Genomic DNA, 144,179 nt, shown 5'->3' with positions numbered 1-144,179 from the left:
ACATTTTTGCTGAACTCAATTAGGGGAAAGTTTTGCAGTACCGACCACCTTAAGTATTTTGATTATAACTTTTGTTAAAGTCAAAGAACTGTGAATTTCAAAGCAATTTTCTATTCTTCCAGAATTACTTTGCTATAAAAAAGATATTATGTGTTTTATATTTACTTATAAATAGCTACATGTTGAGAAAAATAAAAATGTATTATTTTCGACAGACTGAAAAATGTCGTCCAGTACCGACCACCAAATATGGATGACAGTGAAATACAAAATAATTATTAAAATCAATAAAACAAGAAACCTTCTACATTATAATGTTTGCCCAATTCTAATAACTATACTTTGTAATACTGTGATATGCAATAACTATATATTTTTACACCAAAAGCAGACGCAGTCTGTCGTTGTGTCACACGCTTGGAAAGTACTTCATCTACAGCCGCCTTCATATCTGGTTCGGCCCATTTTCCTTTCTTCCTCTCCTTCGGTGCTGCCATTTTCCTCTGTAGTGATAAAAAAGGATCTCACCACTATCTTTAAATTAGACCACATTTTCTTCTATAGTTAATATTGGTCGGTACTGGACGACGATGGGGTGGTCAGTACTGGACGACACACTTGTTACTTTGCAGGTGATGGCCTACTATGTAGTGAATATATTACATAACTTTTACATAAACATTAACCTAACACATGTACCTTTCACAGGCATTGCAAAAAAACATGATGGACTTACCTTAGAAAGAACCAATGGTGTCCTAAAGATAACTTTTCTCACTCAAAGTATCGTGAAACTTATTCAACGCCTCGCAGTTCCCTAACTACTGAACAAAAGACATCGCGCCCGAATTATGTGAGGTATGACTACAGGATCCCTCCCCGTGTCACTGTAGTACCTGCCATTGATCAGCGGAAGTGACAACTGTAAGCCGGTCGGTACTGTAAGACTTTCGCCTACTACAAAAATTAACGCTTAGTGGAAAGAGTATTAAGCTCCTATCACACGGAACTGGATTTCTAGTAGGAATGCCCTAGTTGGCGCTGAACTAACTTTCTAGTAGAAATCATGGCCGCCTGGCTGACTGCTTGACTGGTTTGGAGGAATAGGACATGTTCTATTTGCTACTTGCTTTCCTCGACTGGATTCTGTAGAACAGCCAATCAGAGCAAAGTTTGGTCATGTGAAGATAATCTGTGAGTGTGCAAAGGAGCGTTTTTGTCTGTGGTTTCCGAGTGTTACTCCAGCAATTTATAACGTATACAGAATGAAAGGCGCGTTGAGTTACACCATCTATGCTGAGTGCACGGTGTTTACATTTGACACAACTAAAATATTCTTCCATGCGTGTACAGTAAACGTTGTAAAGTATGTATTTAAGCAGCGCCATTGTTTTGTACCTAATAACGTTTTACACGAAACGTTATTCCTCTCGGTTGAATAGTTATCGGCTTTTAAAAATGTGAAGTGATACATTGTTTACATCTCACGCGGCCGCCTTTACAACTTCCCTCGTATGGAACAAAAGTCTATCGACCAGTACGCTGATAAGTATCGTGTGAGGCGAAAACTAGCAAATTGGTAGGCAGTCCAGCGCCAACTATGGCATACCTACTGGAAATCCAGTTCCGTGTGATGCGGGTTTTACATGTAGCATGTTCTTTCCAAAATGTAATGATCATATCATTTGGTCTTTTATGAATAACGTTCACTTCTTCTACAATAAAATATCAAACATACATGTAAAATTCTTGCGAACCCTGGGAGCATTCGTTGTATTCCAATATACACAATTACGCAATGTTGACTGGTGAGCAAAACAAAGATAGCATATCGTGCTGATGGAACTTTGGACTTGATAAGCGCGTAACTTTTGGAAACAAAAGAACGACTGCAATAACATTCCTTGTGATAACAACAGCCGTTCTTCACATATTTCGTTTTAGCGTACCGTATCACGTCGTGCCGTGATTCAAACCCAGGACCCGGGCGTCATAAATCGATAAGCTAATTATGTCATAAGAGGGGTCCCGCTGAAGCGTTGGAAAAGAGTAGGGGTGTGCGGAATCCCGAAAAGTCGGGACCGGGATCGGGAAAAAAATTTCCAGTCCCGATCCCGACTTCGAGAAATGACTTCCCGACTTTTAGGAATCCCGAGCAGTCGGGAAATACCGAATGGTCATTTTAAAAAGTTGTTAATTCTCGACGTTTTCTGCATTGCAAGTATCTGGAACTTATCGGAAATTGTTTGTTTTTATTCCAGAAAGGCAAAAACAATCACTTAAGTTGAAAATGATGTGTACAATTCGAGATTTTCAGAGCTTCTGGAAATTTCGAACATTTCCCGTCCCGAAAATTTCCCGACTTTGTCGGGAAATGGCGAAGTTTTCCCGTCCCGAATGTCGGGATTAAAAAAATTACCGTCCCGATCCCGTCCCGACCAAAAAATTGTCCGGAACACCCCTAGAAAAGAGCTTTGTAGAAGCAAATCACGCCGACAATGCACTAGGCTGGAAGAATATGAAATAGAGTAAATCAGCGTTATCCACAGAAATCGCCGTTGGCAAAGGACGCGGTCGAGTCAACGGATTTAGCGATCAAAAGTTCGAATTTCAGTAAAATAGCTCGCGTGAGAAAATATCGCTCTCAGTTGCTTTCTGTTTTACATCGAATTACGTTATAGCGAATGAGCTCCATATAGTTGTCGAAGTAAAAAGAAAAGGAGAGAATTACAAGCGGAAAGTGATCGTTTAGAATATCGGGACTACGTTAGGGTAGTGTTGGGAGAAAATGGAGTTACGCTCCCTAGTTCGTTTTATTCCAGGGTAGGATGTTACAAACAGTATTTGTTTTTTTTTTTTGTTTCTTTTTTTGTGTTCGTGTATAACTCTGTATGCTTGGGTTTCTTCCATGGTTCTGTGTAGTTAAGAGAGGCAATAAGATTTGAACTTTCAGCCCTCCCCCATGCGACGCGGGAGGAAGTATAAATATGGCCTCTGACAGAGGACAGGGAGAGTGTGTTTAGGAACTGGATAGCAGAAGGGAGAGCGATCTTCGGGTTCCAGTGGCCTCCCTTTGAGAAAAAGCATCCCGAGGCAGTTCTGCCGATGCTTAGCTTCCACTTGGCAGTTCTGCCGTGGGGCTCAAGTTCAGTGACGTGCACTGAGGAGTAGCTAGTCTAGCAGAGATAGATCAATCAATCTCACATCTCGAATTATATTCAAATCACAATATTTATTGTCTTGTTAAAGCCACCACAGCTCATACGCAACACTTTCTTTTCCACGCGCTTCTCGTCCATCGGTGTTCTCCGCGGGCAAAGCTGGCTGGATACCCTAGCTCGCTCTTCTTCCGCCTGACCAGTTTCCAGGTAGAAACGGCCGGCCGAAGGAAAAGGAAGATTTCTCTCTACCTCCCTTGTCCCCTCGCCCCCCGCTGCAATGGTTGAAAGCCCAGGCTTTCAGGTCCCCCAGTCTATCTCCTATAGGGCAGATAGGGGATTGGTTTCTCATATTTTTTTTGTAAATCCTCTAAAGAACACAGGGTAAAATTTTCTGCAGTACTTATGTTCTCTGTATTTACACAACCTTTTACACGTTGTACAATATGTGTGTATGTATGTATGGGAACGTGTTATGTGCAGACAATAATGTTATGCTTTCATTCTTTTTTTTTTCTTTTTCAAATATGGAATATATAATGACTAAATTACAAATATGTGCTCAGGCTCTCTCTGATTCTCGTTTTAGTAGTGTTTTATTTAAATATACTACTCTTGGTCTCTAACAGTCATAAATACGGATGTATTTATTTGGGCAAGAGAACGCGTGTTCATATTGTTGTTGGTTTGGTTTATTTTACTTCGCTTTTCTGCCACATTTGGTTATCGCGAAAATGAGGATTGAGTGATGATATGATGAAATTGGTGAAGGGACCTCATATGAACAATCCAGGCCAGGATTCGAACCCGTGATGAGTGCGCATTCTTGTCCCATGTGTTGCAGTGAATAATGAAATAATTTGGAATGAAAAATGTATCTCAGAACTCAAAAAGTCAAATGAATATCATTGAAGAAACTACAAAAAAGTGTGTTGTGTTTTGTTACCTGTCACCAAATCAACCAAGCGTGGGGGAGTGGTTATCACAGCGCGCTACGACACCAGGAGTTCCGGGTTCAAACCCCGACCCGGGCATGGGCGTTCTCTGTGCTCGTCCCTTCATCAATTTCATCGTATCGTCTTCGCAATGAACCAAATGTGACAAAAAAGCGACGCTAAGTAACAAAAATGAAATCAAATCATTGATTGATTGCTCAATTTGGTTTATTTTACTTCGCTTTTCCGCCACCTTTGGTAGGATAAAATTGATGAAGGGATACACACAAAGAACACAAATGGTCAATCCGAGATTCGAACCCAGGATCTCTGGCTTAGAGTCAAATCAAATAGTTTTTTATTTTCGAATGTGGATGGGGGTTACGTGTACTTTTTTCTAGTACTCATTCATAATTTTGCAATCTTTTCCTGTTATTGACATTCTTCTTTTTTGTAGGAATACTGACCCTAAAGGGAGATGGGGTGTGACCCACACCAACCCCCCCCCCTTGAGCACGGCACTGACTGCTACCCCAAGTGTCGACGTCACCGCACGTCACTGCTCAAGTTAGAGGAATGCAAATAATGTAAATTAGAGAATTATTGGAAGAATCCGAGCCTTGTTTTGTTAAATTGTAAATAAATGTATAAAGCCCATTTCTGCGAGTTTTCAGCAATCACCCTGCAACAGTAATTCAGTAAGTTCTTGCCTGTGATTGATTCTTTGGTTCCGAGCGCTCTGGTGAGGAACGGGATGGGAACCCAGGACTAACGAGCCTATTTAGTTGTTTATTTGGGTTTTTCCTGCCAGAAGCGGCCCGGTAAGGGTGGAGTGTTGCGGAACAAGGACCACGTCGAAGCGAGGACGAGAACTCCAACAGCGCTACAGGTAACGAACGTTCCTATGTCTTTTCCTCACCCCGCCTGTTCAGTCAAGTGAAGTGTTTAAATCGAATGTTAGTGTGTTCTTATTTCACAGGGGCTAGCCCCTTTTACTGGTACAAACGTCCCTCTCACTTAGCGAGTAACTCGAGCCTATCTACGATCCCCCCAATCGACTTAAGATTTAGACGTGGTGGAGATGTATTTCTACCTGTAGCCCTGTTGGAAGATCTTGTCCTTGGTGGTCCTCGCTTCGACGTGGTCCTGACCTGTAATAAAACGAGCTAGGGAGCGTAACTCCATTTTCTACCAACACTACCCTAACGTAGTCCCGATATTCTAAGCGATCACTTTCCGCTCGTAATTCTCGTCTTTTTCTTTTAATTCGACTATTTGGGAGCTCATTCGCTATAACGTAATTCGATGTAAACAGAAAGCAACTGAGAGCTATATTTTCTCACGCGAGCTATTTAACTGAAATTCGAACTTTTGATCGCTAAATCCGTTGACTCGGCCGAGTCCTTTGCCAACGGCGGTTTCTGTGGATAACGCTGATTTACTCTATTTCATATTCTTCCGGCCTAGTGCATTGTCAGCGGAGTTTTACAACTCCACTGAAGGTTGCTGGGGTGATTTGCTTTTAAGAAGCTCTTTTCCAACGCTTCAGCGGGATCCCTTTTATGACGTGATTAGCTTATCGATTTATGACGCCTGGGTCCTGGGTTAGAATCACGCTCACGGCGTGATACGGTACTAATCAGAAAAGGGCTGAAAAGAAAAAGTACCCCTTATGTAACGATAGTACCCGTTTCTTCGTCGGTACTTGGTGGACTACCAAACAGTAGCATAGGCGTGCGCAGACCCTCTGATTACATATATATATATATATATATATATATATATATATATATATATATATATATATATATATATATATATATAAACATATATATATATATATATATATATATATATATATATATACACACATACATACATAAACATACACACATATATGTATATAACATATTATTTAAGTCAGTAGCGTAACAAAGTTTCCTGGGGACCCCCTGCAACTAAAATATTTAAAGCGCCTGCAGAAAATTGAAGTACCTTGTCACACTATACTTAAAAATATCTAAATTAATCTGAAACACGTAACAGGTGTGAACTATGTAGGAAATTTGTCTCAGTTCTTATTTGAATATTAAAAGGCTTTGAAAATTTGATGAGTTCGGAAGTAACATTTGAAATACAACACATAAAACTAATATTAGTGGTAAAAGTTCATGAATTACCAAGTTTTGTTGGTTATTGTGTCGCAGTGGCGGCGATTGGGTTTCAAAACTTGGGGGGGGGGGGCAAGGGCAGTTTACTCTTTCTTTGTAGATAAGGTTTAGCATAGTGCGGAGGCAAAAGTGGCAAAAAATTGGGGGCAACTGCCCCCCCTAATCGCCGATACTCATTGTACGCAATAAAAAACAGACTGGTCGAGCAACTGAATTTTCCGACTGAATTCATAGCTGTAGACAATTTATACTTTAAAGATTCCGACAAGCGGTATATCTATAAAGGTGGGAAATGAGGGATTTCTTTCCTATTTGAGGCGATCAGCAAGCATTTCCGAGGGCCCACAGGTTAAGTTGCCAGGGCTCCTCTGATTGAGAAAGTACGCCCCTGCTTTTTATGGCAGACATCGTCTTATGATATGTTACTGGGAACCCAATCGACCATATCCCACATAAAAAATAAAACAGTCTAAGTTTTTTGTCATGCCCATTGACTCAAACAATACAGTAAATCTGTTGTTCACCGACAAGAAAAAATAGATTGGGTGTTTCTATTTAGTGCTCATATCAGTGAATTTCGAATTCTAATTTTGTCATTGTTGACGTGCTTTTTGTCTATTTTGTATTTCTTTTCTATCTGTTGGATTTGTGAAATTGTATGAAACTTCAGGAACTTAGAGACCAATGCGGGGCCCCTACACCTCGCCCCCCTGCATCTCGGGGGTTGCGGGGGCGGCTGCTACGCCACTGATTTAAGTACATTACATAATCAATTCATACCCCCCATAACAAACCAACAGCAAACATGATATAAATTGTCTCTGAAACGTGCGCGCTCCTTTTCTTCCCAACCAAACTGTTACAGCAGCAACTGTCTGAAGTACTTAGTTGTTTTTACTTGTCTCTGTTAATTTACAATGGATTATAGCATAGAATAGTGATTATAGAAAATAAATTGCGAGCAAGAAAATTTTTCGATCCTAATTTTTGCAAATTGGAAACAGTATTGATTTAATAGGGCGCAAAAAATGCATGGGATGCCATGGCATTCTCTTCTACATTTTTCTCATTCAGATCGTTCGACGCCCAGGACCAACTCTCGCCGCCCCATAGCTACGGACTATATTTTGATAAGCATAAGCAGATATTGCGAGCAAAACGAGCAAGAAATTTTTACGGAATGTATTTTTATTTGTATAAAACTTGAAGTCGAAGGGGCAAATGCCCCTCTGTGCCCCCTCGAGGTTCTTCTGGCCGTCTGGAAGATAATGCAAGAAAGACGTGAAAACTAATTCCATCTTGAGTATCATTTTGTCCTGCTACTCTTAGATTCTGCTAGTGTTGCTTTTTTTACTCAATGTTCGTCCCCCTAGAATTGATTTCCGTCCAAGATTGGGAATCGGGCAATGCCCCTCTGCCCCCTTGTGGTTGCGCCACTGCACCCCCTTCCCCGTAATTGCTTTGAACTTTCATCGGCTTGAAAATACTGCATTGTCTCTTGTAATATCGTTTAATTACAGCGATAAGATTCCTCTACACTAAATTTCTAGGTGAAAGTATAATAATGTAGGGTCATAGAATGTCTGGAACAGTGGCGAAGCGTCCTATGAGGCCAGGGGCCGGGCCTACCCACGCCATCACTCTTTTAAAGGTGTATTTACTTACTTCGTCAAAACACATGTGATGCAATGGAAAAGTTTGGAATTTTCATTTATGATAATTACAAAAAAATTCTAACCCTGTCCAGTATACGAACTTTCCACGAAGTGAGGCACATTTGCTGGGGAAAGTAATGCGGCTTAGTTAGTTTTTGGAATATATTGTGTAGATTTGTTTCTCTAGAAAGGCGGTAAGTGAATTGATGGAAACAGTTATATTTGTGGAGTGATTTGCAGTCACGAAATGGCATTAATTTACACAGAAAAGTAACATAAATACGTTTTATGTGCAACGCAACACGAGCATCAACATATCGCATGTGAGGCTGGACGTCAAACGTTGGATTGTGTACACAAGTTTATTTTTGTATACTAATAAAATTGAAATAGTGTCATGAAGGAGAAAAAATGTTTCGTGGCGTACATATTATGAAGTCATTTTCCCGAAATGCAGATATTCGAAAGAATTTAATTTCATATTCCACGGAGTTCAAATAGCCGATTAGGCTGTACCTTGTCATCTCTATCAACAAATTGCTTTACATTCGTGTCGATTGGTAAGTAGAACTTTGGTGTTAAGGACTGTGCATTTTTACTCGTGACTTGGCTGTAAAATGTCTACCTTGTACTTGATGAAAATAAACCGCAAATTAATTAAATTAATTAATTAATTAATTAAAATAAACAAGTATTGTCTGTGTGAATTTCCATAAAAATAATATTTGTGACAATGACAATATTAATGAACCTTTCAGGATAATGCATACACAATACTAATTCTCGCAGCAATTGTCATGTTACGTGTTACAATCCATACCTATGTTTTCTTCCGTATTGTTAATAAAAAACTCAAGGACAGGTCATGATCGACGGTTCATAATATTCTTTAATATTTTCGCGACTACTGTACCAAATATCATAACAATTTTCTGATGCAAAGAAATGTTACAAGGAAAAGAATCAGACGTTGCAGCAAAAACCCCATTTACTTCCATTATAAGCAGTCGAACACCAAGCCCCGGTGTCAACACCAGCGCCTCTAGCGGATCATTTTCGAGTCGAACCAGCGAGACAGAGCAAAACTACAGCGCCTTGAATAACGTAGTGTGGAAAACGACCCAAGAAACTGGTTCCCCGAGACGATGACAAGTAGATGGCAGTGCGATCGACCCAGGTGCTAATTTTGTTATGAAAGTAATGCGGCTTTGTTAGTTTTTGGAATATATTGTGTAGATTTGTTTCTCTAGAAAGGCGGTAAGTGAATTGATGGAAACAGTTATATTTGTGGAGTGATTTGCAGTCACGAAATGGCATTAATTTGAAAAGAAAAGTAAAATAAAATTAATAAATAAATAGCATGCGTAACGCAAGAAGAAACATCGCAATGTGATTCCGGACGTCAGGTCTTGGACTGTGTATTAGAGTTTATTTTTCTATGTTATTAGAATATAAATAGTATCCTGAGAGATATTTCATACCGTGGCGACAAACCACAAATGTCGCTTGAAAGCGAGCAGTCGGAAATCGTAGGGACAAAAGCTCTGACTGCACCCTTTCCTCAATGAGATTTTACACCAAAGCGACACGCGACAAACGATACGAGGATTTCACACCAAAGCGACACGGGTCATTCGGTCCAAGGCAACTTTCATACCGAAGTGACACATGTTGCTTGGAAAGGAGCCAATCAAGAGCAACATTTCACATCGTAGCGGCATGACGGGAAGCACAGGCCAGCGTTCGGTTGGTGAAATCCTCAAGCGATAAGTGTCGTGTGCCACTTATCGCTTTGGTGCGCAATCTCACTAAAGCAAGACACTCATTGCATCGCGCATGCGCGAACAACAAACCACGGCAACATGTTGCAAGCTATTGAGGAAATGGCCCAGTTTGAGCGACGCAGAAGCGACAAAGCGACACGTGTGACTTATCGTGTCGCCTAGATCTGTTGTTGTAATGTGCGGTTTTTCGTGTCGCCTATCTGTTGTTCGCACAATTAGCAGCGAACGCTTGCTAATAGACTGAAGGCACCATGTCGCTTGTCACTTAGTTGGGAACTCCCCCCTGTAGCGCGTCGCTTCGGTCTGAGCACCCTTCCTTTAAGGAGCTTTCCGACCGAAGTAACAAGTAGCACGCGAATACACCATATGAACGTGTCGTTTGCTGTTTGGACCCTCATGTGCAATGAATGCTATTTTACAGTCTGGAAGTGTGTGTCACTAGTGTGACAGTGTGAACATCCCGTGTTGCTTGTCCCATTGGTTTGAAAGTTGCCTTACACTCATGTCGATGGCACTAAGAAAGTTTTGTGGGGTTCCCCTTGTCGTTTCATGCAATCATCATTATCATCATCGCCGCGATTAGTTTAAAGCGGAAGAAAAGAGACAGTAAATATCAAAAATACAAATGCTTCAGTGTGTATATCTTTAAAAGAAATGATGATGATGATAATAATAATGAACCTAATTCATACACAAAAATTTAGTTGCCAAGAACATTCCACGCGTATTTTTTCTCCCGTATTATTAACGAAAGTATGACGATAACACGACGTGGTCGACTGTCTAGAATGTTCGTTAATATCTTCGCGACCACTATACCAAATATCATAGCAATTATCACATTCATAGAAATGCTTCATGTAAAAGAATAAGACGTTGCAGCGAAAACTCCATTTACTTCCATTATAAGCAGTCGAACACCAAGCACGGGGGTCAACACCAGCGCCTCTAGCGGATCATTTTCGAGTGGAACCACCCAGAGAGCGCAGAAGCATGCCGTTTTCCACACTACGTTATTCTAGGCGCTGTATCTTGACATTCTGTCGTACGGCGTACGGTCGTATATGCGGGAAGCCTAATCTTACGAGTACTGTACGCATGCTTATAACGTGCTCCTGAGGCCGGCCTCGCGGTGTTACCTACTAGAACGAACAGAATATCAGCAACACTGCATTCCGCCAGGGTTGGAAATTTGTGGTGTACCGGCATTTTTTGTAAACATTAGCATGTGTTCGTGCAGAGATATTTCTATTTCATTGTACATTCTCCATATTTTGTACGAAACTTAGGTTTTCCTTCCTTTCATCGACAAGTGGAAGTGAAATTGAAAATTACGGAGTAGGTGTAGTTCTGACTTCGTTTTCTGGTCAGAGTGCTGATGGTCTTGTCGATTCACCCAACACCGTAGCGTAAACAGAAAGTCTAAAGAACTTATATGTGTAAAGTAAGTCTTCATACCAAATTATGTAAATTAATATGCCAGTTACGCCTTATATTTACAAAGTAGTTTTACTTTCACTGGAAATAGAATAATTTACTTTTATCGTGAACGGGGATTTCCCCGCTCGTTCCCTCTCTGTGAAAACTTGCCTCCTGCTCAGGACGCTACAAGGGAGCGTGGCTCGGAGCGCGAGTTTCGTGATGGTAGAGCTTTGTTTGTGATTCGTGTCTTGCGCAGCGATCAGATTTATGCAAGAAGTGCCGGACTGAAATGCAAGAACAATCGAGTTCTTAATTGAGTGAAGATGTAATCATCGGTAAGGTAGGACCCACTTTTGGCCTTTCATGTTTCCTTCTTATAACAATAATTTTAAAATGTTTTCAACTATATTTTCCTTTGCATGTAGCAGTGGCAAGTGACAACAAAAGATTTAAAAAAATTCAAAGTTGTTGAAACGTTATTTAATGCGTTAACACTGTCGTTGAATAAATATTACAAGCAGACATTTTTTTTTATGCAGCCGACACAAGCGAAGAGGTAGGCAGTTTCGTTTACCCTGAAGGGATAACAAGAGAAGAGGGCGTTCAATGAGAGTACAATGCAAGGGAAGACTTTTTTTGGGTTTAGGACAAAGGGTGTTGTGTTATGGGGTTATTGCGCGGGCCATGTCTGTTTCAGGTCTGGCGGAACAGGCCAGTGTTGTCACATTTGATTGGCAGAAAAGAGCGCCTAAAAATTGGAATTCTATTCTCTCAAGCAACTACATTTATTATAACCTGTTTATATGTTACATAGTAACCTGTCGTGTTGCCGGGTCGCAAACAAAGATCCTATGTTCTATTATCACGTAAAGGTGTCTACTAACACAAGGGGTTAGAACAAACTAGGATGCGAAGTATACACACTGAATGAGAGAGGTCACCTTTACTTATGTTTTTCTTTAAAGCCCCGTGGTGGTCATCCTAACACGTTACGAAGCCAGGTGACCTAATTGTGGTCATGCCAATGTTTCCTGATCATCTTTAATTCATTCTCCATACATTCTCATCGTCACGATTAACATAGAGTAGAACAAATGAGACGAAAATATTCAAAACTTAAATTATGTTTACTTGCACATACAGGTGTCAGAAATTCATTTATCTAGAAAGCCAAGACGGGAATTAACTACAACCATTCCTTTAGTTAGACAACATATAACAATGGTGTGTTCCTCGGTGCGAGGAAGTCTTGCTAAAAAAACTAAGTTGGCAGCAGTAGAACATACCAAACTGACAGTCGCTGAAAGTGCGGAATTCTGTCGTGTGCTCACGGCACAAACGTCAGACTGACCCGAAAATTATGGGGGGGGGGGGGGGTTCCACCCCTTTTCACCTCAATTGCAAAATAAATTTAGAAAAAAAGTGATGAAGAATTGACAACAGGGCTCGAGCACTATTCGTTGGATTTTCGCGGTCCCATGATTGGTAGTTCTTTCTGGAGGTGTGTGCATAAATCAGGGGTTGAAAAAATACAAACAAATAAAAAAAACGAAATGAACAAAAATCTATCGATGACATCTGGTGGGCGGGAGGAGAACGTCTAAGACATAATTATCGTATTGATGGCCGGTAACAACACTTTTGAAAACGTCGTGCCACAGGCAAGTAAAGAAGCGGTCTGGAGAGACATTGAACCACTCTCCATGACATAGCCCCCCTCCCTTTCTTTTTACATATTTAAGCAATTAATGGAAATTATCGCACTTTTGTGCCTACCCTGCTACGAAATCTACGCTTCGCCACTGGTCTGGAAAGGGGGGGGGCAAGGACGGCCACACCCCCCCCTTCGAAAACGAATGTCAACCTAAAATTATATATTTCACACGTATAATTTGATTTCAGTCATAGCAATTTACATTAATTATTATGTAATGGAGGGGTAACGCAGGAATGTGATAATTTCAAATTCAAGTGGTGTTTTTTGAGCGGGCAGAACTATTATCGGGGTATAGTACCCCAGGAAAAGTACCTTGCTTGTCCCTTCGTGGAAATAATCTGTGAACGTCCGTGATTAGAGCGCACGCCTATTAACAGTAGCTCAACACACCACAAACTAGAAGTTCTCAAACTTTTTCGTTTCGTGCCGTCCTTGTTTCAAGATTCTTTTGCGGTGTCCAAGTCAGAATGTAGGCCTATCTAACACTTGCAACGCTCAATTAGTATGGTTAAGTTGCTTGCCTTAAGTTAAAACATATTTTAAATTCAGAAATATTTTATGTGTAAAAAGTACTAAATAAGCACACATTTGGATTGATGCGATTGTCCGATTCTAAACCATGTGTAGACTAACAGGTAAGTGTCTATTCAGTGGAAATATTGGAACATTTCTCGGCGCCACAGGGCCCCATTTCGCACACTTTGGGAACCACTGCCATAATCCTTCCCGATCAGTCCACCCACATTAAATGAACTGTACAATGGGGCACTCGAGTTGTGGGATCCATGCACAAATCCAATTGCACAACACCAAATGGATTCGGGTGCTTCTCTGACGAATCGTGGTTTATTCTCTAGTCTGACAATCGACAAGTAAATCTGAAGTGAATGCGGAACACGCACTGACCCTGATATTGCGCAAGTAACACCTCAATATGGTGGTGGTGGACTATAATTAGTATTGGTTGACATACCAATTTTCATGACATCCAAGAAAGGGCAGTTTAACAGTGACTGACAGCCTTGGGATCCTTAGATCTCTTTTTCATGTCGTGCAATTTGTGGTCGGTTCCTTTCATTCATCCTTACAGAGCTCTGTTGTTGGACAACATACAGGACAAATAATCGAGCGTATGTAGTGGCCAGTGTGCTCACCGGACTTAAATCCCATTGAACAAGTCTCTTGATTCTGAATTGTTAAGTCCACTTTATGCACATATAGCCTAATCGGGACTGGACCTACAGTTTAAAGTGGGATCCGAACCATTGTGCAATGTGCCTCCACAGGGTATTGAACCCAGGACCCTTTGATTACAAGGCGACGACGTTGCCACTACACCATCGAGGAGGCCCATATTGGTCAAGTCTGAGATGCCCTTGGCAGACGCATTGCAGCTGTCGTCACCTCCCGCAAATCTCCCAGAGCTGGAGATTGCCCTCAGTGAAGAGTGGCGACGAATTCCCCAATCTCTCATGGAGTCCATGCCACATAGGTGGGCAGAGGTGTTGGTCTTCGAGGATACTGGACACCATACTAGGGGCCAGTTACTGTTGTGACCGTCCGTTTCTGAGCCTATTCTATTGCTACACACATTGCTCTATAGGGATGCATATCATGCAGGCGCGGCTCGTGCATTATTTTCCTGGGGGTTCACCGAAGTCATATGACACACATTCAGTTTCCGAAAGTAGACTTACTTTTTTGCGGAATAAAGGGATCGGGGGGAGGGGGGCTTAAAAGAATCGTACATAATTTTTTCATAGGGCCAACCGTGCCTGATATAATGTGAACATTGCGCCAAGTGACTCTAGGGCCTTTTTCTTACCGGTACTTAGCGTCGTCAGCTTGTAATGAAGGGGTCCCAGGTTCGATTCCTGGTGGAGGCACATAGTGATTCGGATCCCACTTTAAACTGTAGGTTCAGTCCCGATTAGTCTTACTGTGAAAAATAAATATCAAATCAGTCAATCAATCAATTAATCTTCAGAAGTAATGCATACGCTACTGTATCTGCTCACCGAATGTTCTTTCACTTGCATAAACATCAGTAATGTATGTCTTATTTTCTGTTCCTCTCTTGATCCCCTTATTGTTTTGTGCAGTGTAGTAGGAAACGTGGCCTTTACCCTCAGACAGTAAAATTAGAATTTCTTAGCAATTGAAGAAAGCAAATACACAAGAAATGTTTTCATCACTGGTAGAAAAATGGTAAAAAAAATATGTCTCATCTTTAATTGAATTGAATTGAAAAAAAATCTTACTGCTAAGTCGTAATGGAGTACCAAAAATTTTAAAAATCACATATTGCAGTCACGCAGATACAAAAAAATACTGACTTTACTGGCCATTTTTTTTTTAATGAAAATTGTCCTTATCCTCAAGTTCCTGCTTTCCACACACACACAAAAAAAGACAAAAGGCTTAAGTGTCTGCCACTTGAGAACCTCTCCTAATAAATATGTATACTTCAATTCTTTTAATATCTTTTCTTCACCACTTTGTGGTTTTGTGTTTGTGCTCAGACCAGCAATTGTTTCTTACCTTTAGGTGTAATTCTATCTAGGTTTTAAAGTAGCTACTTTTTTTTCGGTTGAAAGTTTGCAAGAATTTCTAAACCTTATTCACATTAGGAAAATCTGAACCTTTGCACTGCAGTTAAACACTGGCATGGCATTTCATTGCTAAATCTCTTCAATAAATATCTAATATTCACTACATAACTGTAAAGGCCTCCCTGATAGTGCACTGCCACCTTGCAATCAAGAGGTTCTGGGTTTGATAGCTGGTGGAGGCACGTAATGGTTCAGATCCCACTTTGAGCTGTAGTCCCTATTAGCCTGTCTGTGCATAAAATGGACTTAAAACAAAAGCTCAAACTATAGGATAGTACATCCAATGGCAAAAGAAACAGTAGGCGAATTGTCCATGACCATTTTCATTTGGTCTGTTTTACACAATGTGATGATAACACTGGTTGATATGGGTTTTGATGTCTCGCAGATGACTGTCGTCTTGGAATAAATTCAGAATGCTTATTCCAAAAAAGAAATCCATTTTTACCCATCATGTCTAGTTTTTTCAGAAAACAGCAATATATTAACTGCCTTAATTTCACAATAAAATTTGTAGATCCATCATTTCCCCAATATGCTCTGTTTAGGTGGTGGTAAAAATATTGGTTTTCTACAATACAAATCCTCCAATTTTGAACTACAATTGCATATAGAACAGTAAGCATTTAATCCACCTTCACGTGACACATTGGCATGAAAACTGTATGGACTTAGATTACATAGTTTTATTTTCGAAATCCCTCATGAAGATTTCCTTCACAAAATGTCCAATACTCAATGTTATACATGGTGGGTTGGTTGAAGTTAGTGACGTGGAGAAAAATCATGACATGATGGGTAGAAATTTGTTATTTCCTTGATCAGCACTCAAAATACTTCCAGAATCACATACTTGCTTGTAAACAACAGAAATTTCACTTGTATAATTTCCTTTGTTGCATTCTGTAATAGGTGTAATGGAATGGCGAATATGAGAATTTTGATTGTGCAATTATGAAAAATCCTGACGTGATGGGAGAAAATGTATGCCATGTGCATGATCAGTATCAAAATACTTTCAGAATCACCTATTGGTTTGTAAAGAACCGAAATTTATCTTGTATAAATTTATTTTGTTGCATTCTGTAATAGTGAATATGAGAAGTTTGATTGTGAAAAATCCTCACGTGATGGGGAAAAATGGATGCCATGTACGTGATCAGCATTCAAAATGCTTCCAGAATCATCTATTGGTTTGCAAACAACAGAAATTTCCCTTGTATGAATTTATTTTGTTGTGTTCTGTAATAGGCACAATGCAATGGCAAATATGACAATTTTGATTGTAAAAAATCCTGACGTGATGGGAAGAAATGGATGAATTTTTGTGATCGGGGTTCAAAATACTTTCAGAATCACTTATTGATTTGGAAACAAACCGAAATTTCCCTTGCATAAATTTATTTTCTTTCACTGGTAATAGATGTAATGTAATGGCAAATATATCAATTTTGATTATGAAATTGTGAAAAATCCTGACGTAATGGAAAAATATGGATGTGATTTCCATGATCAGCATTTAAAATACTTCCAGAATCAGTAATTGATTTGAAAACATCCATTTTTTTCTTCTAAAATGCAGGGCCATGTAATGAATTGAAATAAAAACGTAGAGGACAATACCAGTCTTTAAAACGCCAGAATTCCATTTTTGAAAACAACACAGGATGTAGAATAAAGAAGTAATGAAAATAGTAATGGACAATTTGCCTACTATTATCTTTGTCTTTGACTGTACCTCTAGCATATGGTTCAAGGTCTGGACAGAAAATGAAATTACCGTATATGTGCAGTCAGGAGTGAACAGTTGGCAACATTGATCAGAAACGACTGACTGGTCCCGAGAGAAAAGAATCTGTCCAAAAGAGATCTTGGAAACTCGCAAATTTGAAGATTCTCCATGGATAGGGGGAAGGCAAACAATCAATATATTTCAATGTTGCGATAACTATGAAGAAGGCATTTGACGGCGTAATATGAAATTTGGCAATCTGCCTAGTACCAACTTGATGCAATACTTATGTACTTGATATGCCTTACCATTAAAATACAGTATCTTATTTAATACTTGAATGAATGAATGAATTAAAATTAATGGATGCATGAGCACAAAGTACAGTCATTCACCCATACGGGGAGAGAACTCTTGATCTAAAATCCTTACCTAAACTTTAAAAAATGGGTGTAAAAAGTCCCTTGAGAAAAGTTAAAAGTGTAAGGTTGTAAAGGGAGTTGCACAAGACACACACATGTTGAAAAGGTAAGAAGACACTAAAATACTACCAGAGATGCAGTGAAAAATCTAAAACATTAGTTAAAATACTGTAATCATTTCCCAAAGTGGGTGACAAGGAGTTGAGTAAATGAAATGTTTTTCTGAGAACATAAAAATCTGCACATTTGTAAAGAATATGTCGAACAATGAAAATTTACATTGCACGCAAGGAAGGTCCAGACTAACTTTCAGCCAGGAATTTAAGGGAGATTTCCAACTTTTGGCATTGAATTTACAGGAGATTTATGCAACAAATTTTGCGCATTTTTAACAGTGGGGCATCATTCCACTAAATGTTTATGGGATGGATAATATTAAACAAAAAATAATAATTTACATTTTATATAATACACAGTTCAAAACAGAGAATAAAAATTTACACATTTGCATCTTTGTTAGTCCTAACCCATACATAAAGTATTTGTTCACTGCTGCTGCAGAACTAAGCGTTGTTCAACTACTGCAAGATACTACATCACTTTTGCCTACCAAAGGTTAAACATGCAAGATTTTACAGTAGACTTTACTTCTTGTATGGCTCACCATTCAGAAACAGTTGAAATTTCGTGATCTTGATTGTTAATAAACAATAAGGGAGAAATAGTGTGTCAATACGGGAAAGTTGGTCACCCTAGTCCAGCACTTGCTTAAAAACACCATGGGTGAGACTGCCATATAATAATAATAATAATAATAATAATAATAATAATAATAATAATAATTCATTTATTTAGCAGGCAAGGTTCAGCCGTAGGCTGCTCTAGCACCTAATGCATCTTAAAGCATTACTTTTTAAAAAGTAATGACTGCTACTTTGAATTATACAGGGCGAGTCAGAAATATGGCTACACATTTGAAGTAAATGTACTGTGTTACTGTACAACATAGAGGGAAATGGTGAATGGTATATTAAACTTGAAACTTCATTTTATCATTTCAGAAAAGTCACTCACCCAAGGTTCATCATTAGCCAAGATGGCACTGAACATGCGCTGATAGCTGCAGCATGGGAAATTGCGTAGCAGAATGATTGTAAGGCAGTAAGACTGGAGACACGTGATTTTACCATAACATTGTTGTCATAGACTTTGGGAAAGTGGAGAAAATGACTGCTCACATCAAATTGTTGCTCAGTTTAAGTCCACTGCTATGCACACATCTCTCACGATCATTCTGGTATGAAATTGCACATGCTGCAACTGTAACTTGTTGCTGCATGTTCAGTGCCATCTTGGCTAATGACTAGGGAATGGATTTCTAGGTGCTAAAAAAGATGGATTTAGGACTTTATAAACACTTTTAGGTGCTTATAATAAATAATAGGTATAATTGTTAATTAATAATAATTTTATGAAATAACTGATTTTTAGATGCAATTTACAAAAGTTACTATTTTTAGTGCAATGAATACTATTCTTTGATTATAAAAATATACAATTTGTTCAATAAAAAAATTATATTTAGAAGTACTGCACCACCATATGCTTTTCAATGTCCTCCGTGGTGAAGTTCTTCCAGTCATCCGTGAGTGGGCACTTGTACAGTCACGGACACTTGTGGATTGTAACAATCCAGTTAACTTTCGATGTGATTGTTACAACCCGGAAGTGTCCATGGAGAAACTTCCCTCTACGCCACAGGAAGTTATTGGTGCATGAGGTGTAGTGGTAACGTTGTCACCTTGTAACGAAGAGGTCGTAGGTTCGTAGAGTCCGATGGAGGCACATGGCGGTTTGGATCACACTTTAAACTGAATGTGAAGTCCCGATTAGTTTATCTGTGCAAAGTGTGCTAAAAAACTCAACCTCAAAATTCAAACTGCAGGCAGGTCACATTGTGTTCTCTGTCCTTGATTAACAGCCTCCACACTAGGGTTGCAGTTTCTGGTGCAAACCCTCCCCTTTCACCTAACTGTTGTGTCAATGGAGGAAATAGGCGACGTAAAGGGTTGCCTTTCCTATTCGTTATAGCAGGCACTTGAAACAGCCCATCAGACAGGTATTCTTGGAAACTTTCCGCGCTCTTACACTGTTGGAGGCAGAGAATAATGCCGGCCCTGTCTTAACAACTGAATGATTTTTGTCCCAAAACAGCCTGCATTTTTGTTTGGTATGCTACACCTTTGGTCCCTTCATTGCCTGGGAAGTATTGCATTTAACAACGGATAACGCCTCATTCAGTTAGTTCACTCCACATTTTTCAAATTTCGTGATGCAAGCTGGAAGATGGCGGAAATTTGCACAGATGGTGACACCCCTTGCTGTTGCATTGCTTCTTTTGCCACTCGGATTCGTTCAATGGTCTCAAACCTTTATAGTGGAAATTAAGGGTCGTTCTTAATAAAAGTTACATTTAAAGTTAAGCGAATGGTTTTAAATGCATTTTTAAAGTAAAAATAGGGCTTTTAGGCATTTTTAAGTCCTATAGAATTTCAGTAGAGGGGTGCTGGGTACATGAAATGCAAAGATCTCTAAATAGCATAAATCTAGGACGTAACAAAAAAAAATAGGTATGGACCTAGAAATCCGTTCCCTATTGACGTAAGCTCAGGCATGTGACTCTTATCTGAAATGATAAAATGAAGTTTCAAGTTTAATGTACCATTCACCATTTCCCTCTACATTGTGCAGTAACACACTACATTTACTTCAAACGTGTAGCCATATTTCTGACTCACTCTGTATATCTAGTTACTTTTCTTTTCTAAGAATCAGAACTGGGCTGTTTATTTAATATACAGCAGCAAACTGAGACTTTGTATTCTTATTTTACATTGTTTTTCTACCACTTTCTGGCTATTCATGATGAGATAAAGTTGAAGGGACACTCACAAAGAACACGCATGCCCAGACAGTGATTTGAACCTGGGAACTTCTGTGGTGAGATCCATGTAGACCTCTTGATGTACTTGGTCATCGGGCCAGCTAGATGAGACAAAGATTCGGCCACATCCTATGTCTTCTGGATACCATCTGTAGAGAAATACAGGGTGGGACAGAAAAATCTGATGATTTTTAAAATTATATAACACAGTAAATAAAAAGAGTTTATCTTTATTCATGTGCTAGCCTTAGAGCCAAATGTATGCCATTATTATTGAAAAAAATATATATATATAATTTACACCTAGATCAAGTGCGGAAAATAACATCTTGGAAACATGTTTCAACAGTGAAAGCACAGCTCCATGGGGACCGAAATCACAGCTAGTGAGGAGTGGAATCCCCACCACCTCTCCTCCCATGACCCCACCACTTTCACTCAATGCAATAACAAACAACAAGTCAGGTTTTTCTTCCCCAGAAAAAGAGAGATGTTTCAGTGACAGACTCCAGCAGCGCATGGACCAAAATGGGCACTATTTGCAAGATGTTATTTTCTGCACTTAATGTTGGTGTAAATCATTCTTTTTTCCAATAATAATGGCATACATGTGGCTGTAAGGTTAGCACATGAATAAAGACACACTCTTTCTATTTACTGTGTCATATCTTTTAAAAAATCATCAGGTTGTCTGCTCTACACTGTATATGCAGCATATTCTGGGAGAATTTTCTCCACCCACTTTTGGGATTGTTATCAGTAAAGAACGGATTTTTATGAAGAAAATATGAAATTGAAAATGCCTAAATATGAAAATTTATTTCGAAGTATTTCTACATGTTTCAAATATATATGGAATAAACTACTTTGGTCACAAAATTACTTCCTCAGTATATACTGCACATCATACGCAGAACTCCTATTTATTGCAGTAAATAACGACAAGTTTCTCCATGTTGTGCGGAAGCAGTTTAAATCTTCTGTCTGTCAAGATAGTTTTGCATGATGAGAAGCTTCGCTCCACATCACATGAAGTGATAAGAGCATACTTCTATCATGCTACATTAGCTACATTAATATCTGCTGAAGTACAAATTAATCTTAACGTAGTAAGCAGTTTAATTTTTTTTTTAGGAAATTCGCATTTTCAAAAATTCTTGTTCACAATATTATGTAAAATGACCTCCTGAGTTGTATCTGTAGTTGCAAAAATAAATAAATGAAATTTCCAAAGAAGACATTCAGCACTTTAGAATGTTTACAAAAGTACTAAAATTATTGCCGAAGTAATTTACTAGAATAGCAGAATAATTTTTATATATAAAAAAGGGTAAAAATCTACATACTTCTTTTGTACAGTAGGTGCACAAAACTGTTTTCCCATCTGTATGGTAACATTTAAATTCAGAGCACCAATCTCGAATTCCAGCTTTCGGCATCTTCTTATCACTTATTTCTAGCATAGAATTCTCCATGTCCTGCTCACAACAGCCACAAGTCATGACAAACAATGACACACAGCAACTGATGGACAGAGAAATTCCATTCACTACCCCTCCCTCCCAAATGCCCCCAAGGATTTGAGAACCTCAGCAATTGCTGAAAATAAACCTAGATTTATGGCCTAAGACAACATGCTTTCGCAGCATTTTGCTCCAGAAATGCTTGGAAAAACCCAAAGAACAGGAAAAAGAACAATTATACAGTAAACATATTGTTGGAGTTTCCACAAAGATCCTTGTAATATAATTAAGACAACTTCGGCATAAAACATTAAAATATAAACAAAATATGAAGAATTTGGTAAAATATGAAGCTTTTGTCAAAATATTATGAAATAAGAATTTTTTTCATGTGCAATGGAATCTATGCCCATCGGAACGTATAGAGCTCAAGTTTTTTCGCTGTCCGGTAAAAAATAGAGAATATGAAATTTCATAAAATCCGTTCTCTAGTTATCAATATTTTAATTTGTAGAAGACATTATTTTTCATTCCACAGCAATATACAAAGTATTGTTTGAGAATTTTAACATGTTACTTTCGTTTCTGAGTCCACTTTATGCACAGCAAGGCTAATCGGGACTGGACCTACAGTTTAAAGTAGGATCCGAACCACTATGTGCCTCCATCAGGTATCGAACACGGGACCCCTAGATTACAAGGCGAGGACGCTACCACTGCACCATCGGGGAGGCCGAAAAATATTCTGAACTTTCATATGCAAGAATGCAAGAAATGTAAGACATGTGAGAAAGCATGGAAAGGAGATGGAGGTATTTGAAGTTGTCATTTCAATGATTTATGCAGTTTTGTAGCAATTATTGTCAGAATGATTCCATTGGATGTGATGATAGCTCTCCATAATGACTAAAACATTGTCAGCAAGAAGCAATTCATGTTTTGTACTAATTCATTCCTGTTCCTTAACCCTAAACCACTAAGTCACTCTATATGAAACATGGTTACTGACCATTAATCTGTATAGTTAAGTACAGAATAACATAAGATGACAATGAGTGATACAATTATTTTACTGCAGGAGCCCTAGGGTGAATGTTCACTTCTGAAAAGTAATCTAACAATGGTCCTTCACAAAGCACTTCTTGAACTTGGCCAGTCTCTAATCAATAGGTGACCAGTGAAATGAACAGGGGATAGCTTTATCTTTGTATCTTACCTGTCAAACAACACAAGGCCCAAGTTCCTTTTGTTTTCTTGCAATTTCATCATGCTACGAATGCAATTTTTACATGGTTCGATTTTGATTTATGTCTGTTAACACATACTGCGGCAGTGGCGTATCCTGGTTTTAACTAGTGGGTAATCTCCGACACTTGATTCATCCACCCACTCCTGAAGTCTCCCTGCAAAATTTACCTCAACATCCATACAGGATTTATGAATATATGTGATAAAAATGTTACCTTATTGTTGCGACCACTGTCGAATAATTGTTGTGATTGCACTTGCAGTTAATCTATGTTTAGAATTTCAAATAATAAAACAAGAAAATATAATAAATCTATAAGAAAAAACCTGTAACAAAGAATATGAAAGGAATGCGGTAGTGAAATAAAAACCCTCAATATTAATTGAAGTCTAAAATTCAAGTTACCCCAGTGTCCAGTTACTCGTTCATTCCCGATTTTTGTTTGTATACATGGAAGTTTAAGTTCAAGACCTGTGTACAAGAGATGTTACTGGCCTACCTACATTAACTATTTCCAATTTCTCCGGAAAAGATCCCGTTTCAAATATTTTCACACGCAAATATTGTATTATATCCATTGCTTTTAACTTCAGTAAACACAGCACTAGCACGAATACTAAACCACTAACAGCTAAACAAACATTACATTTTCGAATCGCTAATAGGAAGAACAGCACAAAACCACCTACAACACGCATTCAATTCCCTGCGCCAATCTTCTATTGTGGTTCCTTACTCCTTGACTCAGAATTAAATTCCCTATGGATGCTGAAAAATTCCCTTTCCCAGCTTTAAATTCCCTGCGATGCGCAAGGTTTTATAAGTTGGAATCATTGCTTTTTTTGTTTATATATTTTATTCATACATCTTTTATCTTTATGATCATTATTAATCTAAAGCGGGGGAAAAACAACTTAAATTAACTAATTTATGTGTACGTATATATATATATATAATTTATTTCTGATAGCTTTCCCTTTTAAAAATTATTCATTTCTGTGAAAGAAGTACTGGTTTTGAAGGCTACAAAGAAAGTAATCACGCATTTTAAAATACAAAAATGAAAAAAAAGTAAGCATATAGTTTAATTACTTCATTAATCGATTGATTAAATTGTTATTTGACGTCGCTTTTCTGCCACTTTTGGTTAATCACTACGAGTGATGATGACATGACATTGATGAAGGGACATTTACCAAGAACACCCAGGCCGGTATTCGAACCCTGTAGCTCTGGCGTCGTAGGGAGTTGTGCTAACACTCCGCAACGGAGGTCGGTGTAATTTCTTGAATTTCTAGTTCAAATTTTAATTTATTTAATTACCTTCATTTTCAATATTAAAGTTTTTTTTCCTTTTACAATATCTGTTGAAATAGCAGAGATCAGTAAGACAGAAGCAAATGTAAAATGAGAATTAACATAGAATTGGTTCGCAAATGTTGTTCAGATTTCCCTGTTTCTCGCGCATTTTCAGATGTATTTCCTCTACTTTCTTTTTCAGTACGCAATTTGTGAACCCAGAATTCTGTTGTTTTTTTTTCCCGAGAAATTTCCCTGTCGTAAACAACACAGCTCCTACGATACAAAGGCCATCGGGGAAGAATGGCAGAAGAGGGCGCCACTGCCAGCCGAGGGAACGGCAAAGGCTCTGGGGTGGAGAGTGCGACCGATGGACTCTCTCCAGAAGGAGCTTACCCTTGCCACGGAATAACCGCGCCTGAGAAGCAGTGTTTCCTTCCCCTCCCGTCAAGGGATTTAAAGGGAGCCGATGGAATCTCACCCTGACGTCACCAGATTCCACCAGCTGGAGAAAAAGCCTCACGGACATTCCGCGGCAAACGGTTGAAAACATTTGCGCGCTGGAAGCAAAGAAATATGTGGCAAAGATTGGTTCGGAAGAATATTGTGAAGAAATAAAAAAACAACTTTTTAAAAAATTATAGCCGGGTCATCTCCGATTACCTAGGTGACCCAGAGTATACGCCGCTGTACTGCGGAGTTTTAGCGATCACTTAATATTTTGTTCAATATATGCTATTGTGGTTAGGTTATGCATGTTAGGTTTGGTTCCCTTAGCATTAACATAAAGTCCCCAAGTGCTTTCTAGTAAGGTTCCGATTTACTTCTACATTCATTCCCACGCTTCTACGATATTTACTGTCGCTTCTCGGCAGAGAATATGTTGTCCATGAGAAGTGCGTAAGGTAATTTTCAAGTTGTTATTTTCGACATAAATAACTTTTTTCAAGTCCAAACAGCACTCATTACTTTAAGGAAGGTTCAAATTTCATGTGACAATTATTTCCAAAATTCTATGATAATTAGTCTTTGTGCTAGGAGAAATCATAAAACAATCAGAACCGTTACCAAACACAATTTCCATTGTATATAACCAATGTTTCAAAAGATGTTTGCAAAGGGCAGTAAAAAATCTTTGCATATATCTGGGAAGTCACATTCATAGTGCAATTAATAAAACTGCACTGTACTGTACTGTACAATAATGTCAGTTTATTCTTTGCAGATGTGAGGGACAGAATGGTCTAACTTTTGTATGTAGGATGATCAGAGTTCTCACATGAACTCTAAATGCGTTTTCCCTGAGATTTCCAGAGCCCTCAATTTTCAATACACTGCATACTTTTATTAGAGATGGGACAGATTATTCGGTACTTTATCACTATTAGAATATTGGTGTATCACTAATATTACTGAAAATTTTACAAATTTTATATATTTATAAACATACTCTAACTTAGTGTAATATTCTGCCATTTTGTTAAAAAAAATTTATGAATGAATGCATGTAATTCACATGTCATGGTTTTGTAAAGTCAATGTTTAAGTACACAGTTCTATAAGTGATGGAACTTATCTGGCCCTTATGGCAATAGCATTTCTTCAGATCAAAAAATGTAGTACACTGTAACGGTATGGATTTGAGTCCGGAGGTGCTGTCCAGTCTCCAACCAAGCCAAGTCCAGGCTGTCCCCAGGCACATAGAAGATGGATAAGCATTATCATCACCAGCTCAGTATCACTAACCTATACCTTTCTTTCCAAGCAGTTCCCTTACCTCTAATACTACGGACGGGAATATTTTCATATATTAATAACTACTCTTCTTATTGTTACATGTTAGTTATGTGTCTAATTGTGTCGATACCCTACAGGTTCCCCCATTTAGTATTAAGGCTCTACCAAATTAATGAAGTGTATTCTCTTACAGCTCAAACCCCAGCCATGTGAGTTATGTTCCCTAACGGTAGATACGGGGTCACTCAAACCTACCATTTACAGTTACAACACACAAATTATGAAAAACTGATGCAACATAATCAAATGTGTTTTAGATAATCTCTTAAGCACTTTGGCAGTGAAATAATATTTCTTTAAGCAAACAAAACTTTGTTCTTCAAGGTAAAACTTCGGTATAATTTAACAATACAGGGAATTTCTCCAATTTGTTTGAAATTTCGGATACTTACTAATTTGGGTCTCCTAATCACGAATCTGCACTTAAAATTTGGCGCTCACGTATAGAAATTCCTGAATTGTGGCTAGCCTCCCGGACCATTGGCGCTAGCCCCACGAACCATTGGCACGTGGCTAGGTTAGGTTAGGAAACATAGTTAAATTTTAGGGTCGTAGTAATATCAGGAATATATATATATATTTCGTTCTTTAAGTATTCCAAATGGAAAATCTTGCGATAAATAATGAGCAATTGTGCATTGTCGGTTGCGATGACTGACCCTCTTATTTTGCAAGTTTGACACGTGAGCGCCAAATTTTAACTTCAGATTCGTGATTAGGAGCCCTAATTTAGTGAGTATGCCGAATTTCAAACAAAATGGAGAAATTCCAGGTATTGTAAAATAGTTCCAAAACTTCTACTGCAAGAGCAAAAGAGAACACTGTCAGCACTACACCATTATCATAGGCAATAGTCAAAAAATGGTTGCTTGGTGTAAAATGCATGTGGCACGAAGAGTGGCCCTACACCATGTAAATAACAAAATGAATCAATCTGGAAAGGATCATAGTTTTTAATTGCATTATGGTTTAAATATTTGTGAATGTATATAATTAGCATAAATCACCAATAAAAATTAATACCATCTGTAGCCTACATTCTTCACAGAAAAAATGAAGTCAAATTTTGCTGCAGTTTTAAAGCATCACACGCTTAACACACTTCCCTTAATGCTTTTCATGCGTTCAGGCTATGTCATCACACTGAAGCTTGTTTTTCCTTAATTTTTTTTGTAATGGCTAGGACACACCACAAAGTACTTAATATTTCTATGGAATCAGTTCATTATGAATATTTTAAACCATGCCTAGAATCTTACATTTTATGTGTGACTGTCACACATGTAACACTGGAATATATTTTTCTGCAAGAAATACATATGTGCTGAATGCATCATAAGCTTTCAGGTGCTAAAGTCTTAACTATTAGTGATCCGGTAAAATTTAAGTATCCCCAAAATGCATTTCTTCAAATTTACAAGAGAAATTACTTACCGAATGCAGTTTCTTTAGAATTGTGGAAGTTCAGGAAAGTGTTTTCTCACATCGTTCATTCAATTTTGTCGGTAAATCATCTATTTTTCGATATAAATTTGTGACCGATGCACGAAAGCTCTTGCATCCATATACTTACTTCCAGGTGGGTGTAGCCTATGTGTGATGATGTAATCCCAGTCAGTGTTTCCAAACACGTGTCTTTGTAACTGAAGAAGGTACGTTTCCGCAAATGGTTTGTGGGGCTATGCGAGAATGGTGTGTGGGGTTACGCATATTTTTTTTTCAAAACCAATTTATAACTATTGTAACCTATACGTGACCCTACCTCACCTAACCTTACCGGAAATGGTTCTTGTGGCTATGTATGAATGGTTCGTGGGGCTATGTGTCAATGGTTTGTGGGGCTATGTAGGTGTCTTTGGGTGGAGTGGGGTGGAAACACTGCATGCCGACTACGGTAGTGAAACTGTGACCGCCATTTAGCGTGTTACTGAAGGGGAAATGAAACTAACACAACTTACTTCATACGTTGAAAATATAGATTATTTCCGTAAAAAAATGAAATGGCACCTTCAAGAATCCTTAGGAATGCAGAATACGTAAGTACCAATGTGAAAAAGAAGAAAATAAAGACTTTTCGGTATAATTTAACAATACAGGGAATTTCTCCAATTTGTTTGAAATTTCGGATACTTACTAATTTGGGTCACCTAATCACAAATCTGCACTTAAAATTTGGTGCTCACATATAGAAATTCCTGAATTATGGCTAGTCCCACGAACCATTGGCGCGTGGTTAGGTTAGGTTAGGAAACATAGTTAAATTTTAGGGTCGTAGTAATATCAGGAATATATATATTTCGTTCTTTAAGTATTCGAAACAGAAAATCTTGCGATAAATAATGAGCAATTGTGCATTGTCGGTTGCGATGACTGACCCTCTTATTTTGCAAGTTTGACACGTGAGCGGCAAATTTTAACTTCAGATTCGTGATTAGGAGCCCTAATTTAGTGAGTATGCCGAATTTCAAACAAAATGGAGAAATTCCCGGTATTGTAAAATCGCTCCGAAATTGCAAGCGTTTCGGGGATACTTAACATTTAATAAAAAATGTTCTCGAAATGTTACCCAAACAAAAAGAATGCAGTCCAAGGAAAAGAAAATTTATATATATATCAAATTTTTACTTTTATATGTGTTCTACATGGGAGTTACTATGGTGAGGAAATGTGCAGTATTAAATAATGTTACTTTTATCTGATACAAATGACAAGAGTTTGTTGTCTCAAAGTTGCATTTTATTCAAAAGTTTCCAGTCTTTTTGCACTTAGATGGGCTTGATTTTAAAATGCAACCCTATGAGGGAAAACACCAGACACTTCAAGTCTTGTACCAAGTAATAAAAACATCGCAATCCTTCTGGATCCCTCGACTGATTGACATCAACCAGCGATCCAATTTTTGAAGTGGTGAACGAAATATGCTCATCTCCGATGACAATCTCCAATTCTTGACGTCCTACTCGATCTGGTTGTGGCCAAACGGAGTCGTCCTCTTGCATGATTTCAGAATCTTCGATTACTCTCTTCAATTCATCCATCACACAGTGGTGAACGTAAGCTTCTTTCCTGATCATAGTATCGTTTTTGTAATTCGAATTATTGGCATATCTTAGTTTACCATCTGGCCTGAACTCGAACTCCAAAAACTCATGGCCAAACTTTCCTTTGTGACCAACGTAATACCGAATATAAAAGTCCTTGCTGGTCATTGTCAATTTTCTGGCATTACAGTGAACACAGGTGGTTAAGTTCACACACTGTACAACACGAATAACAGATGTTAAAAAGACAATTGTTGCTTTAACACACACAAGTACAAATATCTTTCGTAGCTGCGTAACTCGGCTACAGCGCCTTCACTCGGCTTTTCTGTTACATACATACTTTTCTCTGATGGGTGCTGCTAATTTTCCTACACTGAAGCTCAAATTGCAAATATTACCTTCTCTAGAAAAGGAAATAAACTTACATTGTTACTTTTTAAAATTTCATTAAATAGAATTCACTGTACAATCATAAATCAAAGATTTAGTAACTTCTACCATCGGTCATTTTAAGGAAATTATGTATTAGTCACTTTGGCTTAAATTCGACAAAGGTGATAAAGGGTTTTTCTTATTGCACAACATTAAAGCAAACATTAGTTCTGCGTTGTAGTTCTGCGTCATAAGTTGCTAGGTTAGGCCATACGGTTAGGCTAGCTAGGTTTAGTTCTCTTAGCATAAATAATATTTTTTCAGTGCAATTAGACTAATAGAACCAACCCTAAAAGACCTAAACTAAACGTAGGCATTCCTCGTCTGAAGTCAGAACGAAAGGTTGCTTAAGTATTGTGCGATATATTGATTCGGTTGGAATCAACGTCGCTTTTCTTCAAATTTTGTCTAATTTTGACTATGCGGACGAGTGTTGTTATGAAACAGTTATAACTGAGAAAAATTAAATTTATAGACAAAATTATCGTTTTAGACTTGAGTTCGACCATGGTTCGACTACCGACTTTGATGAAATCACGATAAAACAAAGACCAGGTTTTCTGCCACGCGCATCTCTTTTGAGGTGGCAGCAGACACTACCATTTTTTTGGTCGGGACGGGATTTTTTTTTAAATCCCGACATTCGGGACAGGAAAAATTCGCCATTTGCCGACAAAGTCGGTAAATTTTCCGAACGGGAAATGTTCGAAATTTTTCGAAGCTCTGAAAATCTCGAATTCTACACGTCATTTTCAACTTAAGTGATTGTTTTACATTTCTGGAATAAAAACAAACCATTTCCGATAAGTTCCAGACACTTGCAATTCAGAAAACGTCGAGAATTCAAAACTTTTTTAAATGACCATTCGGTATTTCCCGACAGCTCGCGGTCCCGAAAAGTCGGGAAGTGATTTCCCAAAGTCGGGATCGGGACGCGAAATTCTCTTACCGATCCCGGTCCCGACTTTTCGGGATCCCGCACACCCCTACTGAGCCTACAACCCGCTCATTCTCGTTACTACGCAATTTCAACGCTTTTACACAGTCAGTTGTTTTCTGTTTTGGAATTCGGTCCATCTATCCGTCAATCCTAAAGATTATATAAGGAACAATATGTCTAGAATTTACATGTAGTTGTAAGTGCAGTTCTTGTGTGCTCAAGATTTTTTTGTATCAGAGTTATTTGTTGTCTAGTCGCTTTTTCTATAGCCTGCATGGGAACCTCTACTTCAAGAAGAATGGACGATAGTGATTCACGGTCACGATCAGAAGATGGATCAGATCAAGATTCGGACTTGGCTACCATTTTGCAGTACCTCATACGAAGGTCGGTGGTGGTTTGGATGGAAAAAATCGTTTCATAAGTTACCAAAATAAGATACTGGCGTTTCGTGGAAATGTTGTCTATAGATGCTAAATTATTAAGCATACATAATGATAGCAAGCTTTTAAAATGTTGTCGATAATTATGTTTGTAACCATACTACCAAATTGCGGACAGAACATAGAAAAAGGGAATTTTCAGAAGTCCCATATTGTTGTTTAACTTCATCTTGATTTGTTGAATCGAATATAGGTACATTGGAAAAGTTTTGAAGAATTATATTTATCATCGATTCATGCTAAAAGAAAAGAGTGAAGCTGGTGAGCTGTCAGTACATTCATCGTAAATACAGACTAGAATAAATATTACCATAATGAGTGGACCAAAACAAATATTCGAACCGACAAAAACCCTATAGGTATGGCATTTTTACAAGTACCATCTGTTATGTTACTATGCCACATTTTTACTTTTTCGCTTCCTTTTTAGAATTATAGCAAGTTCAAGTCGAACACAAGTTTGGCTCAGTCTAACACAAGTTTGGCTCAACAATGTTACCAATGGTTGAAATGAGATGTGGCAAGTTACTGTAGCTATTGACCATCTGTCACAATAGGTGAAAAATGAAATGTTTGTAATTTGTTATGCATAATTAAAGATTAGGAATTGAGCGAGTCTGAGTTGCGGATGTTACATTTCAATCTTTTTGAGGCTGTATTTTTTTAAAATGACGCATCGTAGATATGTTTTACTAATAAAATTCAATTCTGAAAGTTTGCCTTTCATTAGCTGAAATTTCTCTTCATGATAAAAATTAGTGCTTAGAGAAACTGAATCAAATATGTTGTAACTGACATTATCCAATGTGTGAACTCATTTGGAAGGTTTCTTTAAGAAGTGAAAAGCTTTGGTCCTTTTTTCGGTATATAACACTCTTCTAGGAAGTATGTGGAAACAGAAATATCAATTCTGATTCAAATAGATATATTGTAACAAAAGAAATATACAGTTTGGTCCAAAAAAAAAAATCCCCACGTGCAATATTTGTTTATTTCTTCATATATTTCAAGTCGGTTTCAATGTCATAGGAACGCCAATATTATTTATTTTAGAAACAAGTATTGATTAACTGGTGACTAGATACAAATGCCTATTACTGACATCCTTTCACACAATCGACGTGAATTGCATCATAAATACACAAGAATTGAATTGTATTTTATTACGTATATGTTTGATGGCAATGTTGTAGATGGGGTAACAGTTCAATCTCCGGGGAACGTATTTCTTAATTTTTACCGAAGAAACTACTTACGGAAAGGAGTTCATGTTGCCTTATGAAAGGTGGAGGTGGTGTTTTTTTCTATTGTGCAATATAATTTCCCGGGAAGTAATGTATCTTGAAAGGAAAATATCTTTCCGATGCAAAGTTGCTGTTGCTTGTAATTGCTTTCTATATGTGAACCGGATGCTGCGTAAGTGTGATGACATAACCTCCTGTCAGTGTTTCCAACCATGCCATTGTTTTTGCACGGAAGTAGGTATTTTTTGGTGAAGAAGGTTGAAAACACTGCATACCTGCTGATGACCAACAACGCAACTCAAGCTGTGTCTGTCATATTGTGTGTTACGGAAGCGAAAAAAGGAAGAACAAAAATTACTCGATATGTTGAAAATAGAAATTATTTTCGTGAGAAAAGCAAAATTCCATCTTAAAGAATCTTTCGCAATGCAGAATAGGTAAGTACGAATGTTAAAAATGACTGAATAAATGAGCTAGAGATGTTTCCCGGAGATCGAACTGGTAATGTAGATGGTTGTGCTTCTTGTTATTTCTGCTAAACAATTTTATTTCAACACCCAAGAGTAATTTTCTTGCATGTGTACATGCATCTGGACAAGTACCGACTCGACTAATTAGTGCATGAGAGTGGAAGTGAGGGCATGAAGGGAAAAATGCGGCTGCAGCTACCATCTGTTTGCATCAGCGCGCACTGCTTTCCTCTGCCCATTCGCTTTCTCCCCTTCACTACCACAAGGTCTTGCTTCACGGATCCCCAAGACAAAGTATAGGTAGTTCTCTATTAGTACACTTCAAAATTATTCGTTAAGTTAGGTTAGTTTTCATTCTCATGTGTTTTCAATAAAACCTTTGGGTGGGGATATTTTTTTAGACCAAACTGTAGTATTTTTTATAGTGTCACAGATGCGACAGTGAAAATATTTTAGCTCAACTTAGTATGTAATTTTCACAAAATATATGTTAAAACATTAATTTTATTTTGAAATTCTAATTCCACTCTTGTTTCCAATCCTTTTGATTTTTGGAGTAGAATAATGGTGTCTATTTGTTTATAGTGCATTCCTTTCTTGTCCACTTTATCAGTAATGAAGATTTTTCCACTTCTGTCATACTTTTTGAGGAAAGCCACTTGAAAATCATTATTCTCTTAACAAACACCTGTCTGGCAAACAGCAGCATATTTATGAGCTGCTTGAGCTAACTTCCCTTGTGTTTGTATTGTCACATATGAACCCAAAAAAATGATTTTGTAGGCCATTCTGAGGGAACCATTCACACTTTCTGAAGTAGAATTGGAGCTGTTAACACACTGTACAGACAATGAAGTTAGTAATAAGGTGTGTTTAATTGTATCTTCTGCAAATATGCTATGTAAAGAAACAAAGTGCCGGAGTACTAAGTAAGGTGAGTGTACCCCCTCGAGAATTATGTTGAATTTTTTTGTGGACAGATTTGATTTAAAGTAGTGAAAATCTCGTATCCATGTTTTTCTACCTTATCTTCAAAAATTTGCTTGTTTCTTCAATCTCCTTCTTCATGGAACTTGTAACAGATGAAAAGTAACATCCATGACACCTATTTTTCAGAAACTATCATTTTAATTAATGTTTAAATGTTGGGAAGGATGAGCTTATAAGAAATATGGGTACCCTTTAGAGAAAGTGAAATATTTTGCATGGTATATGAATATTTTTTTAGTTTATGAACGTTTTCAGTTGATTTTAGCTCGTGGAAATGTTATTGTGAAATGAAGTAAGTCTATTACCTTAGCGTGTTACTTTACCATGAAGAAGAACAGCCTGAAGGCTTCGTGCAAGTGAATCTAGCACTCAAAATGACAGTCCACAACAGCAACTATAATTTTATGTAGTTAGGTTAGGATTGTTAGCTTTGGTACCGGTAGTTATTATCGACGTGTTCTTTCGCTATTTAAGTGTGCATACAAAGGGTTTTAATAATAAAATGCGGCGAAAGAACTTCGAAATGGCATGTTTTTCCTTACGCTGGTCATACTTTGTGATCGAATATCTCCGTTATTTGTGTTTTCCGCATGCTGGAACTAATTTTATATTACACAAAATATCAAAATCTGTCGATTAATATAAATTTCAATGTAATTCTTGAGGAGATACGGTGGGTAAACTGCCCCCAAACCTGTCAACACATTCAATTCATTTTAAGATAATAAAAAGTAATTTCTTCACAGAAGACTTTTTCATGTTTGTCAGAGGTTATGAGATGAACAAAACTACATCATTTTACTAGTTATTAGTTTATATCTACTTGCAAGGATATTTAGAATACCCTGTGGGCTCGCCCAACACAAAATTTATATTTATAAATCTCTGAAACTGGAGCCATCTGCTTCTTTGAAAAGCCAGTCTGTCAATTTTTCACTTATAACTTACATCTATGACTTTTGCGGTGCTCATTTTTTATTCCTGGCATAACCACATTTCTCACCAGATATACAACTTCAGGTGTCAAGTTTTTTCCACATCTAGGATCTGGTTCGTCTAGAAGTCCCTTTTACTTCACAAGTTTCTGAGCTTAATGAACAGTATAGTCACATACACACCTGTATTTTTTCCGAGTCCATTCTAGTGAGGCAAGTATGGTTAGTAGCCGAGTTTGCTTTTTCCTTGAAATATGTCCCTTATAATATCTACAAGCTTGTCCATATCAGCAGCTTTCCCCTCAAGGTTCACTGATTTGTTTCTTTTTATTGGAATTCCAACTTCTAATACATTTTGAATTTTGCCGCGCACCTTTCTTTTAAAAAATTCTAACTTTTGTCTTCTATCGAAGTCTTTGTTTGTGTTCCCCAAGAGGTTGGAATTTTAATAGTGAAATATTTTTTTAACAGTTTTCTGATGAGATCACATTTATTTTTGAGAAATTTGAACACTTTTATGGTACAGACAAATAGTCTGCAAGTCTTCATTGGTTCCTGTTCTAAAATTTAAAAGTCTACTGTCTTCAGTAAGATCTGCAACATTTTCAGTTCCTTTCTTTGAAACGTAACTTGTGACACACTGTTGAAGGTATGTGAACAACACTTAACACAACAAACTAATAGGCAGAAACTAACATGCTTTTAACACCATTGTTAATCATTATTATACACAACAAGGAGTTCAACCAGCATAACTGAGCATTTCATTCGGGAAGAACTGATGCAGACTGACTCAGGAATGCGAGCTGATTCAAGCTGTGACATGTCAGGATGTGTGCAATCAGTCTAAGGCTATCATGAATGAATCATCCTAGAGCACTTGCAAACGTGGCAGTAAGTACTAAGCAGATGCTGATGATACAAAATGCCGCGGAGAATCGTAACAATAGTAATACCCAGGTAATACTTAGCTAGCTAGAAAGAAGGAAGCATTTCCAATTTTCGGTGTTGTGATTTTTAATTCAAGTAATTGTAAGACTATGCTTGAAATCAAATAATCACCAAAATTGTTATGCTCTAAAAATTTGCCTCAATGATCTGTTGAAGCTAGATTCTTAGATTATTTGAAAGTTATATTGTGAAAGAAATATAAAAATCTGGTAGCCAATTGTGGAAATTTCGGAAATAAGTTTGTCATGTTTCCAGAAGGAATGACAAATTGTAAATTTTATTGCTGGGTAAGTTAGATCATATAACCAAGTTCATATTAAAAATACTTGTGTTGGTGTTGCATTTTCATAAAGCATTTTTTTTCGCCAAAAAAAAAAATTAGTGAATAATATTTTTTTTACTTATTTGGCAGACAAAAATATGAATGCACTATGTTGTCATATATTTTTCTGAAATCCTTATTGTGTGGTTAACACTGTTGTGATATTTCAAGAAGATTGAATGATTTGTAAAGGAGGTAGAATATTTTTCGTAACACTGGAAGCTTTGGGAACAAAACTAAAGAGGAAATCACTGAAAGTTTGAGGGGCTATGAAAATGAAACCAAACAAGTTAGAGAAAACATATTTTATAGATCATGGGTATCATGATCTGGTTGAACTGAAATGGAATGACCCATACTCTTTTGGATTAGTTTTTTTTTTATGTATTATAACATTTTTCATTATGGTGTTAATAATTATTAATATTTTTATATGATAATACTTCTCGTGATTATATTTGCCTGGAGTACTATTGATGCTCATTTCTCATTAGTGGGCAGGTACACATAATATCTTCCGATCGGGATGACAGTGATGATGAATTTGTGGCTGCCGCAAGTCCCCCACGAGTTGACATGCAACCTAATACAGATATTTTGGATGTAAGTAAACATTTTATTTTTATTAACATACAAGTAAGTTTTGTTCATCTGTGTGCATTTCGAAATTTAAAATCTGTGTTCTAAATTTGAAGGCTGCGTAATATAAAACTTGTACCCCAGCAGCTCATGATAAATATTGTAAAGAAATTGTCTGTATAGTGAATGAGTTTACTTAACAATGCTGCATGAAATCATGCTCAGTGTATTGATATACAGAGCGATCCATTGAAGTGTATACCACCACGTTGGTGTTTGCACTATCGGCAAGCGAAGTACTCGCAGCTATTTGTCAACATCATAGAATACGTGGCGAGAGATTGAATTGAGGCTGGATATTCTCAGAGTCACAAATGGAGCTCACGTGGAGTTATACTGAGTTACAATGACTTGTAAGTAATACCAATAAAACGTTTTGAGTTTTGCTTCAAAATGCATGTTTTCTTTCTTCCCTATCTCTAACCATATTAAAACCACACACTTTTAAAAACCGTCAGTCCCATTCCAGACACCATGTATTTCGAGTCTGGACATGTGAAATGACAAAAGTGAACTCCGCATCTCAAATTAATTTTTTTAAATATACAGTTTAAGTAAATTGAATTAGAATTTTTGGATACATTGGAATCACACAGACCCTTTATGTTGTTAATATATTTTTGTGTGTATGTATATGTGTGGGTGGTGAGAGGTGGTAATATGTAAGGTTGAAATTTAGAAAACATTGCTTTTACCCTTGAATTTGTGGGACGTTCGCTTTGAAAACCGGGAATTATAGTTGAATTTTATCATAATGCTAGAGTAGCCACCCTGTATTAAGACACACACTAACGTTAGCTGGTGAGGGGGCAGCTAGAAAATGTTTTTTTACAGAGGTTCTGAAAGTTGGGATAAGGGCTATTGTTTTCTATTGTGTGGCCTGTTTATTAGTCTGGCGACTGTGAAGTGATAAGGTGCTTGTTATGTATTGTGTTTTTTCTAGTGTGTTATGGCTTAGCAAATGTTTTCTACTGCACAGTGTGTGTCAGTGTTTGGAAGTAACTAGTTACAAGTAACAATTACTTTTTTTGAGGAAATGTAACTGTAATTAGTTACTTTTGAAAGTAGGTAAATGTAACAAAGTTACTTTTTTATGATAGAAGTAATGTTTTAATAGTTACTTTTACGACACTTAAATTGCTATGTAAATTATTGGCGATTTAGTGAGCCGGAATTCAGTTTCTGTTGCGATACAAAAGTCCTTCCTTTGATACATTAATTCTTTCAAACAATGCAATAGAGGAAGAGGAAAAGAGAAAGCTGTTGCTCTAAATTTGTCTCCTGGCAGTCTGTAGGCTCCAGGTGCCAGAAATTTCAAGGTGGCAGGTTTATCGCATGTTTCATCTTTCATTTGGTAATCCTCAAATGCCCAAAGCGATATGCATACCTCGGACGAGGTGTGGATTTCCCAGAAGCGGGAAAATAAGCTTCTTGGAGGAGAATTCTTTCCTATTTCTGTCAATTTGCAATTGTCAGTGGTGTGCTGTAAAGTGTGTCTTGTTTCTGTAGTTTGTTCCTCTGTGGTGTAATTGTTTCTATGCCATTTCATTTAAATTTAATTTAATTTAAAAATGGAAGTAAAAATATTTCCAGTTAAAATTTGCCTATTTACGATTATTTGGCATTTCTGGAAATTTGAAAGAAGTCAAATATTTTGATAAGTATTATTCCATTTAAGATGTAATTGAGAACACAATTTCCTGAAATGACAGATGTGACCGATCTTTACTTTGGATGCAATGATAGTAATAATAATAAACACCATTATTATTGATACAACATTGAATTACAACACTCAAGTGGCAAATGAAGGAATCAGGAAGATGCTAGCCTTCATTCTCGCTAGTTTATGTAATTGTCTCAGAGAGAACTGATGGGGTAAGTTGTCATTTTCACCTTCATTGATAGCGTACAATTATAAGCTCTTACATTATAATTTTAATCATTTTCTGGGTCATAAGCACTTGAAATTGTACAAGAAATGTATTTCTCTCTTACACATCCTTTATGTTAAACAGATCTCTCATGTTAGATAGAATAAATTCTATATGAATTCGTAACTTTGTAAGTGGATAATGTTTTAAAGCTCATAGATAATCTTTGAACACAACTGAATTAAAACACGAGGCCAGTTGGAAGGTGGTATTTTTTGTTAGAAATATTTTTCGGTTTCAGCATACGTTCTCAAGTAGTATTAGCGAACAAAAATTGTAACTGATATACAGAAGAATCTATATTGAATTCATTCTCTTGGTCAGTTCCAAAACAAAAATGAATTATGACATTATGTACACAGCAGTGGCGGCGATTGGGTTCCAAAACTAGGAGTGGCAAGGTGCAAAAAAGGGGGGGGGGGCAAGGACAGTTTAATTTCCCTTGGTGCATAAGGTTAGCATGGTGCGAGGGGCAAAAGTAACAAAAATCGCCACCACTGGTGCACAGTAATGGGCCTTAAACATATTGTAATGTCTATTGCATATCGCATTGTATTCAATAGGTCCCGGACTAGTTTTCTGTTTGGGCTGTGGCCCAGTCACTGCAGCTGTTCTCATAGTAAAGTGGCCTCAAACTTTTTCTTGTCAGGATACAAAAATGAATAAGCAACTTTTATTCAATTATCAAAAAAATTGTTGTCCCATATTTTAAAAGAAATGTTTTGTACAAAGCATCTTTTGAAGTTAAGTAACTCTTGAAATGAAAATGTGGTTTGCCAGCCTTAAATTGTTGAGGTACGTCCCTGCATCCCTCTAGTGGATTCAAAGAGAACCGGTATGTTAGATTGTATAAAATCATGCGCTTTCTACAATTCCTAGAATTCCCCCAATGGACAATCCTTAAATACAACAACGATAATAAATATAAATGTATGAGCCACGGTAGCTCAGTCGTTGGTTGGTCTCAGTGGCGGAGTGGTTAGCACAGTGCGCTACAATGCCAGGGGTTTCGGGTTCGAATCCTGATTTGGACATGGTTGCTTGTGATTTTCCCAATCAGAATATAGATAATTTAGAAAATATTAACATGTAAAAAACTAAAAATTGAGGAAAAAGTTAGACTGGGGATACTACTGTTTAGGGGCATTATTAAAAAATAAGTCATTCTGACTACCATGCAAGTGACCAGAGTTTGATCTCCAGTGGGGGAGAACTGAGATTTTTTTCCACCTCTTTAAACGGCTGCGGAGCACAACCAGCGTCGTATAAAAAATGGGTCCTGGAGGAAACTATTGGGTGTAAATGCAGGCAGGTGCATGGTGCTGATCACATCAACCCAACCTTTGGCCGTGATCAAGAAAGTATGGGGCCCTAACTCTATACCCCACTATACACCTTCATGGTGTGGTGCAAAGCACAGGGGAGCAATTTTCTGTACTTCATAATAAATATAAATAAAAGAAGGCTTATATTATGTCCCAGTAATATATGTAAACACACGTGTCTTCACAAATTATGTTATTACAATTAATGATCGATTTGTGTAATTTTGTTGCAAGAAAATTTCCAGCAGAAAGTAACTGTAAAATTAACTTAGTTACTTTTGAAGCACAGGTAACTGTAACTGAATTACTTTTTAAAATGAGTAACTGTAACTCTACTTTTTTTTAAGCAAGTAACTGTAACTCGTTATTTTTTAAAAAGTAACTTTCCGAACACTGGTGTGTATTTACTTATGATTATATGTGTTAACTCAATCAGCACGTGAAATTGGAAGGCGATTTGAAACAAGATTCCCGGGTGTAAAAGTTCCATGCGATTTTTATCTGTGGGGGTAGATTAAAAAATGCTCTATCCAAGTCAAATCCACACACCCTTTAAGAACTGAAACGCAACATCTGCAAAGAAATTAACAACATTAATCAGCAGGAATTTCAGGGAGTTATGGGTAACTTCATGAAGATGTGTCGAAAATGTGTGGACAACAATAGTGGAAAGTTTCAGCACCTTTTTTCATAAAGTGGTAAGTAAAGATATCACTTTTTAAACTAGTTACAGAAACTTGCACACTTGATTCATGCACAGTCTACGGTGCTGACATATGACCACAAGCACCTTGCTTGCTGATAGCACAAACACAAGTAAGGTGGTCTACACTTCAATGGTTCGCTCTGTATTTGTATGCCATTTGCATTATTCAGTTGAGCAGTTGTGAGTGCATTAACAGGCAGCTCATAAATTGTGTTGTATTGCATAAATTTGTGAGTATATTATTGAAGACTCAAATGTTAAAGTATTGGTTTAATGAGTTTTGGTTTTGAATCCACTTTGTGCACAGGGAGGCTAATCGGGACAAGACCTACAATTTTAAGTGGGATCTGAACGACTTGTGTGTCTACCAGTTATTGAAAACAGGACGGACCCCTTGATTACAAGATATTGGTGTTACCTCAATGCCATGGGAGAGGCCCTTGTATTGCTTCACCTCAGCAGTGAAGTAAAATCAGTTTGTATAATGGTCAATGTTTGATAGATGAAATGCATTTGGCTTTTTGGCATTTTTTTTTCTGAAACTTGAGGTTTGAATTTTTAAATATGTATCCTGGAATTGGAATTTTTAGTTTTTTACCCTATTAATAATTTTGCAAGCCTTTTACAAATACAGGATAATGGAAGAATTAACTTGGTAATCCTGTGTGTCGCCTGTCCTGATATTTATTTAAATTTTATGTTGTAATGAAATATATTTTTGTAAATATTCTACTCTTGTTTTTTCTATTTATTTTAGAAAAGTGAAATAAGTTTAGCAACCAAACAGTCATGTGGAATGCTGCATTCACAGAAGTCTTCACGTCCGACAAGTGTTACAGATATGCTAAAGGCGAGGGAGGTATGCATGTGAAATGTTATATTCAAGTGTTCTTGATATAGTAAATTACTGTTATTTGTGACCATGTTTTTAAAATGTGCCTATTCTTTTTGCCTCTTTACTTAAACTAAATGTTATGGCACAACAGCACCGTGGGCCAGGCCTGCTAAGCAGTTTTTCATTGGCTTGATGCACAGTCAATGCATCAAATCCAATTGTCTTTGTCTTGTTTTCTGGCTTTTGAAACCAGAGCCGGTAACTTTTTTATTTTGAAGTAGCTCCCAGTAGTCCACTGGGAATTGAACCCAGGACTGTTCACACTGAAGGTGAGTATGCTAATCATTTTGGCTAAGTGAGAAATCTGTTTATCTACCTATATGGGTTAATTGTGACAATGATGAATGGTGAAGTGAAACATTGAATTTTTTTTATTTATCTTATAAATCAAATGTAATAATAATAACCCATAATGCAACAGTCTGTGAGGGCCAGGGCCTACCTACTGGAGGGAAGATCATCCAACCAGTTACGCGGTGACGTGTGGTCAGCCTCACGAATCTCCAGCCGTTGTTGTAGGTTTCCACGAGCTACGCTACTCATTCCTCACAATTGTGGGTGGTCACCGGACCCCGAAATCTCAGGACAAATGTTGTTAGCTTTCCCGAGGTGACTCGAACCTGCACGTGTCCCGTAGCCAGAGCCCAAACATGGCACCTTAGACCGCACGGCCATGGCATGGGACATAAATCAAATGTTGATCTGCAATAATGGAATACTCGTGAATTTAATGTGGAAATATATTTTTCGTACAGAGTGAAATTTTCAGTAGATTGCAACTTTTACCATTTTATGATTATTACTTTTTTTTAATGAAGGAATGTTAAGAATTGTCAACATACCTAATTTTAAATTTGCTTAAAGTTTTCATTTGGCCAACTGCATCTGGCTGTATATTATAGATTATTGCAAGTAATGAAGTTTTGTTGTATCTCTTTGACAGAGAGGTATTTGTGGCAGCAGTGGCTTTTCTAGAGGAGATTGTTGTAGGATTTATAATTACTACCTTCCAAATAAGATGAAGCGGGTAGCTTCATACCACAACAAAGCATTCTGTGGGACCTACTCCAAGGATGGGAATGTCTTCCTAAGTGCATGCCAAGGTAAAGTACTTAACCATTTTCTTTGCCTTTCTCTTGGCTGGTATTCTGTGTGCAGGCCATAATTGGCAATGGGGATGTTGGATGCCAGATAATAATTGAAAAAAAAAAAATAGAATCCCAGTCTCACTTTTAAAACTATAATTTCTTACTTATCTGTAATTAAATTGATCAGTAATTTTGTCTCTAGACTAGTTTTCACTCCTGTCTCTGTTCCTAAGGGCTGGGCTTTTCTTCACATTAATTTTATTTTGTAACCACTCTGGAGAACTTTTTCCATTCTATTTATTATTTTGTCAAAGATCTCCTTCATCCTCACTTAGGAGTGCATACAGATTTATAAAGGTACAATTCATAAAGGGTTATCATAAGAGAAACAGACACTTGCAACATTTTACAGAGACCATAATAGTCAAAATACTTACATGATTTTTTTAGTATATGTATTTAAGTTTGTATGGATAGCTTACAGATGTGTAAACCCTTTGTCACGAAACAGATATCCAATCCATTCATGCTCTCATGTAATACTCTCAACAGCTGTTGGGATACATTTTTCAGATTCTTTAGAGCCGACTCCATGGCTGAGTGGTTAGCACAGCATGCTACAACACCAGGGATCCTGTGGGCATGGGTGTTCTTTGTGAGTGCATCAATCTGCATCTTCATCAATTTCATTGTATCATCACTCATCTTCACGATTACCAAAGTGGTAAAAAGGTGAAGTAAAATAAATAAAAATCAACATTTAGATTGTTTACACTTAGAGGAAGGGGAGGAACGAAAATGCTTTTCTTTGACGTAACCCTACAAGACACTAAATCTAGGGATGGCCACAAAATTTGGATAACGGATATCTGGATTTCAAAATATCCATTTCAGATGCAATGGATAATGTGAATAATTTGGATATCTGGATAATCTGAATATGTGGAGAATTTGGATAACTGGATAATTCAGATATCCAGAAAGAACAGATTTGATAAAGTATTTGTGGAAAATATGTACAGTGAAATAAGAAAATGGTGAATAATAGAATATGTGGATAGCTTGTAAAATGAATAAACGATAAAACTGCCTGGATAATGCACAAATTCAGATACCTGGACATTTTGGATAATCTGAATATCCAGTTAATTTGGATAACCCGAATATCGCATATCTGGATAATTTGGATAGTATGTACAATTTGGATATCGAATAATCCAGATAGAAAATTATCTGATATCCAGATAAAATTTTATTCTGATTTGGTCATTAAATCCAGACTTTGTAGTAGTGTCCAGTGTGTCAGTGTTCTGGTCTGTAAAGCAGCCAATCCACCATCAAGTCAGATTTTTGTACAGGTAATTTTGAACCCCTCAGTACCAGTGACAGAACATGTAGAGGTAAATTCTCCCAGATGCTGTGTTCTCATGAAAAGGAAAAAGAATGGCCCCTACACTTTAATACAGCACAAAACAGGTTAACTTTCCCTCATACTTATTGCTCTCAGATGAAGAACATAATGTTTCTGTTTTACAGATAGAAATTTAAGGCTGTACAATACATCAGATGGGAAGTTTGAGCTGTTCAAGACCATACAGGCCAGGGATGTCGGATGGAGCATTTTGGATACAGCGTTCAGCCCAGATGGAAACTACTTAGTGTACTCAAGCTGGTCAGAATGTAGTATGTACTTCATATTATGTTGTTATTAGGAGATAAATATCTGTGATTTAGTTCACACCCTTCTTTAAATACGGTACTGCAGTTTAACATGTATAGGTCCAAATTTTTAAACCTAAAATTGGAGGCAAAAATTAGATGCCTTACATTAAAAATAAATTAATTTCCTTCTCAATTTTAAAACAATTTGTTCTTATTGGTCAGTACATATCTTGTAAAAACTAATGTTATAACCAATTGGGATGCATAACTATTACCAAGCAAATTGTCCATCACCATGCTTAATCTCTTTGCTTCACGCAATGAGAGCAAGAATTGAACGAAATGCTTAACGAGCTGCCGGCCACTTCTGCACCTGCAGACATAAGTACTGTATTAACAACACTTACTGTTGGTCACTTGATTCTGGTAGCCACGGTATCATTGATATTTATCATTTAATTACAAGATCCTGTTGTGCCATAAAGAACCTTGCCAAAGCTTAACTTCCCTTAATTTCACCATGAGGAATAATTCTATTTGTTAAAACACTAAAATCACACACTAACAGCACGATAAAAACACTTTGGAGTTAACAAATATGTTGCCGGCACGTGACATAAGAAGTTTTCTAGAATCATTCTATCTTGCCATCTTCAAACCTTTTATCATTTCCACATGCATCGAAAATCCATTAGCCTGAGTTTTACATATATGTTGCCATAAATACGGAGAAACTAGTACTCACTTTTATCCGCGAAGCTGTTTTTTCTTCTTTTTCGATTAATTTCAGTGGCCACTGCCACCATCCTCGTTGGAACTTGCTGCGCTGTTGCTTGGCGTGCGTCTTTTGTTCATAGTTCTCAGACTGCCGTTAGGTGCGCCGTGCATCTTGGTGCGTCATCTGCTATTTCCGGGCGATAACTGCTGCAGTAGTGGAATCCAAGTGTGGTGCGCTTGCCTGCTATCGATGTTTAGTTCGTGCGGGAAGTGCATTATGGCATGCGTTTCCTTGATTTTGGTGTCTATGAGCGTGTGGGCAGTGTGTTTGACTCGAACCTTTTGAATTTTATGGCTATTGTATTTGATATGTCTAGCAAGACCAGTAGTGGGTTGGGCTTTTTTCGCATCTGCTAGGTGCTGTTGGATTCTTTCATTGACAGATCTGATGGACCTGCCGATGTAATGAGCCTTGCATTCACACTCTGCATCATATACACCTGGGTTGTCAAGGGGAGAGAGGAAGTACCGTTTGTGCTTGTTCAGTTTATCAGTTATTTTGGAGTTGGGTTTGTGCGCTACTTTGATGCCAAATGGGAGAAGGGCTTTGGCTATGCGGTTGGAAGTGGTGGGATGGTAGGGGAAGGCAAACCATTTATATTGGTCGCTGGGGGTTGGTTGTGGCTGGGCTGTTTGTGGATGGGTTGACTGTGGTAGGTTAGGGTGTCTGACCTGTATTTCCGCCTTACTGCACCAAGTGGAAAGTTGTGATTCAGTGTAGCCATGTTTCAGGGCTATTTCTGTGATGGTGGCTATCTCCTCTCGTAGATCCTCTTCTTTGCCACAGTAGGAGAAGGCTCTTCAATAAAAGTTTAGCCACACATTGGCTTTTTGCTTAGGGGGATGGCTGGAGAGAGCATGTATGTACTGGTTGCCTGCATCCGGTTTTCTGTAGACGGTGGTTGTGAATTTGTTAAGTGCACGGCTGATGGTGATGTCCAGGAAGTTGATTTTACCAAGTTTTTCATGCTCTACGGTGAAGTTGAGCCTGGGGTGGATGCTATTTAGCTTGTTCACTAGGAGGGTTGAGTTCTTCTGCCTTACCAAGACGCACGGCGCCTAACAGCGCACCTAGCGGCAGCCAGAGAACTACGAACAAACGACGCACGCCAAGCAACAGCGCAGCAAGTTCCAACGAGGATGGTGGCAGTGGCCACTGAAATTAATCGAAAAAACAGCTTCGCGGATAAAAGTGAGTACTAGTTTCTCCGTATTTATATACTACCGCGTCTCTCTTTTCCCAATTATGAATATGTTGCCATATTTCTAAATACAGTACACTTGCGATTATCCGAGCTAATTGGGACCGAGATTACCTCGGATACGGAAAAACTCTGATAATACGGAGATAATGTTCTAATTGGTCGTAAATGACGAAACAACACTTAAAACTGTATAGTAATTATTTATTACTAGTACAACATAAATGAGAAGATTACTTTTTCCACTTAGAATAGACCTACACAGACTTAAACACCACCATAACAATCGGATAGACCGACAATGTAACAAACACGTGCAGTGCAGACGGTGACTTGACTCCATAAACAAACAAGGGTGGTTGCGTTATGAAGCGCGATGTTTTCCAACCACCCCCTCGGTTAACCCTGAACCTCTGTTATTCGGGACTCGGTTAATTGCGAGTCTACTGTACTTAGGTTTCTCCTTTTACTCTTGAGCTTTTGAAGCACACTGTCTCGAGGGGGAGAAAAGCAACTTACGTGGACATACAACATAAATGCACTATGTGAGCTGCATCTTATAGAAATATACAGCACAAGTCATATTTATGTATAGTGGAACCAGTTAATCAGCACTGTACCCCTTGTCAAGTGCAGTACTCTTTCACCAATGTTGTAGAAACTTGTACAAATTAGTTTTGAAGATATACAGTCCATCACAAAAATATAGCACCACTCTTAGAAATTGCACGTTTAGCGTGATTTAATATAAATCATAATTTTTGTGTACCCTGTATGCGACCATGCACAAAAGAAATTGTTTTCTATATCATCCAGCTGCCGGAAGATCACATAATTCATAGGGGAGTGATGCTATTTTTTTGTGACAGACTGTAGTATATTAAAAGCATATTAGTTTTGCACCACCCTATACTTGTGTGGTTCTAAATTGTGATGAGTGAAATGATAGGATAATGCTGTAGGCAAATGTTGCTAAGCAAGGAAGAGGGATGCTGTCCCTAACCTTCATCATCAGGTACTGTTCAGACTCATCTATCCATTATACCAGTTGTTTAGTGTGCATACTTTGGAAACAACTAGTAGAGTATGAGTACAATGAAACCATTTTGTTTGCAGTACATCTATGCAGTATATACGGTGACTCAGAAAACCAGGAAGCCTTACCATTGTGTCCTGATGATAGGCGCTTCTGTATATTCTCGTTGGTTTTCTCCATTGACGGCAGAGAAATCCTAGGAGGAGCAAATGACGGTCTTCTCTATGTTTACGACAGAGAGTGTCAGCAACGATGTCTAAAGGTATTTATGTTATTACGTAAACAATTAAAATAAATATTGTCCCTCTGTATAATCGTAACTGTTCTCAACGAATATGCAGGGTGGCGGGGATGACCTTCTGGTAAGGCACATATTGTGTGATGGGTGCCTGTGTCCTTGTATGCCCATAATATAAAATTCAATCAACAACACAAATAGTTACTGGTTACATGAACCTATACAACTATTGTGAATATCTATACAACAGAGAAAGCAAACTGCATGAAGATTGACGTACATAGTCTAGAAATAATTTGAGCATATATATTTTTGTAGATTTTAGAGTATCATGGCAGTTTTTCGAAAGGAAAGGTAAAGTTCCCCATGTATTTAGCACCGAGTAATGAAAGCACATCTAGGGAAGGGGCGAGTCATGAAAGCACATCTAGGGGAGCGGGGCTCCACACGTTCTTGATCTTGGCCAGTGTGGAGTTGGAGGTGAAGTGATCAGCACCACACTGGCCACCTTTACTCCCCAGGGTTGCTCCAGGTACCCATTGATTTGAGGCTGGGTGAGCCCTGGAGCCGCTTTATGAAGCGACGAGATCTAATAAATTCCAACCTTAGATCACCCACCCCAGGATTCAAACGTGGGTTTCCCACATGGCAGACATCCTACCAACTAGAACACCACAGCTTTCAAAAATGGCTTTGCTGGCATCGGACAAAGGTCCAGCCAAGCCTTAATTCGATACCGTGAAACCTCGACTTTACGCTTTTCAGGGAACCAAGCTGAAAAACTTAAGTGATGAATTGACCATCAATTTTAGATGATGTTGAGCCATCAAGATTGAATGTATAATGTGGGAAAATGTAAAATTCGGGGTCCACTGTAATTATTTTTTAATTTATTTGTCAAAGTCACATGTCGTAGCCCTATTCATGATCAGTGCTCTCGGTGTGTTAAAATTAATTCCCATATTATTATTATTATTATTATTATTATTATTATTATTATTTTTGCAGATTGAGGGACATGCGGATGATGTAAATACTGTAGCTTTCGCGGATGAAACATCACAGATCTTGTACAGTGGAGGAGATGATGGTCTATGCAAAGTAAGTACAGTGTTTTGGTTAAATATGTTTTCTACACATAATGAGCATGTGTGTAATTTGTTTTGTTTTCAGAGTTTTCCATCTTATCCCCTAATATGTTCATTTTTAAAAAATGAAATATGCTTCTAATTAAACAACTTTTTCTGATTGTCTCTGATACGAAATTTTTACCTGTACAAATATCGTTCCAATTTACCTACCTTGATAGCTGATATAAAATAGCACGTTTCTTAGGAGTATCATTAATGGTTCATTAACCACCTTAATTTATATAACCAGGTGACTGTAACAGGTTTTGCCTTTGAAAACACACTGCATATTCAGATATAAAACCAGGGCATATGAATTCTGTGTTTGTAGTCATAAAAAATACTAAAGGATAGCAGACTTTTAATTAAATTACAAGGTGCATTTATATCGGATTGGTAAATGTATTGGCAATTTTATCGATATACCAATATGCCTGTATAAGCTGATATGGAATTGGAAATTATTAATTTTCTTGTTCTTTCTGTTCAGGTATGGGACAGGAGAACATTAAGCGAGTCAAATCCTAAACCTGTTGGAGTTTTAGCAGGCCATATGGATGGACTTACGTACATTGACCCTCGTGGCGATGGTCGGCATCTTCTAACTAACTGCAAAGATCAGTGTATAAAGCTCTGGGACATGAGAGTTTTTTCTTCCTACGATGGACAGGAAAACACCAGGAAAGCAGTAGGAGATCAGAATTGGGACTATCGGTGGCAGAGGGTTCCCAAGAAATGTAAGACATCGTGCATGATTGTGTGTATGTACACTGTGACTTTTTGGTGTGAATATAGAAATTGAGATGTACCTATTTCCAAGGTTTTCTTTTCATGTATTTTTTGTTTGTTGTCGCTTTTGGCTAATCATGATAATTGAAATGGATAATGGTCTGATTAAATTGAAGTGATGAAATGATGTTCATGTTCAGACCAGGACTTGAACATAGAACTTTGGTGGCGAGACTGTAAGTAGACCACTTAAAGTGGTCAGCCATTGGTGGTTGGATTTTGACCAATATAATCAAAAGCTAAATAATCGTAATCAATGATTAAAAGTGGTTCTTCCTTCGTTATATCAATACTGGAACCAATGGCCATCTAAGGTACAAGGCCCAAGTGGTGGTTAAAAGAGGGCATTTTGAGGAGAACTGTATTGTGTGTGCAGTGGAACTTTGAGGATCTATCAAATATAAACTTGTGTCACATAGTCTAGCCATCACTGGGAACGTGTATGCTGAGCAAGTGCAGTGAGTGTACATTGTTCTGTGTTGATTTGAATGTTAAGTTTATTACATAACTAGCTAATTACCCGGCGTTGCCCAGGTATTTCTTTATCCCAATCTTTTATTAGACAGGAAAGTAATGAATTCTAACTATAGTGTAAAATGTAACTAATTTTAAATGTCATCGTGAATGTCACCAATTAGCTTTAGCTTAACTATAGATTCGACACTAATCTAGGTCATTTGTGGCATTTTATTTTTCACCCCCTCTCACCCTCCATGCCAATAGGTGATGAACTTGAAGTTTAACCACATTGGGAGTGTCACGAAAACTATGGATTCCATTCGCAACAACCTGAATGTTAGACAACCCAAGAAACACTCGTTGTGCAGGATTGCGGGTCACTGATGTCTGTTTGTGCGGAATTTAATATCGGTCGTTCGAGATTATTTTTACATGTCCATCTCTTCCCACCAAACCCCTTACCCCAAAAATATTATTTCCAGATTGCAAGTGATACACTTGTACCAAGTTTGGTTGAAATTGGTCCAGGCGTTCGAGAGTTATGCTGGAACAAACGTATACATACACACCCACACACACACATCCATTTATATATATATAGATAGATTAATGCAAAAAGCTTACTAATTTGTTGGGACCCTCCCCTTATATACAACCATATCCTGAATGTTTTCTTCAGCAGATATTTTGGTGTAAATGACCCACATACATTTCAGTAGATTACAAGCTTCTCTCTTCAGACATTTATTTGTAAATTAAAATATGATGGTAGTGTAAGAGCTGTTATATTGCAATTGCTATTTACAAGTTCTAATTTTTTCCAGTGTTTATCATGATTATGAAAATTTAGACACACCAGTTACCTCTTTTAATGATGGATAATATAGTTTTATTCCCTACAGTGAGTAATCCAAAGAATCAACTAGATGGTGATACTTCTATCATGACATACAGAGGCCATTCTGTCCTGCAGACTTTAATAAGATGTCACTTCTCTCCGGAATTTACCACTGGTCAGAGGTACATATACACTGGCTGTGCAGCAGGGCGAGTTGTAAGTAAGTATCATGGAAAGCAGATGCTGGTGTGTGCTTTAATGTGCATTGATGTACTTGTGGTGTCAGCCTGCAAAACACGTAATATATAAACACAGCACTAAAGAATGCCTTATAATATAGGGCATACAGGTACATGAAAAGTGTAGCAATGTAAAGTAATTCAGAATACTTGTGTTAAAAATATAATTATTCAATTTGTGACATTTCTCCTGGCTTAAGTCACACTTACCACACCGTTTACTCCTTTTGCAAAGAGTAAAACTAGTAACAAAAATTGATGTAGCTCCAAGTATTAGTATAAAGGTGGCTCAGTCGGTAACGCATCTCACTACCATGCTAAAGGTCCCGGGTTCGATCCCCGGCTGGTTCAAATCCGGGAACTTTTCTAACGTTGGAAGCTGCCCCGGCACCCACCCAGCATCAAATGACATGGGTACCTGGGGGAAACCATGGGGGGTAAAGGTGGCCAGGGGCATGATGCTGATCACATCACCCCCACTCACAACCGGATCAAGAAAGTGTGGGGCGTTACCCCCACACCCCCTATACGCCTTCATGGTGTGGTGGTAAGCACAGGGGAGCACTTTACCTTACCTTTATTTGAATTATCAGATGTGTAAAATTATTGTTATTTTTACTCTTGCATTATATGCTTTATTGGCCAATAACAATAGAGTAACTATTAATCTCTCCTATTCCTTGAAATGGTAATCATTTGAACAGAAAATCCATTTTTGTCATGGGAATATTGGTTTGAAGTTAGTGATATTGCTCATTGCTGTTGAAAGTGGCACTTTCCGATACCATTGCCATATTGCATGGTCTGTATTTTTGTGGTGCTGTTTTTGTTGTCCAAACAATTTCAAAGAACCTGTACATTAACACAAAAACGAAGCAGAGGTTCTTTGAAATTAATTTATTGAATGACTCCAAAAAGATCAATGTGAAAATATAGAACTTTACCATGCAACACTTCCATTCTGTTTACTGCACCATGCCATAATGACCATTGACATAGGCTGAGCTGTACTTTTAAAATACTTCAGAGACATCTTGTTTGAAAGTGTTTGTTGCTTCAGTTCCAACCCCTGTCCCTATTTTTTTGTGTGTTAGTGTAGAAATATTGTTACATCGTGTAGCTAAATTTATAGAATTTTGTTTACCAGACCACATTATGTTAAGGGATTAATTAAAATAGTGTACATTATTTTTTCTTTCAGTATATGATGTTCTTACGGGGAAAATAGAAAGTATATTGCATGGACATCGAGCCTGTGTCAGAGATGTTGCTTGGCATCCATATCGGCAAGAAATAATCAGTACCTCTGTAAGTATTTTGTTTTTCTACTCTTAATACTACATTTTCAGTATTGACTATGCATTGAATCTAATACATGCATGCTCAAAGCATCATAATGATTTATGCATGCGAGTACCTACAAATCTGTACACAAATTTTAACATAAACTAACAATAGCATTGATAGTTATACAATCCAATTGGTGAATGAAAATAGCCATTTACAGTTACTCTTTGTCTAACAATGTAATAATTATTGATGAAAAGATGTACACAAATACCGTAAATAGCACATGATTCAAAAGGTTGTGTGCATGGTTGGAAGGAGTACATAGAGAGGTTGAGTATTGCAATTTGACAATAGGAATCCATGGGCTATAACTTGACAAGTTTAAAAACAAGACTCTGCAAATAGCTGTTGCGCAGCTCGCTACATATTTCCCCACTCCATTCTCCGCGGTGACGTTGGTTCGCAGTGTTGCAACCTCGAGGGAGCGGAATGGTCTGAGGATTTTCAACGAAATTTGTATTCGATTTTTTCTGGGCTGTTTTCTACCTGTCGGAATACAGAAATTCAGCTCACCTTTTCGCCAACGACTCTTTTCCTTTTTTTAAAACTTGGCCTCCCCGATGGCGCAGTGGTAGCGTCGTCGCCTTGTAAGCAAGGGGTCCCAGGTTTGATACCCGGTGGAGACACATAGTGGTTCGGATCCCACTTTAAACTGTAGGTCCAGTCCCGATTAGCCTTACTGTGCATAAAGTGGACTTAAAACAACAAATCAATCCAATCAAATTCTTTTAAAACTTGAGAAATCAATCCAATCAAATTCTTTTAAAACTTGAGAAACCATCCATTTAGATACACCCATGGCAGCGATTGTGGACTCGACAACATTATATTTAAGTAACTCCTGATTTCGCAAATATGTTGTAACATTGTAAACAATTTCTCTGGCCTGTCCTCTAAGGGGCTTTCCAGAGCAGATTGTGGATTTCTTTGGACCCGGCATGATTTGATTTTTGCATTTCAAAAATATACAGCCAAGAGTAAAGAGCAAGAACAAATGAATGCTTTAAAAAAGAACACAGGCAAGCGTGTTATCAAATTGCCTTCTCCTAGTGATTGTTGTATGATAAACAAAAGAACCCCCACCCCACTCGGCTTTAAAAAAAAACAGGCCACTGCTCGATGTCGCACTCAGAAAATGAAGCCATGAAGGTCAGGAGTCACAATTTTATTTCGCTTTTCTGCCACTTCTGGCTAATAATGAGGATGACGAGAGATGATGAAATTGATGAAGGGTGCAGAGAATACCCATGCCTCATGGCCTCTGGCATCATAGCATGTTGTGCTAGCCACTCCGCCACAGAGATCGGCAAGCGTCTGTTGGTGTCCTCATGCACATTGCACTGTATCATGAAGGCATGTATAGGGGATGTGGAGATAGGGCCCCACACATTCTTGATCTCGGCCATTAAATGAGGTGACCTGATTGGCATCATGCTCTGGCTGCCTTCCCTCCCCAGGTACCCATGCCTTTGAGGCTGGGTGAGTCCCAGAGCTGCTCTATGCAGGGACAAGGCTGGAACAATTCCATCCTTAGATCACCCACCCCAGGAATCAAACCCAGGTCTTCTGCATGATAGTAAGATGCCCTACTGGCTAGCCCACCACTGCTAGCAGTGCAAATGTACTATAGGAATATTGTCCCTGTTTCATTATTCATAGTCATTATCCCAGGTAACCATGAGAATGGTTAATAAAAATAATGCTAATAAAATATAATCAAAAGATAATTTCTTTTTTACAGTGGGATGGAACTCTAGGAAGATGGAGCTATGCTGGAAGACAGATACTGGATTCTGAAGATGAGGAGGCAGAAGAGGCAGATGGGCAGGCGGAACGACCTCAGACATTGCGGCGCAGTCAGCGAATAGCCCAGCTGCGCGAGAAGCAAGAGAAATTACAGAAGCAGGGCTGTTGACAAAAATTTTGTTTTCGGAAATCCTGATGGGACGTGATCAACCGAAGATAACTGGGAACTTATATCTAGTGTTGTAATTTATGATGTGATTTTTTTTTGTTGGTCATTTCAAAGCTTGTCAGTTTTTTTAGTGAAGTATATGGCATAAATGTTAAAAGTGAGATCGCCATGCGCTAAAGTTACAGTTATTTTTTTTTCTGTTTTTTGAAGATGGTGATAAAAGTAATCAAGTTTGTTGTTCACTATAGATCTCAAAATTAATTTTTGCTCGAGAGTTTTAAGTTCTTTTTCTCATATTAATTCTAGTAACACTTTTTTCATTGTAAGAAAAAGCCATCACATTACTAAAATGTTGCAACTTTAGTATAATTGATATAATTTTATTCAATGCTAGTAGCATATTTTCTATATTTTATTTTTTATAAGTTTCCCAAATGCTGGTGTTCTACATGAAAGCTGAATAGGTGACTTTTACATTTTTCAGTTCTATGAGGTACTTGCTCTCGCAAAGGGATACAGCTGTGATAATAAACAGTTGTACAGTGTTTACACTGATAATTTGCATCCTACTTGCAACTAGTGTTGGATGCAAAATTTTACTTCAGGTCCATTTTTTTAATAATGGGAAAGGAATCATATAGATACAATATTGAGTATTCTAAAAAGAAAAAGTGTTGGTACACTCGGTATCTTTACAGACAAAATATCTTGATCGAATTGATTGTCATGAAGTCCACAATATTAATATCCAGGGTTTTGAAAAAACAAAAGAAGTGATCACACCCATTGCTGTACATATGTCTATCTTGTGTGTCAAGGTTCATCTTTTCTTTGCAATGTTTACTTTTTCTTGTAAGATGTATATTTTTTCTGTCAAAAATGCTTCTTGTGATACATACTATACAAAGTTGTTCATCTTGAGCAGTTTTCATATGGATATCATAATTGTGATAATAGGAAGAAGTGAATGGCATTGGTAATAGCAGTTAGTTCCTGTAACTAACTCATAATTAATGTGTATATACTATTATTTACCTTGCTAATTAGGTTAATTTGGTTGTGAGAGTAATTTGTCATGCTTACACAAATCTGCATGTAAATTTAAAAAATATATATTTTCTTTTTTATTAGTGTGTGTTATGTGTTGAGTTTTAATTCACACATACTATATCTTCCCTGAAACATTTGGGACATACACCGTTGAGATTTTACAATGATTAGACTTGCAACTGCTCAATAGACAGTATGAAAAAATCTTTATATATCACTGCTGTTTTCCATCTTCAAAAGGGGGTATATTGAAAGAATTGCATGTGAACCAAATTGAAACTGATAACTAGTGATACTTTTACCAGTGTTTATTCCTGATAATTTTGGTAAAATTCCCAAAGAATAAAGTTGTTTATTACAGAGAGAACTTAGTACTCAGGTTTCCACGAAGCTGTTTTTAGTTTATTCTATTAATTTTGATCCTCATTGTAACTTGATACGTAAATCAACAATAGAACAAACTGAAAACAGCTTCACGGAAGCTGTGAGTACTATGTTTCTCTGTAATTATTTACTACCGCGTCTCTCATTCCCCAAAATATAAAGTTGTTTTTCAAATACATATATGGTAAAATTTGTATTTTACATTTTCCCACTTTATACATTTAAACTTACACTGTCCACCATTGTAAAATGGTTATTCAGAGTTTTCAAAAGGCACGCAACCCCAACATCCATCGATAATGACTTGAAAGCTGTAAGTGATATGTACACTGCATTTTACGCATCTTCAAGCCTTGTCCTTCAAAATATTTTTTAAATAAATTACGTTGTCAATTTATTCTATACAAGAAATTAATTTGAGGCAAGTTGGAGGGAATTTTTATTGGTTATGTGCAATGTCTGATGGTATTAGCATAGCAGTGATTTAGGATGAGTGTGGCATTTTAGTGGCATATTTAATTTAATTCAAGTTATTAATGAAAGTTAGCATTGCACAACTTTTGAAACACACTGTACTTTTATTACTTCACTAATGTTGACAATACACTTTACTATTCACAATTAATTTATTTTAAAAGCATTCCTTTGCAAAAGGCGGTGGCAGACTGAGAAATATAATTAAATTATGAAAGAAATAGCCAATTATAATTGTTAAAAAGTTTATTTATTTTTATTGTTGCAGAATGAAAATATTAACATTATTATTTGTGTAACATGCATGATTATCTCGAACACTCTCGTGTATGTGTATAGCTCGTAGACACATTGGAAAAAAGAGTTTTAACTGGTTGACATACTTTGTATACAGTTTTCATGTTTTACCCCTCAACAACATTAAATTCATGCAAAAGGGTGAGTTGAGAGTTTAGTTTCTTTGTTATCATATTGAAAGTTTGATATACAATGTATCACAAGAAGTATGATTTTTAAAAATGCATAGATGATTGTGATAGAGTTAATGGCTCCAAGGTGTAATCTATGGTACTATTTCTCTTGTAAAATTGAAAAAGAGGGGGGTCATTCCAAAAAAAAAAATGTAATATAATTGTACATACTGTAAATTTTATACATATGTATATGTTTATTTAGAGTTGCCCAAGAGGAAAAAAAAAACTAGGCTAATGGGTGAATTATATGTATAAGTAATTTTTGAATCCCAAACAAAGAAGACTGTTTTTTCTTGTTTTTTGTGAGGTTTTGTAGCATGTAGTTTTTTGTTAAAAAAAATAGGTCCTCTTATTACATAAAAGTCAGTTGAGTCATGACAAAATATGGTTGTAGTACTGGTTTGGTTAGGAAGTTGCAGAAGGTGGGCACCGGATACTACAAGCTGCTAGTTATTTCAGTGAAGGAATATATAGGATGAATGCTCATACAGTGTACTTTTTTGTGATAATTTTTGTAGCATCAATGAAATTATGTATCATGACAATTAAACAGAATTTGTTCTTATGTTTTTGCAACGTTTATTAAAGAAAATTCTGCTCTTTATGCTACATATATTACTGAACATGCAGGAGAAAAATGTCAAGAAGTTTATGCAGGTATGGTTGTAATTAATTTGTACCCTATTGAGGAAATAATAGGTTGATTTTTGGATGCAAGAGTGCCCATCGATCAGTAATCACATCCAAGTAGCTTGATTGGTTTTCCAAAGTGAACTGTCCTATGTTATTCATATTGTATCTTGGGGCTATCTAATATTCGATGCCATAGAAAATGCTGAGCTAAATATTTTTATATGACAGTGTAGAGGCAAATTTAAATAAAACATTAAAAACAATATTGATTTTTTATTTTATACTTGGGAAAACCCTTTGACGAATATTTTCAGAATCAATGAAATTTCAGACTGCCTTTGCAGGTGTGGTGTGGTGAATTAATTTTACTGTTGAATATGTTTATTATTCTTAACGAAATAAAAAAGTGTTTGGAATCATCAAAGATTTGATTTGAATAATCTTGAACCACCCTGAAAAAAGAAAACAATGAGTCATTGATCAGAGAAACTTTGAAATATTTGTCTACAGAAAGAAGAGGAGTAGGAGTTAACACTTTCCTTCGTTGCCAACTCCAGAGCCAGGAAACATCACTGGCGTAAAAAAAATCTAAAAATATTAAGAAAAGATAATTTGTGAACCACGGCCTGAACATTTCGTGCAGTTCGAATTCTGGTTAATGTTACTCTCTCACTCAGTATAATGAACATTAGGAAACTGCTCGCGTGGTACTTCTGCATATTAAACACACTAATTCAATTGTGATGCAAATTTGCTATTCACACTTCTAGGCTCTGGTTCTGTTTAAAAATGACCTCAACTAAATATAGGCATTCTGCATTTACATGTGTCAAGGTAAATTATTTTCCACTCTAATCACAATATGAATATTGTAAATAGATTATGATGACTTGTTAGTGTTCATGTTGTAAAGACTTGTAGTTAGTGGCAGATTAATATTTCTTTGGGTTGGAGCTGTCTCCCACTACAGTTATTGGATTGTTACTTTCAGGGGAGGGGCAGATTAATTTTGATTTTTGTTAGCGTTGATTTTCTTTCACTTTTGGCTAATCGATTGGGATGAGTGATGATATGATGAAATTAATGAAGGGACACTTGTTGGGGAAGGATACATGGTGGCAATGAGACGATTGGAGGAATGCTTTGCGAAAAATTTTACCTCAGGAGGGATACCATCTCTCGATTCGAACACTGGTCTTGATATGCAAGGATGTTTTTTTTAAAAAAAAATTTATTTAATAATCAGGGTGTGCCTGGCACCGATGGTTCTCGAAAACTTAACATATATATGTATACATGGTTATTAGAAAAGGAGAAATTACAAATCTTTATTGTGGACATGCATATAAATGAATACAATGAAGTGAATAATGAATACAATTTTTACAGTGTGCAGAGAAACCGTTAATAATAGCATATTCACTAGATAATCGTAAAAATGTTTGCTTTAATGCAGTGTACCAGGTGTGCTGGTTAATAATTCTTAATTTTGTCGCTGGATGGCACTGGAAGCAAGGGTTGGTGCACAGTCTCGACTGTTACGTCAGTGTGTTGCCAGGACAGTACTTGTCAAAACGCCGTGGATGTGCAACCGAGTGGGAGTAATCGTGATATTGGGTTTGTGTGGTAAACATGTCAACCTTCAAACCAAATAAGGAGCATGTGCGGCACGTCCTGTTTTCTTCTTCAATCAAAAGAAAAATGCGAGTGAAAGCCATCGTATCCTTGTGGAAACATACGGTGACAATGTCCTAACGCAAGACGCGTGTGTGCGTTGGTTTCGACGATTCAAAAGTGGTGATTACGACTTGATAGACAAAGATCACGCGGGCCAGCCGAAAAAATTCCAAGATGCCGAATTGCAAGCACTGTTGGATGAAGACGATACGCAAACAGAACAACAACTGGCAGAGAAGTTAAATGTTGGTCGCCAAACCATATCTGATCGTCTTCATGCCATGGGAAAGATCCAGATTGGGCAACAAGACACGGAAAAGTGATTTTGCAGCACAACAACGCCTCATCACACACAGCGAAAGGCGTCAGAGACACTATTTCTGCACTTGGCTGGGAATTCTTGCCCCACCCGCCATACGCACCAGATTTAGCCCCTTTGGACTACCAATTGTTTTCATCGATGTCTCACTCACTTTCCCAGCAACACTTCAACAATTACGAAGATGTCGAACAATGGCTTGCTGACTGGATCACCTCAAAATGTGAAAGATTTTTCTGGCAGGGCATCAACAGTTTGACGGACAGATGGGCAAAATGTATAGCTAGCGATGGCGCATACTTTGAATAAAGCATTTGTTACCTTTCTCCCCAGATACACTTGTTTTCTTTCTGATCAATTAAGAATTATTAACTGGCACACCTGGTAACCTTATGACCAAATCTGATTGATATTTTAAGTTAACATTTTTTTGTCTTGGAAACCCCTTCATAATAACTTCATCAAAATGTCAAATGAGTTTCAGATTTTCTCTCCTCTATGTTTTATCTAGTTCAGTTATTTTACATAGCTTTTCTCCCTCTTTGGTAAATCCCGAGGATGAGGATGATGTGATGAACACAATAATACACACATGGTTTACACAGGGTTCGAACCTTCGTACGTTTACCATTTATCCACAGAAGGTCGGCATTTCCGACTTTCAAAACACACCTGAACTTTTAACGAATCATACATAGCAAATGCTTTTCGTCTTCAGAGACGTTTGTTTTGTCACCTGATAGATCTTTATCGTCCTACTCGCCACCCAACCCACTTCTCCCCAAGAATTGGAAGTTATTTGCATTTGGCCCCTTGGAATAAGGGAAAAAAATGTTCTTTCTTTATTTTATTTGTATTACTATTCCAGCTTTCCTTCTTTATTTTTTTCTAAATTTTTATCTTTCTTTGTGTCTTATTTTTCTTTATTCCCCCTCTCATGGTTATTTGTTATACTAGCCTTTTTTTGGGCCTCCTCCTTTATTCGTTCTTTGCCTTCAATGCCTTCTAATTTCTATCTCTTCTTGTCTTGCGACCTTTTATTTCTCTTTCTTTTTTCACCCTGTTGTATTATTCTCCACGTCAGTGTCTTTTTTAATTATTTTTTTCTCCTCGCACTTTTATTTTACATTCTCTGTCTCTTCTTGAATTTATCTTCTCGGCCGGTCTCAGTGTTCGACGTTAGGGGTTCCGGGTTCGAATCCCGGCCTGGGCATGGGTGTTCTTTGTAAGTGTCCCTTGCATCAATTTAATCGCATTATCAGTCATCCTCATCTTCGCAATTAGCCAAAAGTGGCAAAAAGCGACGTAAATCAATCAATCTTTTTACTTTCTCTTGCACCACTTTCATTACCCCGTGCTGTTGCCTTTCTCTCCAGCGCAGCGGTGAACCAAGGGCGAGCGGTTGGTGTACTACTTTGTCCCAGAATGCCTAATAGGATGTCATCATCTTAAAAAAAAAACACGTTGTTTTACAATGTTTCGAATTTCGCCCTCGAGGAGCGCTTCAAGACACTTTTTTTGGCTAGAGTCTAGTTTACGTCCTACTTGCCCACTCCTTGTTATCCGTTTACGTCTTTCCTGCGCACTCCTTCTTGCCCGTTGACAAAACCGTGCTATCTAGCAGACAGCCGGCGCTCCGGCATCCGTAGAGTAATTAAGTTTTTCTTTTTACACTTTCTGTCACTAACCATTCACGGGAACGAGGTATGCCTACGAGGTTAGGTTAGGCCTGTTAGGTTAGGTTCCATTAGCACTCAATTCACCCCTAAATGTGTGCTTCATAATCGAAAAATGTCCTCAGTACGTTCAATCACGCATATCCGGACATCGGTTTTTCTCGATTTTCTCCTCCAGGAAACTTTTCCTCGCCTTGGGATTTACTTTGTTGAATTACTTACGATATATGACACGTATTCCTTAGGAAAAGGACGTAAACTAGACTCTTACCCTTTTTTTTTATACTGACCCTCCTACATAATTTTCTGCGCCGTCATAAGAACAACAAGCCTTTTTATTATTTAATAATCATCATCCTCTCATCTATTTATTTAGCGGGGAGTAGCTTCGCTTGTCTAAAAAAACCTACCATGTCCCACTTAATACGTAAAACTTTCTTTCTTATGAAAACAATGAATTCATTTTTGGGTATAAATATTTTATATTACCTAGGCGAAAACCTACGTGGTGGTATGTCATTGAACCACTCGTTCCACTCTTTCAGCCAGCTGAGAAGCGGTGTAACGGTACTTATGTCTGACGTTTGCCTGCGATGCGCGCGTTGTGTTCGGAAGTGGAACATCGCTCGAGACAAGATTCTTATTTGGAGATCAAGCGGAGAAGGACTGTAACACCTGTAGATCTAAAGTATTTTTAGTGTTTTCAAAATGGCAAAAAGTTTGATGCTAACGTATCTTTTGTGGCTAGTTGGTGGCTTTTGTGGACTCCATCATTTTTACCTAGGAAGAGATTGGCAGGCGTTCCTCTGGTGGTGCACTTTAGGAGGTTACGCAGGTTGTGGTTGGCTTCGTGATCTATTTCATATACGTGAATATGTTGCAGACGCAAATGAGGAGAAAAGTTATATTATGCAATTGTCGGAAAAAATTAGACGAAACAGAAAGGTAATATTTATGGTTTGAAATGGTGAACAAAAATTAGCGATATTTTGTTACTTCCGGAAATAGTTGCCGCGTGATGCAAATGTGGAACAGGATTCGTGTCATTTCTAGAAGTAGGAATTATTTACCCGTTTTGTATAACATAATAGTAATTTCGGTAATTTGTTTCCATAAAACGCCATAATACCAATTTATGTTGGTGCAAATTGGTATGACGTGAATTTTAATGCACAATTAATTTTAAAACGAGATTGTCTAGAAAATATTCCTTATGATTCGTATTAGTAATATTGGTAATATTAATTTATTATAATTAATAAATTAATAATATTGGAACTTTTTGTAATACATTCTGTCGCTGAGCAGTCGCAGAAAAAATATCTATTTGACATTATCTGTGGATGAATGTAGTTGAACGTGAGGACTTGTTGCATCTGTCACTTCCTAATTGTCGTTCGTGCACTCTCCTCGCCGCGGTGCGAGGAAGGTTGAAATACGCGACGGAAACTGACAGTACTGTATTTGGGTAACATATAATAAGACCAGAGCCATTGTACTATAATATATATTTAATAATTCTGAAGGAAAGTAATAATTCAGAAATAAAAAATCTTCCATCTCTTTTCTACGTTTTTACGTAAAATTCTTTTGATAGTTTACCTATTAGGAGGGACATACATGGTGACCGACTTTTACCATTGTCTGTCTTGTCTACTAAAAAGGAAGGAGCGAATGCAGAATATAGATAATGTCTCCAATTTCGTTAATATTTTGTATACTAACTAAATTTGGCCTTCTAATCACGAATCTGTTGTTAAAATGCGGGGGTCACGTGTGGAAATCGGGGAAAAAAGGCAATAAAATTTGATTTTTTCTTTAGAGCTGTATCGCATTTTTTTACGAACAAAATTAAACTAAGCTTGCCTAACCTAACCTTACCGGAAATGGGAGCGATTTTACAATACAGGGAATTTCTCCATTTTGTTTGAAATTCGGCATACTCACTAATTTTGGCCCCCTAATCACGAATCTGCAGTCAAAATTTGGCGCTCACACGTGGAAATAGCAAAATAATCGAAATTAAGTTCTTATTTCCACACCCTCGATTTCCGAATTTCCCGCCGGTTCCGGGCTCCGCCCCTGGGGTAATCGACCTACCGCCCCCAACCGCTATCGCGGCCCCGCCTATATCTATAGACTCCCTGTTAAGGGCGTTAGAAAGTGGCCGGATTCACCTGCCCCAAATAAGCGCCAAATTTATACGTGAGCGCCAAATTTTAAGTGCAGGTTCGTGATTAGGAGACCCAAATTAGTAAGTAACCGAAAATTCAAACAAATTGGAGAAATTCCCTGTATTGTTAAATTATACCCGGAAATGGTTCGTGGAGCTACCTGTGCATAATGTTAAAATTTCTACCCTTGACCCCCGCATTTTAACAACAGATTCGTGATTGAAGGCCAAATGTAGTTAGTATATCAAATATTAACGAAATTGGAGACATTCTCTATACTGTGCAATCATACCAAAAGGAATATAGTTTATAGGAATTTTGGTCTTTTTTATGATTCTATAACAGTAGCAAATTTGAAAATTTTCTGTTTGATTTCATAGATTATTTTGCAAAATATGTTTCATATGTTAATTTATCATGACCTTCTGTATTTCATTATGATTTCCTTTCAGCCTCCAAGAAGCACAACACGTTTTGTGGGCACAATCATTGTGGCTTATCTGTGGGGTTCTGTTCTGATGCTTGCCATTCCAGAAGATAAGATTTTGGGAATCAGCTGGACATGGCTGAATATTTTAGTCCCTTATGCATGTGCCTTAGGTAGGTATCATTTCTAATTATTCTTATGTAAATTTAGGGAATTCAACTTTCTTATTATATTTTCAAATATAGATCTTAACCCTACACTGTACAACTTTCTTCCCTGAAAAAAATATATGTAGTGTAAAATTAATGCTGGGAAAAATATTGGAAAAAATCCTAAATGTCTATGTGCCCTTTTTTGGCCCGTTAAAGAGTTTGCGTCTCAGGGGTAACACTGTGCACTTTGATCGGAATGAATACTTTTAACCAGTGGTCGAAAAATTTTCTTCAAAGCTAGGCACCAGGAAACTACCTACTATCAATTGTGGATACTACAGTGTCTTTCAAAAGTCGCACATCCCAAACTGAAACTGTATATTATGAAGACCGTAAGAGGTATTTACACCAGTTTTTCTACACTAAACTAATCATGTACGCTATCACTGGGTTAATAAATTTTGTTAGCATGTATCCAAATAAAAGCAATTACATTATTTTTAAAAAAAATATTGTTAATTTGCTGAAAACATCTGAGAATTGATTTTCAACAATATATACCAACGTAGAAATTTTCAGCGAAAAATGCAATTTTGTCCAGGACTTGAACACGGGTCTCTAATTACTGAGCTCTAATTACTGAGCTGGCCTGGCCCCGCCTGATTTTTCGCTGTCGCTGTTTTACCTGCATGGAATCTTCTCTGCCAGTGCTACTGCAACGGGATCTGTTGCCTTTGAAATACAGTAGACTTCCACGTTGCCTGGTTCCTTCCAGCGTAGAGATTTTAATTATTGAAGATCAGGCATACACAGGAAATGTACTACGTAGAAATTTTCAGTGAAAAATGCATTAACATCTCTATGCTGGGAGGAACCAGGGAATGTCGAAGTCTGCTGTGTTTCAAAGGCAACAGATCCCGTTGCGGCAGCACTGGCAGAGACGATTCCACACAGGTAAAACAGCGACAGCAAGAAATCAGGTGAGGCCAGGCTGGCTCAGTAGCTCGGTGGTTAGAGAAATCGCACGGTATGCCAGAGACCAGTTTCGAGTTCTGGTCGAGCCTGCATTTTTCGTTGAAAATTTCTACGTAGTACATCTTCTTTGTGTGCCTAATCTTCAATAATAATAACTCTTTAACAATTTGTGGGATCATTTGTTGGTGTTTGACTAGTCGTAAAACAGTTGCTTTGTGAGGTACAGCAGAAGCAGGGGATTTTTCTTGGAAAACCTCTCGCACGTGAGTGTGAGAATGAGTAGTAAAATACTCTTCAGCAATTCACACATGCTGCTCCAAAGAATACGCCATGCTGAATCAATTAAAAGAACAGGCATAGTAGCGTCGAAAGTGAGCAAAGAGAATTCAGTGTAACTAGGATTCTCTCAAGAGTCCAATTTCGGCACAAAATCTTGGTTTATGATTTTTCACGTAAATGTATAGCCAATACTTAGGCACATGTGGCGTACATCTGTTGACAATATTTCGACCTGCTAGCATTGCTATATATGTTGCAAAAATGTCACTTTTTCACTCAACCCATAAAATTGCCAATAAAAAATCCATCAAATGTTGCACATGACCAATATTGGTCGCAAATGACAGATTGACATGGCATCAGTCATCAGACATCTAATTATGACCCTTCGATAATTTCTTACGTATTTTTCTCATTCAAAAGTGCATTTCTGGAAAAAAATTAACGCTGCCTTCCACCAGATATTAATTTATATACATTTTCTGTATGGAGAAAGCTGATAACTTTAAGCATTGAAAAATATCTCAATGGATGAAATTTTATATTGCAGAAACCACGGTGTAAATATCTCGTACGGTTTTCATGATATAAATTTTCAGTGTGGTTTGTGTAACTTTTGAAACACACTGTATATGAAGCTGAGTCATCGCTAAATCATTCGAGAAAACAGGAAATGGGGTGTTGTGCGACAAAAAAGTAAGAAATTATTATTGACACTCTGGTATGTTCACAACGTTGATTTTTTTTAAAAAATCATTTGCTAACTTACGCTGTACTGCAATTTGAGCTTGGAATCATTAAAATTTCGTACATATTACAGCATAGGATCACAGTCGCCAGGCTGAAGTTTTTAGTCGCCATGGCAACCGGGATTTTTCGATCCCTGCTTTTAACACAATATGTTAATGAACTCTATTTTGAAAAAAATGAATGTACAATATAGAGAATGTCTCCAATTTCTTTCCTACTTCTTATACTCAATAAATATGCAGTCCTGGTAACGTATGTGCAGGGATCATGGAGGTGCACGTACGGATGTTTTGGACAACTAACTGTAAATATTATTCATGTAGGGATGAAATTAGTAGAGGTGTAAAGGGACTTTCTGGCCACCCTGTAGAATATCTACAGGCTACAGGGTAGGGTTCTTTGAAGACAACGAAACCAGGCAGAATGCCTTCCAATGGAGACGTTTAAACAAATATATTATTTAAACAAAGGATCGTTGTTGTTTGTGTTTGTCTTGTGTAGTAGTTGTGGTGTGTTTGTGTTTATATTGTGTTATAGTTGTGATGTGTTTGTGTGTGTCTTGTGTAGTAGTTGTGCTGTCTAATGTGTTTGTCTTCTGTAGTAGTTCCTCCATTCATATTGGGGGTTAGGCGTAGAGCTGACAACTCTGCACTGTAAAAAAGCCATGTCAAGAATCAGCAATATAAGGCCATGGATGTTCCCAAGGTAAAATATTCCGGAGGTAAAATAGTCCCCCGTTCGGATCTCCGGGTGGGGACTACTTTGGGAGGTCCCTGGACTAAGGATAAGATCTACGTTAGGAATAAGGATATTAAATTAGGCACCTGGAATATTCTGAGCCTTTACCGGCCTGGGGCATTTCAGTGTACAGTTAATGAGATAGTTAAGTATAAATTAGATGTAGTAGCTGTCCAGGAAGTTAGGTGGCCAGGAGAAGGGAATTGTAAAACTAAAAATTATACTTTTTTCTATGGTGGTACTGAAAATCATAATTTTGGAACAAGCTTTTTCATAAATAATAGAATTATCTCGGCTCTTAAAACAGTAGAATTTATTAATGATAGGATATCATATGCAGTTTTACAGGGTAGGTGGTGTAAAATTATTTTAATAAACATACATGCACCAACGGAAGATAAAGATGATAATACTAAAGATGATTTTTATACAGAGTTAGAACAGGTCTTTGATAAATTTTCTCAGTATGATATGAAAATTCTGTTAGGTGACTGTAATGCACAGATTGGCAAAGAAGAGACATTTAAACCCACAATTGGTAAAGAAAGTCTTCATGAATTAAGTAATGACAATGGTATAAGATTGATTACTTTTGCAACCTCAAAGAATTTAATTGTGAAAAGTACCACTTTTAAACATAAAGATATCCATAAATATAACTGGTCTTCTCCAGATGGTAAAACTCATAATCAGATAGATCATATTCTCATTGATATGAGAAGGCATACTAGTATGATTGACGTTCGTACACATAGAGGTGCTGACTGTGCCAGTGACCATTATTTAGTAATTAAGACAGGTGAGTGGAGAAGGTTACATAATTTAGAACTACATAATTTGTATTCATGTCCAGATATTATTAGAATAATTAAATCAAGAAGACTTAGGTGGGCAGGCCATGTGGCACGAATGGGAGAGGAAAGAGGAGTTTACAGGATTCTTGTTGGGAAACCTGTAGGAAGGCCAAGACGAAGATGGAGGGACAACGTCGAGATGGACCTAAGGGAAATCGGTAGGGATGGAAAAGAGTATATAGATCTTGCTCAAGATAGGGACAGATGGAAGGCCTGTGTTGCTGCAGCCATGAACCTTCGGGTTTAAGAAGGCTAGAGAGTTAGTTAGTTAGGTAACATATCTAGAGTTAAGATTTGGGGGTGATGTGTAAAAATTGTACACTTACGTCTATATATGTTGCAAAATTACGTTTTTCATTACCACGATCATTCTCCATAACAGAAACATAGGAACCATGTTTGATGATATGAACAAATGACATTCGGCATTCGTTGCGCTGTCTGCCTACAGCGTTGCCACACTGTTGCTTCGTTACTTGCAGAGCATTAATTGTTGCTTCGTTGTTGAAATGCTAGAGCATGTGGAATGTGGACTTTGATTACAGTTTGGCAACGGTGTTCGAGCGTTGTTCTTGAAAAATGGCATGTTGCGTAGTGAGGAAACTAGTGCTACAAAACTTATATTTTGTTACAATATGTGCTCATTGGCAAAAACATTTAACTGATATCCCCATGAACCATTTCCGGTAAGGTTAGGGTAAGAAATTATCTCAAATTTCGTTAATATTTGGTATATTAACTAATTTTGGCCTTCTAATCAGTACATTATGCATGGCTAGCCCCACAAACCATTTCCGGTAAGGTTAGGTTAGGCAAGCTTAGTTAAAATTTTGTTCGTGAAAAAATGTGATACAGCTCTAAAGAAATCCACTTATATCGGCTGTTTTCATGATTTCCAGACGTGACCCCTGCATTTTAACAACAGATTCATGATTAGAAGGCAAAATTCAGTTAGTATACCAAATAATAACGAAATTGGAGACATTCTCTATATTGTTCATTCGGTCCGAAAAAATATACAATTTTGTTACACAGGATGCACAATGGGATTCTTGAAGAACGAAACAGCTGGCACCGTGGAAGTGGCGATGTTTCACAGTGGTTCTCAGGTGGAGCAAAACTATTTCACCAGTTCTATTCAACTAAAAGGACACAATTACAAGTTTTGTGTTGATATGAAATCCTATTAATTAGAATTCAAATATGCAGTTCTATGGAATGTAAAGTTACAAAATACGGTATGTCCTTTCTGAGACCACTGTGCAGTGTAGGGTTAATTGGATTAATCTATATGATTGTATTGCTTAGTTTACTTTGTTGGATCACAGGTAGTGGAATATCAAGACATTGGCACTTAATAACTGTTGCGATACATTTCATAATACAGTTTGTAAAAAAATAACTGCATCACTTGGGAAAAGTATGGCAGGACATCTAAAGAGTAACAATAGTTACTTGTAGAAGGGATGCACATTCTTAAATGTGCATAAAAACAAATATCGTCGGGTCCTCTAGCACGTCTTTTGTTTTGTTGTCTGTTGTTACCTCTTTTGCCCTCCAGGTGTCTCTGTTGTTGGCTAGTGTTCTTGAGAATCTTCTTATATGGGTCGGCGGGAGATTGACAAAGTATCGCATGTTGTTCTTATCGCGTGATTGTTTGCCTGATTGTTGCTGCATTGTTTGCTTTTATAGTGTTGTGAAGTTTACGAACACATAAGCAGTTTAAGTAGTGCTGTGGATTGTGATTGATTTGAGGAATGATGAGTTTGAAAGACACTTCACCTCGCAAGCAAGGACAAATTTTGGCTCTACACAAGGAAGCGGGGAGTCAACGAGAAATTGGTAGAAAACTTAACGTGAACCAGTCAACAGTATCAAGAGGCATTAAGAAACAACAACAGTTCGGAAAATGTTCCTTGAGAAACAGGTGTGGAAGGAAGAAGAAAACGTCTGCGAGGGTTGATCGTAAACTGAAGTCATTAGCGTTGCAGAAAAGAAGCATAAGTTCACGTCAACTGGCTGCACAAATTGAACTGGAGACAGGTATTAAGGTAAGCCATTCAACAGTAGTGTCTAGACTGAAGTATTTTGGATTTCACGAGAAGAAGCCGCGAAAGAAGCCGCGCCTGACAAAGAAACATAAGGATGCAAGGAAAACATTTGTGCAAAGGTACGGAGATTGGACAGAGGAGGACTGGGATTGTGTGATTTTTTCGGACGAAAAGAAGTTTAATCTTGTCGGAAACGATGCTGGAGTGAAGCTTTGGATGCGTAGTGGGGAGGAATTAACTGATGAATGTGAATCTGAGACACAGAAGTTCTCCGCAAGTGTTATGTTGTGGGGTTGCTTCACATCGAGAGGAGTTGGGAAAATTGAAATTGGTACTGGGTCTGTTAACAGCGAGAAGTACATAGACATTCTTGATCATAAATTAATTCCCACAGCTAGGAATTATTTTTCAGGTGCAAATTTGAACAAATTTTATTTTCAGGATGACAATGCCTCCTGTCATCGATCTCGTTCAGTCAATAATTTGTTTAAGGAGATGGGTATACAGAGAATCTGGTGGCCTCCTAATTCACCAGATTTAAACCCCATCGAAAACCTGTGGCATATTATGAACAAGAAACTGCGAGAAAGGTACTTTGAAAACAGAAAACAGCTAATGGCAGCAATTGTACACACTTGGTACAATGATTTAGATATTTTAATATGCCGCAATCTTGTTCACAGCATGCCCAGAAGAATTGAGGCTGTCATGAAGGTTAAAGGAGGCCATACAAAATACTAAATGAGGGACATTTTCACAAATGATGATGTATGTGTGGTAAAATATGTTATTCATGCTCATGGACATTACGAGAAACTTTTTCTTGATAAATGTAACTCTATACGTTAGTTTTCTCAATTACTGTATAGCGTATATTGTGTAACATATGTATATATATATCTCCCATGCATACTTCATTTGTAGCCAAATGTAGAAAATATGTTTCAAAAGTTACAATAAATATCCAGTTACACCCTGGTTACATTTAAAATATGTTATACCCTATCACACAATTCATATGACGCAAATAAGAATTTTTTTGGCCACAAAGCTAAGTGATGCAGTTATTTATTTACAAACTGTAGCTTGTAATAAAGTTTAACATATTTTCTCATCCAGTTTGACATTATAGAAGTGACTGCACCAGAAAAAAAAAATATGAGGGGTTGTTGGGGGGAGCAGGAATATTTTCTAGGGCTGCTCATTCACATTTCATATATCGCTAAATTCTGGAATGCATGTATTTACAGTTGTTTTTTTTTTTTTGCTTTCCACCTACATCATTACCACTAGTGTACTGTGATGTCAGGGGTCCCAGGTTTGAATCCCGGCCTGTTCATGAATTTTCTTTTTGAGTGTTACTTTATCAATTTCATCACTCATCCTCATCATAGCGATTAGCCAAAAGTGGCACAAAAAAAAAAACAACGCTAAATAATGCATGGCACAACAGCCTGTTAAGTAGCTTTTCACTGGGTGACACATGTTCAGCATACAGAGTCTCATCAATGCTGTTATCCAACTTTTGAGACCAGAGTCCATTCTTATTGCTTTCAAGTAGCTCACAATTGTTCTCACAATGCTGTGTTCTTTCACATTTCTGTTTTGTCAATCAAATCTTGGCTTTCTCTTAAGTAACATTGCATAGTATTGTTTCTTGTTTTGTTAAAGTCGCAGAAATTATGCTTTCATTGCATTGTAATTTTTTGTACAAGATAAGCTCTATGGTTACAGTAATTTCTCAGGGGCATTGTTGTACTAGTGCATTGTTCCATGACAACAATACTAATTTTTTTTACCTATTATGATAATGCCTTTAATTTTTTTTATATTTTATGGAATCTTCTCATTATCGTAGTATTTAATATTTTTTCTCTAATATTGTTTCTTAGATGTTATTGGCTCTGGTCTACCAGATAAGGGTTGTTTTGGTTTGTAGACATTAATTGTGTCTTATGTAATGCAAATAGATATGGTGGAATAAATGGTAATGCAGGTTCTCTTATAATTAATGTGATTTGAGAAGATAAGCAGCCATAGCGTGGTGTTGATCACACCATCTTCAGTATGGTAAAGATCGAAAATGTGTCATACCTCTACATTCCATGTGTACCTTCGTGCCACAGGGGATAGCTTTTAAGCTTCATGATTTCAGTAGAAAACCAAGTAATTTCGAATATTAGTTTGGCATATCAAACTAGTGATAACACTATATGACTTACTATTATATTTGTGGCAATCATACTGAAAATGTTAAGGTCAATTTGAGGTTGTAACCAATTCAGTACATACTATACTTTATTTACTATTAATAATAAGTTTCTTTTTCAAGGTGTGTATACTGTTGGCAACATTGGAAGGGAGCAAGGGACTATTTGGTGGGCATTGGGAACAGCCTATGCAGTGTTCCCATTTTACTTCTATTTGGATGAGACCAATTGGTTAACGTTAACTACATTTGTTGCAACGATGGCATTTGACACCATGTCAAAAGAGTGGAGGAGAACACCAGTGCCTAAGAAGACTGTTTGCCAGTAAGTACAATTTCGGTTCTTCCATTGGACGTATATTTTTGTAGCAAGTGGTGCCAACTGTTATTTTTGGTACAAACAATACTTCAAATATGACATTTGTAGTACTTAATGATCCTAATAACAAGTCCTGTTGTCATGGTAACCACAGTTTATTCGTTGTCCAGCTTCATCTTCATTTATTCTGTAGTAACAATATTCCTAATGATGTTTTTTTTGTAGTTTCACCTGGCTAATGTTTGAATGCCCGATCTGGTGAGTTATTTCTTTCATGTAGGACTTCTGTGTTAGTCATTCCATTCGAAATCAACACAGCCCCCAACCTGACCATCTCCGATTTTCATGAAATTTGGGGAGTTGAAACTATGCAAGGAACATAGTAACTATGAAAATTTTTAGTCCTGTGCGTCTTGTAATTGTTAAATTATTCAAGGTCAAAGTTAGCAGAAACTGCCCTTCTTGAGCCCGCTTAGTTATACTAAATGTGCTGTAACTTCGCACCTGTTTCGCTCAGGAAGCTCAAATAAAGCTTATTGTACAGGGAATTGAACAAGCTTTCAAGTGATATATAACAAGCCTACCTTTGGATAAAAATATAATTTTGTCACGTGACCTTGACTTTTGACCTTGAATATCTCAAAACACGTCATCACCAAAAATCGTTAAAAAAATATATTTGGTCCCTCATGCCATACTATAAAACATATCAAAAAATCATTCTGGGACTGCAATGGGATCAGAAGATACAAAATATTATGTGTAACTATGTGACTGATAAAAGCCTCATTACATGAACTATGACGAGTCAGTCTTCTAACACCCCCTACAAAATGTGATGGAGTTATCCTGGTCCTGAAAAAAATAGGTTAGGCACAGGGAGATCCCTAGCTGTGTGTGTCAAGCGCAGGTCCGGCACATTGTTGACCGCCATATTGAATTCAACGCAAAAATTTCAAAGGAAAGGGGGTGATGTGATATATTAAATCAGGCTAGAATTTCACGAGAAATGAAGCAGCGAAGGTTTTTCCAACTTCTTTTTAGGCAGCAATACGTTATACACATATCTTTCACTTACGATATATGCACATTATAGTGTTGTCAATTTTCCTATGGGCACACTCGTTGACGTCTTTCAGACTCACATAGAACATTTGGCAATGTAGCAGGTGCAACATCATCGCAAGCAGCAACTATGCCTTATCTCAAGGTGGTCAATATCAGGGACTTTTAGTGCATTCACCATTCTCTTCAAATGTTTCTGAAGGTAAAAGTCCTCCTAAGATGTTAGATCTGGGGAATGTGCAGGCATTTTAATAGATCCCCATCTGCCCATCAATCTACCTAGAAATTTATCGTGAAGAAATTGCCAAAATGTTCACATAGTGTGGTCACACACTGTCCTGTTTCAAAACTCTGGAAAAGTGCCATACCCCATAAGCAAGGATGAAAAACCTGTTCACTTAACGCATCCAAGAAGTCCTCATCATTTAAGGTTCCGTTCTTGAATATGGACCAACCATTCCCGTTCTCCATACACTATACCACATAATTAGCTTACCAGCAACAACCATTCAGCTGAGATCTGTCTACTGTAGATTATCAAATCACAGGTATTGCATATAATTTTTATTAACTTTACCGTGAACTTATAAAATAGCCTCGTCACTGAAGAATTTTTCATTCCAAAGGAAGTGTCACGTAATTGCTTGAGATACTTTTCCTAATATTCTCCACTATTGAAGTATTTGGTGAATGTTGCTGATTAAAATCATATGCAATGGTGCGTATACTTCTTTCTCTCCCAAGATGTCAGTGTGGTCTCGACGAGTTCCTAACACGTTAGGAGCATTCTTAATACTTTGTTTTTAACACCTCAAAAAGGAGAAAATGGTTACAAGCATGCAGTAATAACTTTTTGCTGGTTAAAAATACTTTGGAAAAACCTTCGCAGTTTCATTTCTCGTGAAGTTCTAGCCTGATTTGTATATCACTTCACACCCTTTCCTCTGAAATTTTTGCGTTGAATTCAATATGGCGGTCAACAATGTGCCGGACCTGCGCTTGACACACACAGCTAGGGATCTCCCTGTGCCTAACCTATTTTTTTCAGGACCAGGATAACTCCATCACATATTGTAGGGGGTGTTAGAAGACTTTGACTCGTCATAGTTCACGTAATGAGGCTTTTATCAGTCACATAGTTACACATAATATTTTGTATCTTCTGATCCCATTGCAGTCCCAGAATGATTTTTTGGTATGTTTTATAGTATGGCATGAGGGACCAAATACATTTTTTTAACGATTTTTGGTGATGACGTGTTTTGAGATATTCAAGGTCAAAAGTCAAGGTCACGTGACAAAATTATATTTTTATCCAAAGGTAGGCTTGTTATATATCACTTGAAAGCTTGTTCAATTCCCTGTACAATAAGCTTTATTTGAGCTTCCTGGGCGAAACAGGGGCGGAGTTGTAGCACATTTAGTATAACTAAGCAGGCTCAAAAAGGGCAATTTCTGCTAACTTTGACCTTGAATAATTTAACAATTACAAGACGCACAGGACTAAAAATTTTCATAGTTACTATGTTCCAGGCATAGTTTCAACTCCCCAAATTTCATGAAAATCGGAGATGGTCAGGTTGAAAATTGCACATATCTGTGTTGATTTGGCATGGAATGACTCATTAGTTAAAAGTTGTGGCAGTGTTCAAACCTAGAACTCCTTCTCTATCAACATGCTAAAGACAAAATTGAATAATAATACACCCATTTAGTATTCTAGTTAGAAAAAAATATTTTTTTTGGTTGGGACGGGATCAGGATGGGAAATTTTGAAAATCCTGACCTTCAAGATGGAAAATATTCAAAATTACCTGACAGTGGAAAATTTTGATTATGCACACAATTTCACCTGAAGTGATGATTGATTTTGCATTTCTGGAATAAAACTGATAATTTCAATAAAATTTGACTACTTATAGTACAAAATATATATATATATATATGTAGGGAATAAACTACTTTTAAACTATATTATTTAGATTTTCCCGAAGTCTGGATCGGGATGGAATTTTTTCCCGGTCCTGACTTTTTGTGATCCTGCCCATCCGTTGTGATTACTGCGGAGGTTATATGTATTTCTGGATACCTGGAAGTTTCAAATTGAGGCAAAATGAAATTGTTTATTGCTTAAAAGGATGCTTAAAAAATGCCCTGGGCCACCTTAGCTCCTTTTTATTTAATGTTATAAGTGAGTTTAGAATTATTTTTTATCTCATTTTTATATGTTCTTGAATGTATTGATGCATCTGCATCAATACATGTTTGAATTTTGAATGCTAAAATGTTTATTTCCAGTGGCATGCCCAAGAGAGGGTAGTTGGTGTGGGCAATGCCCCTCCTTTTTGCCTGACATTCCTAAAAAATAGGGCTGACTACTTAGAAAGTCTTTTGGAAATCCTGGGCATGCCACTCTTTACCATCTGTTGCAGCGTTTACAGAAGTGGAATTTAAAACTATTAAAAAACAAATTTCTCACAATATCTGACTTTTATTTTTGTTTATGTTAAGTAGTTTCAGCATTAAGCATTATTATAATTTGTTTATATTATGATTCAGCTTTTGGCAAACCTTTTTTGTGATAAGTGTAACTCATTTTTCAGGCGCTGTAGCATTCTGTTGTTCTGTGCGATCTTGTACTTGTCCCTGTGGTGCAGCTTCCTTTATTTCAATGCAAAACTCGTGGATAGTGAGGGTGAAGAAGTTCCTATAAGAGAGGCGATCAGCCATTTTTTCAGTTCGCCATGGTGGGTTGATCTCAAGCAGTCTCTTGTAGATGTCTGGACATTTGCACAACATCATGGATGGGCTGAAATTTGGAGACAGATTGTGGAGCTATCTGATCCACATGGAGAGATAAATGCATTAAAGGTAAGGGAGAGATTATTAATCTGTAGAGGTGAGATATTAACTAATACTTTATTGGCCAATGTGGGTACATAAGTGTATCATTAAAGTTTCTGATAATTTACAGAGCATCCTCAGTGGTAAACTGGTCAGCGTAGTGTGTTATGAAGTTGAGGTCCCAGGTTTGAAGACTGATCAGGCATAACGGTATCATTGTGTCAGTTTCATTATTCATCCTCATCATCACTATTAAGCTAAGAAGTAGAAAATAAGTGTAAAATGGCCAAATGGAATAGATAATTTTACTGACCCCACTGAACATAGCCTACAGTTTAGTTTAAAATTGACTTTAGTGTCATGACATCAGCATGTATAATAATTGTTAGCTTCTGGCCAATCGGCATTTTAACATGACGAGGCATGGTTAAATCTGTGAAATTTCAAGTGTGTCTCAGGGTCTTGCTGTTCTTTGTAGTTTTTCTGTAAAATGGTGCATACTACCACCACCAGATGCCTGTCTCCTAACTGTACTGCAGGTCTGGGTTTCTAACTGTTGAAAAAGGGTCAGTCCTCTCTGAAAACAACTACTGCTTTTGCCAAAGACAATCCCAGGGTCAGATAATAAGGGAGTTACACAATTTTTCGGGGTTAAGCCAATACCACTTTGAACCGTTACAAATATTAGTGCTGGTACCCTTACCAATTACCATCTATATTGATACTAATAATTAAAGAATGTAACACTTAACAGTTCAGAGTATTTATTAATTAATTTTGATATCTAAGTTTTCCGTTTGAACTATATCATTGCGATCTGCCAGAGTTTTGTTTTAAAATATTCATATGATCACGAGAGGATTTTTTAATCAAACGCATATTGCAAAAATGAATATGAAGAAAAAAGAATTTTTCATAATTTTTCAGGATATTTAGACTTCACAAAAGTGTTGTCATTTTTGCAGACTCTGCAAAACACCCCTACTACTGACAGTGTTGACCAGTATTTCAACTGATACCTTTGTATTGTTGTCACGTCAGCCCTACTATTTTTCAATTCTTCTTCACTGATCTTCCCATTGCTATAGGTTTGAAAATCATATTTGGTCTAGGAATTAATTCGTGCGGTTGTTACGCACACATTGAAGCTGTAGTTCAAACACAAAATACATAAATACCTTAAGAAAAATATTGTCCATCGCGAGCCACCACTTTCGCCCATCTGTCAGGCAAGTTACGGATTCCGTGGCGAAAGAAGTCCTCATCCTTTGAAGCGATCCAGTCAGAGACCTATTTTTCGATATCTTCTGAAGAAGTGAACCGCTGTCCAATCAAATCGTTATTCATGCAATCGAACAAGTAGTAGTCCGAAGGAGCAACGTCTGGTGAATACGGCAGGTGGGGTAAAACTTCCCATCCGACATTTTCTAAATAGGTTTTGACCGGTTTTGCGACATGTGGGCGAGCGTTATCATGATGAAAAATAAGTTTATCATGTCTGTTCTCCCATTCTGGTCGTTTCCTGGCCAGAGCTTGCTTCAAACGCATTAATTGTCATCGATAGCGTTCTCCATTAATAGTTTCACCCGGTTGCAGCAGCTCATAGTACACCACACCTTTCATATCCCACCATATGCACAGCATAACCTTTGCACAGTGAATATCTCGTTTCGGTTGTGATGGACCTGGTTCACCTGGTCCACGTAATGGATCCACTTCTCATCGCCAGTGGCAATGCGATGCAAAAACCCCTTTCTTTTCTGTCTTTGAAGCAGCAATTCGCAAATGGTTTTTCGTCTTTCAATTCATGTGGAACTCAATGTGACATCTTTTGAATCATTCCCATGGCTTTGAGGCATTTGGAAACTGTTGTTTGATCAACGCCTAATGCTTCTGCAAGTTCTTCCTGCGTTTGACACGAATCCTGATCGAGCAATGCTCTCAATTCTTCGTCTTCAATTTTTTTTGGCTGTCCAGGTCGCTCTTGGTCTTCCAGGCCGAAATCACCACTTCTAAACCGTGCAAACCACTTTTGAGACATTCGCTCAGCTAGCGCATGGTCACCATACACTTCCACCAAAATATGATGACTTTCGGTAGCACTTTTCTGCATGTTAAAATAATGAAGCAGAACACCCCGCAAAAACACTTTATCTGGCACGAACTGCGCCATGTTCAGTTGACTACAAAATGCTGTTGTTGACGCGTCAATCAACTTCCCTATACTACGAACGATGCGCGCTGACAGGAGTTTTCAACGCCATCTCTTGTCCAGGTGCACGAATTAATTCCTAGACCAAATAGGTCATCTCAGCATACAGCATAACATAATTCATGAATAATTGTGACTTCTGTTGAAAAGAAACAAAGTATTTATTCAATTTCCTATTTTCATAACGTAAGAACTAACCAAGAGTTAATCATGCTGTAGAAATTGCAGATGGTAACACTGCTCAGTATTCCCGCACCATGCCGTGCAGTCTAAGGAGTCATGTCTTGTGCTCTGGCTATAGGACACGTGAAGGTTCGAGTCTCCTGGAGAAAGTGTAAGAACTCTTCTCCTGAGATTTTGACCAGTGTATGGGACCAGTGGCCACCCACCATTGTGAAGAAACTGGAGAGCTATGAATTAGTAGCATAACCCGGTCAGGGATACCTACAACGACCGAGGGTTCATTGTGCTGACCACATGTCACTTCATAACTGGTTGGGTGAAATCCCACCTTGGCAGGTGGGAGCGAGGCCGGCTGTCAGTATGTAAGCCCTGGCTCTCAAGGGCTGTTGCACTATGGTTTAATACTGTTAAGGGCCAGTTTTTCAATGTCTGGTCAACTTTTTGGTCAGCCAACCAAAAGGGCACTTGCGGTTGTTGAAATTCATTGTTTACATTGCAAATACAGAACCTAACGTGTACGTATTGCATTGTTACAAGGAAATACATATAAGGGGAAACAATTACTCCACATTTGGCTTTTGCCCTAAAACAGATGGTCTTCACAGAATAGTAAAATGTACAAATAAAGTATTCTTTCATACAGGACAAAAGAGACATCAGATGCAAAACTCCTATCTAGCCATGTAATTAGGAAAATGTGTTGAGATTTTGCATGTATATTTTGACTAGAAGTTTATACCCTGCTTTGTACGTTTTTCCCCGGGAAAAAGTAACATCATAGAGAAATTAAATATTTTTATTGAACATTCATATTTTGTAGGAAACTTTTACACCGTATCTCTACCCGACGATATAAGAACAATTTTTAATTCATATTTTAGGATCATGTAAAATTAAACATAGAATCGATGCCAACATCGTGGTAAATAAATGATATTGAAAAGAAGAACAGTCAGCAGAAGGACTCGAACTCACGACATAAAACTGAACATTTTTTCCAAGCTACCACCCTTATCTACTACACCAACTTGCCACCTTGGAATTTGCTTCTCCATAGGACAGATGTCTTCAGTACGTGTACACAAATCAAAGTCTGGCGACCATTTGTTTAGTTTTGCCTGTTACTGCGCACTTTATTTGAACTCTGCGCCAAGCGCAACAAATTTATTTTTACACCAGTGTAGCTTTTTGTTGAATTATTTCTCATTCATTGTGCCTCAGAAACTGTCTGGTGGAGGTCTGTCTTCCGATGAGGCAGCCATGTTTGTTCGAAAACTACCAGTCATCTCGCTGACCACCAGATAAAGCCCGGATCAAGTTCAGTGCCACTTAACCTCCAGTTGAGGAGCTGACCGCAGATGGAAAAACCCAAAATTGCAGTAACCAACCCGAACTTTAATCTCACATTGAAAAACCGGCCCTAAGTTGTTCATAAGAACTCGCACTTAAACTGGAAATAGCAAGTTTCATCCACCAAACTATGTTGTCAGAATGTCTTCATTATGTACTTTGTTGTTTAAGCATTATTCTGTTTATATCTCCCTGTAGTATTGATTTATTACATATTTCAGTGTGAGTTATAAAACAGAATTTACCTTTAAAGTAAGAATTGTAGCTTTCCTGGCAATGTGATTCATACAAGTATTCTCAAGTTATCCGAGAAACTTGGTAGAATTTCCCTTTGGTACACATATCAGTGCATTGATTAATCATAGCATTTGCATTTATTTACTAGGTACTAGATTTACCAGAGAATGCAAGTCAGGAAGAAATCACTTCAAAATGGAGGAAGATGTCTCGTGAATGGCATCCAGACAAAGTGAAAGATCCAGAAAAGAAAATCTCCGCACAAGAAAAGTTTATGGAAATTCAACAAGCCTATGAGATTTTGTCTAGTATTAAAGCCAGGAGATCAAAACGAAACAGGAAATACAAGGAGGAATAAATAACTTATTAACATGCCAAATCATGAAGTTACTTATTAATGACTCAACTTCTTAGTGCAGCTTTTATTTGCACTCTTTATCTACTTAATGAAACATATTTTAAGTACTTTATTTCAGACTTATGTGATTTTTGTCATTGTCATAGCAGATGGTACGTTAAATATTTTATATATAAGATGCTAAGATATGTAAAATTTTGAATCATTTTACCGTCCAATATTGTTATATCAATATGTGATAAGTGAAGTACACTTATAATATATTTTTTAATCTTTTGAACTTAAGAATATTACCTAAAGTTGGTTACTTCTTGCAATGAAATTCCATTTTGTCAAGATAAAATTGACTGATAATGCTGGAAATGTGAAAAATTACTTATTTCATGTCACAACTATGTATTGGGAATAATGCCTCATAATGTGCTTACACTTATATTGCATTCACTCTGTTTAGTTCAGCCATTGTTTCTAGAACAATTATTGTTATTATTATTGCAATGGAACCTTGATTTTATGCATGCAAAGTAATCTAACAGTTATTTTAGTGGTTTTTATTTGATTTTATCTGCGACGTTTCTTTCTGGTTTCCCAGAACTTTTTCAAGCTACACATTCAACAACACAACCTCACATGGCTAGTCACTTCTAACGAATGAATGTGTGTCCTTATTTCCTGTCTTCCCTCCCCTCCTCCTGATGGCACTGACCTTCCCTTTCTCCTTGAACTGATCTGGTAAGATGAAATAACTGTGTTAGATTATTTTGCATGTACAAAAAGTGGGTATGTGAACCTTCAAGAAGAATTTGATTTTATGCTTTTCAGGACAGACTACTAGTTTCTAGGATTGAGACATTATTACTGTATCAACCAATGTGGAAAGTGTAAAATCTGGAAAAATTTATAACATTTTGTTTTTGGGATCATGAAGATTGACTGTATAATGTGGTAAAATGTAACGGAGTGAGAAACAAATGTGAGGGGCAAGATTATCAATAATAGTTTAGTTTCACATACATTGGTGATTAGCTGAAATCTTGAAAAGCAATGTTTCGAAGATCACACATCTTCTGTGTCAAGTTAAGTTCATCCCACTTCATGGAGAAAGTCCAAATGAACCAGCAGCCAGAAGCACTGACACGTAAAAAAATCACTCTTCAAAATCATCCATAAAGAATGAAAGAAGCACTACAACAACCATAAGAATATGTCTAATGTTCACGCAACGCAGGTCTATCAAGAAGGAGCAAGCAGGTTAACCTAGTCAAGCTCAATTGACTACTCAATTGAATGCCGAAGTTTCATATATGCACATTCGGCAGGGTAAATTAGTCATCAGAATTCAATGCCATGTTATCCAGGTGAGGTGGCATGGGAAACTTGTTTTGCAGAGTAATATCCTCTAAAGGAATGCTGGCATATCCTTCAACCTTTCTTTGATTTCAAAGACTCTGTACATGATCAACATAATTCCGCTTCTTGCATGAAACCTTGCTTCATATGAAGGATTTTTTATTTATAATAGCCATTCTTTAAAGCTGTTCCTCAAGCCTTCTTGAGTTGTCATTGGCTGAAAGCCTCAACGTTTTCACAAAAAGTTATACCAGATGTTATTCTTAACATGCATATATGAGAATCATGCGTGGATTCTTAATACAGCTATCACTATCTACATCACAGTATTAGTTTTACATACATATTGTCTGAAATGATATGGTTAAAATATGCCAAAGCACCAAAAATATTAGTAAGATAACCATACTTCTGTATTTCAAAACATGCATTTTTATATGTATAAGTGCCTTTGATGGATTACCACTACATACTCTAATGACAGGAATACAATATTGACCAGTGTTGTTTATTTTCATAAGCTTTTTGACACATTGTCAACTAAATAGTCAATTATTAGCTCCTTATTGTTCAATGGACCAATGTTTGCTATATTAAGTATAACATGTGTGGGCTACAGTATTAAAATTCAAGTTTTATAGTATTTTTTTTACACTAAAACTTTTATAATGTTGATACATGTGAAAATTTTTGGTAATTATATCATTACATTGTTGAAAGTTCATTACAAAGGAATTTTTTATGAAGTTTATATATTCATTGAGTGCCCATCAGTAAATTTTTACTTTTGTATTATCTATTCTCATGTATCTCAGCTTGAGTATTTTTTAATGATAGAATTGGAAACCATGGCAAGTGATTTTTTATTCATATGGGGCTCATTGAGCAGCTATTAATTGACAGTACTTTCTTTGTTATTTATATTCATTTATAAATGTTGTGGTGTCACTTTTTACTTATACAAAGCACTTAATGTTAAGGAATGAAATGTTCATATACTTATTTATTTGATGGATGTTTATATTTTGTATGAGCAAATTGTAACAATGTTGTTGAATATTAATCACAGACTTTGTTTATTTTATCCTTAATGCTGTCTCTTAAAATTACATGCATGTACCACATGGTACAACACAGAAAAACTCAGTGTGGAAGGCAGTTTTTCTTTTAAAAAATATTGTAGACCATATCTATATACATGTAGAACGTGGCCAGTGGTCTTGCCACATAAGCTTCTGGATTTAATAGTCATCTTGTCAATGAGAATTGCCTGGGTTCTCATTTGCCATCATGATGGGTTGGTGGCTAAGTGCGTGTTACTCAATGTACTGTACGCTCATGTGGGCCCAGTGTCTTCAAGGCCTAACAGTTGTGACAACTTTGTTCTTGTTTGTCAAGGACCAATTTTTCAGTTCATCTATATATCAATCCTTTTTATAATTATACCTTCTGAATCAACAACAATACCATCACATAACAATGGCATATCTGGGAGTACAGGCATATTATATAAACTCCAACCTCCCCTTTGATCAACCTTAAAAGATACAGTAAAAGTGTGTATTGGACATTCATGTATAAAGTGTACTCGTATGTCACAAGTGTCATTTCCCAGCACGTATATAATAACCAGGACAAGCCATTTGATAATTTTACATATTTAAAAAATTAAAAGTTAAAAGAATGCTCCAATATATAAAAATGTGTTTCATGAAATAATTGGTTAAATAAATGAAAGTTCATAATTGGGAAATGAGAGACACGGTAGTAGATAAATACCGAGAAAATAGTAGTCACTTTTTCCGCGAAACTGTTTTATTTGTAGTTCTATTAATTTCAGTGGCGACTGCCATGGTCCTCGTTGGGACTTGTTGCTTGGCGTGCTTCTATTGTCCATAGTTCACTGACTGCTGCTAAGTGCATTGTCAATCGTATAAAACAGTTTGGAAAAAGTTAGTACTATTTTCTTGGTATTTAAAGGCAAGTTGTTGGGTATTCTTTTCCATTTTCAAGGGATAGGTCATTGTGATCATTTTAAATAGTTTTCTGGAGGACTAGAACATTTTTTGTTACTTTTTTGAAATTTTACAAGATTTCTGCTTGTTAATGCTTGTCTACACATAAGCAAACAATATTTTCAGGAAACCAAGTAGACCAATAGCCAAAGCTCCTTCCTTCTATTTTCAATCTTTGTCAGTTGAATTTTTTTTTTTTTTTTTTTTTTTTTATACTGACTGAATGAAATCCAGACATTGCTTACTTTGAGTATGCCCCCAATTGCTTCAGTGGAGGAACAGAGGAACTTCTTTATGTACAAGTCTTTAATAGCAGAAGAGTTCATTTTCATTCAGATTTATTGTGGAAAGCCAGTTTGTGTGTACAAAGATAATGCTGGATAAAACTTATTTTTGTAAATTGATTTTAAATTGCATATATCTGCCAGTTCTGCAACAATCAGTTTGTTTCTTACGGTGGATGTCCAGGGAGTATTATCCCACTTTTTGAAAAAATTACAGTAAAATTTAAACATTTTGTACTCGTCTGTTATATTGCTTTCTAATATTAACTCGTTGCCTGTTAAGGAACAAAAATAGATAAATTATTTTTAAAAAAATGTTATTTTTCTTTTACTATTTTTAGGTCATAACTGCATTTTTCAAGCAATTTTTAAGTCTTTAAGTGCCTTACCCTAATGATAACCATAACAATGTTGCTCCAAAGTGAGCGGTTTGGGAGTAAATTTGATAACCAACTAAAGTATAAAACCAAGAAAAACAAATGGAAAGTTCGTCGATCTCATTGTGGCTCATGTCTTATCCAGATGCTCCTGTGTATTTTTGTCAATTATTGGATACTGATGTTCAATATGTGAGCAACAGGAGACTATGCAGCAACTTGCCGTTTCAAGTTTGAATTGAGTGTAGGTTATCCAGTTTTACTCATTATAATGCATCACCATCCTAATTTGACAGCCTTGGTTGCCAATCACATTGAATTTCAACCCATGATCTGTTTTTTTTTTAAAAAAACAAACAAAAAAAACAACAGAAATGTGTATTGTAATACATTGAGGTAAGTGGTGTAAAGTGGATGGCTTCGCAGACTGAATTACAGTACCCTACTGATTGCTGGAAAACCCCTAAATAAACTAACGTTAGTCTGGTTACACTGGGTAATTCCATTTGACATCTCGCTGAATGGCTTTGCTAGCGTTAGATTAGCCAACCTATGAATTGACGTCTCACTGAATGGCTTTGCTAGCATTAGATTGGCCAACCTGTCCAATAGATTTGAGGGCTGATCCCAATTTTCCATGGACTCAAGAGTCATTCCAGTTGATAGCTTCTCTACTTCTGCCTGGATGTCAAGGGCTACAAACTTGCATTTTGCTTCCAAGCTGGTCATAGACTGCTTGGGGCAAGCCCATGTGGGTTCTCCACTTTCTTCCACCAACTGAAGAACTTCACTTACTCTGGAGACATCTGAGGTTCTACTGATGGATGCTGATGAACAGGTTTAGTATAAAACCACAATCGTATCTACGTCTACACAGTACCTACAATAAAGCAAGGTTTTATTAACACACTACTAGACTAGTGCACTTATTGGCAACTAACATGTTTTTTTCAGTATTTTGTAATGTAAAATTTATTTATTGAATAAAGATAAACTATTACTAACTAAATAAACTAACTGGTAAACTATTGAATGATATCACAACTACTTCACATGGTTCTGGGACTCTAACAATACTCATGTTTCAAATTTTCTTATTCACTTTGGGCCATAGGTACTTTCCAAATAGGATTTTTATTCGAATTTTCTTTCACTTCGGGCCACAGGAACTTTCCAAATAGGATTTTTTATGTATTCTGGTACGGAAGTTGCCAGCAGCTTGTTGGCAGAGGAAGTTTTTAGTAAGATGCATTTTTTCAAGAAACTAGTTGATACGTTCTTGCAATTACTTCACGCGTCGTATTATTTTACTATTAATATTAACTTAATAATACTCAGCGGTGAACGATGAGACTCAGTGAAGTACACAGACTCCTCTCAGGTACAGGGATAGTGTTAGGCAAAGACAATATTCACAGCACAGAGAAATAAAACCACATTACTGCCGTATGTATAAACTGAAAAGTTTTATTCTTTATTTATTGCAATTATAATGCAACTATACTTGAGACGAAGGTGAGGATTTCGCTTTGTCGATGAATTGACTCAATTAAAACGCATAAACTCAATACGTGGCTATCGGCAAGCCTATGATCACATAGACCTAGCTTGCGCCCCGAACTACCACACCAAGAGATATGCAATGATAACTGAGCCAATATTTGCTCTTTAGCCTTTTATTTCCAAATTAATCCTTAGGCTAACTTTATTATTTGACGTAGAATGGTTGCAGTATTGTGCATATCATCAATGCATGGCTATCGGCGTACCTATGATCACATAGGCCTAGCTTGCACCCCGAACTACCATACCAAGATGTATGCACAGCACCGAGGAGTTCTTTTTAAGTTTAAAAGCTTCGTCGATCCGTGGTGAAAAAGTGTGATGATTCTTATGCGATATCCTCGCTTTTATACTATTTTCGAGAACACAGATTAAAGTACAGATGAATCATTCACTATCTACAAAAGGATACTATCAACAAAACTGACATCTATACATCTTTAGAAATACAAATTCATATAGTGCACTCTTGCAAACATGAAGATACATTAAACTACTCATAACAGAGCATGAAATACAATAAGCATTAAACAAAAGATATATATTACAAACAGGGTGCAATATTACATATAATAACAAAGAAATTACGCTTTCTTTTACAAAAATAAATACATTAGTGACATATCTTCTACTGGTGACGTCACATAAAAATGTGGATCATATCATAGTTTTGCTTTGCTGGTAAAATAAGATAAGATTTATTCCGTTCGTTTGATCATCTATAGTACAGAATGTACAATGATATTGAACAGTATTTAAATTATAAGGTATGCTACATAAAAAGTAGTAAAACAACACTAATACAATTTACATTTAAAAAATTTGTCTCGCTGCTACAGCCAAAAGCAACATTTTCTTAAATAGTGGTAATTTATCGCATGTACATTAAAGTACCTTGGCTATATAACCTCTTTTCTACATTACATATTATTCTTCTTTTAAAAGAAACTTTGGCCAAAGGATGACTGGTATGATTTAACAATATGGGGAATTCATTCGATTACTTTCAAATTCGAGATAATCACTAACTTTGGCCTCCTAATGGATCTTAAGTTGAAATTTGGTGCTGTCATATAGAAATTGCGAAATGATGTGCAATTATTAACGGTATGATTGTCGATACACCAGTTGCATGGAGCGTTCATTTGTATGTGAGAAAATGGCATGTTGCATAGTGTCGATTGTATGTTTGTTGAACGAATCATTGACGGTAAGGATAGGTTACGTTAATTTTCAGTAACAGAAATATCTCCAATTTGTTTCAAATTCGGTATACTTACTACTTTTGGTATCGTAATCATGAATGTGGAGTTGAAATTTGGGTGTGGATTGTATGTTTGTTCAACGAATCATTGACGGTAAGGATAGGTTACGTTAATTTTCAGTAACAGAAATATCTCCAATTTGTTTCAAATTCGGTATACTTACTAATTTTGTCTTGTAATCATGAATGTGCAGTTACAATTTGGCGCTAATTTGAGGGCAGGTGACTCCGGCCAATTTCTAAGATACCCTTAAAAATGGACTCTATAGTGGTAGCCGAAGCGTAGCGGAGGCGGGGCCGCGGTAGCGGGTGGTAGGTCAATTACCTCAGGGGCGGAGCCCGGAATCGGTGGGAAATTTGGACTCAAAAATTTAAAACGGCTATACATTCTTAAATACTTCTTTTCGCGCTCCAGATTATTGTTCAGGGGTGTATATATAGTTGTTTTTTTAGGTATTTGAAACAAAATTTTCCGACAAATAATGAGCAATTGTGCCGATAGCAGACCACTTAATTTAGGTTATTTTGCAATTAGGAGGGCAAAATTAGTGAGTATGCCGAATTTGAAACAAATAGGAGAAACTCCCAGTATTGTAAAATCGCCAAATGTTCTGAATGATCACTCATCTGGGGAGACGAAAACTTTGGAAATATCGCACCTTTTTGGCGTTCACTTGCCAGTTGGAAAGCGAATATCAGAAACTCGTTGTTTTGGACGGTACTGTACAGTTGAACGCTCGAGTATTCGCGATTAAAATTGAATGTACAGGTAATTTAGGACCTTTTTCTTTAGAAAGCATTTAGCGATATTATTTTAGTGCTAACGGAACCTAACTACGAGACCATTTAGGTTTATTATTAGAAGAATGCTAAGAGACCTAATCTTAAAACATTTATGTGAAAGTAATCCAGTGACGTGCACTGAGGAGTAGCTAGTCTAGCAGAGATAGATCAATCAATCTCAAATCTCTAATTATTTTCAAATTACAATATTTATTGTTTTGTTGAAGCCACAGTTTATATGCAACACTTTTTTCACGGGCTTCTCGTCCCTCGGTGCGTTCAGCGGCCTAGCTCGCTCTTTCTCCGCCTCACAGTTCCAGGTAGAAACGGGTTTTCGAAGGGAAAAGGAAGATTTCTGCCTCTACCTCCCTTGCCCCCCTCGCGCCCGCTCCAATGGTTGAGAGCCCGTGCTTTCAGGTCCTCCAGTCTATCTCCTATAGGACAGATAGGGGATTGGTTTCCCTTCGATTTCTTTGAAATCCTCTAAAGAACTAAGGGGAATTTTTCCTGCAGTACTTCTGTCTTCTGTATTTACACTACTTTTTACACGTTGTACAATACGTATGTATACTATGGGATGTGCTTTTATCATTTATGCAATTGGAACGTCTTCTGTGCAGACAAAATTTTATGCTTTTTTTTAAAATATGGAATATATAATGGTTAAATAACAAATATGTGCTCACACTCTCTCTTGCTCTCGTTTTAGTAGTGTTTTATTAAAATATACTAATCTCTTGGCCTCCAATAAAAAAATGGATAAGCTAAACAATCATAAATACGGATTTATTTATTTGGGAAAGTGAACGCTCGTTCTAATTCTTGTTGTTGGTTTATTTTACTTCGCTTTTCTGTCACATTTGGTTATAGCGAAAATGAGGATGAGTGATGATATAACGAAATTGATGAAGGGACCTCGCAAAGAACAATTCAGGCCGGGATTCGTGACGAGCGTGCATTCTTGTTCTTATGTGTTGTACTCTGCCTGCAGTGGATAATGAGAAAATTAGAAATGAAAAATGTATCCCAGAACTCAAAAAGCCAAATGAATATCATTGAAGAAAGTAGAAAAATGGTTTGTTTAAAGTTGTGTTTTGTTACCCATCGCTTTTTCTAGCTGTATAGATTTTATCGGAATAAGTAGCTAAGAGCTTGAAAAGTCGTGAGGGACAATCATAAACAGAGAATTCTAGGCTCCTGATTTCACAGTACCCTGCAGATGCAATGGGAGGAAATTATTTGTATTTTCTTCTCTCTTCCATTGCTTTTCCTAATTTCTGCCATGACGATGAACGTTGATTAAATTAAACGAGTGAAGAGTGGTTGCAAATAGACACTCATGCAAAGGCCAGGGCTCGAACCCGGATCCTTCAGTAACGAGATCGTGAGATGGGGAAATTATGGAAATCAAGCAATGCAAAATTTTTGAAAAAACGAAAGATGGTATTTCAAAAATTCAACTGAATATTACTACTCAGGAAAAATGCAGTTTGCTTTACCGATACCCACGTATCCGAATGGTTAGCGCCTTCCTCACATGTTTGTTGTCGGCCGACCGGATCTGTACCCGATGGAGGCATATAGTGGTTCGTATGCCACATTAAACTATAGGTCTAGTCCCGATTAGCCTTTCTGTGTGTAAAGTGGACTTAAAACGTCAAATCAACCATCAAATCAACCAACCGTGGGGGAGTGGTTACTACAGCGCGCTACAACACCAGGAGTTCCTGGTTCGAACCCCTACCTGGACATGGGTGTCATTAATTTTGTCGCATCATCTTCGCGATTAAACAAATGTATAAAAAAGCGAATCAAATCAAAACATTCATTGATTGATTGTTTGATTTAGTTTATTTTACTTCGCTTTCCGCCATATTTGGCTAATCGCGAAGACGATATGATAAAATTGATGAAGGGCAAGGGACACACAAAGATCACCCATTGCCAAGCCAAGATTCAAACCCGGCATCTCTGGCTCAGTAGTCAAATCAAATCGTTTTTGATTTTCGAAAGTGGGTGGAAGTTATGTGTACAATTTTTTGTAGTCATTCCTAACTTTGCAATTTTTCCTGTATTTGACGTTCTTCTTTTAGGAATACCGGGCCCTAAAGGGGGGGGGGGGGATTATGACCCGTTGGGCACGCCACTCATTGCTACCCAAAGTGTCGACGTCACTGCACGTCACTGAAGTAATCGCTACAACTTCACAGTATGTGTTACAGACGTAATTGCATACATAGCATGATGAAATCACGATAAAACAAAGACCGAGTTTGCTGGCACGCGCATCTCTTTTGAGGTTCCAGCAGAAAGAGAACGTGGCAGCAGACACTACCTTAAAATTAACCGATAAGCCATCTGGTGGGACTTTCAGGAACTAGTATAAGTAGGATACGTTGTGTTGAAGTCGTTTAAAGCATGGGGAATATGCGAAAGAGTAAGGTCTACTGTTCAGGACAAATGAAAATTTATCATGTGTTTCCACCCCGTGGAATCAACAAAATGAAATTTGTAAATAAATCAGGGAAAACGTAATTGATTGACAGATTCTGACATGGGGAATGACACTCCCGTTCCGAAAGTCGCACGAGTTTAACGCGTTAAACGAGTTATGGTAACTGGCCGTTCCATAAGTGCTTCCGTGCGTTTCATTATGCTGTCCCAAAAGTCGCATTCCGTGCGTTTCGTGCAAGAACGAGATTCTCCAAACGCACGGGCCAGGATGCTGGTTTGTTCCGTGAAAATCGTCTGCTCCTTGCAGACAAAGCGCGTGCTGATGGATTCAAACTGCACTAGTTCGGAAAATGTATTATAATTTTAACAAATAGCGCTATGAAGCAACATGCACAAGATAAGTATGCCTTGACCGTTCTTAGAATGTGATTAAAATGAGTAACAGTGGCCATAATAGAGTTTATTTTTGCCATAAGGACATCCCTTCCGCTGACGCCATGCGGAAACTTTCTCTAAACAAATCGCTGCGCCTGCGCATTCGCCTAGCGTGTCCCATAAGTCTGTAAAATAACTGGTTTCACCAGATTCACGAGCCCAGTTATTTTCGTTGAATGCGTTCGTTTCGTTAAGACTTTCGGAACGCACCCATTGCAATTCGGCAAGGAAATTATGAAGAATGCACGAGTCTGCTCACTTTCTTTCTCGAGAGATAAATATTATATTGGCATGAACGTAAAATTTTAAATTGTACATTATAAACAAAACTTTTTTCTTTTTCGAAAAGTCATGAAGCGTCATACCACGGGCGTGGTCTTACCCAATGCATCCATGTATTATGTATGTATGAAATTTGGAGAAGGTGCAAGTCGAGCGAAGATGAAAATAGTTTGAGAACGAATTAATGTCAAATGTAACCAGAAAATGAAAATGGATATGCTAATGTTACTCTTTCTCAGTACGTCCTTTTTTTTTTTTTAGTGAGGATAGCCTGGTCATGAAATCGTGAATATTAGCGAGAAAGAACTGCAACGATATGTTCTGAATTTTCCCCTATATAGCATGATGAAATCACGATAAAACAAAGACCGAGTCTGCTGCCACGTGCATCTTTTTTGAGGTTCGAGCAGAAAAAGAACGTGGCAGCAGACACTACCAACATTTTTTTTACCATACCAGCCATGACAACAAGCTGCTGATTCGTACAGTGGGTTCCATGAGTATTTCCGTGCAAATTGTCCATGACTATTTTCATTAATTTTTTCTTTTACATCCTATGTGATTTTAAGCGATGGATTTTTATGTATGCTGGTACAGAAGTTGTCAACAGCTTGTTTTGAATTTTCTTTTAATTCTTGAAGTTTATATTGGGTCAAATAAAGTTCACGAACATGGTGATGTACAATTTGCACGGTAATGCTGAATGTAAACAAAGATTTATCCTACATAGAGCGGCCATATTGGAAGCGACACTAGCGCTCAGGTGGTAATTTTAATAGCGAATTGCTCGACATATTACTACGTATTTCATAGGTGTTTTTTTTTAAGGAATGGATTTTTACGCGTCCAAAAATGGACGTGATACTGCACGGAACAATTTGCTTGTTAATATTTATGCATCCCACTGTACTAGACAATGAAGAACAATACACTGTGCCGTGATTGTCAAGTGAAGAACAAAAACGAAAAAGAAGAATGGACAACTTGCAAGAAGTTTACGTACGTAAAAATAGAAGAAAATTGTGTGATTCTTTTTATATGCATATAAGATTTTAAATTACCTTGCGGACACGTATTTTAGTGTTATGTATATTAAGTAATGCGCTTGCACAGAAACGAACTTATTGTGAGTATTGTTATATACAAGATTGTCGGTGTGTTCATTGCGTACTGAAGGGCAATGCCCATCAAATTATTTGTCCAACTTTTTCCAAAATGGAAAGGCGCAAAGCAGGCACAAGTTCATAGGAAGGTAAATATATCTACTTGCCATGGTTTCTTTACCATATACACAAACCATATATACCCCGTGTTAATGTATTTTTTGTTGCATGTAAAATCTTATCAAGATGGTCGGATATTTACGAGATTTTTGATTTACTGCAATTAGAGGACAATTTGCATTGATCCTAATTAACCCTTCGATAGTCGAATTCATTAAAATTTCGGTAACCACCGAACGTCTCTAATTCCCTTATTTTCGTATTTTTCACATTGATACTTACATATTCTGCATTCGTAAGGATTCTTCTATGGTAAAAATTTACTATCCTTCGGACACCTCTAATTTTTTCGTTTCGTCAATTTTTGACATTTGTACTTACGTATCTGCTTAGCGGAACATTCCTGAAAGTGTATCGACGTTGTTTTGATGAAATTTTAACTATGTTTCCTAACCTAACAGAACTAACCTAACCACGCACCAGTGGTTCGTGGGGCTAGCGCCAATGGTTCGCAATTATTTCCAATTTCTAGATACTGATACTAACACGACACCAAATTTTAACTATGTTTCCTAACCTAACAGAACTAACCTATCCACGCGCCAATGGTTCGTGGGCTAGCTATTCTCCGTCGGAGAATTAATTTTCAACAAACAACATGAATTTCAGCTATGAAACATTCCCACATCACACAAAACACCTACCCGATGTTCGACAATGCTACAGGAACTTATTACAGTAAGTAGTTTCTTCTGTAAAAATAAATAAATGTGTCCGAAGGATAGTAAACTAGTACCGTTGCACCCTTCTTAATAGAAATATACCTACTTTCGTGTTACTGATTTTGTATTTTTTCCAGGTTCGAAAACTTCACGAACCATCCACGGATAGACCCACGAACCATTCATAAATAGCCCCACGAACCATCTACGGCAAGGTTAGGTTAGGTTCTGTTAGGTTAGGAAACATAGTTAAATTTGTTTTTCAAAATTATAATTTTTTTCTGGTTCGAAAACCCCACGAACCATTCATAAATAGCCCCAGAAACCATTCACGGATAGCCCCACGAACCATGCACGGCAAGGTTAGGTTAGGTTCTGTTAGGTTAGGAAACATAGTCAAATTTGTTTTTCAAAATTAGATTTTATTTTCGGGTTCGAAAACCCCACGAACCATGCACGGATAGCCCCACGAACCATTCATAAGTAGCCCCACAAACCATTCACGGATAGCCCCACGAACCATTCATAAATAGCCACACGAACCATTCATAAATAGCCCCATGAACCATTGATGGATAGCCCCACGAACCATTCATAAATAGCCCCACGAACCATTCATAAATACCCCCACGAACCATTCATAAATAGCCTTAGAGATACTGGGCGAAAGGGGGGGGGGGGGGTTATAACCCCCATCAACCTCACATTGAGCACGCCACTGATTCTGTGCACGTCATGTTGTCGCAAGTTCGTAATCAGAAATGATGAACAGTAACTCACGTTTATTTACGTTCTAGAACTGTTACACAGTTACAAAAACGCGAATTTGGAAACACTGACCGGTTGTTACGTCATGAAACACTCGCAAATATTTGGTTCACGTAGTAGATGGACATCAAGGGAACAGCTTTCGTGTATCGGAGTCGAAGATTAAATGATTTACCGCCAAAATATTTCAACGAGGTGAAAACAAACTTCCAAGACCTTCCTAAAGTATAAATAAAGCCATTTCGGTAAGTACTTTCTCCTGTAAAATTGAAGAAATACATTTTGGGGATACGAAAATTTTACCGAAAGAATTTATTTTTAACGAATTCTCTAACTTGTCTTTTTCATATTGGCATCATCACTTTTAACATCACATGTTACCATTTAAAGAAAAAATAAATTTCGAAGTAGCATGAAATAATTTGAATGGTTTTGAGGAGGAGGGTCTCCTCGATGGTGCAGTGGTTGCGTTGTCACCTTGTAATTTAAGGATCCCGGGTTCGATTCACGGTGGAGGCACATAGTTGTTCGGATCCCACTTTAACCCACTATCGGTTGCGGGTGACTTCCGCGGTCACTTTAAATTTTAATGAAGTGCAATTTTAACAGTTTTTAAAATATTGGGTAAATGTCTGTTATATCGGAGACACATTTCTTCATTTTTACAGAAGAAACTACTTACGGGAATGAGTTTCTGTAGCATTTTGAAAGTTCGTGGAGGTATTTTCTCACCGTAGAATGCTGCACAACAAGAAATAAGCACTTTTGATATAATAAACTTGCATTTTGTGCAAAGCGACAACATTATGCCTTTGTTTCCATTATGTACCTGCTGATGGCGCAAGTGTTGAAAGTCTGTCAATGTTTTGTGATGACATAATGAACACGAAAGTAGGTATTTTTCGGTTAAGTAGGTTGGAAACACTGCATACCCACACCTGATCGACAAAACACAAGCATGACGCACAATGATCCACAGCTATGCACGCCATATTGTATGTTCCGCAACGGAAGAATGGAACCAAAAGAATTACTCGTAATCTGAAAAATCGAAGTTATTTTCATGTAAAAAGCATAATGGCACCTTCAACTATGTTCCACAATACACAATTGGTAAGTACAAACCATCCGAAATACAAAATGTGTGTCTCCGATATAACAGACATTTACCAAATATTGTCCTGTTGTGCTCTCTAGTTGAGTTTTTAGTTTTTCACGAGCGACCTGATCACATTTTTATGAGATGACGTAAACGGCATTATTAGAGATACCATTGTTGTGGAAGTAGTGTTGTGAGTGAGAGTGCAGAGACCACACACAACCTATTACGTTATATATTTTTTATTTACATTTCTGCATCATTTAGTCAATAGGTCTATCCTGTTTGTAGTGATTTTTCGTACTTATATTTTCTTGTGTTAATAGAAAATTCGAAAAGTGTTGCAGTGACTTTATATCATATCAGATTTCTGGAGATCAGATGGAACTACCTCAGAGGAACATGTGCTTTTTGTTAACGCGAGACTTGTTGGCTTCAACGATGTATACTACGGTGTTTGAAAACAAATAAACGTTTTGAAAAAAAATGTAATGCATAAGAAGGATTATAATAAACAGATCATTACAAGTACAAAAATAAATAAAATACAGTGAAATATGCCTGAAAAGCAACTGTTAGCGCCAGGCTAACCTGTAGGTCCAGTCTCGATTAGCCATACTGTGCATAAAGTGGACTTAAAACATCAACTCAATCAATCAAAGTTTTGATGAGGAAGGTAGTGGTATATGTAGCTGAAATACAGACTGTTGTATAACATAGGTTTTCCTTAATTTAAAACTAAGGCTACACTATTTTCAGAGCGAGAAACCAGGACTTTTTGTCAACTTGCCAAACTTACCAACAAAAAGAAATTTATAATGCCGAATCTGAGAGTAGAATAGGGCAAATGAGATCACATCTCTGGGTCAAATGACCTTGTTCTACTCTCCACTTCCAATCAATTTTTTAAGTTTGTCTTTCACTATTGAATATGCTGTGTAATATAAACTGTAACTATAAAGTTTTGAAATTAATAAATTGTATCAGATTTGCAAAGTAGAAATTTAGTTCACTAGTTTCTCTGATCAAAATGAGAATTATTTTACTGCTACATGTCAGCAGCAATTCTTATGACAAAAAAATGGAGCTTGTCTTGTAACAGAAAAATCTGAACATTTTCAGTCAGAAAAAAACAGTGTGCCCAAGGATTAAAAATAAAGCTTCATTGAAAAGAAAAATGTAATGTTCCTAGTCTACAGTATAAAGGTAAAAGGTAAAGTGTTCCCCTGTGCTTAGCACCACGCCATGAATGCATATAGGGGGTGTGGGGGTAATGCCCCACACTTTCTTGATCCGGTCGTCAGTGGGGGTGATGTGATCAGCATCACACCCCTGACTGCCTTTAACCCCCAGGGTTTCCCCCAGGTACCCATGTCATTCGATGCTAGGTGGGCGCCGGGCCCACTTCCAATGTTAGATAAGTTCCCGGATTTAACCGGCCGGGGATCGAACCCGGGACCTTTAGCATGGTAGTCAGATGCGTTACTGACTGAACCACTGTGGCCATTAGTCTACGGTATGTAGTTTTGATTTAGATTTTTATGTTCTTCAGCTGTAATTATGCAAAACATATGCATTGTTAATTATGCATGAGGAAAAATACAAACAGTTGATTGCCCAGGATCATTTAGATGCTGGGAGAAAATCGTGGTAGTGTGTGTATCTTCCTTCCATAGAACTCCCCCATGTCAGTGGTAGATCAGAAAATCTTGTGGCCCAAGTTTCTTTTGTTTTATTGCGATATAATCATGCTATGAATGCAATTTTTACATGGTTCGATTTTGATTTACGTCTGTTAACACATACTGTGGAGTTTTAGTGATTACTTAAGATTTTGTTCAATATATGCTTTCGTGGTTAGCTTAGGCAGGTCAGGTTTGGTTCTCTCAGCATTAATATAAAGTTCCTAAATGGTTCCGATTTACTTGCACATTCATTTCCACTATTCTATGTGTAAGCAGTCTCACAATAATTTAAAACATCCCCAAGTGGTCTGGAAATGTATTTTCAAAATGCATTTGAAAGCCTGGAAATTTAAGGGAATTTAATTTGACAGAATGAATGTGAACTTTGTTCAGTGTATGAGCTATCAGAAGATATTTCTAATGAAGATATTTCTGTCATTAGGTGATGTGAATGTGCCAATATGGCTCAGGCAAATTCCAGCGGCACTTCCTCACGGCGACACACAAGAGACCATGACACAGCCTCTCTGTCATCTAGTAGGTACGATACAGAATGGGAAGCAAAGGAGGTAAGACTTCAATAGATTTAATTTCTTTAGCATGAAGATGACTAGTGATCACCCATGCCCCTCCAGGATTCTCATTGACTCAGAACTTCTGTAATTGTGCCCTATTAATGAACCCTGAGGATCAATTTTCTTAATTTCCAATAACCTGAAACAAATCCTGTACTTTTTCAATATTTCTTTTGATGTTAACCAAGAGGCCCCAGGGTGAATTCCTCTTGGGAGATAAATTTCAATTAATTGAATTGTACTCTAAAGTGGACTGAAAACCAGTGTTTACTTGGTCCTCAGTTTTCCATGTTTGCAATTTGTGTTAACATATTTTAATAATAATATACATTTTTTTACAATTTAGAATAACATTTACTATAGGAACAATGTTTAATCAATTAATAGCCAGTCCTGGGTTCAAATTGTATAATACACACAAAAAACCAGGGGTAGAAAAACTTTATAAAAAAATTCAGGCACCAGTCTCTTTTTCTCAGGAGCCAGTCTAAGAAAACCATGAATCCAACTAACATAAAGCTACACATTTTGAAATATGATCTTAAAACATTTAATTTATTAATAAAACAAGACTGGATAAAAATTATGATTTTTATTTAAAAAATAATTTTTGTTGATTTTTTTTAATTAAATCTATTTTTTTAAAAAAAACATGCTTAAAATTGCTTGCATGGTTTTTGGCACCATGCACATAGATATATGTTTTTGTAGAAAGGCTTTTTCAGTAAATGTCCCTGTAAAATATTTGAACAGTTTGATTAAAGCAAATAAAAACATACATTTTTCTGTTTCTGACTAGTATGGAAATGTTTGTTGAGTTTGTTAATGAAACTAATAATAATTTCAGTAACTTTTCTTCCAGTGAAAATAAAACATTCTGGATGTACTCTATAATTGTAACTTAAAATATTAACTTAAATAATTTTATAGTCTCTGTACCTGAATTTTGGAGATTTTTTTTAATGATAGTTTTGTATATTTTTCTGCACAAAATGTTTGCTATTCTTACCCATAAAATTATTGAATTTTAAATCAAGAGAAATTCTGTGTTTACATTTTCTTTCGTATGAGTTTCACACCATCATTACGTATATTTTATTTCCTTTATTTTCCTATCCTAGAACCTAATAATCACCATTAAATGATTATGAGAGTAATGTACTTTCACCAAAAGTGTTTCTGATATCTACAAGATCCTTATGTACATTATTCTGTAAATTATTTATTTAGAGTGATTTAAATCCGTGATTTAAAATTGCAAGTTCGTGATTTAAATTAAAAACATATACAACTGAATTTGAAAATTTAAGTGTCAGGTTAAAATTTTCAGGTGCCATGATGACCAGGCACCCTATATTTTTCTACCCCTGCACAATGTACATGTATTTGTTATATGATTTGAATTCTATCCATGTCTGTAAGCACACACTGTGTTAAGAAATACATAATTTAGATTTCATAGTGACATTAAACTTTTAAGTTCTTAAAGGTTCAAGAATATTCTTGAAAGTAATCCTTACAGGTATACAGTGCAGAGCTGTTAGTTCATGACGACTTCAAATTGCAATATGGTAGTGGGAAACAGAAACAGGTTGGTGCCGTTGGTAAAAATATTGTGTGGAAATAACTTGCGTGATATAGAAATGCTAACATCATTTTGAAAATGAGGTGAAATGCATGGACTGCTATGCAATAATTATTTAAACAATATATGTAAAGGAACATGTAGATCGTGTACTTCTAATATTTCTAAAATGAGGTGTGATATCTTGTTTATTACCTCTTAGTAAATGTAGATGGACAAGTATGAATCAAGGACTAAAATGACTGATGAATTACAGTTTGTAGCTAGTGTGTGGCATTAACATGTAACTGAAAAAAATTGCTGTTGACCCCCCCCCCCCAACTTAGAAACTAAAACTTAATGGCATTTTTTCTCTTAATTTTTTGTTGTTCTCATTCACGAAGAAAATATTTGATAACTATTTTGACCCTTTACGAAAATTTCTTCCGGTGTTACATGTAAACAGATTCAATGTGAAGGACTGTAATATTCATCAAAATTTATAGAATTATAATGTCAGTGGTAAAGCGTGTAACCCATATTTATAACCTTTGATTTCTTCCCTAGATAATGAATAAATCTCCAATGAATATAGTGAGAGACATTTGAATATAAACATTATCTGCCAAACGCATGAAAAAGTCACTGTGTGAGTAATGATACATTGCCCGCCAACTTTCTCCATGGCATTATTGTTAGTTTAACGAGCAAGAAAGTCAGTCCAATTTTAGAAAGGTCTTTAGATGGTTTTGTGTACGAGGGTAAATCAAGAAGTAAGTTGCACCCTCCTCTATAAAACAAACAAAACACATTAAAAAGAAAAAAAATATTGGGCAAGAACATATGAACATCTAACTTTTTCGACATAATCACCAAGGTATTCCAAGCACTTTTCGTATCGTGTGAGCAGTGTTTAAATTCGTTGTGTGTAAAAATGTTATCCAGTTTCTTTCAAGCACTTCGACACTGCTTCCTGCACTTCCTCCTCTGACACAAAATGCTCACCCCCCTAGGTCTTGTTTGAGAGGATGGCAGTCACAGGGTTCAGTTCACTTGCAATCTCTAATTTTCACGCGGCAGATGCAAGAATGAATGCATTCACATGCTCCACATCGTCGATACTGTTTACAATTGCAGGCTGCCCAACATGTGGTTTGTCTTTCACATTCGTTCTTCCCTCTTCAAACATCTGGCACCATTTCCCGATCATGGGACGTGACATTGCATTCTCACCATACAACTCGACAATTTGGCGATGGATTTTATGCCTTTGTGGCCACAAAAATTAGATGACTGAGCACAACTCAATGTTGGATGCCACCTCAATATGACATGCCATACTCCGACAGTGACTACTTGCACACTAAACCAGCTGCAGCATGGCTGCTTCGGGTGTGGGGAGAAAACATTCCGGACAGTTTTGTCACCAAGCATGATTATTGCATCTCTTTTAGTACAGGGACATAGCTTGGGTGTAAGTTACTTTTTGATTTTTCATTGTGTTTGATATCTTGGCAAGTATTTATTTCATTTTATTATGATATTAAAGTAAGGAGGGGAAAAATGGCACAAAATCTAAAATAGAAGTTTAATCGATCTTCCTTCTAATATTCAATCCTATAAAAGTAGCCAATAACTGGTGAAACACATGCTCAAAGAAAGCATCTAATAAAGAAATTTCATTGCACAGTGGTTCGGATCCGATTTTAAACTGTAAGACAAGTCCTTATTAACCTGTCTGTGAACTTAACTCAAATGTCATGTTTCTTCTGCCAGCCTGCATGGAAAGTGTTAGCAAAAGCATGTTACAAAGTAAGGGCTCGTAGGCTTGTATCCAAGGCATGACATGGATGCCATATTGTGTTTGTTTATATATTTTATCAATTCACTATTGGAACTAATTGCCACAATTTTCTAGAGAGGTAAAAGAAGTGATGCAAATAACCCAAAATAAAATACAAATTGCATTGGAACCTCGATGTTACGTTCATGAAATTTTCATTATCCCACATTATACATTTAATTTTCTTGGATGCTATTGCAGCAAACTATAAAATGCTTCCAACATTTTAAGTTTCTCCATCCATTGTGATTTCCCGAAAAACATAAAAGGGTAATTCCATGTCAAATCAACCAAGAAAAAATAAATTTTGGAATTTGATGTCATGGATTTTACTAATTTTTGGTATACATGTTTCTTATAAATATGGAGAAACTAGTACTCACTTTATCCACAAAACTGTTTTTTCTACTTTGTTCTATTAATTTCAGTGGCCACTGCCACCATCCTCGTTGGAACTTGCTGTACTGTACTTGGCGTGTGTCTTGTTTGTAGTTCTCCGGCCGCCGCTAGGTGCGTTGTTGTTAACTGTATGTCTGCGACCGTGTCGTCTGCTGCTATTTCCCGGTGTTAACTGTTGTACTAGGGGAATCCAGGTGTGGTGTGCCTGTCCTCTATCGATGTTCAGCTCGTGCGGGAAGTGCATTATGGCATGCGTTTCTTTGATTTTGGTGTCTATGAGTGTGTGGGCATTGTGTTTGACTTGTACCTTTTGAATTTTATGGCTATGGTATTTGATGTGTTTGGCAAGACCAGTACTGGGTTGGAATTTTTTCCGTTAGGTGCTGTTGGATTCTTTCATTGACAGATCTGATGGATCTGACAATGTAATGTGCCTTTCACTCACACACTCCATCGTATACACCTGAGTTATCAAAGGGGGAGAGGAAGTACCATTTGTGTTTGTTTTGTTTATCTGCTATTTTGGCATTTGGTTTGTGCCAAAATAGCTGAAAAACTAAACAAATACAAATGGTACTTCTTCCAAATATTCTTCATTTGTCCATGAAAGAAAGTTATTGATGTAATGTTCTCATTTCCCCACTCAAATAGCTGGAGTGATCTCATAGTTGGTTTGAAAGAGGATTCTGGAGACTATCTGTGCCTGTCAGCCTCTTTACTGTCCCTCCAACACCATCGCACACACCCTTACCATGTGCTGTTGCATAAAAATGCCACTCAGCCGCAATGCCATTGAAATCTCTATGACAGTTGCACAAATTTGCAATGTTTTTTGCGGTTCTTATTAGAGTTGCAATCAGTAATCCATTCAACCTTTTGAACTGAAGCACGACAACAAGCTAAACATGTTACTTGAATGTTGCTCGGGCTATACTGTTTTCTCAGTGGCATGCATCGTGACGCTTCGGTCTGTTATTCTTGCATGCACGGTGAATGTTTTGCTTTATACTGAAGGAGACTGTGTCGCTTGTCATCTGTGACTTCAGTCTGAAAGCTCCTTCATTGGCATCCATCATGTAACCTCAGTCTTGTTTGTGCATGTGTGGTGGATGTTTGCTTAGACTGAAGAGGCCCTTGCCTCTTCAATGTGACACCCCCCACTGTCATGTGTTGCTTCGTTCTGAATGTTCTCTATACTTAACAAGAGTTTTAGCTACTTCTTCAGAGATTAAGATCTAATTTATCCTGTAAATCACAAGAGAACAAATTGCAAGTACTGTTGATGGAAAGAGGCTGGCTTTTTGATAGAAGGTTCGTTTTATAATCTTGAATGACCCTCTGGAGTGGAATAAAGTAATGCTGTTGCCTTGTAATAAGAAGAGGTCTGAGGTTGAATTCTCTGTGGAGGCAGAGTGCTTCGGATCTCATTTCAAACTTTGGGTCCAGTCCACATATCTTTAATAGATTATTTTTTGCCATTTGCGCCATCTTATTTGCTTCTACTTCAGTTTTAGTGCCAGTGTTTTTGAACCGCTGGGTCGCACTCAGTGTTTGACGACTAATTTTTTTATTTAATTTTATATTTGACAGCAAGTCTATACATAATTGAACTGTGATTATGCCATACTTGATATATTAATATTAATTAAGGTTGCATATTAATTTTCATATCAACTTTAAAGATCAGAAATGTATTTATGAGTGAAATTGTTGGGATCAGGACCTTGACTTATAAGAAATAAATTTACTGGGCTGTGGTCTCACAAAGGTTGAGAACCACTGCAACAAGCAGCCTCTAGTTGTTCTGTCACTAGGTTTAGCCGCCATTTAACCAAATTGTACATGTTGTACTGGAAAGCCAGAATACAAATATATATTTTACTGAACACAAAATTTAATGTAAAGAGATTTGATACTAATTTTTCAAAAGTTAGAGCAGTATTTCCTTTTTTGCTTCATGTACATGTTCGTATAACAAAATACAAACATTGAAAATCATATCATACTACATAGATATATTTAATAAGCCTACCAAAATATGAAGATAACACTTGAAAAGAACCGCCCATTCAAAATAGCCAGCTTTCTTGAAAACACTGTTTATATCTAAAGTCGTTTTCATGTTCAGAAGACACAACGGCGCTTATGGAGAAACCGCACAGTGTTGCCAATACAGCGCTAGCTCATGTCGCCGGGAAATGATGACCTTCCTTCACAATGAACGTGTTACATATTTTGTATATATAATGATAATTATATGTAATTATTAATATTATACTGTGAACGTTACAGTTACCCTTTTTATTATGATCCATTGCGATCACTACACACGCTAGTGTAATGCACGAATATGACACTTCAGAAATCACTTAAAAAAGTAAAAATCACTGAGAGCTCACACAACTGAAAACACTTTTTCGGGAGAGGGAAAAAGTCTAAACAGACCAAAGTAGATTTCTCACTCAAGTAAGGGGAACCTGGCACATGGGTTAAATTCAAGTTGCAACCCAAACAAACAAATGAGTTATGGCCCACGTGAACTGATAAGACGTGAATGACTCAAGCAAGGCATGTCATATTTCTATCTTGAAGCCCCATATTTTGTCACGTGTTGGAAAGCCTTTCAAAGGTTAATATGGTGTCTATGAATTTATGTGTACGTTGGAAACTGAAAGGTGATCTTCATTTCAGTATTAATGTCGACAGTAATGTAAACGAAAACAACGTGTATTTGCGACAGCACTAATGTTGCTCACAACAACAGCAGCATTGGAAATAAATGTCAATTATTAAATTTAAGTAATTTCAATTCTATTATGACAAACTGCATGAAGTTCATATTTTTACTGAATGGAAATACAATAACAACTCGAAAACTTGGTGGTGATAGCCGGAATGCTGCGGTGAGTCAGCTCAAGATGGCCAGACAACGTCTCCTTACTTCGCGTGCGGTTCGGGTTAAAAAGAAACTCCAAATGGAAGTAATATTTCTGGGAACCTTTGAGTGGTTATAAAAAATAATTTCATTATTTTCTCCACAACTTTGTCGCTGGTAGTTTTTACTTGTAATTACAGAACAAAAAATGGCCAGCGACGACATTTTCTACTGCACGAATATAAAAAATCTCCACATACTTTATTTGAATATTTTTTAATGCAAATATGCTTTAAAGTATTGATAAATTCTGAGTACCACCATCACCTATGACAATTAGAAAACAGTGTCAATTTTTTTAATAATGAATGGTTCAATTTTACAGCATGTTTCAACGTTAGGAATGAAAACAATGTAAAAATTGTGTTTTCACGGAAAATTTGAGTTTTTAATTTATCTAAAATTATGTAAGCAAGTTACCAGTTTTTTATGTTCACCATCGTATTCTCTACAAAATTTCCTGCAAAACTGCAGGTACCGATTTTACTTAAGCTAAATTTGTAAAGCCAGAAATTTTGCAACAGCGCGCTCGTATTTCCCATAAGAAAAGCATTGCCCATAAGAGCCCATTGTGTCTTCTGAACGTGAAAACGACTCTAGCTATGAATTTCATATTGTAAATTGTATTTTATATTTAGAAATGAGTGTCTATTTTACAGTAGGGAGATAAACGAAAACCATGGAACAGGAAAAATACTGGCAACTCCTGTATTTTTATTGATTTAAGACACTTTTGTGAAAAAAGCAGCAGAAAAAAAAACTCAGTTTTTTTCCCAAAAAAGCCAGTTTTCTCAGACCTCTTCCAACTTTAGTTCTTATATTGCGCTGCTGAACCACCAGAGAAGTAATCTATTTTCTGTAAGTTTGGCAGACAATCAATTTTCAAGAAATCTAAAAGCTTTCTTTGGAAAACATGGACAAGGACTGTGTTGTGAATCAAGCAGTCTGAAATGAAGAGACAACTCTTATGTTTTAGAATATCTTCATTGTCTTTAAAATATACTACAAATGGATGAACTGTTGCCATTGAGTTGTTCCAGTGGAACACTTGTACTTCATCCTGCAAAATAAACGAGTAATTCTCAGCAAAATCACAAGTCACCACAGCTTAATCATGCACTAGAGAACTTTTCTTTACTGAAAAATATACTGATTGCTGTTTGGCTATAAAATCGTGTCTCTTGAGGTTGATCAACTGATTTGAAAAATCTTGAACAAATTTCTGTGTGGATTTAGTAATTGTCTCAAAAGAACAGCGCTCCACTGATATCGCCTGCTTGTAGGTTATATTTTCAATCATCTCTTCCTCAAGGCTTGTTAGCGAGGCTTCCTTGAAATCAGTTATGCTGGGACAGGTGTCACACTCATCTAGAAAACACTTCTGTTGTGGTAAACCACACATTATTTTTGAAAGACAATATTGGTATGTTTTTAATGGATTTTCATGTCCTGGAGAGTTATTTTATTTAAGTGTGCTCCAGCTATCATTAGTTTAACATTTCGATGAGTGGTACAAACGCATACAGTGTGAGTATCACTGACTCCTGCTATTATGCAACTCTTTGGTCTTAATTCTACAAATTTTGAAAACCCAATCTTAAGTAGATCAAATACTCTTTGACGTAGAGAGCTCAAATTGTTGTCATTCTCTTCAGCTTTTGAAGAGCTTTAATTTGAACATGACTGTTGTGACGTGAATATTGCTTCTGTATTTATAATGTCATTAGGCATGTAAAATATGATAACTTAAATCATCGCATAGTCTCGAAAGGAATTCTTTTCATATGTTGCCAACGCCTCCCCGATGGCGCAGTGGTAGCATCGTCGCCTTGTTGTCAAGGGGTCCCGGGTTCGATACCCGGTGGAGGCACATGACACAGTGGTTCGGATCCCACTTTAAACCATAGGTCCAGTCCCGATTAGCCTTACCGTGCATAAAGTGGACTTAAAACACCAACTCAAACTCATATGTTGCCAAAGAGATACACCTTGAAATTTTGACTGAACCTTCAGAAGATGTGGTGTACCAATATGTGTAAAATTTTTGAAAATTTTCGTTTTTTGGAAATTGTAAAATAAAATTTTGAAAACACTTTCAAAATTTGTTTTCCGCAAGAAACCAAGCATGTTGTACATCAAATGAAAGCCCTCTTCATAAGCTTTAAAATGAGACCATGCCCAGTCCTGTAGTTGAAACAGGTCTCTTGCAAATTATATTTAAAGTTTCAGTGATGAGCGGTTTTTGGTCAATTTTTCAACTTTCTAATTTCAATAACTCAAAAACCGGCAACATGAAAAAAATAAGAAATAAATATGTGTTAAAAATATTTTTTAGATTTTAATATAGACAGATGAATCCCGATTTTATATTTTCCTGCATTATACAGGGTTAGCCCAAAGTTTCAAAGTTTTACAGAAAGAGGAATTTTAATAATAGGGCTGAAATACTTAACATGATTTGAAGAGTACGTACTGAAGTTTACATTGGTAAGTTACAAGTGTTCTATGTGTGATCCTTTTGTAACGCGACAAATATCAATGTGTAAGTCCAGTTCTCATCTCTCAGAATTTTTCCCTTGCACAGATAACCAGTTTTCTTAAAATTCTTGCTCCAGTCTTAGATTGACTGCCTTGTGGGCGTTTGTTTGCCATACCATGTTCTAAAACTATGCTGCACGATAGTAACAGAATTTATTTTTGCAAATTCAATCACGCATAAAGCCTTCTCCACCTGGCTAGTGGGCATACTGCTCAACTTTTATCAAGGGTGCTCACGTGATGCTGACGTCACGAAAAAAACGAAAGTGGAGGTCGTAAACTTGAAGACTTTCTCTATACAATAGTACTAAATGCTTTCTGATGTAACAAACAAATTTCAATTTATAAAGCGTTTAAACTGTCTATTTCTTTTAGATTAACCCTGTATATCCAAATTTTGGAATACCAATAGAACAAAGCACTATAAAATTTTTTGGACTTTACATTTTCTCGCATTTTAAGTGTTTTCACTTTAGTCCCCTAAATTCCACCGTAGTGTCTGTCTTGAAGTATACCACATGTCTTACCAGCGTCTTGTTTTAAAATATTCAAGATAATTATATTTAATCACAGAATCAAAATCCATTTTCCCTGGCATGATTCATTTCGCACTGTTTCCAGGATATTTAGATTCTGCAAAAGTGTTGTGTGGCATTTTTTTTTTAACCAACTCTGTGATATTCCCAAACTGGGAATATTTTGGTTGGCATTGCTGATTAAATTTGATCTGATACTTTCTGATATTTATTCCCATGGTACATTGGCATAAGTATTGGCTCAACCCTAATCACAATATGTAATCATTTAATAACTTGTGATTCTTAAAATTATCAATTGAAATATTTTTGTAACATTTTTCTTATTTCTCAGGCTCTTCGTCAAAGGGAACTGGAGGAAGCCCGAGCTCGAGCAGCTCAGATGGAGAAAACGATGCGGTGGTGGTCAGATTGCACTGCAAATTGGAGGGAGAAGTGGAGCAAGGTGAGTAACTTGATGGAAGCTGGTAACTTAGTAACTTACAGTGTGTTGCATGTTCATACCAAAGCATGTCACTTGAAGATTCTCAAATCACATGTAGCATGTGCAGTCTTGTGATACCACTATGGTGTGAAGTGTTCCTGTTGATTTGTTCATCTGTGACGATTGTGTCACATACTTGCAATGTATGGCATTTGTTTAACTTTCTTTTAGCAGAGATTATTCTTAAAATTTGAAAGAAGTCCCACATTTCATCTTGTTTGTTATATTTTGCAACATGCAAATCCGAAAATTTTGTTAAAATTCTGAGATATGTAAATATGAACACTTATGTTCAATTAATGGCTGGGGGTGAAAAATCTCGAAAATTCATATTTTGATCAAATATTTGCTATGATCATTACTACATCATTTGCAATAATTTTCTGAAAATTTCCATTATTCTTATATCAATACTATTTATTTTTATTAATTCAGATAATTTTTCATATAATAAAGGTGCTTACGGTAGTTTGTTTCCATTCTAAATTCAGTGTATGATGAGTGCAAGTGTTGCAAACTCTTTATAAGAAAGATTCGAAAAAATCGTGATGTCATACTTGATGTGTTTTATATGAAATTTATGTTATAAGATATACAAATTACACTCATGTTGAGTTATGTCATAAGTTCATTTTTATTGTTAAAAATTTGCATTACAAGCAGTTATTTCAAAGTTCACATACAAAAATAATTTTTCTAACTTGTCAAAAGTCCAGGCAGTGGTCTGTGAATGTGTTTTCCAAGGTACTGGACCTGGCATGCCTGCTGGTAATTTTGGCTTTGAAAAAATGGCATCCAAGAGGAGCAGGTTTGCTCTGGTCCTTAGTTATCTTTTTTTAGGCCAAATGTAAAATAACAATGATGTGCAAGGCCGTAATATTACAAAGAGACAAATCTTAAACTTCCAAAATGTTGTAATAGTTTTTTATCGATTCTTCACAGTTGCTGAAACGGTAAAGTATTATATTTGTCAGTCATTCTTTTATTGGTCAAATTAAGCAGAAATATTAGATCAGTACATATGTTTTATTATGACTCATGACACGGATATCCATCTAAAATAATTGTTGTAATTAATATATTAATGTTTATACAGGTAATTTGGTTCGCAACACACACCACAATACCCTAATTGGCACGTTACCTTACTATGTAGCATTAATCGAGGCTAATTCTTTGATCACATTTGTGTCTCTTGCAAAAGCAAGTTACGGAGGTGGTCATACATCCTCAAGTGGCATGTGTCACATATCATTTGTCACTTTGGCTTGTCTATTGAGACATTTAAAATTACTTGCCAAGTTAACTCCATACAGGAAATTCTACAAATTAATGGCTCAAGTTCAGAGTGATTTTTCCACCCAAGATACTAATTTTGGGAGAGAAAAAGGGGATGAGAAATACTGTAATTACATAATCCATTTTGTGACTAGTCTTATGCTTTTCTGTGATTTGAGTACTATATGAGCCATGTCCAGCACATAATGGATTTGGAGGAAGCCCAAAAGTTATATTTTAGTGACATATAATCTTGGTTTGCAACACTAGTACGCAGATCAAAATTTCATTAGCAGACAGGAAATATGTGCCATTGGAACAATGATAGAACATATCAATTTTTTTTAGTATCTTTGTATGTTCATATTCAGGGAGAATCATTTCAGTGAGAATTAATGTTTATATTTCTGTATTGGAGACATTGGAACTTTCTGCTGCTTCTTGTCTGTCCCTTCTACAAGTCCTGATGATGACTCTGGGATGGAGTCGAAAGCTTGGACAGACTTTTAAAGAGTCTTATATATCGTGTTGTTTAATTGTTTTGAATAGCATTCAACAAAAAATATTTTTATCTGATTTGTTTTGTTTTGTGCACACTGTAGGAACATAAGTACTTTTTCTTAAGACTTGGAGCATAATTTTACTGTTCTGATCATCTTTTAGGTTCGGAACGAGCGTAACAAAGCCAGAGAAGAGTCGAAAATGTTGAGGTCTAAATTGGAGGCAGCAATTAAGGATACAAATTCCCATAAAAGAGAGAAACAAGAACTGGAAACAGAGAACGATAAGTTGAAGAAGGAGATGGATAAGATACAACAGATACTACTGAAGCACACTCAGTGGGAACTATTGAAAGTCTCGGAATCATTTGAAAACGAAGATCCGGAACGTGACGTGCCATTAAACTCTGACAAAGGTAGTGATGGCGAACCCACAAGCCAAAAGGACTCAATTAGTGTTCAAGATGTAAAATATGTTAATAGTGCCAATAGTAACGTGGATCTCGAGTTTCTCAATAGTTTGTTTCATTCCAAGCCCGAGCGAGAGGTTAGTGAAAAAGACTCGGGAAGTGAGATAACTTTAGATCGAAAGTGCACAGAGAAGGATGTTTGCATTGAAGAATATATTTTGCAAGGAGCTGTGCCAAAACATGCAGTGGAAAAATACAGTGCCAAAGAAAATGTTGTGGATAGTGAGAATGATCTCGATGCAAGTAAAAGCGAACAGGTGCCCTCTGTAGAAGAAGAGGAGGAAGTCAGTGAACCCAAGAACTCCCACGAATCTCAGGAATTGGTTAATGTAAATAGTGATAATATAAATGTGGACAAAGGGGACACTTTAAGTAAAGGGGAGCTTGGATCATCTGAACAGGAGCAGTTGCAGCAGAGGATGTCGATGTTGCAACTTCGGTTAGACGAGGCCACGAAGACAATTCAGGTGGAGAGAGAGTAAGTAATTGCAGTTAATGTTATTGGAGATATACAATTTGTTTAGTACTGACACAAAATTTACTAATGCTGTTAAGATTTTTTTTTTTTTTTTTTTTGTAATGATAGACGTGGTAGTAAATAATTACAGAGAAGCTTAGTACTCACAATTTCCATGAAGCTGTTTTTAGTTTGTCCTTTTAATTTCGCTGGCCACTGCCACCACCCTCGTTGGAACTTGTTGCTTGGTGCGTTTCCATTGTTTCTGTGACCACCGAAAGTAATAGGACAAACTAAATCGCGGAAAATGTGATTACTAAATTTCTGTATTAAGAAATAATGTATAAGTCTGCATGATGTGGTGGTAGAATTACTGTAATTCTTATACAGATTGCCCCAAAACATACATTAAATATCTGCAGTGGAGGACATTTAAATGAAAGTCAAAGAGGATTGTCAATGCTGAAATAGGAGGGAAAGTGGATTAATTTCTGCTGGTTTCTGCATTTCTTGCTTATGAGACTAGGTACTTAACAAAATATTTATTTTATGTGTACGTCAGCCAAAAATTAAAGAAAAAACTAAAGCCAACTTCCGTGACAGAGTGGTTAGCACAACATGCTACAATGCCAGGGGTCCAAGCAGAGGTGTTCTTCGTCAGTGTTTCTTCTTCAATTTCATCATATCACTCATCCTCATCTTTGCGATTAGCCAGAAGTGACAGAAGAGTTAAAGTAAAATAAACCAAATCAAACAATCAAACAAACCATAAAAATACTTTGTGCAGTTATCATATTTATGAGAGTAATGTAGTATACAGAGAATAAATGAAGCTATGAATTTTTGTTCCTGGTTGAGGACTTATTTCATTTGTACGTAGAAAGAGGAACATGCAAATAATGAAAAGAAGAAAGAAGTGGCATGTTATAGAATCTTATGAAAATATATTTTTATATTTTCAGTTATCAACATTTTCAGCAAAATTACTCACTCAAAATTGACAATCCTATTGAAAGCAATTTTTGTGACAAATCTATTGGATGCAATGATAATGAAATTGCAGCAACAACAACATGTAGTTCATGTGCACAGTTGCATATACATTGTGTCTTCTGTGTCTTCCATTCTTCAGTGTCATTGCCTATGATATTCTATAGATGCATTCCAAAAGTTGCATGATTGTAATTCGTTATGTGAGGTGGGTTGATGATGCTGAGTCAACATCAACATTTTGAGGTCCCTACAAAAGGTGAAACTCAAGATCTTCCACACATTAGCCTGTATGGGAGACCAATGATTAATGTAGCAAGGTAATGGAGGTGATGTCATCAGCACCATGTTCCAGCCACCTTAACCCCCCCCCTGGGCACCCATTGATTTGAGGCTGGGTGAGCCCCAGAGCTGCTTCACCTACCCCGGAAATCGAACCTGAGTTTTCTACATGGCAGTCAGACGTAGTAACAATTAATGTAATGCTTAAGATATTTTAACTAGGGCTAAGCTGATGCCAGTGTATCAGTATTGAACCATTGCAAGAATTTCAAATGACACTTCTGCAGAACCTTAATTATCTTGTAAATAGGCAAAATGCATAGTATTATGTAATTTTGCACTCACATTATGTGGCAAATGAATTTCATAATTAAATGATGGCTTTATTTATTATTGCAATTAACTCTCGTATTTCTTCAAATATTTTAAGGCGAGGCACATAACGGTTTGAATTTATCTTAAATCTGTCCCGATTAACCTTATCTGTGCATAAAGTGGACATAAATCAAGCTTTGACTAACTCTGAATGTTGGATTGACTTACTTTTCAGAGAGAAACTACAGTTACATCGCAATTTGGAGAAACTACAGCTAGAGCTAACTCAAGTTCGCGGGAGGTGTGAGGACTTGCGCGTATCTCGACAGGAGGTCGTCCGGGAACTTCTCCAGCTGCAGACACTGCACCAAGATGAAGTGCGCTCGATCCAGCTTGACCTACAGGATGAAGCGTCCACTCGCGAGACCATGGACAAGAGGCTTGCAGACCTGAGGGCTGAGGTGGGAACCAGGATTAGGACTACTTTAAGCTCGCTGGGGGGCTGGTCCTCCGAGAGTCCAAGGCCAAGCACCCCCAATTCGACTGAGGTGAAGGACTTTATGGTGTGCTTAGTACAGTTGTAAATAGCACATTGCTAGAGTTGCTTCATGCAAGCCTGGCTGGGAGTGGTAGAATCAAGCAAGCCTGCAAGAAGGGTAGATTGCAATTGCACATGCGCTCTTCTACCACTATGGTACCACCTAGTGACGTTGCCATAGTTTTTGCTTCAGTAGGTTAGGAAGCTTGATTTATGTTGGCATTGCCTGTTAATAGTGTGGGGGTGATAACATGGATATTAGTTGGGACCAGCCTTTCACATAGGTGTTTTCTAATACAACACTGAAAAACATAGTTCTGTTTTGTGTAAATAAGCTCGTGTAAATACGGTGTGGTTTACAAACAAGTACACTTAAAACTAACCTTTTTGGACATATTAATATTGGTGAATATGTATGTGTGATAAACTCATTCCTTAAAAATACCTGATTTAATTGTAAGGGTTGACTGGACCTTTTTATACAATTTGTGATTTTAAATAACCACATTCCACATTTTACATCGTAACCTTTCATTGGTTTTTCTCCTTTTCAAGAAATTCCTTTATAGTAGGGAATAGCGACAAAGCATGTCCCCCTATCCTGTTCCTCCTTTTTAACGTCCCTATCAGCAATATTAATCAGTTCCTTCCCTACAATTCTCGTCGCTTTCCTTGCAATCCTATCCATCTCCAAGGTCGTATACCCATTCTTTAAACCCACTTGCCTTATCCAAGCCATCTGTTTCTCCTTCTCATTTTTGTCATTACACAATCTCTCCGCCCTGATGTAGAAATTAAGGTAAACATTATATTTGACTCTACACGAGTATTCAGAACTCTTGTTAATCTACAGATTATCTGTCAGTGGCTTATGAAATACACCGGTCAATATTCCGTTATCAGTTTTTGTTATGCTCAAATCTAGAAAATTGATCTTATTGTCGATTAGGTCTTCCCTAGTGAAATTAATCCTTTCCTCCTGTTTTCCAATTTTGGTAAAAACAAGGTCTAGGTCGCATTCTTTCCTGATAATGAGAATGTCATCGACATATCTGCCGTAGAACTTAACCCCCCCCCCCCCCCAACTAAGTCTAAAGTGACTTTTTCGATGTAATGCATTAAAGATGCGTTATGTTAGGTAGTTTTTCCTCATAACCGGTTACAATTACTTTTACGTTAATGAGAAGATCTTTAAACAGAAAGAAGGACTGGCCATGGGCAACCCGATCTCAGGCCACGTTGCTAACATCTTCATGCATTACATCGAAAAAGCTGCTTTAGACTTAGTGGGGGGGGGGGGGGGTAAAGTTCTACGGCAGATATGTCGATGACATTCTCATTATCGGGAAAGAATGCGACCTAGACCTTGTTTTTACCAAAATTGGAAAACAGGAGGAAAGGATTAATTTCACTAGGGAAGACCTAATCGACAATAAGATCAATTTTCTAGATTTGAGCATAACAAAAACTGATAACGGAATATTGACCGGTGTATTTCATAAGCCACTAGCAGATAATCTGTAGATTAACAAGAGTTCTGAATACTCGTGTAGAGTCAAATATAATGTTTACCTTAATTTCTACATCAGGGCGGAGAGATTGTGTAATGACAAAAATGAGAAGGAGAAACAGATGGCTTGGATAAGGCAAGTTTGTTTAAAGAATGGGTATACGACCTTGGAGATTGATAGGATTGCAAGGAAAGCAAGGGAATTGTAGGGAAGGAACTGATTAATATTGCTGATAGGGACGTTAAAAAGGAGGAACAGGATAGGGGGACATGCTTTGTCGCTATTCCCTACTATAAAGGAATTTCTGAAAAAATAGAAAAAACAATGAAAGGATACGATGTGAAATGTGGAATGAAAGCCCCCCCCCCCCTCCCCGTAGCATTGAAAAATGTTTTACGGAATATAAGAAAGGTGAAAGGGGGAATAGAGATGACCCTGAAGAACAGAAAGGTGTCTACAAAACTGTATGCGAATGCGGGAGGGAATATGTAGGACAAACGGGAAGGAGCAATCGAATCCGATGGGGTGAGCATGATAAAGATATCAGAAAAGGTGTTCCAAAAACTGGCCTCGATGAACACATTATTGAGAGCAAGCATAGAATTATAAAAAGGGAAGTTATTAGGAAAAGTAGAAATAAATTGGACCGGAACATATATGAAGCAGCATATATATGCACAGGAAGTGGCAACAAGCTCAATAGGTACGACGGTAATTTTGAAGAGGGGAGGATACATTTCCTTAGAAAATGGAATAATGCCGGTAAAAATTATGCTAAGTTGGGTTTTCATGTCACCGCCGAAGTTTTGAGAGTTGTAAGGGAGAACGCGAATTCTCATTGGATTGGTGACGTTGCGGTTGAGGGGAATCAGTCCCATGCGTGGAGACCATTACCCACGAGTTTCACCTTACTGCTGGATGGGAGTTCCTCGGCTGCCATGTGAGCACCTGGTTTTTAGTCTTTTAGTTTTGAATATGAGTATTTTTTAGAATGTTTTACCTGGATAGGGATTTTTACGATTTTAATAACTAGTGTTAAGTGTTTTTTTACCGATACCTTCAACCATATCCCTATTTAACACTATTTCACGTGACACCATGTCCGGTGTCTAGATATCTAGTTAGACCTGAAGAAGAAGGAAGTATTTACCTCCGAAACGTCGTCTGTATTAGCATATACTCACTCACGTAAGTTTGAAAAGTTTTAATACTATTTTACGTATTTATTTTGTATTCAATAGTGAGTAATACGCACTTCCTTATTATGTAGTTCATATCTCGGAACCTCACTTCAGCCTCACATTAGATTAATGCTAGGAGGATAGTGTTTGCAGGATTGCCAGTGTCGTTTTATTAGATCTGACATGTATGACCTAACAACAGTTACCAGTGTGCATTGAATAGGGTTGCTACTGTTAACATGTTACTGTGATATTTCTGGAATTTAGTTATTTAATATAAATTAAACAAATGGATGAAACTTGCAGCAAGTCTTACTGCATAATAGCAAGGCCTCAGCTCAACAAGGGAAAAAATTATAACTGTACTTTGCACTAAATTAATTCTATATGTTTTTAATATTAGTATGACATTTTAGCTATTAGTGCATTAGCCAGTATATAAGGTGCTTCCATTAAATTTAATATTGCATGTTATTCAGCATGCATGTTATAAGCTTAGTCCACTTTAATAGACTCAATGTGATTATTTTAAATTTAATTTATTTTGGAATATTTTCCCATTGCACTTATTTACTTATTCTCCAGTGTTTTCCTTATAAGAAAATCATTGCTTTTCATGAATAAGTATGAATATTGCACATAATCCTAATATATTTCATTGTTATTAAGATCGTTTATTACTGTTCTATTCATAAAGCTATTTTTATGATATCTGTATATTTTAGCTACTAAAAATTAATGTTTTGAATATTTGCATTTAATGTGTGCCTTAAAAATATTATTAATTGCCATAGTAATTGTTATGATCTTTAGAAAAACTACATGTACTTAAGTTAGACTGACTGTTATGGTTGGACATTCCATATTTCTGTCTTTTATTGTACATATCCTAATTTCACCATAACTACATTCTGCATGGTATAAGATCCTGTGGTTTTATTACCAGTCATAACAGAAGCATATTCTTACATGATTCTTTGTATGCCATGAGCCATTCTTTAATTAAGAATCACAAAATAGGATACATAACATTTCTATCCATAGTGTACCATCACTTTTAGTGTGTTACCTGGCAGAAAATAATAATTGTTAGTGGCAACCATGAATCTGAAACACTTAGTTGCATAGATACTTAATTTTAAAAATGTTATTTTTTGAGGGCTTGTAGCATGGGAAGTGGTTTTCTACTATCAGACATGTAAACAACTTACACACGGTGAAAGTAAATTAACGTAGTATTCTTATTTTGATTGTGACATGGTTTAATTTTGCACACATACGCGTATCTCATTCTGCTTAATGTAAGTACCTCATACTCCTGACTAACTTATTTTTGAGAGTCTTACAGATTACAAATGAACTTAATTCATCAATTTTATCCTGTGTGTGCTCGGAATTATTTTCAATAGTAATGTTCGTGGTTATTTTACAGGCAATAATATTTCAGTAGTAAAAATGACAACCTGTAATGTTGCTTCCAGGTTTTAGTATCAGTGTTGACAGGAATTGGTAATAGTGTCTGCATTGATACAAATATATATATATTTTTACAAATTCTTGCAACATCTATACTATTGCACTGTTGCCAAACTAACTGCTAGTGGAAGGGAAAGACAGAGACAGTATGAGGAACACTTACATCACATGTTTTAGCCATAAGTTCTCGTCTGAGAAAACACTGTTTCAGCACGCACTTCTTCCGACTCCAATTCCATTGTTTTACCAAGAGACAACTCAGCTGTGTCAACACGGTGGCAACGACAAAAACAGATGGAAGGAAAATGAAAGGGTCATTGTTTATTGAGACGTGTTGTTTCCCAGTGTTTCTTCAAGAAACGATAACTCCGGCTATAGGCAATGGAAATTCATGGGACTTGGACAGTCAGGTTCAAAATGTCTTGCCCCTTCTTATGATGACCCTTAAAATGATAAGTTTTTTTTAAAATTTCTTGTGCGCATTTAACTTGCACGCCACAGTTTCCTAACTGTACAACGTTGCACTCCTGCCTTTGGCTGGTCACCACGGACAGGATCTGTGTGGCCACGCCTGATATCGCTTCTAAAACTGTTCACCGTATAATATATAATTATTTGCTGTCCTGAGATCATGGGAACCAAATGTAAAATGTGTGATAATTTATAATCTTGGAAAATTCTATAATATTTGGCTATTTTGCGAACATGAGAACTGAATGTATAATGTGATAAAATGTAACTTCCAGGGACATAAAATTGGGCTTCCACTATAATCATGTTGTCTTTTTTTCATAATAGTGTAGGGAAGTATTTTTTTGTTTACAGATGGTGAGAAGCCAATTGATAGCTTTCAAGTTACACAGATCAGAAATCAGATTGTAAATTTTTATTTTAAATTTAGATAATGTTAAATGAAACTGATTTAGTGTAAATTATAATATCATCACCATTATTTATTTATTAAACAAATGATGCCACAGAACATTGTTCCATTGAGGCATACATACATTTTGTACATTACATATATTTGTGCATTACATACATTTGTGCATAACATAAATTGTTTCAATAATTACTATACAGACGGACCTCTCACTCTTTTCTCCACTGACCCAGTAAGGCTTCTTTGAATGATTGAAGTGACATACTGTTTATATCAATGCTCGGATCATGTGCTACCACTTCATTACTCTGTAGAGTGTGTTGTTTTGTTGTTATCCAACTACTGCCTTCATCTTTGGTAATGTAAATAATGTAAAATAAGGTTTTCACTGTACGTGTCGAATTGTTTAATCCATTATAATTTTATGTGTAAAATACACTTGAATATTTTGTAATCAGTGGAAGTAATTTCTTTTATTTTTAATATAAGTTCCACAAATGTGTTAATTTCAATTATGTCATGGAAATGGTTATTGAATTTGAATTTTGCAAGGTGTAATGCTAGAAGCAAAGATTCTTATGTGAATATTTGTTGCTTGCAGTTGGAACGTCTTCAGGCAGAAAATGCATCGGAATGGGGAAAGAGGGAGAGGCTAGAAACAGAGAAACTCGGACTTGTACGAGACAACAAAAAGTTACGTGCTGAACTCCGGGACCTGCAGGAGAGGCTAGAGGTGAGGGGCCGTCCGCTATCAACTGCAGATGCTGAACTTCGGCAACTACAGCAAGATCTTGCTGATAGAAGCAAGGTAAGAAATATTATATTTCTGTCAAAACATTTATCTGATAAAGTTTTTTTACATTGTATTTTATTTTTTATTTATTATTATTTTATGGATAGTTTATCATTAGCTTATATCTGTTTTGTATGGGAAAAGTTTTGTATTTCCATGTTGCTGATTTTGTTGTTATCCAACTTCTGCATTCATTACTACAGGTTGTGGCGTCAAGGATAAAGGATAAACACTGCAGTCTGTGTTAGTGAAGAAAGATGTTATTCAAAATTAATTGGATAACAACAAAAACAGCTACTTGGAAATATTAAACTTTTCATTCAGGGGTTTCTTCATAATTTTCCATTGAGTGGGGTGTAATGATGTTTTTGGGATGTTGAATTTTGTCGATAAATTGGGGCTCTGTGGAAAAATTCGGGGGTGAAAAATTTCAACACAGGGTGTTGTGGAAAATGTTAGGAAAAAGAGCGCTGATTTCATTTTCCTTGCCCGTCTAATTTCATCAATTTGCCAACCATCCTCACCACCAGAGAGGTAGAAAATGCCACCCCTCCCTCCCAAAATCCTTCTTGCTTATTTTCTCTATTTTATGGCATTCATACATGTATTTATATGAAGGAAACAGGTGCAATTGTTGTGTTGATATGCTTCTACCTCATTCCATTCTAATCACATAAATTATTAGCTTTATTCTAGAGAATGTGTTAAGACGTTTTCTTTTTCATTTAAAGATTTTGAGCTGTTGTGTTAATTTAAACACAAAACATTAATGTTGCTGTAATTAAATAATTCTGTAAAATTTAATTGGAGTACACCATAACCGGCTTTTTAGAAAATTCAGTTTTTACTATCTAATGTCCTATTTATAACTGAAATTTTATATTGTTACTTAATCAGGCAATTTTATTTTCAGGAGCTTGCAGATCTGAAGCATTCACACAGCAAACTAAAGAAGGTGCTTCAGGACAAGTCGACAGAGTTGGCCCATGCTGTTAGGAGAGCAGAGCAGTACGAGGCTGAAGTCAAGAGGCTACGAGGAAGAGTGGAAGAACTGAAGAGAGAATTGGCAACAGCAGAAGATGAGGTTGACAGCGCAACTAACAACATAAGGTGAACTTTAAGCTTTTCTCAATTTTTTATCTCGTATAATTTAATTCAGCCATTCAGCCTTATAAACTGTAAGGGAAGAAGAAAGTTTTCCTACAACTCATGGTGTGGGCATATGGTAGCTCAATAATGTATTTAGTCCTTTAATTATTTTCCTGTAGTTTACGGTTATTACAAGCATAAGAAAACAGTTTTTCATTTTGACAAACGACACAGTTATAACAATGGTAGCAATTTTTTAAACAAAAAGAATCCCTTATATAATGGATGTTGTCAATGTTACATTGTTGTAATATAGCAACTTAACTGTGAAAAGAAGCAGTCTGTTATTTTTATTTCAGATAAAAAATAAAAAAAATTGATCACATTATTTTTTTATTTAAAATTATGAATCCCAAATATCATCAGGTAATTCAGAGTCATCATTGTTTTCATTAAATAATAAAATGGTAACCTAGATCCAGTATGGAGTTTTCTTTTTCACAAATGGAGTAAGCCATCATCTTTAAAATATAATGTAACAGAAAACATCAAGAGAGTTTGTGAAAACAATGATGACTTTGAATTACCTGATAATATTTAGGATTCATAATTTTAAATAAAAAAATAATGTGATCAATTTTTTTTTATATCTGAAATAAAAATAACACTGCTTCTTTAAGTTGCTATATTACAACAATGTAACATTGACAACATCCATTCTATAACAGATTCTTTTTGTTTAAAAAATTGCTAACCGTTGTTATAACTGCATCTTTAGTCAAAATGAAAATAAATGTCTGATGAATGGAGTGTGTGTTCTCCTGAAATGTCACAACGAAAAACTGTTTTCTTATGCTTGTAATAACCATAAACTACAGGAAAATAATTCTACAATGCAAAGCAATGCGTACATACAAGAAAAACTATATTATAGGTATATTTTTTCTTCTAATTTACAGTTATTACATGCAAGTGAACACATTTGTTGGTGTGATGTTTCAGAACACACGCTCTCTTCATGCGACAGTTATTTGTAATGTAAAGATAATAGATATTTCATATTGATAATATTGATTATCTTTAAATTACAAATAAATTTTAAGCTGACCACCTTGGCAGAGCGGTTACCACACCATGCTACGAAGCTAGGACTAACGGTTCGAATCCCAGCCTAGGCACGGACGTTTCATCATATCACTCAAATTCATTTTTGTGATTTAGCCAAAAAGTGGCAGAAAAACAAAGTAAAATAAATCAATCAACAAAATTTTGCATGCGAAGCTGTTTATTATCAGTTGAAATAAAAATTTAAAAAAAAAATATTAAATTGTATTGTAATCTGATGAATAATTTTGAAAACATTGTCAAGGCTAGATGTGTGTTTTCCATGAAGTTGCTCTGAGTATTATGTAGGTAAATAAATGTTATATGTTTTGTTGTATGTTCCATGTTTAAGACTGTACTTTTCAACACAGGAAGTTGCAGCGCACCAATGACGAACTACAAGAGCAAGTCGAAGGCCTACAGGTTCAAGTGGAGCATCTACAAACAAGGTATGGATGTTGAATTTGATAAAATATTAAACTTTCTTCGTGACGTGAAACTTAAGCAAAGCCAGCTAGCCATTGGCAAGAACCCTGAATGTGTACATTTTTTATTGTGAAGGAAATGCACAGCTTATTTTCTGAATTATCTACATGAAATAGTTTTGACGTACAGATGAAATCTGTATTGAATATTGTAGTTCAACAAAGGATCAAACTTGGGTATTAGTGTGGGGCAAGTTGCTTTGAAAGAGTAGCTTAGTTCATTTACTTTGATCAGAAAGTAACTGAGTTACGTTACTCTTATTTTAAAAAGTAACTGTAAGTAATTTGTAAAGTTATTTTATTGTTGATTGTGGATCATGATTCATGCATGAACTGTAAGTGGATTGTCTTTTTTTTTTTTTTGTTACCGATGTTACCTTATAAACGTAACATTAATTTTCATTAACTTTAATAAACTTTGTTTGTTTAAATATGAAAATACACAGTACAGCTAAAACACGAATAACATTAAAACTAAGCTTTCAACCCTGTCGCAGTGTTGAAAGGTGCTAACCCACCACATAGTGTCATGTGTTTTTGAAAATTGGAAAAGTAAATGAGTTACAGTTAGCATTACGTGAGAATGTAACTTACTTGTAACTGCATCACAAGTAACTAGTATTGGGCGATATATCGCGATATTGAAAAAAATACCATCCAGGTGATATCAACTAGATGATATATCGCCATGATATTTTGGTGATATATATCATATCGGTGATATATCGTCACAATATTTTGGCAATATATATTGTGTTGGCAATATATTGTTATGATATTTTAGCGATATAAATCGTGTCAGCAATATATCATCATGATATTTGGTGATATATATCGTGGAGGAGATGATATTTGGCAATATATATCATGGAGGAGACAATATATTGCCGATATCATGGAAAAAATATATATATCATGGAAAAAATATATATATATCATGTCGTATCATCTGTGATGATATTTTCTTGACAATATATCGCGATATCAAATTTCCGACATCGTCCATCCCTACAAGTAACTCATTACTTGCAAACACTGGTCTTAGTAGTCTACGTAGTTTATGGTGGAACCCTTGTTATATGTTTGCCATAGACATTTGACTAGAAACACATGTAAAATTACTGTGTTACAGTCAGTCGCCAGCCTGAGATGGAGTATAAGCCAACAGATCACTCTGCATTGTCTTTTACCTTCTATTTTTTTTAACCTATTTTAATCCAACTTACCTTTTACATGTTTTAAACTTTGTTCTTGTCTTAACTCCTGAAGAAGTTACGTGATGTGGCGAAAGCTTGGGTAAATAAAAATGTAAGTATACACATGCCTATTGCTGGACTTTAGCTTCTTAGTAATATATTTATTGTTAGCATGCAATGTTGATTGAACATTATCCATTGTCTAGTGCTTTAAACCATACTTGTTCTAAGACTATGTTTCAAAATAGCACCTCTTCTCTCGTCTTTCACCTAAAGACGAGAGAAGAGGTGCTCCCTCAAAATATAGTGTTGGAACAAGTATAGTTTAAAGCACTAGACAATGGATAATGTTCAATTAACATTACATGCTAATGTAGAACTAACTAACATTCAGAGAATTATATTTATTGTTGTTAATATTGGAGATTGTTTATGATACAAATTCAACTATTATGAATTCTACATTTTCAAGCAAAGTACAGTCCACCAGCTTTAGTTGCTGTCTTCAATATAAACACAAAACTGTGCCAGTAATAAACAACCGAATGCAATGAAAAGAAGTTGTTCATCGCTTTTCAGGTACCAGTTTCATAGATCGGAGACACATTAAAATCAGATATTTTGTGTTTTGCATGGTTCACCAATTGTGTATTGCGGAACATAGTTCAAGGTGCCATTATGCTTTTTACATGAAAACAAACACTTTTTTATTAAAATAATGCATTTTTCTAAGTGCTACCGAACGCACATAACGGTGCTATATCACTTACTTTGCGAATGATATCGCTTCTTTTGTTTTCGAATATCAGTGTTTACAACCTGCTTCACCGAGAAATACCTACTATCGTGTTCGTCACATGTGCAAATTGTACATTATGCACAGGTAGCTAATGGATAGCCCTACAAACCTTTCCGATAAGGTTAAGTTAGGTTTGGTTAGGTTGGGCAGGCATTGTTTAAAAAAAGGGGGTTGGAAACACTGACATGATTTCCTGGTCAAATAGATACCACGATGAAAGAAAATACCTCGACTAACGTTGGAAACCTTAGAAAAACTTATTTCCGTAAGTAGTTTCTTCTGTAAAAATAAAGAAATGTGTCTCCGATGTATGAAACTGTTACCGCTTCTCATAGTATTGTAATTGTAATGCATTGTATTGTATATTTATAATAGGGATGGGCCGATATGAAATTTTGGCCGATACCGATAAAAGTACCGATATAAAATTTACCGATACCGATAACCGATATTCTACCGATCCGATATAATATTAGAAATGGTCCTTAAGAACCTAAAATGTTCATTGATCTCCTTAATAAATGTGTGTTTCGTGGTGACTGCAGTGCAAAAGAAGTTGAATATTTAGACATTTACTTTTTTAGAAAGATGGCCATAGAGATTATCCATAAAAATTACAACAAAATGGCAGAATTTTGCACTAAATTATCGGATATTTATCGATATATCGGATCGGTAAAATAATCGGTAATTTTACCGATAAACCGATACACCGATATGCCTATATCGGCCAATACCGATAGAGTACCGATTAATCGGTCCCATCCCTAATTTATAATAAAAACCTCTTGATGAGAAATCTTAAGTAAGTATCGAATGCACTTTTGGACTTCAATTTTAATCCTGGGCGTCCACAGGAACAAAAGATTTGAAACATGTTTGAAGAAACTGTGAGGTTAACAAGGAAAGAAAATAGTGGTGGTTAATGTGCTTTCATGTAATCTTTGAATTTTACTGTCAGTTCTATTGCATGAATTTCACCTCATATTGTAAGGGGATTTCATGTCAAATCAGACAGATGTTAACCCTTGTCCTTGGTGGTATTTGCAGTGTGTGGTAGATCAGTGATGAATATTCTTTTATGCTTATACCAATAAAACTCTACTACGAATTTCAGTTGCTGCTTCATGTTCATTTGAAAGAGGTCACAGAACATGGGTGCAGTAGTGTTGAACTCTCTCGGCAGTTATTTGTAACTTTTCATCCAACACAAAACTGCATTTCAGAATGAATGGACGCATGTAACAAGGAACACAGTCTTGTGTACTCACAATTTCTAACCATATAATTTCTACTACTTGTAATTTTCGAAATACATTTTCTTCCTTGTATGGAATAAACACCAGCACCAAATTCTAATAGGATGTACAAAACATATGGATGCTAATATTACCCAAAAATGAGCAAATTTGATTTTGGGGAAAGGGTGTTTTTAGCTATTCAACTTTGAAATTGAACACATCAAATACTTGGTCAAAAAGTGTTTGAAATACTCATTTGAGTAGGTAATATGTATTATCGATACGTAGAGGCACATATTTTTGGTAAATGAAAAAATTAAGGTATACAAAACAGTCAATTTCGGGTTCAAAAGTGGTAAATAAAATAAAATTTTGGTGTTATAGCGGTGAAAAATCGGATCAAAAGCGGTATATAAAATGACATTTTGGTTTTAAAATCGTAAATATAATCCCAAATTTGATTTAAAAACTGAACTTATGACACAAAATAAACATATCCCTTCTAATAGCACATTTATGTAGTTACCAGGGTATTACATTTATTGCTGTATAAAGGGATCCATTTTTTCTTCCCAAATATTTACAGCAGAATTAATCAATTTCCATGAATTGCATAACTCACAGGATAAATCAAACTTCAGAAAGTGTTGCGTCGGTAAATAAACTCTATATTTCGTGTTTATCCTTTTGGAGCCCAAGGCCATTTTCACAGGTAACCAACCCCCTTGGTGCCCGAGCTGATTTTGAGCAAAATGCAGAGTTCCAATTAAATGAGTGTAAATCGGAGGCTAATTGCCCTAGAGAGATGAATGATATACCGTTGTATGCGGAATGAACCAGAGATTCAGACTATATAAAATGTATGAAAATTCGGCGTATATGTGGCAGGGGGAGGGGAGAATCCCCCATAATTCCAAAATTTTGGGAAAAAATGGGGATTTCCCCCCTCCTCCCAATAAAAAAGTATATGACAGAGTTGACATACATGGAAATTATTGCTGGCATGTAAGGAACACAAAAATATTTGCATTATTATCGTATGACTAATGTAACGCGAGTTGTACCCCCAAAACGAATGGTCAGCACGCCACTGACTCAAGCTTCAAAATGCAGCGATACCTTGAAATAACTATAGCTCAGAGGCTAATTGCCCTAGAGAGATGAATGATATACCGTTGTACACGGAATGAATCAGCGTATATATTGAGTGGGGAGGGGGGGGGAATTCCCCCCCAAAATAATTTTTTAAAAAATAAAAATTAAGGTCCCCCCCCCCCCCCCCCCGAAAAAAGGACATGAAAAGGTCAACATGCACATAGAAATTATCGCTGGCATGTAAGAAACAGAAAAAACATTTGCATCATTATCATATGACCATTGTAACGTGAGTTGTACCCCTGAAATGAAAGGCATGCGTGCCACTGTCTCAAGCTTCGGATTTCAGCGAAATGCAGGGTTACATTGAAATGACTATAGCTCAGAGGCTAATTACCCTAGAGAGATGAATGATATACCATTGTACGTGGAATGAATCACAGATTCAGATGATATAAAATTTATGCAAATTCTATTTTTAGACAATGCAGGGTAACCTTTGTAGCCACTTGTGAAACACTTGTGCTCAAGAACAAAGGCTTTTCTTCAGCGTGCCTCGAACTTTCATTCTTACGACGCAGTTTCAACAACCCCCCTCCCCCCCCCCCCCCCCCCCCCCCGGCTTGCGCCTGCACGGAAAAGATTCCTTTTGACCTCGGGTACCGATAAACAAACTTCCTTCGAATGCAGTTTCCAGGGATGAGGGAAACGCATTGCTTTAGAACGACAAAGCTGGCCTTTCTTTGTCGGCAAAATTTTTCCCTTGAATAAAGACGCAAAAAAGAAGTCCCCTTTTTCCCGCCATTTTCATGAAAGAAAAACATGCAACAATCATTTCTGTTAAATACATGTGTTAACAACAATATGAGAAAAGAAAATCTGAATTGTAGCCAAAAATAGCGAAGTCATAATGTAAAAACTACGACCTTGGCAAAGCCTCTCGATCGAGACGATCGGGCACCAAAAGGTTAAGAGTCTATTTCACATTTTGCAGTTCATTTCGCATCATTTCGTGACAAAACAGGGTAGCAGAATGCATCTCACACCTTTCAGAACCATGAAAAAGTAACATTACAATGTGTTATTTCACATTTCGTGTTTTCGTCAAAAACTAAATATGCATGCAGCTATCGATAAGTAGGGAGACACATTTATGGTAAATAAAAACTGAGGAGAGCGGTAAAAAAATGTTACATCGGCGGTATATACCAGCGGTGAAAAAAAATTTTCGGCACACACTTTTGAATGGTGAATCCCGGTTTTGGCATGATTGTTCTTTCCCTTAATTAATTTCACCATGCCATTACTCATCCTCATCATCGCGATATGCCAAAAATGACAAATGCGACGCTAAAATAATTTACACAGAGATAAGAGTGGTCACCCACTGTCACGAGAGCGATAACGTCAGTATTTAACGTTTAACTGAAAGTAGCGTGATTTTGCCAGAAATCCAGTATGCACCTAGTCACACGGGAGAAATGATTTACCGAGCGAAGTGGTGCGATTTTTTCAGAGATTGAGTGTTCCTGGTCCCTGGTTCGATTTCCAGAGGGATATCTAAAATCTCGAAGATTTTAGCTGACTCTGATCGTGAAAACCATAAACTGAGGCAATGGGACTCGATCTGACTATGCATCAGAGAAATCACAATTTGCAGCTTTTTCCGATGGGATCGAAGACATGTTTTTTTTACAACTGCTAGTAGTCGGTTACTTTAGACAACTGTTTCGTCACAAATCGGAAGTGTAAACACACAGCCTCGATTGCCGGTTTTTGCGAGTTTCCTATTTAATTCGATGATATTTCGCAGCTAATTCGCAAAAAAGCGTTAATTTTGTGGAAAAGCACGCGTTTCGCGTTACTTCGCGAATAAAACTCGCACATATTTCATCATTGGTGATGTAGTTATTTGCAGAATGTTAGAAATTGCAACGTTTCTTCACATTTCGCATTTTCGCGCATCACAAAAATTCAATGTCCCTATCGATACGTTATCTTCAAAATAAGATGATTTTCACCCTGATTTGTTCCCGAGATATATTCATTTGAAAATACTGTCTTCCATAAATACATGCTTTTTAAACCCCTAAATATCCGACAAACTTAATTTTCTTATCCATAACCCTAGTTGGAGGCTTCATAAAAATAGGATGCAAACCGATTCACCAAAATGGTCAAAATCTAAGAGGTCAAGAGCCAGCACCTGCCTGATTGGACATGGAATTACCCAGTTCTTAACCTAACCCTTTCTCTTCAAGTAACATAATTTTTCAATGCTTAACATTTTTCTTTCAGGCTAGAGCTACCAACTGAACAAAATTCTTCACCAACTGAAAACTAATACTAATTTTAGTTATAAGTTTTAATTATTGGGGACTTTAACCTACTAATTGGTGGCTGGAGTCTTTGGTGGATGGGGCATTACTGGATATTCACAGGCAGACACAGTGTGAGTTGCTTTGGTGTACACTCCCAGCTATTTTTTGTGTTGTAATAATCTCTCGCATGGCAGTACTAATGCATGTATGTACATTTTGTGAAATGCTTATTGTAGCTTGTGATTTTCTCTTACATTGACTTGACACTGAAGTGACAAGCAAGTAGTAGCAAGTTATACTTTACTGTAAACTGGATACAAATACAGTAGAGCATCGATTATCCGAAGTAATTGGGGGACATGGGTGTTCGGAAAACTGGTTTGTTCGGATAATCGAACTGTACATGTTTATTTGCCAAAAAGAAGTACTGTACAGTAAATTTATTCATAAAAACAGGCATCTCTTTAAGTATGTATTACAAAGTAACGTACAAAGGCAACTTTAGTAGGAATATATAGTATGTGGTACAGTTTATTAAACAAAAATATGTACATATTACATACGCATTTTGCATGAACAATACACACAGTACACAAAATTAACGTTTAAAAAAATCCTTTATTTTGGTCTGTCTAAGCAAGCCTACACGCTTACGAGCAGCTAAGTCATGTACTTTTTTCATTACAGATATCTGAAAGTGAGCGAGTACACAGTTCGGTTAAGCGGTCGTTCGGTTGACCGACGTTCGGATAATCGACGCTCTACTGTATATCGAGATGACATGACACATGCTACAGAAAGGACTGGTCTGAGAGACATCCTTTTTTCAAGTGACTTTGATGTCAGGTGATACATCACTTGTCACTTTGGTATGAAATCAGCCTCATATATCCGTGTGGGTTGGATCAAAATGTTCAAGTTAGGTCTGAACCAATGGCAATGTATCAGCATCGATCGACACCAGTGGTATTGGTATCGGAGACTAGCAGTGCTGGCTGATACATCTTCAGAGTCTGGGAATCGTGCAGGGTCTGCAAAAATGTCACTTAAAAGTTTTGTGGAGTCAAAATATCCTGGAAATTATACAAAATGCATAATTTTCTTTATGTTGGTAACAACATGTGATCAAATAATTGCAAGGGGTGTACAATAAGTTCGTGCCCTGACCCACTTCCTGTTTTGTCTGATGAACCAAATTCTGTAGTATTACTCACGTATCCTTTCGTTGTATGCGTTGCAAGTTTCAAGTATGTATCTAATAAACTTTTTGTATTAGAGCTGTAAACATAACAGAAGGTGAGGCTATATTGGAAAATGGAGCTTTCAGAGTTGCGAGCTGTGATCAAGTATCTACGGTTGAAAGGTCTATCATCTCAAGAAGTCCACAATGATATGGTGCAGACATTGGTGGATAAAGTGACATCATATTCCATGGTAAAGAAGTGACATAGTGAATTCAGCTGCGGTCGTGAGCCATGTGAAGATGAACAATGTCCTGGAAGACCATCAACAGCCGTTACCCAGAAAACGATTGTGTGTACAGCTAATCAACACTGACAGGAGATTCACCACTAGGACATTGTTGGCATATCAAACAGTTGCATTCATACCATTTTTAACTGACCACTTGGGATTAAAAAGAGTATGTTGTTGTTGTGTGCCTCGAATGTTAACAGATGCTCAAAAACACGACAGGTGTAACCACTACAACTATCCCATCGTGTGGCTTCAAAAGTTTGCGACGTCCACCTTATTTCCCAGATCTGGCCACATGGGACTACTACTTGTTTTGTAAACTAAAGGAAGAGCTGTGTGGTAAGAAGATTTCACAATTATTCTAATGTCACGGATGTTGTGGAGGGGTGGTTACAGGAGCAAGACAGAACATTTTATTCTACTGAAATTGCAGCATTACAAAAACTATGACGTAAGTGTCTGGCACTTGGAGGGGACTATGTCGAATAATGATGGAAGAAATTTTCCGATACCACTAATACCGGAAGTGGGTCAGGGCACAAACTTATTGTATACCCCTCGTATATAATGAAATTAAGAATATTTTGAGGAAAACTCTGATAAATTGATATGCTATAGTTCTAATGAAAAATGATGTTTTAAAGTTCATAAATATGTTGAATCACTTTGAATTATTCAATTTCAAAGTATCGACATCAGTATCAGTGGAATTCTGTAAGATTTGATCTCCAGTCCAAAGTAGTATTGGTCCAGCTGTAATATATATGAAAATTAACAATATTTTTTTTAATCCAAGGAAACTGCAGTCACCATTGTCAGTCGCTGTCTGGATTGCCACAGAAGTCAAACCTTTCCATCTTTTGTTCATCGACCATTCTTCTATTTCTGGTATGCCCCTGCTGTCTTCTCACACTCTTCACTTTGTCGTCTTTCCATAGTTTGCTTACCTGTATTCTTCTGTTTGGCCTTTCCCTACACTTTTTTCAGTATGTATTTTCACTGAAAGTCTTTCTGGCCCCAATCTCTTCATATGCCGAACGTACCTCAATCTTACCTGCCCTACAGCTTCACTTCTCCAGTCTAGATCAAATCTCATACATATATAAATTTACTGATGCTTATGGTGTAGCAGTAATGACATTAAATTTAGAAAACATATGGGGATTGTATGTAAGTGTTGTTTCCCCAGCCATATATATCCATTCTCCTGCATGTGGCACTTTCTAAAACTTTGTCTGTTTAGATTGACATAAAAGTTTGGATTTACTGAGAAAAATATCTGTTCTTAGAGTACCTGATACAGTGGATTTTACAATTTGCAGGGAATCATGCCAGAAAATTGAGGAAAATTTTGTAGCATTTTGCTCTATTGGGACCATGAAGGTAATGCATAATGCGGGAAAATGTAAAATCTGGAAACATAAAAACGTGGTTCCACTGTAATTCAAAATGATTTTTTCTTGTGTGTGGTGCACCTAAAAACATTCAGGAAGATGAAATCCAGATTTCACGGCTTCTCAATTTTTTCTTCCCTGTAACAAACAATGCACATCTGTACTGAGATGAAGCTGGGATATGCATGGGAAAATACATAGGCTTATGAGTGTTGTACCTGAAGAAGCCTTTGTTGGTGTTGTAATTAGATAGTCAAAATATATTGTAAGAAATTTAAAAGAAGGTGCAAAGTGAAATGGACTGTATGCATGAGGTACATTGAGCACCATCTGTGGACAATCTTAAGAATAAATTAAAAAATAGACACTCCTGCATCTCAGACATGTCAAATGATATGAGGGCCAAACTGAATGATGTATGTGAGATGCCAAAAAAAGTCAAATGTGTTCATAATATTCGTCTAGAATCTGCTCCTCTCAATTATTCTTTTTCAGCTTCGTGATAGCACAGACATGCCCTTGTTTCAACTTGTGGCCCACAATTTCCCCTTTGAAAGCTCAGAGCAGATGTTCAATCTCATTTCTTCTACAATGGACAAAAGAAATTCACTTGGAACAGATTTTGCAATGCCAAAGTTCCTCAGCAATCTTCAATAGTTTTGTAATAATAGTCAAAACCAATAATATGTATTTTCTAACAAGAGGTTGGCTTTATTTATTATTATGGTATCATTACGGTGGTATTATGGTAATGTTGTCACTTTGTAATCAAGGAGGTCCTGGATTTGATACCTGGTGCAGGCATGTAGTAGTTTGGATCTTACTTTAAACTGTAGGTCCACTTCCAATTAGCCTTTCTGTGCATACAGTGGACATAAAAATGAACTCAATTTATAACAACAAGAGTATTGAATTATTTTTGTTTAGGGGTTACATTTGTAGCTAATTTTGCATAGTTAATGACAAAATATACCAGGAAAATGTACTTTCCCTTTTTACGAAATGTTCATAAATGAACAAATATAGTATTACTTCTCTTGAACAATAATAGGCATAACTTGAATGATTTACACACCCCTTCAATAAATATCGGTAACCATGTGATTTTTTTTTGTCTTAAACATCCAGAAATGTATAAAAAATTAGTTAATTTTATTTTTATACTCACAAAAAAATTATCAAAATGCCAGAATTATGGAAGCCAGTTGCAGACTATTTGTAGACTCATAATTGCACCAATGTTCTTTCTACCATTAAATTAGTATATATGTATTTTTACATAGATATGCCTGGTGTTCTGAGGGATTGTATAAATTGACAAAATTGCGAATTTCTTTCATAGGTTGCGTAACTCCAGCACGATTTTACTTGCGCACCGAGGCTCATCACTTCTTCCAGATGAAGCAAGTGACGATGACATCAATGACTACTGACGTGCAGTGCCTTGACTCTAAAACAAGTTTGTTGAACTGCATTTACTGATTTGTGCAGCTGACTCAGCTGATTGTGATCATTCAGCAATGATTGGTGCTTGATATTTGTTATGCATAATCTTAAATGGAGGAACAAAACAAGGAAAATGCCTAAAGGATGTTCACTTATTCCCAAAAATGTCAATGCTATTCCGAATCCATTGTACTGATGGTCAGGTTGTTTACTGCAAGTTGAAGGTAACATGTTCGTTTTTGGATCAGTACCATAGTTGCTATATTGGTTTGAATTATAATTCTTCAAAATCCTAGGCCAGCTTGTGCAAACTCAAAAGTGTAGCATGCAGGAATTAATGGGTTCATATCCGAGGTAAGTAATGCAAATTTGTTCTTGTCAAGCTTATTTGTTACAGTGAATGTAACTAAAACATATGATGAGAATATCACTAAACAAACTAAATGTAAGTGGGATTGTAGTGGAGACTGTTGTGTAGTTTTGCATATATCATCTTATTCTATTTCTTCACATATTTATTTGATATTTATTTGTGGGTTTGTAATGCTTATACAGTGGATTATTTTTAATTTGAACTTGGATAATGTAGGTAATTCAAACAGGTTTATTCACCTTCAAATCATCTTGATTGACGTATGCTTTAGTTAATTCAAATTTTTGGTAGCTCGAATATTTTTCATGCCCCCCTTGGAGTTCGAATTTAAGAGTGTCCAGTGTATTTGTTTTTCTTGTACGGGTTGTCGAGGTAGGACTCCACACATTCTCAGTCTTGGCTGCTGTGTGACGTGTTTGGCACCACACCCAAGTTAACTTTACCTCCAGGATTGTTCTCCAGATACCCACTGACAAGAGTTATATCTCTTGAAGTTTGCTGCTCTTACAAGCACATAAACACATTTAGGACCCCACTTTCACACACACTCCCTAGGGCAGGGGTCTGCAACTTGTCAGACGTTGTGGGCCACAGTAACAATTTCAATTACGCTCGCAGGTCTGTAAGATGCTGCCATCTGCCATCTACCATTTACTTAATCCAGGTTTTATGCTAAGTACTTAATTTTTCAAATGGGCACGGACCACAGCAAAGGGCTCTGCGGGCATGCAATAAACTTGCTCGACCGCTTTCAATAGAGGATGGAGCAGCAGCCCTGCCAACTGGGGGAGCAACTGGAAATGGTTGTATAGGCTGAACGGGCAAGCTGCTTCAGTACCAGCAACAATACCAGAAGCAAAGCATGGGTGTGTTGGACATGGGTGATTATTGGATATTTTCCAGAATATTTTGGAATAAAAAACTCAGAAAGGTGTTGGCAGAGGGGATTCAGATGCCACTGCACATACCGAACAGCCCAGCTTGGCTCTTCAGGCAACAATCATCCATACCCAACACAACCATGACTTGCTTCTCGTATTGTAGTTAACGGTACTGACAATGTTGTAACAGTATCTACTTCATAACACCATCAAGAAACTATTAAGTGTCACGTGACAAATTAATTTGGGGTATTAGGGCCTCCCCGATGGCGCAGTGGTAGCGTCATCGCCTTGTAATCAAGGGCTCCCGGGTTCGATACCCGGTGGAGGCACAAGTGGTTCGGATCCCACTTTAAACTGTAGGTCCAGTCCCGATTAGCCTTACTGTGCATAAAGTGGACTTAAAACAACAAATCAATCAATCAATAATTTGGGGTATTACGATAAATTAATATTTTAGGTGAGATCTCTGTTGTAGCTACCAGGTTAATAAAGATATCATGCACAATGTTGTTATTTTCTGAGACACCGAACAGCAGTGTATTACTTCTCTTGTAGCTCACTGTTCCCGCCAACACCAACATTGATAATCTTATCTCATTTCTTTATCAGTTCCCCACAACCTGCTGCATAAAAGTCTTGAACTGCTGTCACAACCACCGTCGCATCTTACTTTCAACATCTTCATCGTCAGTGAAAAGTTGGACCATCCTTGCGAGAATTTATTGACCCAGTTGTGCATCTCTTTATTTACGTGACAAACACTTCTCACTGTAAAAAGGAAACATTTCCTAATGAATATCCTATGCAGGAAGTCCTTTTTGCCTACAAGAAAGCACCAGAGCACACTGTTCTTATGTACGCTTCTTGAGCACGGTTGCCATTTTTAAACTGAGCTGTCTATGCATGCATCTGCTATCTAGCGAATATCATCAATCTAGATTGTGCTGCCATTGAATGACATCTTTAGAAACTACTCTCTACTACTTTTAGTTATTCCACATCAGTTTGTGACCTATTCACTGACTTCCCCTTGTAATTCTATAGTGCAAGTAAAACATTACATTGTGCAAGTAAAACATTACATTGAAAATTGTGTTCATGTGCTTGTAAGAACTGTGAACTACAAGAGAAATAATTCTAAAATGCATAAGACTTGTGCAGGGGCCTGTGATCGTGATCGTTCATATAAGAAATTGAATCCATGTCTTGCAAGTTTTACACATGCCGTATTGACTGGACTACTGCTATTGATTTAAAAATTTCGTATGTAACTTCTACACTTAATCCTGTGGTTCATAAGCACGTCATTGAACAAGGCCTCCGTGATGGCATGTTGCTAATGTCAGCGCTTTGTAATCAAGGTGTCCCAGGTGTGATACCTGTTGGAGGCATATAGTGGTTCAGATCACACTTTTAAACTGTATTTCCAATTACCATTGGCCTATCAGCATAAAATGGTATAAAGGGTGGCCTATTTGGAATGAATTTGCATGTCAACCTTTCTTCATCATAGTACAGAGCATGGACATAGCATTCATGCAGGCTAACAAGGCTCTGGTGGCTGGACCTATATCTCAGAAGGTTTTTCTGGTACAGTCCCTACCATTGGCTGCTTGTATCCACAGGAAGGCCATGTCAGCTATCGTGCGAGTTGCTTCGACCCACTGCGACAAGTGCTGGAGACAGCATGTGCTTTGCTTTGCTCAGCCAGAACTTGCAGTTCCATTTATATGGGGAATTTGAGTATTTCAGATGGCGAGTAGAAAAGATTTGCTCTATGAGGGCTTCAATAACTATTTGATATCATGCACTTGCACTTTTGAAGTTGTCATGTTTGCACCAAAGATATGCTGACAACAACTGCTCAGAGATCTCAGGGCAAACCTTCTGGCCTATTCAGTGAAGGGAATAATACTCTGTGGGTCCTTGCATTGGCCTGTGTTTTGATTTATCAATAGTCTGTTATTAAATTTGTCAGTACCTGATCATGTTTTTTTGTCAGTAATTTTGACTCTGTCTAGTTTCCAACCCCGAAATTGTGGTTTTACTGTGCATATAAAATTGTAAAGAAGTACAAACTATGGTGCCATGTTGTATTTTATGTGTGCAAAATTCCATATGTGAAAACTTGGGGCATTAAGTAAATCATAATATTCAATTGTACTTAGTACTATCTTTACATAAATTAATTTGGAAATCAAAGTGTAAGCATATACACATTGAAAAACCCAGTGTTTAAGTTCTGTACGTTTTTTTATAAACACCTATTTGAGTATATTTGAAAATCATTTATGAATAGAATAATGAAGATTGTATCACATCTTTCAATCTGATGTGAAACCAACAGTTAATATTAAGTGCAGTGAAAGTACATGTTACAAATTCGAAGTGCCAAATTATTCTACTGATTTTTTAGTGCATCTGGCATTAACTGCTGATTTTTTTTGCATTAATTTTTTTAAAACTCTCATTCCATTTAACTATATGTTTAGGATATGTTAACAGCATATCTGAACTAGGTGCTAACAACTGTGTTTCTGGAATATTTTTTACATTTTCGTACATGGTCATTGAATAGTACATAATGCTGCATTTTTGTATCTCTTTATCTTTTACATCTCTGTTGTTATTATTAAAGTGCCTTTGTAGCTTTTATTCTCTTCGGTGCTTGATCTCTTATGTAAATATGTTTATTGGTGCAGAATTGTGTTTTGACTGCTGTATTTCTGATGTGCTCAAGCTTCCTGTTTCATAACATCTGAATAGTGTATATTTCAGTTTTATTGTATATATGTAATATGGAAGATCACAATCAGTCTGAAAAACTGCAAATGTTTGTATAGTAGCAACAGTTTTGTGTGTGCGTGTGTGTGTAATCTTGGTCACTACCTCAGCTGTTACAGCTAACAAAAATTTTGGAAAAGTGTTTAAAAGACATTTGGCAAAGCTATGTGCAGCTCTATTGCATCATTCCTTGACTGTGATGTATTTAATTTTGGTTTCTCCAGGATGGATATACTTGAGTAATAAAAAATAGGCAATAAATAATTCATAATGAAGATGTGTTTGGATTCAGTAGAGAAAGTTAGCTGTGTTTTGTCATTGTGTGCCGAAGCATGCTAATTTCAGTTCCACCGATACCTGTGTATTGATATCACAAAGTAGGGGAGATCAAGGCAAAAGGATTATACTTAATTTCTGCTCGGTTGATGGTGCCATCATGTGGTAATGTCATGAACTACCTTTTCAGTTGAGGTTATGGTTGGTGTTGTTAATTAGTTTTGCCGTTCATCTTTCCTTAAAATTTTACAGCAGAAAACATTTCAAGACCTGATGTAAGGTAAATTATGGTTTTGCAATTTGCCAGATTATTGCATTTTGTGTGTAGTTTTACATTCTCCTACTGGCCTACTTCTTAAAATAATTGACTACTATTAAATTAGGCACACACAGGATATGTGCTATGTAGATTTTCAGCGAAAAATGCAATCTCGACCAGGACTCGAACCCGAGTCTCTGGAAATCCGTGCGATTGCTCTACCAGTGAGCTACCGGTAAAACACAGGTAAAACAGCGCCAGCGAAAATGCAGGGGAAGCCAGGCCGGCTTGGTAGCTCAGTGGTCAGTGACGTGCGGTGACGTCGACACTTGGGGTAGCAGTCAGTGGCGTGCTCAAGGGGGGGTTGGTGTGAGTCACACCCCTCCTCCCTTTAGGGCCAGTATTCCTTCAAAAAAGAAGAATGTCAATAACAGGAAAAGATTGCAAAATTATGAATGAGTACTAGAAAAAAGTACACGTAACCCCCACCCACATTCGAAAATAAAAAAACTATTTGTTTTGACTCTAAGCCAGAGATCCTGGGTTCGAATCTCGGATTGGCCATTTGTGTTCTTTGTGTGTTTTCCTTCATCTATTTTGTTGTGCCAAAGGTGGCGGAAAAGCGAAGTAAAATAAACCAATTTGAGCAATCAATCAATGATTTGATTTCATTTTTGTTACTTAGCGTCGCTTTTTTGTCACATTTGGTAAATTGTGAAGATGATACGATGAAACTGATGAAGGGAACGAGCACAGGGAACGCCCATGCCCGAGTCGGGGTTCGAACCCGGAACGCCTGGTGTCGTAGTGCACTGTGATAACCACTCCCCCGCGCTTGGTTGATTTGGTGACAGGAAACAAAACACAACACACTTTTTTGTAGTTTCTTCAATGATATTCATTTGACTTTTTGAGTTCTGAGATACATTTTTCATTCCAAATTATTTCATTATTCACTGCAACACAGGACAAGAATGCGCACTCATCACGGATTCGAATCCTGGCCTGGATTGTTCATATGAGGTCCCTTCACCAATTTCATCATATCATCACTCAATCCTCATTTTCGCGATAACCAAATGTGGCAGAAAAGCGAAGTAAAATAAACCAAACCAACAACAATATGAACCCGCGTTCTCTTGCCCAAATAAATACATCCGTATTTATGACTGTTACAGGCCAATATATTAGTATATTTAAATAAAACACTACTAAAATGAGAGTCAGAGAGAGCCTGAGCACATATTTGTAATTTAATCATTATATATTCCATATTTGAAAAAGAAAAAAAGAAAGAAAGCATAACATTATTGTCTGCACATAACACGTTCCCATTTTATAAATAATAAAACTACATCCCATATTATACATACACACATATTGTACAACGTGTAAAAGGTTGTGTAAATACAGAGAACATAAGTACTGCAGAAAATTTTACCCTGTGTTCTTTAGAGGATTTACAAAAAAATTATGAGAAACCAATCCCCTATCTGTCCTATAGGAGATAGACTGGGGGACCTGAAAGCCTGGTCTTTCAACCATTGCAGCGGGGTGCGTGGGGGCAAGGGAAGTAGAGGTAGAAATCTTCCTTTTCCTTGGGCCGGCCGTTTCTACCTGGAAACTGGCCTGGCTGAAGAAGAGCGAGCTAGGGTATCCAGCCAGCTTTGCCCGCGGAGAACATCGATGGACGAGAAGTGCGTGGAAAAGAAAGTGTTGCATATGAGCTGTGGTGGCTTTAACAAGACAATAAATATTGTGATTTGAATATAATTCGAGATGTGAGATTGATTGATCTATCTCTGCTAGACTAGCTACTCCTCAGTGCACGTCACTGTCAGTGGTAGAGCAATGGCACAGATTGCCAATTGACTACTAGTATGTATTGTTACATACCTAAAAATAACAACTAACATGAAGTACATAAAATTACAGGGGATCATATTACCCCATATATTTGGGGCAAAATGATCATGTGTATTATTTTACGTATGCATTTAGTCTGTGTTATATTTCTTACTAGCTGATTACCCAGCGTTGCCCAGGTATTTATTTATGCCAATCTTCTATTAGGCAGGAAAATAATGAATTCTAGCTATAGTGTAAAAGGAACTTTTAGTTCAACGACATGGGAGTGTCACTATTCATCTTAGCGACCCCGAAAACTATGGATTCCACACTAATATCGGTCGTTTTTATATTATTTTTACATGTCACCCCCTTCCCACCACCTCCCCTAGGTGTTTCAAGGGTGTTTTGAAGCTCAACGGCATTGGGAGTGTCCCTATTCATCTTAGCGAACCCAAGAACTATGGATTCCACACTAATATCGGTGGCTTTTACATGTCACCCTTTCCCACCCCCACCCCTGTGGGTGCCAGGGGTGTCTAGGAGTGGAAGGGCATTGGGAGTGTCACTATTCATCTTAGCGACCCCGAAAACTATGGATTCCACACTAATATCGGTTGTTTTACATGTCACGCCCCCCCCCCCCCTAGGGGTGCCAGGGGTATCTTGGAGTTAAAGGGCATTGGGAGTGTCATTATTCATCTTATCGACCTCGAAAAGTATGGATTCCACACTAATATCGGTCGTTTCCGATTATTTTTACATGTCACACCCTTCCTACCCCCACCCCTAGGGGTGCCAGGGGTGTCTTGGAGTTGAGTGGCATTTTGAGTGTCACTCTTCATCTTAGCGACCCCGAAAACTATGGATTCCCCCCCCCCCCCACACACATACATACATACATACATTTTTATATGTTATATTTCTTATTTCAATTTTCCAAAACATTTTTCAAAAATAGTTAAGATGTGCACAAGTTCATATTGTAATAACCTTCAGTGTGTTGTGATGTTTATGTGCAATATGGTTTATTATACCGTACAGGTATTATAAGGGTCAGTTAGTGGAAAACAGGACCACCTCGTATATCACGACGTGTAGATGCCGTAGCTCCACAAAACTCCTGCCACTGGAAGGGGGTTCCGTTGTGACCCAGTAGATGGCAGTCACATCGCAGGCTTGTGTGAAGCAGTACGAGTGTGAGCTGTGTGAAGTGCAGACGTGCAGGGACTTGCCATCTGGCATATCATGGACGCCAGCAAGGAAAAACAGCTAGCAGTCGTGCATTTTCTGGTGGTGGAAGGTGCTGTGTCACACATTGGATGAGATCATCTCTTTCAGTAGTGACAGATGGTCCAGGTCATGGATCGTCCTGCAGTGACGTTCTTCATTCACAAAACCTCTGACTCCACTCCTTCACCTGCGATAGAGATAAACAATGTTCCCCATGCACTGCCGTCATTCAACGATGAATGCCTTGTGTATTAGCACCTTCTGCCACCAGGAAATGCACAACTGCTCGCTGTTCTTCCTTGCTGGCCTCCATGATATGCCGGACAGCAAGTCCTTGCACGTCTGCACTTCACATGGCTCACACTTGCACTGCTTCACACAAGCCTCTGATGTAACTGCCATCTACCGGGTGACAATGGAACCCCATTCCTGTGGCAGGAGTTCCATGCAGCCACAGCATCTACCCGTCGAGATATACGAGGTGGCCTGTTTTTCACAGACTGGACCTTATATTTTGCCATGGTCTCCCCTATTGAGTTTTGTTCTTGATAATGATTGGTATCTTTCTGGAATTGTAATATTGTGAGGAATGCAAAGTACAGTGTCTTTGTTACAAGAAAGATATTGGTATTTCATGCTACATGTTGTCAACATTAAAACATTAACATTGACAAAAGTACACTCACTGTTTCTGAGAATATATGACTGAGTTTGCCGAGTTTATTGTGAAAGGTACATTAGACAAAATACATTGATAGTTGTTTTATTAGCTTCAGCAACTCGAAGAGTTATTACAGTAAGCAACTAATGACCTTGTAACTGAAACACATTCTGGTCAGTATTCCTATGCAAGTAGGTTTCAATGTGCACACTACTGACAACACGACACATCATAATGAATAACGCTATTAAGCCTTGTTTCATAATGAACTCAATTTTGGTTCGCACTGGAGCAAATATGTCTGGTGAAACCCTTACTTGTAACTGCTGCTTGGATTCTTGCTTTTAGGTGGCTCACGTTTTGAATTTTTTCACTGGAAACCACGGTGTAGACGTAACCCCACGGGAAGATCTTGACTTCTTGCAGGTTATGGAATGAGTCCCCCTTCTTCCTCCACCTTTATTTGATGCCTGAGAACCAGGGTTACGTCTTTTTTTGTTTGCGCGGCTTTGGTAGCTGAGTGCATTAAGTGTTGAATTTTGATCTTGCTACCAGAGTTGCTGAGTTCGACTTGCAGCCTGAGCATGTTTTTTTTTGTGAGTATTCCCTTATCAATTTCATCATTCATCCTCATAATTGCAATTATCCCCTCCCCCCTAAACCCAATGTAAAGTAACAGAAAATAACCAAATCTTTTCATGCTGGCCCACAATGCAGACTGCAGTTGTTCACATATTTTTCTCAAGTGCAGCTTTGTGACACTAGCTGCAGGTCATGCATTACATACTCTGTATCCATGTTGTCCAGGATGTACAATGGGAACAACAATACAGTCAGCAGTTACAGGCACTTGTCATCTTCCAGTGTGCAAGATTTGGTTTGCAGGGTGTATGCTGTGTATGGACATCCACATGGTCACATTATTATAGCGGAAGTCACCATAGCAATCGGACACCCATTACAGGCATGAATGACAAATCAAGGCATTCATTTTCTGGGAGCTGCCTTAATGATTGAATGGTGATTGCTGACAGGCATTGTAATGCACTAACATTTCTTAAAGCTACACCTTTGCAATTCTAGAATTCTGCTTCTTGATGCCCCTTGAAATCCCTACTTTTAGTTTTTAATTTTTTCCCAATGTACAACTAACTAACTCTCTAGCCTTCTTAAACCCGAAGGTTCATGGCTGCAGCAACACAGACCTTCCATCTGTCCCTATCTTGAGCAAGATCTGTATACTCTTTTTCCATCCCTACCGATTTCCTTTAGGTCCATCTCAACTTTGTCCCTCCATCTTCGTCTGGGCCTTCCTACAGGTCTCTTACCATCAGGTTTCCCACAAGAATCCTGTAAACTCCTCTTTCCTCTCCAATTCGTGCCACATGGCCTGCCCACCTAAGTCTTCTTGATTTAATCATTCTAATAATATCTGGACATGAATACAAATTATGTAGTTCTAAATTATGTAACCTTCTCCACTCACCTGTCTCCTCATCCCTTTTAGGTCCAAAGATTTTCCTAGGGATCTTATTTTCAAATACTCTCAATTTATGTTCCTCTTTCAATGTAAGGGACCAAGTTTCACACCCATATAATACTACAGGCAAAATTACTGTTTTGTATATTTTAACTTTTAGTTTCTTAGATATTAAACGAGAAGACAAAAGTTTATGAAGAGAGAAGTGACATGCATTTCCTGAATTAAGCCTACTTTTTATTTCCTCTTTAATATAATTTTCACTTGTTAATATTACTCCTAAGTATTTGAATTTGGAAACTGGTTCAAAAGAGTTGTTATCAATAATTAGATTTTGATTACACTGAGGAACAAATTTAAACTTTTTGTTTTGCCGCTCGATGAAAATAGGCGATCTTTAATAAATCGGGTGCGCTGATTTCAAAAATCGTAACTAAAATGCTCTATCACGTACCATTTCTGGCGGAAACCATTTTGAAGAATGTTCACCTCACATTAAAAGAAGGGTAAAATATATCATTTTGCTCCAAACCTTAATGTAATAATGTGAATTTTAGTAATACATTGGGTTCATAAAATACCAAATATGATTGTAAATGATGTAGTTATGACATTCACTAAAATTTGCAGTTGCAGTAAAATAGTAAATATTAAAGTAAACACTAAAAGTAACGCACGTTCAAAACATATCTCTGTATGATTTCCGCTTGTAGCAGCCGTGTTGAACATTTGAGACTGTGTTCCAGCAGTAATCCGCTAGTAAACTGGGAGACCATCTGCCTTTATAACGTTTTTCCATTTCTGCGATTTGTTGCTGAAAGAGCTAGCTAGCCCTGCTCGTCACTCACTGCACCCAGATTAGAAGGGAAAATGTCTAAATGGGAACAGAGAAAGTGTATCTTGAGAGACATATTGCATCCCATTTCTTTGTATGTTGCCAGCATACGTTCTACAAGTTCAGAGTAATTGTGAGCCCTATGGTTGCCAAGGAAATTGCGACGCACACCCTTGAACGCACCCCATGCTGCTTTCTCACATTCACTTAACAGTTCTTTAAAATTGGGATCGTTCATTACCTCCCAGATTTGAGGGCCAACAAAAATCCCTTCTTTTATTTTAGCATCGCTTACACCAGGAAAGTTGCTTCGTAAGTGCTCAATCTTTTTTCCTTCTTTGTTCATGGCTTTCAGAAATTTCTTCATTAACCCCAACTTGATGTGCAGTGGGGGGGAGTAACTCATTGTTGGCGTCGACAAGATGTTTGTGAGTGACACTTTTTTCTCCAGGTGTGTAACACTCTCTGTGAGGTCAGTGTTTAGTTTTGTAATGCATGCCCTTTGCTCTGCTGTCCCATAGACATAGGAAACAACAGAATTTCGTGAAACCTGATTCCATCCCCAAAAGAATTCCCACTACCTTCAGATCAGCACAGATTTTCCACTGGTGTTTGTCCACTTGTGAGAATCAAAGCAATGTTTTCATATGTTTCGTTCATTTCACTCGCATGAGCAAATGGCACTGAAGGTTTCTCATTTGTATTATGGAGGAGAACGGCCTTCAAGCTAGTTTTTGACGAATCGATGAAGAACTTCCATTCATCTGATTTATAGTTTTCTCCCAACTCCTGCATTAATCCAGTGACATTCTTGCAGTATACCAGGGACCCATTCATAGAACAAAGGGAAGAAAATTTTAGTTGACGTTTTCTGAATGTAATACTTGTCCCTGGTTCCAGCAGGTTCCACCCTTGCAGTCTTGAACCCAGCAGTTCCGCTTCTTTCTTTGTAAGGTTCAAATCACGTACTAAATCATTTAATTCTGGCTGTGTGATAAGATGCGGTGTCTTCCGTGACTCTTGAAAGTCAGGATCATGTCCGAGAGAAGATATCGGTTCATCTGAGGAAGTTTCTGCTTCCTCTTCCAAAGACCATTTCAATGGTGGCTTTGGAACAGGTAATGTCTCATCATGTTGCACTGGTCTTATCGCAGAAGGTAAATTTGGATACTATAGGATACTTTTGGATTTTCTTGAGAATCCCGTTACATTAGTTGAACAAAAGTAACAATCAGTAACGTGATATCGATGTTCGTGCCATACAATGGGAACAGCAAATGACATGGATAGATGGGGTACCATGTAACCAGCCTCGTAAATATCGCGAGCATCAACTGCAACAGACATGAGGAGCCCACCCTTTATCTTGGTCTCCGATTTTGCATCCGAAATATAGCTCGTAAGCTTTCTTCACTATTGGTGTAATTGAGTTTCGTTGGGAGCTTGTTGTGAACTCACTGCACATATAGTAAAACATATTGGGTGAATTTGCACAGTTACGAGGCATCACTGCACTCTTTTCAAATACCACACAAAACAATTGCGATGAAGCACACAACCTAACACACAACCTACACTTCCAGCGAACAGAACGCAACTGCTAAAGACACAGTAAATTTTGTTGTCGTTACAATGCTTTCTTCATATTACGCAGGAAAAACAGCCACACGTGTTCTCTTGAAGAATCCCTGTATATCATATGGCGAAAAAAAAGCGTTGTCACATTTACTTCAATTTTGTGTTATTTCAAAAACTAGACGTGGTGGAGAAAAAAGAACATCATTTTCGTGTTTAGCAAGTCAAAAAACATAGAAATAGGTTGTTTTCCGGTC

At 37.0% G+C, this 144,179-nt stretch overlaps 3 protein-coding genes and 1 pseudogene across 9 annotated transcripts; 3 read left to right on the top strand and 1 right to left on the bottom strand.

The window, feature by feature from the left end:
* Positions 1-28,945: 28,945 nt before the first annotated feature.
* Positions 28,946-29,755, bottom strand: LOC145988251 (protein mago nashi homolog pseudogene; annotated as a pseudogene).
* Positions 29,756-30,885: 1,130 nt separating this feature from the next.
* On the top strand, positions 30,886-57,628 carry LOC145987695 (DDB1- and CUL4-associated factor 11). Of its 4 annotated transcripts, none has more exons than XM_083122248.1 (11): positions 30,886-30,972; positions 36,626-36,734; positions 41,493-41,594; positions 42,574-42,733; positions 44,255-44,401; positions 47,476-47,657; positions 48,642-48,734; positions 49,254-49,500; positions 50,914-51,069; positions 52,290-52,396; positions 54,180-57,628. In XM_083122248.1, exons 2-11 carry the CDS (start codon positions 36,708-36,710, stop codon positions 54,351-54,353), a joined length of 1,395 nt encoding a protein of 464 aa, XP_082978374.1. In that variant the 5' UTR covers positions 30,886-30,972; positions 36,626-36,707; the 3' UTR covers positions 54,354-57,628. The 4 variants fall into 4 exon arrangements, with proteins under 4 accessions (XP_082978374.1, XP_082978375.1, XP_082978373.1 ...); XM_083122249.1 differs by having other exon boundaries at positions 30,919-31,163; positions 36,633-36,734; XM_083122247.1 differs by having other exon boundaries at positions 30,919-31,163.
* A 3,955-nt stretch (positions 57,629-61,583) lies between these two features.
* wus (TM2 and DnaJ domain-containing protein wurst) lies at positions 61,584-82,629 on the top strand. The gene is made up of 5 exons (XM_083122246.1): positions 61,584-61,984; positions 63,666-63,813; positions 71,772-71,973; positions 75,636-75,903; positions 80,007-82,629. The coding sequence occupies exons 1-5, from the start codon at positions 61,748-61,750 to the stop codon at positions 80,214-80,216; spliced, it is 1,065 nt and encodes a 354-aa protein (XP_082978372.1). The 5' UTR covers positions 61,584-61,747; the 3' UTR covers positions 80,217-82,629.
* A 9,180-nt stretch (positions 82,630-91,809) lies between these two features.
* On the top strand, positions 91,810-136,030 carry LOC145987693 (coiled-coil domain-containing protein 102A). 4 transcript variants are annotated; one of them, XM_083122244.1, is made up of 9 exons: positions 91,810-92,275; positions 96,963-97,089; positions 107,245-107,355; positions 109,336-110,120; positions 111,922-112,234; positions 117,877-118,083; positions 118,982-119,178; positions 120,633-120,710; positions 127,376-127,498. In XM_083122244.1, exons 2-9 carry the CDS (start codon positions 96,982-96,984, stop codon positions 127,419-127,421), a joined length of 1,845 nt encoding a protein of 614 aa, XP_082978370.1. In that variant the 5' UTR covers positions 91,810-92,275; positions 96,963-96,981; the 3' UTR covers positions 127,422-127,498. The 4 variants fall into 4 exon arrangements, with proteins under 4 accessions (XP_082978370.1, XP_082978369.1, XP_082978368.1 ...); XM_083122243.1 differs by lacking the exon at positions 127,376-127,498 and adding an exon at positions 131,611-136,030 and having other exon boundaries at positions 91,811-92,022; XM_083122242.1 differs by lacking the exon at positions 127,376-127,498 and adding an exon at positions 131,611-136,030 and having other exon boundaries at positions 91,811-92,275.
* Positions 136,031-144,179: the final 8,149 nt, after the last annotated feature.

The sequence above is a fragment of the Lepisma saccharinum genome, chromosome 5, assembly GCF_977018435.1.
Source record: "Lepisma saccharinum chromosome 5, izLepSacc3.1, whole genome shotgun sequence".
Classification (NCBI taxonomy): Eukaryota; Metazoa; Arthropoda; class Insecta; order Zygentoma; family Lepismatidae; genus Lepisma; species Lepisma saccharinum.
Note: the sequence above shows the minus strand (reverse complement) of the source record. Positions and strands in the feature narration are given on the sequence as shown.

What these genes read in the sequence shown, in the direction of transcription:
- LOC145987695 (XM_083122247.1), top strand. Translation starts at nt 31,051, where the DNA reads ATGGGAACCTCTACTTCAAGAAGAATGGACGATAGTGATTCACGGTCA. An exon ending in CTCAAGCTGGTCAGAATGTA is followed by an intron (nt 44,402 to 47,475) that starts GTATGTACTTCA and finishes TTTTGTTTGCAG; the next exon opens with TACATCTATGCAGTATATAC. An exon ending in TGCAGCAGGGCGAGTTGTAA is followed by an intron (nt 51,070 to 52,289) that starts GTAAGTATCATG and finishes TTTTTCTTTCAG; the next exon opens with TATATGATGTTCTTACGGGG.
- wus (XM_083122246.1), top strand. Translation starts at nt 61,748, where the DNA reads ATGGCAAAAAGTTTGATGCTAACGTATCTTTTGTGGCTAGTTGGTGGC. An exon ending in CCTAAGAAGACTGTTTGCCA is followed by an intron (nt 71,974 to 75,635) that starts GTAAGTACAATT and finishes CTCATTTTTCAG; the next exon opens with GCGCTGTAGCATTCTGTTGT. An exon ending in GAGAGATAAATGCATTAAAG is followed by an intron (nt 75,904 to 80,006) that starts GTAAGGGAGAGA and finishes TTTATTTACTAG; the next exon opens with GTACTAGATTTACCAGAGAA.
- LOC145987693 (XM_083122243.1), top strand. Translation starts at nt 96,982, where the DNA reads ATGGCTCAGGCAAATTCCAGCGGCACTTCCTCACGGCGACACACAAGA. An exon ending in GCACCCCCAATTCGACTGAG is followed by an intron (nt 112,235 to 117,876) that starts GTGAAGGACTTT and finishes TGTTGCTTGCAG; the next exon opens with TTGGAACGTCTTCAGGCAGA. An exon ending in AGCGCAACTAACAACATAAG is followed by an intron (nt 119,179 to 120,632) that starts GTGAACTTTAAG and finishes TTTTCAACACAG; the next exon opens with GAAGTTGCAGCGCACCAATG.